The sequence below is a fragment of the Anolis sagrei genome, chromosome 5 (assembly GCF_037176765.1).
Source record: "Anolis sagrei isolate rAnoSag1 chromosome 5, rAnoSag1.mat, whole genome shotgun sequence".
Classification (NCBI taxonomy): Eukaryota; Metazoa; Chordata; class Lepidosauria; order Squamata; family Dactyloidae; genus Anolis; species Anolis sagrei.
In genome coordinates this window covers 169,771,437-169,915,615 of record NC_090025.1, presented here as the reverse complement: position 1 = coordinate 169,915,615, position 144,179 = coordinate 169,771,437, and the positions used below count along the sequence as shown (strand labels likewise).

General features: G+C 40.0%; 2 protein-coding genes across 2 annotated transcripts in view; both read right to left on the bottom strand.

Moving 5' to 3' along the window:
• Positions 1 to 41,132: 41,132 nt before the first annotated feature.
• NUAK1 (NUAK family kinase 1) lies at positions 41,133 to 117,493 on the bottom strand. Its single transcript, XM_067469224.1, has 8 exons — positions 117,099 to 117,493; positions 82,751 to 82,871; positions 65,910 to 66,061; positions 64,093 to 64,158; positions 56,037 to 56,156; positions 55,612 to 55,744; positions 51,181 to 53,104; positions 41,133 to 44,187 (listed from the first exon to the last, which is right to left on the bottom strand). The coding sequence occupies exons 1-7, from the start codon at positions 117,411 to 117,413 to the stop codon at positions 51,960 to 51,962; spliced, it is 2,052 nt and encodes a 683-aa protein (XP_067325325.1). The 5' UTR covers positions 117,414 to 117,493; the 3' UTR covers positions 41,133 to 44,187; positions 51,181 to 51,959.
• Positions 117,494 to 141,487: 23,994 nt separating this feature from the next.
• The window catches only part of CKAP4 (cytoskeleton associated protein 4), a 9,694-nt gene continuing 7,002 nt past the window's right edge, over positions 141,488 to 144,179 (bottom strand). The window contains exon 2 of the mRNA XM_060776918.2: positions 141,488 to 144,179. This exon is cut by the window's right edge and continues 802 nt beyond it. Within this exon, the coding sequence (XP_060632901.2) occupies positions 143,689 to 144,179 (491 nt within the window). The 3' untranslated portion in view covers positions 141,488 to 143,688.

Below are 144,179 nucleotides of genomic sequence, written 5' to 3'. Positions count from 1 at the left end.
ATATGATGCAGTTTTGGGGAATCTAATCTATAGTAATAATTAATCTAGGTGACAAAAGAGAAAAAGTGGAAATTGCTTTATTCCATGTCAAACTTCCTATCAATTTATAATATTGTAATGTAATGCAATATAATACTAGTAATTGTTTTTAAATGCATAATGATTTTGTATTCTGTATATCTAAACTGTTATAAACCGCTCTGAGTCGCCTAAGGGCTGAGAAGAGCGGTATACAAATAAAGTAAGTAAGTAAATAAATAAATAAATAAATTTATCCCAATATAGTCTACACTGGCTGAGGGGGGAAAGTATATCATGTCAACCTGCACCTGCAATCTGAAGTGTAACAGTCCAAAATAGAAGTAATGGTTGAAACTCTCTGTTTTATTTGCACAATTCAGAGCAAATATTTCACCTAATCTCTTCAAGGAGAGAAATTCTCCAAACATTTCTCATGAATGGAGCTTGTTATCAGTATAAGTCACATCAACTATGTTGGTAACATAGGTCCTGATTTGTACTTCTCATCATTTTCTGGACCTAGTATCATTCTATGGCATTTGGGATGAGAGGGCAGGAATGCCGGGCTCCACATACACACAAAATAGATGGAGAGTGTTTAGATTAAATTCCACAAAATAGCTTTTTTTTGGTGGTTGGGAAAGAGATGCATCTCAGTATTTTTTGTTGTTTGAAAAATTCAAGTTTCATCTCACTCAAGTCAAAGATTCAGGGCAGAGAGTACCTATGTTATTGTTCGTGCAAGCAAGGGGAGAAGATGGTTTTCAGTGTGATTCAAAATTACCTGTGTAGTCTTTGGCTTTTGGGAGCCTGTCTGAATAAGAAACTTACAAATATTATTTTTTTATCAGAATGTCATTAGCCACCAGTAACTAATCTTTAAAGTGACCACTCTTATAAGTGATACCCCTGAGTGATCATTTTCCTAGCTAATCGTTTTGCCAGTTGGGGAGGAATTACACAGGCTTTCTCTGAATTGTTTCCCTTGCCAATTAGCATCCAGTTGCATTCAGGGGATTAGGTTCTTTCTGAAAAGGTTTTACCACCTACACATATCATCCTAATGCAGTACTTAGATTTTATACTGACATGTATGAGCTGTTTGTGCTAACGTTGACTAAAGCCAGAAAAAATGGAGCTAAATTTAGCCATGAAGTATTGATTCTGGTGAACTTCATCTCACAGAAGTGGGTTCCTAAAAATGTCTTTAAATCTGTGCTGTGAAAGGAACTATGACACACCTATCATCTCAGAAAATATATTTAGGCAAGGTCTGTATGGCTGTGAACTATTGCTTGGGAAAGCACATGAAGTGCAGTGGTACAACCTGCATTTCTCCAGTTTTAAAAGAAAAAGATCTGATGGAGTGGTTGCTAGTCAGGGACAGATAAGGTCTATGGTGTTATTCATAGTGTTAGTGCAGATATGGGCAAACTCAGGCTCAGGGGCCGGATGCAGTCCCTTGGGCTCTTTTGTCAAGCCTTTCTCTCTCACACACCATCATATCCTTCCATCCTTCTCTCTTTCCTTCCTCTTTCCATCTTTCCCTTCCTTCCTTCCTTACCTCCCTCTTTCTTTCTTCTTCCCTCCTTCTTTCCCTTCCACCCTTTCTTCCTTCCTTCCCTCTTTCCTTACCTCTCTTTCTCTCTCCTTCCTTCCTTCCTTTTTGTCTTTTCTTCCTTCTCTCTTTCCTCCCTCCCTTTCCTCCCTCTTTCTTCCTATGTCCATTCCCTTCCACCCTTTTGTCCATTCTTCCTTCCTTCCCTCCCTCCCTCTCCCTCTTTCTCCTTCCTTCCATTTTGTCTTTCCTTCTTTCTTTCTCTCTTTCCTCCCTCTTCTTCCCTCCCTCCTTTCCTTCCTTCTCTTTTTCCTTCCTCCTGGGGGAGAAGAGACAGTTGAGAGGGAATCATGTTTCAAGATTTAAAAGGGTGCCCCATTGAGGAGGAAGGGGAAAACTGATTTTCTGCTGCTCTAGAGACCAGGACACAAGGAAGCAATGGTTTCAAATGGCAGGGAAAGAGATTCAACTGAAAAGATTAGAAAGAACTTCCTGGGGAGTGGCATAGACTGCCTTGGAGTGGGGTAATGTCTCCCTCTCTAAAGGCTTTTCCACAGATGCTGCCTATCTGGAGTGCTTTGATGGCATCTTCCTGCATGGCAGGGGTTTGGACTGGATGGACCTTGACAGGATGGCCCTTGGGGGTCTCTTCCAGTTCTGGGATTTCAGGATTCTATATCAGGAGTAGGCAATACATGGTCTCACTGCCTACTCCTGATATAGAATCCTTTTTCTCTCCAGTCCATTATCTCATCCTGACCAAGGCCAACCCTTTTGGGAGCCAAATGTTCCTGTCTTTCCTTCACTTTCTGCCTCCGAAAGAGAAGAGGAAGGGGAGGAAAGGATAAGGAAGGGCCTTGGGAAGAACCCCTCCATCCCAGCCCACCCACCCCACTCTGGCCTGCCATGTGGCCCCCAAGTTAGAAAGTATGCCCATGCCTGCATTAGTGTCAAGTACATGCTGATGCTGCTTTAAATAAATAACCAGTGCATGGGGAACTGCCTTAGACTGGGAGCAAAGGATCAACCTCACTCCTTTGCTGCAGTGGGGTACCAGCTATTAAACAAAAAAAAAATACAGCATGACCCCTTTTTCCACAAGGGATACATTCTCGGAAAGTGTGAATGAATTTGCAAAACTGTGCAAATTGGTAACTGTGAACCAAATTGAAATGAATAACTTCTGAACCAAGTATACCATAGAGTTGTGCTGGAGGATCTAGAAAATGCATAGAGAGAATACATTTTTTCAGATGTGGATACATGAAAATGCAGGTGTCAATCCTGCAGATATAGTCATATTATGTGCCAACTTAAGTAATAATGTGCCATATCTATTAAAGCCATTGGACTAGTAGCCTAACTCTGCTTCAGGTACATTGAATATTCTTGAATATGTGAGTCTCTTGGCTGCTGCATTAAAATAAGGAGGGCTTTTAGTCATGATGCCTCCCACTCTCCCTCCTGCTTTGTGTGCATACATATTCACAATGGAGCCACTGTGATCTAGAGTTTGAATGTTGGCCTATGACTTTATAGACCAGAGTTTGAATTGGTCATGGAAACTCAGTGGGTGACCACGGGCAAGCAACATGCTTTGAAACCTCAGAAGAAGAAGGCAATGGCAAACCCCCTCTGAACAAATCTTTCTAGGAAATGTCCTTAGGGTTGCCCAAAGTTGGAAATAACCTAAGACGCACACCAAAAACAATATTCGCCATGACAAATGAATAATTAATTGTAGATGAGGTAAATATCTGTTTACTAGGAGCCAAAGAAAGCGCTGCTGCCACAGTTTCTAAGCTGGCTAAATGCCATCCTTATTATTCAGCAAGATTACTACTTTTGCTATTGCTGCTATTATTCATAGTCATCAAATTTATAGTTCTTTTTCTTCCATGGTGAAACTCCAGGATAATACACATAGGTTTCTTTGTATTGACTAGAACCAAATCTGTTTAGCTTCAACGTGTTTGCTACATCGTGTGTCTTCAATATATACTTAGATTACAGTTTCCTTAAATCATTATTCCTAGCTGTAATGAAAACAGAATGCAGAAGGGCTGAATAAAGCAAATAATTGAGGTCTCTAGCTGGAAGCTTTCCTGTAGATTAGAAGGAGAAGCCCAGGAGGCCAGATGTCATTTTCTTTGTTCATTCTGCTTCTGCTATTTGTTTGCATTACATTCTGGCAAGACTTAATTCAATGCAGTCTTGGTTTTGATGGAGACAGGTGGCATTAGAAGTGAACGGCACCAAGTAGTATTGCCAATATGGGCTGCGTTAAGCGGCTCAGATATCAAAGAAATTCTACTTCATTCGAGAACACATTTAGATGATTAAATAATGTCTCGGGGTCTGATTAGCCTGCTGCTGCTGCTGTCGCTGTGCTTTTAAACATCGTTTTAGCCTAAATGCAATTGCTTTTAAAAATAGCAGCAAGAAATCAAGCAATTATGATGATACATATAAAGGAATAATAACATAGAAGGGAACAGCCCCAAACCTATGTGCATGAAAACAAGCTAAAAACAGAGTAAGAAGCATTAAATACCCCTGGAAAATATTTTTAAATAGCTGTAGGAATGAAATTACCCATGAAAATCTTCAATGGGATTTCAAAGCAAAGACTAGAGGCATGAGAAGGGTCTGGCTGTAATAAAGACCAACGGCAAAATAAGAAATCTTACAAGGAGTAAACTATTGATGAGTTTCAGATTTCCAAAGTTAGAGTCTGATTTTGTAGTTTAGAAGGCTGATATTAAGTTGAATGATAATACGCGGGTTGAATGAAAAGTAATGCCTCCACCTTCGTAACTCCTCAACTGATGACAGTACTGGTATATAGCAGGTACTGGCTTGTTCAGTAGACTCTCATCTACAGTTACATTTTGGCAGGAAGCCTTAGCATTGAACGGTTGTGTTGTTAAAGTGTGAAGTATGGAACCCTGCACAGATGGTCGGTCAATGCGACTTAAGCAATGTGCAGTCATTGAATTCTAGACAGCAGAAGGTGTCACCCCAAAGGAGCTTCATCAGAGAATGCAAGATGTTTATGGTTATTGTATTTATGTGAGTACTGTGTGTCATTAGGTGAGAAAGTTTAAAGATGTTGAGGTGGGACCATCTGACTTACGTGACAGAGTTCGATGTCCTGTGACAGTAAACAACTAGTTTCACAAGCAAAAGGTTGACAGATTGATTCAAGACGATCATTGTATCACTCAGAGAGAAATTTCAAGCATAATCAGCATTTCACAAGAATGTGTGGGTCACATTATTGCTTTGCTTGGCTGTCGGAAGATCTGTGCACGATGGGTACCCAGGATGCTGACACCTGAAATGAAAGTGCACAGGATTGAAACTTCAGAGACTGGATCTCACCATCATACAACATCCTCCATACAGTCCAGATTTAGCACTGTCTGACTTCCATCTGTTCCTGATAATGTAAGAAGATCTGTGGGGACATCATTATGCTTCTGATGAAGATGTTGAGAGAACTGTGAGACACTGGCTGCGGAAACAGAGTGTCGATGTCTTCTGTGATGGCTTCAGAAAACTTGTTCATTGTTGGCAGAAATGTATCCAATTGTCTGGTGATTATGTTGAAAAGTGAATAGTGGTACTTAAAGAGCACATTCTAAATATTATTTTTGTGTTTGATTTATTAAAATATTCCCATCCAAACCCAAGTAACAAAGGTGGAGGCATTACTTTCCATTCAACCCTCATACATATTAACCTTCACTCATAGGCCTTATTATACCCTTCCCCATTTGCTAAGCTATAGTTAAAGCCAGAATCCCATCCAAAAAGGGGCAAACCACAGCTGAGGAGATCCTCCAATATTTTATCTAGTTTCTCTTAATCTGCAATTTTGGTAGATATTTTATCTGGAGATGGCTTCCTTATGTTTGTATTTGTCCCAATAATGGAACACAAAAGAGTCTTGCTAGAAATCTGGACTGAATGTTTTTGCCTAAACCTCCTCTTGCTGTTTTTCTTAGTATTATTCCTTTCCCTTGTTTATAGAGCTGTGCCAACTACTTAATTTTAAAACTTATTTATATTTAATTCACTGATTAATTGATTCACCAACCAATGAATTAAATTTTTAAAAGTTTAGTACAAAAACTTTTCTATAACTCGCTTAAGGGTAAAGGTAAAGGTTTTCCCCTGACCCCTTTGTGTCCGAATCTGGGGCTTGATGCTCATCTCCATTTCTAAGCCAAAGAGCTAGTGTTGTACATAGACACCTCCAAGGTCATGTGGCTGGCATGACTACATGTTACCTTCCTGCCAGAGCAGTTTCTATTGATCTAACATTTGCATGTTTTTGAACTGCAAGGTTGGCAGAAGCTGGGGCTGACAGCGGGAGCTCACCCCGCTCTCCGAATTCGATCTGGCAACCTTTCGGTCAGCAAGTTTAGCAACTCAACGGTTTAACCCACTGCGCCACCGGGGTCTCCAATAACTTGCTTACTTATTGAAATATGGAAGATTAACTCTGGCATAGACACTGAGAACTGGGAAGCCCTGGCTCTTGAGCACTGCAGCTGGAGGTCAGCTGTGACCAGTAGTGCTGTAGAATTTGAAGAGGCACGAATGGAGGGCGAAAGAGAGAAACGTGCCAAGAGGAGAGTGTGTCAAGCCAGCCCTGACCGGGACCACCTTCTACCTGGAAACCAATGCCCTTACTGAGGGAGAAGATGCAGATCAAGAATAGGGCTCCACAGTCACCTACAGACCCACCGCCATGCTGACATTTGTCTACCTGACTTGCCAAGACAAAGCAAGAGCAGCCACCAAGACAGCCATCACCTGAATCTTCACCAACCATGTCTGCGGCAGTGGCAAGACCACAGCCAAAAGAAAGCCCTTCCTGACTCAGGTGGGATTATAGTGAAATATGGTTTCCTGATGTTTGGATCGAAGCTATATAAGGCATTATGGGTCATAACCAGCACTTTGAATTCTGCCTAGAAACTGGTCAGTGGTCATTGAAGAAATCTAATAGCATTTCCTTTTGCCCATTCATAACACCTTATAATTAGTGGCTACTCTGGGAATAAGCAAGTGTCACTTACTTTATTCTCAGGTTTTTACCCTCATTTCTGTTTTCCTTGTGTTATATCTAGCACTCTGGATTTCTTATACTGTACTCTAAATTGTGCAAGCTTAATGATGAAGTGGGAACTCCCACACCCAATTTCTTTTGTCACTTTATGCCTTTGAAAGTGGTAATTGGGGCCTTTCCACACAGCCCTATATCCCAGAATATTAAGGCAGAAAATCCCACAATATCCACTTTGAACTGGGTTATCTGAATCCACACTGCCACATATCCCTGTTCAAAGCAGATAATGTGGGATTTTATTCAGCCGTGTGAAAGGGACTAAAGAATTGGGGTGCCACTTGCCATTTGTGGGTTATTTCTGGGAAATAGCAGAAAGGACACAAACCTCTCCCCCACCTGACAACCAAACTGGTACAGAGAGGGAAAAGTTACGCAAAGGTCCTTTTCTGCATTTGGCAGGTAAGGCCCTGGCGCCTTGTTCTCCCTGATTATTGCAAATAGGAAAAGTATTCTTTTTAATGGATCCCTCAGGCACAGAATAAACTGGGCGTCAAATTTTTCATCCTTTGCAAATAAGCAGTTAATAATAGTACAGTGGTGTGAAACATACCTTCAGAAACCTCAAACTGGCGAAAGCTTGACTCCAGAATCCAACCCACGTTTTCCTAATGAGTTTATTATGGTAAGCAAAACAGAGCCAATTGTCGGCAAGGTCTCAAGCAAAATTGCTTTTGGAAAAGGCGGTGCCCTGCAGAGTCTGATGATTTCTGGTGGAAAACATGGCAAGGATGTTGTTTTCTGTGGAGAGCGTCCCATTTGAGCTCAAAACCCAATGTCAGCTCAGGGAATTTGAACCCACAAAAAACAAATCCAGGAAGCAAACAGTACCATAGTGCCTGAAAAATGAAATTGCCAAGTGTCAATGTCTCCAGTAGGCTGAATGTTCTTGTTGTGCATCTACCCTTCTAAGAAGGACAGCTATAGAGAAAGCACTTTTCTTCTAACTGATCGATGTGCACAAATAATGCAAACAGCCTGCCATTTTGAGGGTGGTTTTTGTTGGGCCCTGGTTCTTAATTACACACATTTTGTATTCCTTAATACTCTTGCATTCAAAGAGCTAGTTTGGTGTAAGGGTTTGAACACTGGACTATGGCTCCAGGAGACCAAGGTTCAAATATCTACTTAGCCATGGAAATCCATGGGAAAGTCACAGTCTCTTAGTTTCAGAGTAACCAGTGACAAACTCAATATAAAAAAAATCTTCGAAAGAAAATCATGTAAGAAAAATAAACCACGTGTAGTTCATGTTTGATCAGTCCACACACTGCCTTGCCAGAGAAAGAAAATATGCCACACAGATTAACAATAAATAACAAGTAGTTTATTCTTCGTAGTTCAGAACAACATATGTACAATGTGATCAGTTGCACCAACTCATATAGTCCTTTTATGAGAGACTAAAAATTGTCTTTCTTTGTCCATGTAGATAAACTCTTTCAGCAGCTCATGAAGTGAGAGCATACTTCAAACTTTGTCTCTCTCTGCTGCTGCTGCTCCAAGCACAAAAAAATGTAACAGTATACAAAAGTCACAGGCTCAGCCTGCTCCCCGGGCATAGCCCGACCATGCATCTTATTTGCAGTTCCATGCATCTTATTTTACAGTTGGCACACACACACTCACTGATTCCTTACATGTCTCAACAATAAGTTCACTTTAGGGTTGCCATAACTGAGAAATGACCTGAAAGCACACAATAACAACAAAAATTCTTGAATATGACTCTAAATTATATTTCAAAGGCAAGAAAGTGCCTAGAACAATACCAAGTGTGTGACTAGCCTACATGGTAAAGATTTACCCAATGTAAACAACAGTTATGTGCATGGAATACAGCTTGCGGAGTCCCCCAGCCAGCATGGCCAGTGTCCAGGGAGCTGTTCCTTCATTCATGGCAGGCATCTCCCACAAAACTTATAAAGGTTAAGAAAGCAAGAGCCATTTTGTCCCTGGTAAATAGCTGGCATTATCTGAAGACAATGTAAGGCCATGTCTGCTTACATTTCTTTTGGTAAACCATATCAGTCTCTTACATAAAGCCTTTGTATGAGACGAACAGACAGGCCCTTGCACACAGTGAGACCATATGACTGGCATCTTGGCCTTTCTGAGGATACAAAGTTAGCACGTAGACCCTCTCTGTGCCACATGTCAGACTTTGCATAGCATTGTGTGCCTTTTGCTGCTTTGATTAAGCTTAGACCTGCTGACGGCAAGCCTGTCAAACACACTCTGTAAGAAACAAGGCAGTCTTGGCAGGCTGAGCTGTTTTGTGAATATTGCACACATGCATAGAGAACAGTTCCCCAAACTGGGCACTCCTTCTAGCAACACCTCGGAGTCACACTTCACAACTGTCTCCCCACTTAGTTTTGATTAGAAAAGGCCAATGTCTACAGAAATGAAAAGTGTAGGATTTTTAAAAACAACAACTAGAATATTGGGACACTCAAACAATTTCTTTATTAGCCATGAACCCCACTACATGTCCTCAAGAGTCTTCTCTTTTAGTTCATCTTTGCTTGTACAGTCTGACTTACCTCACAGGTTATGATAAGGTAAAATGTCTTGAAGCTCCTTGAAGAAAAACGACATGCACATTAATAAATAGTCCAACTCCTGCCATCATCCAAACTATTCAGCAAGATGAATACAAGAGGGGGAAACTACAGTACATGCACATTTGTAAGTCTAGAATATTTAGTTTAAAAAAACTAACCCCACACAAACTGGGTCAACTTATTCATGGATCAATGTGAGTCCTGTAGCTTAGCAAATTAAACTTCCCCTTCTCTGAGTAAAGCCGTAAAGGGCAAGTGCTTAGTCTGTCCTGGGATAACTTAAAAGAAGCACTAACCTTTTCTACTTTCTCCACTGTGGTGCATCTTCTGGGCTTTATTGAATGCCTGGGTGCAAAAAACGTGGTGGCAACATAAGCCAGGGACTGGCTTGTCTCCTAAGGTGGCATTAGCGCATTCCCCTCTCCACGGAATGACTCTCAACTTATCCAGACATCAAATCAAAATCCAGAATTTTGTCCCCAAACCCAGCTCTCAACTTATGCATGAGTTCGAGTTATATATGAGTATTAATACTGGTCATTGACTGAAATAAAAATATTCACTCTCTGTGTGCGTGTGTGTTATTGTATTGTATTGTTATTGTCTTTCTCACCCCTGGGGGGACTCACGGAGGTTTACAACATACTAATGACAAAAATTCAATGCCAACATACAGTACATAAAGAAATCATAAGTAATTGAAAATAATTAAAATTAATCAAAAAAAATTAAACATAAGACATAGATAAAATTTAAACATTCAGACAAACATAAAATCATCCTAGTATAAACATTAAAATCCCATGTTCCAGAAATTGTATACCATAGCCATTCCAAATTGTCATTCCTTAATTATTCTTTGTACTGCATTATTGATTAGCCAAAGGCTTGATCCCACAACCATGTATTTGTCCTCTTTCTAAAGGCCAGGAGGGAGGGTGCTGATCTAATCTCATTGGGGAGTTCCAAAGCCAAGGAGCCACCACTGAGAAGGCCCTGTCTCTCATCCCCGCCAACCGCGCTTGCGACTAAGGTGGGACTGAGAGCAGGGTAATTTCTGCCCCACATTTAAAAATAAACAGGACTTTTGTAGATTTTCCTGTTGGTAAAATGGTTTTTAAACATATTTTGTGCCCTGTGGAGCTTCATATGACCAACAGGCTACATTTTACAGAAATGGTTATACTGAATTCCTGACCTGTTAGCCTTAATGCGACTGGTCGGTTTATCTATTATTCTGACAACTACGTCCAATTCCATCACTTAGTAATTGACTGTTTGTTTGTGCGTGTAGCTGTTCTCTTCTCAAGACATGCTGTTTTCCCCAAAGGTAAACTAATGTAGCGGTTGCCATTTTCCCTCTTGTGTATATATTTTAAAATCTCAATACCACACTTACATCTATTTGCTGCTTGAGATTTTGTTCACTTCTCGACTAGGGCTGCCTAACTGAAAACCAGGGAAAGCTCTCCTGTACCTTTAATGGTTGTATAGAAGAGGGATTTCAGCAGGTGCTTGTCAGGGAGCCAGGTAACAAGCACACTTGCTGTAATCCTATCAAGTACATCTGTCAAAAATAAATGTTTCACAATTGTAAATCAATTGCAATTGTTTTAGAACCCTCTGGAGCTCATGAAACATGAACAAAAATATTCTTAATAAGTAAAATCCAAGGTAAAATATCCAATTCTGAAAGGAGCAAAGAGTTCCAGGATGACTCTGGTGAGATTTCACAGATAAATTTCCACATTTATGATTTCTTGTTTAACTTGTGAGCTAGTCCACAAACTAGCAATTTTAATATAGCCAATTAGACAATTTAAAATTCAGTTTTAATCAACTAGTATGAGCCAGGTCTTGGCTAAATTTGGTCTGGAGCTTTCTGGCAGAACATACAGAGCCTTCTAAACTGGTATTTCAGTGAACATTGGTTATTTTGCACCAAGAAAAATAAACAAAATGGCTAATCAAATAGAAGTATTTGCATGTTACCTAACAACACCAAGAACTCTTTTAGGGACAAATGCTCCATTTACCAGCCAAAAGGAGAGGCTGGGCCATAGTTAGTAACTACACAGTCCTGGTGCAATTGCATAGTAATTATGTGTTCCAGCAAAGTTAAACAGCTTGGTAATTATATTCGGTGGTTCCCAAAATATCATTTAACACGCGTCCTGGTTTGTAAAACTAAAATAATGATCAGTTTGCTTGGTGATTACATAGCGCTTACCACATATATGTTCTGCCAATGCATGATAGCTACATACCCTGTCATTAAATATCAAAAAATTTTCAGGTCATAGAAAGGATCTCTAAACAGTTCCTCCTGTATATTGAAGCTTCACTGAAAATGCAGCACACGTATTCAAGGGCTATTCTTCTACATGGAGACATTTCAGATCCTTCAGATGAGCTTCATGCAGAATTCATTCTTCTGAATCCCTGATGTGTTTTGATTAGTAAGGGGAGAAACATTTCAAAGACATATGCTTCCTGCTCCTATGCCTATTTACTCACAAATAACTCAATTCAGTTGGCTTTCTCCCCTCATACAAAAAAGCAATTTTTCAAAAGTAAATCTCATGGAATTTAATAAGACTCACTTACTCCTGGCTCCAAGTTTCCATCTTTTATTCATCATGCTCCTGCGGCTTTAACAGCAAATTGAGTTCAGCGCTCTGATTTTAATTATCCTTTCACACCACATAATTATAGAGCTATACTCCAAATTAGCTGTCATCGGAGTGTGCCATGTAATCCTGGGATTTGCAAGTTAGGGACTGTTTTATCTGCCTTAGAAACATCCCAAAAAATCTTGGGGTTTGTAGTTTGTTGAAGCACTAGAGCTCTCTAGGAGTCCTTCCACAAAGCCCTATATTCCAGAATATCAAGACAGAATATCCCACAATATCTGCTTTGAACTGGGTTATCTGAGTCCACACTACCATGTATTCCAGTTCAAAGCAGATAATGTAGGATTTTCTGCCTTGATATTCTGGGATATAGGGCTGTGTGGAAGGGCCCTAAGAGAACTTTATTTTTCTACCCCGCCTCTATCTCCCCCCGAGGGGACTCGTGGCGGCTTGCATGGGGCCAAGGCCAAGGCAACACACAATTGAAAACAGAACAATAACATATTAAAATAGCATAAAAACAGCATAAACAATAATAAGCATCATAAGCAACCACAGAGATACCTCTAGTCTCATTTTTGGGGGGAGGGGCCAATTTTCAAAATGAGTTAAAGGATAGGTTGGTCAATAAGGTGGATAGAGCGTATAGTAGCATAGGAATAGAGCAGTTAAACAGGATAATTTCAGCTTAACTTAAAAGTGTAGTAATCAATTATAGGAACTTGAATTCAGGTCATGGTTAGAGATCATCTGTCAAAGGAGTCGTCAGTCGAATGCACAATGAAACATCCATGTCTTTAGTTCCTTATGGAATGTGGATAGGGAGGGTGCCAGCCTAATCTCCCTGGGGAGGGAGTTCCAGAGACAAGGGGCCATCACGGAGAATGCCCTTTCTCTCATCCCCCACCTGAGATGGGGGTGGGAGCAAGAGAAGAGCATCTCCAGAAGATCTTAAGGACCATGTGGGCTCATAGGGGAGGATGCGGTCATGAAGACAGGCAGGTCCTGAACCATTTTGAGCTTTGTAGGTAATAACCTGCACCTGGAATTGGGACCAGAAACTTATCGGCCGCCTGTGGAGTTGTTTGAACAGGGGGGTTGACCGCTCCCTGTAACTTGCTCCAGTTAACAATCTGACCACTGACCTTTGCACCAGCTGTAGTTTCCGAACCATCTTCAAGGGCAGTCCTACATAGAGTGCATTACAGTAGTCCAATCTTGAGATAACTAAATGAGTTCTTAACATCCTTCTCCCCCAAATAAACCTTGATTTGGCCATTTTAAATAAGAGACATTGTTTTACTGTGCCACCGTATAAAATGGGACTTAAGCATCCACAGTGAGTCCTGGAACCAAATTCCAACAGACATCAAGTGCTCACTGTAATACATGGCTGTTATAACTGTTTATATAGATGGCAGAGTTTTCTAAGGGCTCTTCCACACAGCCCTATATCCCAGAATATCAAGGCAGAAAATCCCACATTATCTGCTTTCACTTCACTTCACTTCACTTCATTTCTTAATTAGTCGCTCTCCACCAAGGTGCTCCGAGCGACTTACAGTCTAAAATAGCATTTACACAATATAAAAACATTCAACAGTGACTATTTGGAAAATTAGATCTGATTACTTAAATGCACAAGTAAACAGCCAAGTCTTGAGTGCCTTTACAAAAGGTCGCAACTCCAACATTGCTCTAATGTATGGAGACAATGAGTTCCGCAGAATTGGAGCATAGGTCGAAAAAGCTCTACGCCTTGTAGCTTCCAGGTGTACCTCCCTAGGGCCCGGTATGTATAGGAGATTTTCCTGGGTGGATCAAGGTGACCACTGATGGAGAAAAGGAATGAGGCGGTCCCTAAGATATAAAGGTCCTTGGCCATTCTGAGCTCTAAATGTCAGGATCAGTATCTTGTAAGAGATCCGATGTTCTATTGGTAGCCAATGCAGTTGTTGCAGAATTGGTGTAATATAGATGATCCCGCTAGCAGCCTGGCCGCTGCATTTTGGACCATCCGAATCTTCTGGGTTGTTGACTTCGGAAGGCTGGCATATAAGGCGTTGCAATAGTCTAACCTCGTGGTGACTGTTGCGTGGATTACTGTTGCCAATGCTTCTACCGAAAGGTAGGATGCCAATTTCCTTGCCTGGCGAAGATGAAAAAAGGCCTGCTTACTTATGACAGTTATCTGGGCCTCCATTGTCAGCGATGAGTCCAACACAACCCCAAGGCTTTTAACAGTGGCAGATGGAACCAGAGCTTCCCCATCGAAATCAGGCAGAGACTGGATTAATTCTGGTGGCTGGCCAGGCCAGAGGATCTCAGTTTTAGCAGGATTCACTTTTAGTCTGCTCACTCGCAGCCAACTCATCACTGCTTCCAAACACAGCCTAAAGTTCTCAGGAATCACGGTTGTCCCAGGTTCAAGACGCAAGAGTAGCTGGATATCATCTGCACACTGGTAGCACTCTATGCCAAAGCTCCGCATCAGTCCAGCAAGTGGCCGGATGTAGATGTTAAATAACAGGGGCAAGAGGATAGCACCCTGGGGAACTCCACAGCAAAGGCAGGAGCTCTCAGAGCTTTGGCCTAACCACTCCACCCTCTGTCTCCGGTCCCGGAGGAACGAACTGAACCATTTCAGGGCTAAACCTCGTTCACCAGACATAGCCAATCGATGAATCAGCAAGTCATGGTCCACGGTGTCGAATGCAGCTGTGAGGTCCAAGAGTACCAATAGCGCTGATCCGCCTCGGTCTAACTGATGACAAATTTCGTCAGTAATAGCTACCAAGACAGTCTCTGTCCCATGACCTGAACGAAAGCCTGATTGAAAGGGGTCCAAACCCGCAGTTTCATCTAAGAATTGCTGTAGCTGGGTTTGAACTGGGTTATCTGAGTCTACACTCAGATAATGTGGGATTTTCTGCCTTTATATTCTGTGATACAGGGCTGTGTGGAAGGACTCTCAGACATCTGATGAGGGATTGCCAGATAGTCTTCAATGTTACTGATATGCAGAAGGCTTTTAGAATAAGTATTTTTTTAAACCCCAGATAAACAGATGAAAACAAGGAGAGAAGAGAAAATGAAGCCATAGTCAACACAGGGCACTTCTTCACCCGTAGGCTTATTTCCTGCTCAGCAGGTGCAGTATTTAAATGGCTTGGGCAGGGGGAGAGGGAGCTAGACCACAGAAAATATGCCAGACCACAACAGACAGACCACATGTTGTGAGCTGCGTTCTTTGTTCAGTCGTGATCACAAATGCCTTCTTTGAAAGCCACATATTTTCATTAGCCCCAGCTTTTAGGGGAACCGCTGTTTCCCAGTTATTTCTCAAATGTTCATTTGCTTTGGGCCTTTTGGAGACATCTAGGGAGCTGATTAATCTTTCTTATTTTGTCTTTTAAATCAGACACAGGGCTGCATGGTCCATTACACTGAATGTGCTACAGCTCAGAACTCTAGCCAAATTAAAATGCCTTCTGGTATCCTTTGTCCTTCTTCTTAATGACTTTTGCACCACGATTCTAGGGGGATACAGAAAGAGCCTCCTCGAAGACAGAGTAAATACAGTCAAGCGTCCCCTGGGCAACATTTCTTGTAAACAGTAATCTTTCCAACCCAAAACATTTTTATTTATGCAATGCCTTTGATATGAAATCAATAAAAATCATGACTCTACCATTAGTTTGGCAAAGAAGTCTGGTGAAGCTCAATGAACCATAACCATCTAAAAATAACACCAACAAAGATGAGTGTAAGGACAAATATTGGAAGATCCACAACACCCAAGCTCTACCGAGAGTGGTAGTCATACATAGCAAAATATAAGGAAGGGAGGAGTTTTATTTTAAATGGCAACCCCATCACACACAGCTCTCAATTGTCTGGATAATTTTTGTACCTATTGCAAGCTTTCTCCCATACTTCAAGGTCATAAGAGGAAAATGGAAAAACTTTGGATACAATGGATTCCCCAATCTCCCAGCTCCCATATAGAGGAAATATCTCTCCCTTTTTGCCTCAGAGCTCCAATGTTAGTGACACCCAGTTTCTTGAGGTTTCTATGGTAGATTTGTGGCATTACCAAGGCCAGATCTGAACCTCCAACAGTGACTTCTCTCTGTATCTTGGACATGAAGAACTCCCACTTCCAACATCTCCCCGGAGCCCCCGGTGGTGCAGTGGGTTAAAGCCCTGTGCTGGCAGGACTGAAGACCGACAGGTCACAGGTTCGAATCCCGGGAGAGGCGGATGAGCTCCCTCTATCAGCTCCAGCTCCTCATGCAGGGACAAGAGAGAAGCCTCCCACAAGGATGACAAAAACATCAAAAAATCATCCGGGCGTCCCCTGGGCAACGTCCTTGCAGACGGCCAATTCTCTCACAACAGGAGCGGTTGCTCCTGACAGGACAAAAAAAAAATCTCTCCAAAAATTACATAATTATAGCCTGTGTTCTCTGGTCCAGAATTTCAGTTTTAAAAGGTTATATATTTATTATTTATTTAAAACATTTATATTACATATTTGAACTACAGCTCTCAGAATCCACCAGCCATTGGTCATAGTGGCCGAATTATCCTGTAAGTTGTCCTCTATACGAGTAATTTTTTTAACATTTACTGAGAAGGTGAGTGGAGATCACAGCTTTTCTTCTTTGCCTCCCAGACTTTCTGAAACTAACAGTACATGGAACACTTTTTCATCCATGTATCTCCCGCACTTGGAGAAATATACACCTGTTGAATTTCTATCAGACTGGCTGCTTTTAGTTGCAGCAGTTTTGCACAAACTTTGTATGTGAATGGTCTGGGAGCACCGAAGTTCTAACCTGAAGTGATATTTCCCGGCCAAATAATCTCTTTCAGCCACATCTGCATAGTGGATCACAGCTAGAACGACATTTTGTTGGCTCCTTTTTCTGCAAAGTTGAGGAAAGAACTCCCACTTAGACAATTCCATAACCTCACTGGAAACTAGAGGTGTGACCAGACATCTCTTATAGTCCTCGGAGGAGAAATGAAGACAGCTCCACATCTGCTACCTTTCACAGGAATGATACAGCTCAAACATGCAATTTAGACCATCAAGCGGTTTCAGAAACAAAATCGCATGTCAGCATTTGCACGACTGTAAATCAAGGTTAATAGCCTGAAATAGTGTAAAAGATACTAAACATATAGATTGCTGTTGAACAAAGTGATCCTCAAGATACCAATTGAGACTCTGCTGTTCAAATAAAAAGAGTGGCTTTCATCACCAAGAGGTAAAGTTCCTCAAAGTAAAGTTATTTCAGCTTTTCCAAAATAAGATGCAGATTGAGAAGTCCTGATGGGAGGTTTTCTGGCACTTATAGGGTGTTCCTTTTGTACCTCTCGGACCTTAACACTATTTAGAGATACGGCTCATTGCTTCAGGTTAGAAAAAAATGTTTCTGATGAAACATGCCGTAATCTGTGCAGTCTGTTTCACGCACACAACAGATGAAATGGGGGAAAGCAGTTCCACTTTAGGCTACAGGTGGGAGGATTACATGATAGATTAATTCTCCATATTCTAACCCCACAATTTCTATTTGTGGAGAAAAGTTTGTTTCAGGGACAGCTTGAGTTTAAATGTCTCCCTGATATGCCCATTTTGCATTTTCAAGGAATTGTGTTACGCACTGTAGACTTTATTTCAGAAGAAGCAACTGGCAAAATAATTTCTGCTTATTCCTTGCCGAAGAAAACCTTGTGAAATTCATGGGAGTGCCATAAATCAACAGTAAATTTTAAGATACATATAAACACACCTGTAGCTTAAAGGCACCAGATCCTGCCTGATTAGTACTTAGAAAGGAGGCTGCCAACAAATACCAATGCTGTAGGATATATTTTGGAGGAAAGAAGTGACAAAACCACGTCAGTGAATTCCTTGCCTGAGAAAACCTTACGAAATTCATGGGGTTACCATAAGTCAAAAGACAACTTGAAGGCACATACATATATATTCCTAGCCAAATCCCAGGGAAGCATTCAACTAAGCCATCCAATGCCCGTGGTCAGCATCCAGGAATGGTATCCCACTCACCCCCAAAAAAGGGACTCAGAATATATAAGAATAATACAATTAAAAACATACAAAAAGTGAGTATTAACATACCCTCCTCCATGTGCTTTCACCTACACTAACACATCAGTAAGATAAAGGAGTTAAAAGAACAAAAAGTTTAAATAGCTTTTAAATCTTTTTAATTGTAAATATCTTTTCAGCTAAATATTTGAGCTAATGCTCACTTTTTGTATATATATTTTTAAGTCAATTGCTCTTTTAAACTGTAAAATTCCAAATTTGGGAGGAAGGCAAGATACAAAGATAAGTATAATGATAATAACAAGAGTAACAATAGCAATAATATTCAGCAAGCCACTGAAGCAAAACTGATTTCAGCAAGCTGAGGCTTACAGAACTGGAATGGTGGTACAGCTGGGCCTCCACATTTGCAGATTTCACATTTGTGGATGTGGTTATTTGCAGATTTGATAAATATGTCATCTCTAGAATTTTCTATATCCTTTAGAGTGACTCTATGGCTAAATTGTATCACAGAGGTAGAGATTACTAGAGTGCACATTTTTTTCTCGGCATTTGTAAGTCCTCCAGTGTGAGTCCATGGTCAAAGTGAAAATGCTGACCATAGAATTATATGAGAGGACCTAGAGATTTCTATTTATTTATTTACTTACTTACTTACAGTATTTATATTCCGCCTTTCGCACCCTGCAGGGGACTCAGGGCAGATTACCGTGCACATATACATAGCAGACATTCAAAGCCATTTAGACATACAACACATATAGACAGACACAGAGGCAATTTTACATTCCAGCTTTTTCTGGCTACATGAGGGTATGCTCGATTCTGGCCACAGGGGGAGCTGCCGCTTCACCATCCACTTGTGACATCGGGTCCTTTAATGGAGTACATCCTCATTGTCACCATTCACTTGTGACATCGGGTCCTTTAATGGAGTACATCCTCATTGTTCTGCACACTGCTGGAAGGTTTTATGGCATCATAAATTAGTTAAATTAGCCTCTCCACATAAAGCGGTACCTAAATTTCCTACTTGACAGATGCAACTGTATTTCGGGCTGCATACGTCAACAGCCCAATAGCAAGCTAGACTATTAATGGTCAGGAGCTTACTCCGACCCAGGCTGGCTTCAAACGCGTGACCTATTGGTCAGTAGTGATTTAATGCAGCCAGCTACTCACTAGCTGCGCCACAGCCTGGTCCTAGAAATGAATTCTCTCAGGAAAAATTGTGTGTTTTCATAATTCATGGTTTTCCCAATTTTTTTGCAAGGGTCCTGAGCCCCTAACCCCAGCGGATATATTACAGTCAACAGTTTTCTCTCCAGCAGAGCTGCCTACAAATACTGGAGAGTATGACAACTAGTGATCCAGTAGTCAAGGTGGGAGGTCTCAGATGCAGTTGCAAGTACATGTAATATAAGGAAAGTCCCAGGGTGCTCAAGACTTTCTTATATAGGAGCAAGTTTAGAATCACAAGCACTGTTCCTCAAAGACACACTCTTGAACTGCTGTCTTTCCCACAGCCCTGAGATGTGTATATTTTCATTAACAAACTCAACCACCTCCACACCAGATCATCTGCATTCAGCAGCCTACAGGGAGGGTAAGATTTAATGATCCACCTACTCCTGAAACTACATCTTCAGGGTCAGTGGAAATTTTTCATTTGGTCCAAGGGCAGGTGCAAGAATATGGGGTGGTCTTTTTCCTACACAGATGTAATGCAGACATTACAGTTAGAGAGATAGCATTGACTCTGGCAAGAAGAGCTTCATGCTGAAATTTCCACTGAATCACAGTGAAACTCGCTGGGTGGCCTGGGACTAGTCCCTGCCTATCAACATAAGTCTACCTCACCAGTCTTATATATTGTGTAAACACTATGGAGGTTGCACAAAAAGCTTCCATTGCTATAATAGCGAAGAGTTGCAGGAAATGAAACATAACGTCCGTGATACATGTTTTATATTATTGAAATATTAAAATCCGCTTCTGGAGGGAAGACTATCTTTTTTGCACACTATCCCCAGGAACATCAGAATGGTTTTGATGTTTGTAATCCAAAAAGTAACTAACAAAATGAAGTTCATCAGGGACAAATGCAAGATACTCCACTTAGGCAGAAAAAAATGAAATGAAAAGATACAGAATGGGGGATGTCCGGCTCGATAATAGTACATGTGAAAATGATCTTGGAGTCCTTGTGGACAATAAGTTAAACATAAGCCAACAATGTCAAAAAAAAGCCAATGGGATTTTGGCCTGCATAAATAGGAGTATAGTGTTTAGGGCCAGGAAAGTCATGCTACCCCTCTATTCTGCCTTGATCAGACCACACCTGGAATCACACTGTGTCCAATTCTGTGCACCGCAATTGAAGGGAGATGTTGACAAGCTGGAAAGTGTCCAGAGGAGGGCGACTAAAATGATCAGGGGTCTGGAGAACAAGCTTTATGAGGAGTGGCTTAAAGAACTGGGCATGTTTAGCCTGAAGAAGAGAAGGATGAGAGGAAACATAATGGCCGTGTTTAAATACGTGAAGGGAAGTCATAGGGAGGAGGGAGCAAGCTTGTTTTATGCTGCCCTGGAGACTAGGACGCGGAACAGTGGCTTCAAACTATTGGAAAGGAGATTCCACCTGAACATTAGGAAGAACTTCTGGGGAAGAGAGTTTCACTGTGTGGTGGAGGTTCCATCTTTGGAGGCTTTTAAACAGAGGCTGGACGGCCATCTGTCGGGGTTGCTTTGAATGTGATTTTCCTGCTTCTTGGCAGGGGGTTGGACTGAATGGCCCATGAGGTCTCTTCCAACTAAAGGATTCTATGATTGAAGGTCCTATAGGAAACAAATAGGTAATGTACATGCCATTTGAATGTAAATCCCTGTATATCCATGAATTCTACACCCATAGATCCCACATTCCACAGTTTGAAAATATTCCAATTCCTTCTCTCCCCCACAAAAAAACGTTTGTTCCCATTTTATCTAAGGGACAGCATTTATATAAAGGGCAACATTTCTCAAAGGCGAAACCCTTTTATTCAGACAAGCTTTCAAAGAAGAAGGTTTTAAAGATCAATTCAGGGGGTGCTGTGATTTTCATAGGATCATAGAATCATAGAGTTGGAAGAGACCTCATGGGCTATCCAGTCCAACCCCCTGCCAAGAAGCAGGAAAATCACATTCAAAGCTTTGCATATGCATTACATATGTTTGATTTTTAACTGTGGAATTTTAACACTGTTTATGTTTAATCCTGTTTCTAAATTGGTTTATTTTAAATTGTATACTAATGCTTTTATGTAAGCCACTTTGAGTCCCATTTGGAAGAGATAAATAACAAGAACAACAACAACGTTTTTCTACATCAAAAATGGCAAAAAAGAAAAATTAGAATAGATATGGTTTGAAGTTCAATTCTGTTTTGAAAAAAGACTGCTAAGAGATGTAGGGTGGGCCTGCAATCTATTCAAAGGATACATTACACCTTGTGGAGGTTTCCAATGCTTCACATTGTTTCATTCGAAGATATATTGGCAAGAGATTTGAAGAAATCTGGTCTATATACCACCACAATGGTGCATGAAGTCCCAAAATCCACTGGCATCCAGGACATATTTTTACAAGGATGCTTAGAATCTGCAATTAAACATGAAAGACAGTGAGTGATTAAAGTCCTCTTCTCCATTATTCTAAGGACAGCTGACAGAGCAGTAAATAATTATATTTCCTTTTTATTAACGAGTGTTTGCAATGCTGAAGCAATGTTATTTTGCTGTATAGTAACTGAAAAGTCATCTTTAAAAAAAATAAGTGGAGAGAAACTGGGAGGTGCTTATACTGTTGAATGGCAAAGCATCCAGATGATTTCTGTAGAAACAAGGGAAGGAAAATAAGTGGGATGAAGGTAATTAACTTCTCTGGATCCTTTGGAGACTAAGTGACATGAAGCGCCATGCTAAGAATCCCTCCCTCCCATGGGATGAAGTCCTAGGACTCATAGATCAATGCCTATATCATTTGATTTACCAACAGCAAATAGCCCAATATAGGTTTTGTTCTGACACCATTAAATGCTCTAATTAAGTCATATACAATGTGGTCAGTGTAGGAATCATTCCATAATAGCTTTTATATGTTAAGAGAAGAATGAACATGTAAAGGGAACCAGCTCTGACTCAGAGAGGGACCTTCTTACAAGCTACTAACACAGATCTTATTCATTTCAATAGGGTACACACCAAAAACACCTCAATTGGTTGTGACCAGAACAATCTAACAGCTGGCGGAGCAGATTCCTTATTCTTGTAACTGTACATCACCATTAAAATATGCCTCTCTGGAGGAAAGGGGACTGGAGAATACTGTGGCTCATTATGGTCTTTAAATGTCTTTTGAACCTTTCTAATTCCTGGCAGGTGGCATCAGAGACTGGCTCGGCACTTTGTACTTTGTTCCAGGGCATTCGGTCTTTGAAAAATAAAGCGGGGAGGTCATAAAATTTCCACCAGCCCAAGAAATGCAGATGATGAAAGGAGGGAAAGTGAGGAGGGAAAGATCTCATTGCCAGGCTTTGAAAGAAGGAATGCAATAGCACCTATGATCACCTAAAAGCTGCATAGGGAAATTTGGTTTACCACCAAAATGGGATCCCCCCCCCCCCATACACACACAAATTTTTCATGAAACATCTCATATTAGCAGATAACAGACTATCTTGGATGATACAGAATGGACAGTCCATTGATTGAATACAGTGCTTGAAAATGTGGGTCTGGTTGTCTGCAAGGAAATTATCTAGCTATTTCCAAATTTCCCATCCACAATCAATCTTAATTCACGAAGTAACATGTTCTTCACTTGACATCTGACTTGCTATACTGCCAGGGAGTGCCCATCAGTGTCATTTCTTTGCATATACAGCAATGAGACCCCCAACATATGGTTTCCTAAACATTGCCATCTCTGAATCATCTGCATAAGTTCAGCCTTTGAAGGAAACTACCTGAACGTATTTACATGTGCAAGCTCATCCACAAGATGAAAGCTTGGAAGTAATATGTTTTAAGTATCTGTACATTTTAGCTAGTGACATTGTCAGTATTTTAGGTAAAAAGTAAAAGCTAGTAGCAATATCTTCTAGTATAACAAGTAACATGCACTAATATCTCCTAAAACAGGGGTCCTCAAACTAAGGCCCGGGGGCCAGATATGGCCCTCCAGGTCATTTACCCGGTCCCCGCTCTGGGTCAACCGAAGTCTGAAATGATTTGAAAGCACACAACAACAACAATCCCATCTCATCAGCCAAAAGCAGGCCCACACTTCCCATTGAAATACTAATAAGTTTATATCTGTTAAAATTGTTCTTAATTTTAATTATTGTATTGTGTTAAAGTATTTTTGCACAACAAATACAATATGTGCAGTGTGCATAGGAATTCATTCATTTTTTTTCCAAATTATAGTTCGGCCCTCCAAAAGTTTGAGGGACTGTGACCTGGCCCTCTGTTTAAAAAGTTTGAGGGCCTCTGCTCTAAAACATTGCTTTGGGGCAGTGATTTTTGTTGTCTTTCAGTATCCAAAATGAAGCTCACTAGCCAAATTCCTTCTTTAGCAACAAGCAATGTTATTGAGGTAACCCAAGCTCTGAACTGAAAGAATGTGAAAGAGAGTCACTTCTCTCTTTGGCTGGTCAGATGTTTTTGGACTTCCATTCCTGGAATCTATGTCATTCATCATGCTGTCTGAGGCTCCTGGGAGTAGGACTCCAAAAGATCTGGAGTCCCAATACTCCCGAAGTTTGTAGTGATCTCATGTTAGCCAGCTACACCAGCAATCTGAGATAGAAATCATGTTGTTTGGTTGTGACTAACTTAACAGGAAGGTGAATTGGAGATCAATCCTCCTTCTGAACTACTTTGACCTAAGCCATGAGAAGGCTTGGTGGCACAATCCACCAGAAGGTTCCCCTCAATATGCCCCAATTGCATGATTGTTCAATACTATTGAACAATCTCATTCATACCAATAGTACACAAAAGTGGGAGTCCTTTGTGAATTGCATTTTCTGGAATTGCAATTACCTCGTCAAACCCATCTCAAGTAAATGGGATATTCCCAGCTCTTTTCCCACCCACAATATCCATAACTGCCTGTACTTGTTCTCACAATTCAGTCTCCTTTGCATGACTTCCTGAGCAGCCTGCATCTTTCAGGGAAGACTGGAGCAGGGTACCTTACATAACCTTCATGGGGAAACAACTTGCTATGCCAATTGTTTTCGAGTTGCTAATCAAGGAAATACACGTCCGTCTCTATTTACTTAGAAAATAATTAATGACCCTCATTCTTGACTGCATCCTCTCACACCTCACCTTTGCAATGGAAAGCAGACACAACTTGGCTGCTAGAGTCTTTAAGCCCTGCTCTATGACTTAAGTACTGTGTGCCATGCACAGTGGTTGCTAATGAGACCTAATAATTCTCTCATTGTTATTTTAACACGGTGCACCAGGACAAGTGAGCCTGTAAACAGAGCTCCAACTAAAATAAAACTATTATAATCACAGCCTGGGTTGTAAATCACAAGCTAGGGTGTTCAGCTGCGGTTTGACTCCAAGCCAGGGAATAGTCAAATAATCAAACTGCAGATGGCAGGGCAGCAAATCTACTTACATTTAAACAGTGGCAAGGCTCCAAACGACAGGCGGAAAAATGCTTTGCATGATACAAGAATTCTCCCACCCCCCTATTTCTTGTTAACTAGGTCTATAAAACGACCAGATGCATTAACCAATAACAATTTTGGTTCCTTAAAAGTGAGTGTGCCAATATGGATTCCTGGGCTCAACCGAACCTGTTACAAGCACCGCTAAAGAGTGGCCACACTCATAATAATTAACGTTTCATTTCCAGGCAACTGCAAGGTTCCTGCCACCTTCTAGAAAAATGAATTTCTAGTGTGAGGGAAATCCAGGTGGTTCAGCAATTTTGCAATGCAAAATTCTAGCTTTGCCACCTAAGGTAAAAACACGGCCATTTTTCATACTGACTTCCATTATTCATACTGGTGTTGCCATGACCACAAAGGCATCAATTGCAAGCTCATGCAAATCGAATACCAGGCCTTGCTTTGTGAGATGGTTCAGGGAAGGAGGAAACCTGGGAAAGCAGAGAACAGTAGTTAATCCTTGATGGCTGGTTTGCTTTTAAAGAATGATCTGTTCAAGTAGTGACTGTTTATAATATACAGAGTTTTTACTATTTAGGATACCAGTCAAGTGTTCCTCAGAAATGTGTAATCAGTGGATCTGCCATAATGCTGAATGCTGCTAAGGAAGACCTACAACAGTTGTATAAAACTGTGGACTAACATTGTTGATTAAAATAATGTCTTAAGGTAAAGGTAAAAGTTTTCCCCTGACATTAAGTCCAGTCTTGTCCAAATCTGGGGGTTGATGCTCATCTCCATTACTAAGCCAAAGAAGCCAGCATTGTCCATAGAAGCCTCCAAGGTCATGTGGCTGGCATGACTGCATAAAGCACCATTACCTTCCTGCTGGAGCGGTACCTATTGATCTACTCACATTTGCATGTTTTTGAACTGCTAGGTTGGCAGGAGCTGGGGCTAACAGTGGGACCTCACCCCGCTCCCCGGATTCGAACCTGTAACCTTTCAGTCAACAAGTTCAGCAGCTCAGTGGCTTAACCCATTGCACTACTGGGGGTTCAAAAAAAATGTCTTATGCCAGTCTATATTTCATGTTCAGAGACCCCATGTCATTGCAGGTTGATTACCTCTTATCCAAAATGCTTGGCATCAGGGTGTTTCAGAATTTGATTTTTTTTTTCAGATTTTGGAATACTTGTGTTGACATACACACACACACACACACACACACACACACACACACATAAAATTATCTTGGAGATAGGATCCAAATCTTAACACAAACTTCATTTATAGCTTGTACACACCTTGAACAAAATCCCAAAGGTAATTTTATTCACAATAATTTAAGATGAGTCCACAGCAGACAAGATCACTCTGCTGGCTTTTGTATTGGATCACACGTCGGATATTATTATTATTATTATTATTATTATTATTATTATTATTATTTTACTAACACAAAAACACAGTATGTCATAACAAACAAGAATTATTATTATTATTATTATCTATTTTGTTTATTTATCATGTCAGAAGCGAGTTGGGGGTACAGTTCTAATGTATTTAAAAATACAAACAAAGTTAAAAACTTGACATTATACTAAATGTCCTTTGACCAGAAGCTGGCCACTTGGAGTGCCTCTGGTGTCATTGTAAAAAGGTCCCCCATTGTGCATGTGGCAGGACTCAGGCTGCATTGTAGTAAAAAGCAACTTGCAGAGGAACAAGAAAAATTTAATAGCCTCCCCCAAATATCACAGGGAGTTCTCTCTTCTTTCCCAGTTCCAAAATCCTTTCTCAATCAGCTTAAAACCCTCTCTGTGACAACTTCAAATCCTGTTTGAATCCTCTCAGGGCCCTTCCGCACAACCATATAACTCAGAATATCAAGACAGAATAACCCACAATCTATACTTTGAACAATATCTGAGTTCACAGCCATTTATCCCAGTTCAAAGCAGAGAATCTGGGATTTTATTCAGCTATGTGGAAGGGGCCTCAGAGGCAAGTTTCTGACTTTTGATATATTCTGTTCCCTCTCAGCCCCTTCACAGCCTCCCTGAGCTGTGGCTGACTGCCTTCATGCCAAGTCTACCTAGTGCCTCTTTCACGTACCTGTATTGAATCCGCATTCTCTCCCCTTTCAAAAACTGTTTCGTAACTATGGAAGACACAATGACAGTCAGACAACATCCTGGAATCCCTTTTTTCTCTGCCAACCGAAGCTAAACAGAATAGAATAATCATAAGTGGCTGTGTTGAACATGCATAATCCAAACTGTCAAAGAGGATGAGAGGAGAGTTGTAAAATACTAAAATCAAACACATTTCTACTTCTACTTGTCATGGTGGAATGTGTTTAAGCATTTCATATCTTCACTTCTCTCTCCATGCTGCCAGCTCCCAGCAGTATTTAGTGACCACCTGTCAGTCATAATATTATTTTTAAGAATAGAAAACGCTTAAGAGAAAAATCCAGTCACTCAAGAAGCAAGAGACTCAAACGGCAGGTTTCCATGGCTGAGGAAGGATTCAAACCCTGGCCTCTTAGGTCTCCTAATCCAACACTCAAAACACAACACTAACTCTGCAATGTCATGCCTTTTATCCATAAAATTAAGAATCAGTCGTACTTAGGACTAAATGCTACGAATACTAAATACTGCGAATAACCCTGACTTTGCAGTTTTAGGTGTACTCTAACAATGTTTCCATTTGGTTTGTGTGACACATCTTTCTGTTTTCATTGTACAGAGCAAAAGACACCCCTCAACACCTTGGTGGTATCTGTGGTTCTAATCTCTCAAACCTGGAATTAGCTGCTTTGGTTGTTCAGTTCTCTTCTTCTGAGTTTTCTCTCTTGCTCAACACACAAAATTTTCTTGTTAGGAGCCACCTAAGTTGCATCCTGGAGTCCTCAAAATTATTCGTTTGTTCCAAATGATGTGCTCGAATCATTAATTGAAGCATCTTCATGTTTTCAGCCACTGAACTAGCACTGCAAACCCAGACTAGCCACTGGGATCTTTCAAATTAAATGGGACTCCGGCTGAGATAGTTAGAAGGTTAGTCAAAAAGGATCAAAATGATGCCTGCCTCCTATATATGTAACCTAACTCTCTGACCCTTTAATTTGTCTTCACTACATCTGAGGTGAAAGGATATTGGTTCTCAGTCTTTGGTCCTCTAGATGTTTTAGACTTCATTTTACAGAATCCCTAACCATTGATCAAGCTAGCTGGGATTTCTGGAGATTGAAATTCAAATCACCTGAAGTTAGATAACAACTGGCTTGGGGGAAGCACAAGGAAAATTGTATGTGTGTGGTATGGTGCTTTCCAACTAACAAATAAAGCTCAGAAAGAATGCCAGGAGATGCTCCTTTTATCTTGGGCACCTCCCATGTGTTGCACTAGAGCCCTGCAACACCTTTTCACCACAAACCACACTCTGTCCAGATAATCCAGTAAGTAAAAGTTTATTTAGAGAAGAGTATATAAATATAAGCAAATCTAAAAAAGAGAATCAAAGTTCCAAACGTTATTTCCAAGATAGCCAAAAGTCCAATATCCTTTCAAATACAGTCTTAAGATTCAATCCACAGATATATCCATAAATATGATAGCATGAATCCAAGACAAGCAATCTATGCCACAAATGAACTAGAAACAGGAATACACCTGAATACACGAATTTCAAAAATGTAGGACCAAAAACCGAGAGTTGTTCACCTGAATACAACGTTGCTCTCACAAAGGATTGTACCAGCAGAAACCACTTTCAAAAGCTTCTATCTCTCCCATGACATCTTTCCTCACTCATCTGCTTTTCCTCTCTTTATCTCCAAGCCTCTGGGGAAAGCGAGTGTGTCTTTGTTGTATGCTCTGCCTCCAAAGTTTCAAGTGTATTGACCTGGGCAAACATTTGTCTCCCACATTTCTCTCAGTCTGCACTTCTGGCAGATTCTCATTAGAACTAATATTGCTTTTTCCAGTCTCATGGGAACTGCCAGGGGACTCCAAAATAACTCTCTCCAGGCCACTTCTATCCTCCTCTGGGCCCTCTGAATCTATCCCAGCATCCCCTTCTTCATCTTCTGAGCGCTCAGAATCTGACCAGGCTACAACACTATGTCCCACCCACCCACAACCTGCCTACAAGTATGGCCAACCTTTGTAGCCTTCCCAAATTCTCAGACATCAGAGTTTAGAGAAGGAAGTTTAGATCAAAATTTAGCCCTGGCATTTTCTTTTAGGAACCAGTCACTATAATCCTGTCTGAAAGAAGGAAATTGTTGTCTGGACAAGTCCCGAGTCTTGCTTCCTTTAAAAAGTACGTTGTGTTCTTTAAAGGTGGAAAACTCCCTGACTCTAAAAAAAATCCCCTTTCCCCAATATAACATTAGACGGAAACAAACTTTACTCTCGGAAGCATTGCTTTCTAAATTACTGCATTACCTTGGCTTATACACGTCCAGTATTTCCTCTCTACTGATTTGAAGCTGACACATGTTCTCCAGACTTTTTTTAGAAGTGCCATTTCTTCACACTTAGATTTACAGTAAATCGGTGTTGCTCAGAGGAAATTAGCTGAGAAGTTCTTTTCCTTTTGTGCATTCCTAAGTCTCTTACTTAGGAACAAACCTTGTCTGGAATGTATTTCCCCTGCTTACCATCCAAAAGATAAAAACAGAACAACATTTCATTGCCGAGACAGTATGGGTTAAAAAAAAAACAAATATCAGGCCTTCTATTTTTTGTGCAAAAATTGAGCTAGTCTGTGTTCAGCATTAAATTAAAATAATTTAATATTTGAATAAGAAAAAGTGTGGGAGGAAATGGCCCATCCTTCATTCTGTGATGCCAGACCACAAAACAAATGACAGTGACATTTAGTGTATAATGTTGTACCCCCATAAGACGAACCTGGGCAGAATTTCCTGTGCCTGGCCATCCAATTTAGTGGGTGGTCTTGGATCAACCACTCATTCACAGCTAAATCCGCATATGAATGGCACAGATGTGAGCCCATCTGAGTTTGAAGATCCTCACCAGAGTGCTTTCTTTCAGTCCCACCACCATCACAGACACAGGAGAGGATCATTTTTGGTGCTTGTTGTTCTCTGCTCTGCTCTGCTCTGCTTTCTTTCTCTCAATGAATAAAAATGTTAGCAAGTTGTTATAAAAATGACTTCTAATAGTGGTGCTGTGCTTTTTATTTTCACTGCTACATGACTACTATCCCTTTCCCAAAATGCTTGACTACCCTCTTCCCTCTTTGGAAAAACTTTATATGTCTTGTAGCCCTAAGAGAGCTCAGAGCATTCTTGGGGATCCATTTCACCCAACTTCTCTTCTTCTTCTTCTTCTTCTTCTTCTTCTTCTTCTTCTTCTTCTTCTTCTTCTTCTTCTGCCATCTGGAAGACAAGACAGGGTGGCAAAGACAAGGACATCCAGACTGAGAGATAGCTTTTATCCTAGAGCTGTAACTAATTTGAACTCCATGGTTTCACATTGATGTGGCATTGGGGGCTGTGAAGTGGTGGTTGGAGTGTGGAGTGATGGGTTTGTTGTTTTGTGGTATGTGCTGAGGAAAGCATTTAATTCCATTGTGCAATAGCACAATAACAATAATGTCATTCAATAAGAAGTATGTTGGATTTTTTTCCTGGAATTTGGAATACTTGTGTCTCCATATCCATACATAATGAGATATCTTGCAGATGGGTCCTAAGTTTAAATATGAAATCTATGCATATTTCATATACACCTTTCAGCCATCCATGTGGGCAACTGTGGATTTTGGATACCTGTTTAACATGAATCTTTTTAAATGCTTCTAACAGGCTGATTTTTTTTTAGCATTTTAGTACTTTTTTATCTGCATCTTGTTTTTAATCTCTGGGAAAAGTTGTCTTGGCTCTCAAGTTGGAAAAATATGGAAATATTAAATACAAACCACCAAAGAGTTTAGGATCATTGGGGGAGGCTCTGCTCTTGGTCCCACTACCCTCGCAAGCACGACTGGTGGGGATGAGAGACAGGGCCTTCTCAGTGGTGTCTCCCAGGCTGTGGAACTCCCTCCCAAATGATATCAGATCTGCCCCCTTCCTCCTGGCCTTTCGGGGAAAAAAACTGAAAACCTGGCTTTGGGATCAATCTTTTGAGCAATAGATATAGTGATTGAATAAGAATAACCTATGCGACCGGCAATGAACTGATTCCGGATCATGATTTTAAACTGCAGATTTTTTAAAAAATTAAATGTAAATTTTTGAATGTTTATAATTATTTTTAACTGTTGTTTAATTATGATTGTTTGATTTGATGTTTGGCATCTAATGGTTGCCTATTGTAAAGCCGCCCTGAGTCCCCCCTTGGGAGTGAGAAGAACGAGGTACAAATGCTTGAAATAAATAAATAGATAAATAGATAAATAAATAAATAAGCAATCTATCACAAGGAACCATTCTAAGGATTAAAATAGGAGAACTTTTTTTAAGATTTTGGAGGAAGAGTGGGATACAAATGATTTGAACCACTACTCTCCAGTGTCTTAACTCATAATTTATCTGTTCTGCTGCCCCTGCATACTAGCACAGTAGTTGAAACATGTTGGGAGCATCCGTTTCTTACATTAATCTTTGGAACGCACCCTCCCATCTCTCCAGGTACAGTTACTGCAGTCTCTGCTCTCCAGAACCGATTTTTTTTTTGTTTTTTTCCGCAGACAGTATCACAGAAAAATCTCTTTGAAGAATAGTCTGTGGGAATGTTTGCAGTTCTTCCAGTCCTTTGAAGATTTACTGCTTTAGCCACTTTGTTTTCAGTGGATTTCTGCCCTGTGCTGTTAGTCTTTATGTTTACTTTTGCTTGTAATATGTGGAATCCCATGCATATTAGCAAAGCAATGATTTAGGGAAGTCAAGTTAGAGTTCTCATTTACAGACATTTCACCATTCAAGTACTGGTATTTATGCAGGTTAATTTTATTATGGAACGAAACCAGTTCCTCGTGAAGTTTGTATGATTTATGATGTCATTATTAGATTTGATTTTGTATTTATTGATTGCTACTTTCAAGATCTTAGGCCTCATCTACACTGCTATATCATGCTGTTTCAGAATACAGTTCTGAAACAGTTGCTAAAAGTGTAAGTAGTATATGTTATATACCGTTCAACATTTCACGGACACCAATCAGGCCATGCATGGCCACTCAGTCAAGCAAAACCAGAATGCAGCCAATATGGTAAACATTATTAATAAGGAATATCACACAAGTGAGAGAGGCCGAAGCAGTTTGCTTTTGCTTGAATTTATTCTCTTCTCTCTCCCCTGCTGAGTGAAATTGAGTGCAAACTGCCATTTTTCATTACATAATATTCACATTTTCCCCATTTTTTTCAAAATTTGAAATAAGGCAAGAAAAGAAAGGGACCCAACACCTTGAGCTAATGTAATAATCAAGATAATTTAAAAAAAAAACTATTTATGACTGCAGTAGCACAGTGGGTTAAACCGCAAGCTTGCTGACCGGAAGGTTGGTGGTTCAAATCTGTGGGATGGGGTGAGCTTCCACTGTTAGCCCCAGCTCCTGCCAACCTAGCAGTATGCAAATGTGTCCAGATCAATAAGTATTGCCTCGGCAGGAAAGTAAACAGTGCTCCATGCAGTCATGCAGGCCACATGACCTAGAACAGTAGTTCTCAACCTGTGTGTCCCCAGATGTTTTGGCCTTCAACTCCCAGAAATCCTAACAGCTGGTAAACTGGCTGGGATTTCTGGGAGTTATAGGCCAAAACACCTGGGGACTCACTGGTTGAGAACCACTGACCTGGGAGGTGTCTATGGACAACACAGGCTCTTCAGTTTAGAAATGGAGATGAACACAACCCCCATTGCTGGAGATGAGGACCACCCCTTGAAGTTACTGTAGAGTTGTAATTGATGATCTAGGAAATTCCTAGAGAAGATTCCTACGTCTTCCAATGTAATTCTTTGGTATGCTGGTGCTGGACCTATACTCATTTGAACTATTACATGAAACTCTTCCTTTTTTGTTGCCTCTATTTTGTGATTTTAATCGAAAATAAAATCCTAGGTGAAAAACTCGGGTGGGGAAGAGTACTTAGGGGTTTGTGTATTTTGTTGGTTCATGTGACTGGGGCGAAAAATGGTGGTGGACAAAGAAAGCAGGCAAGAGCATATGGAAACCAGGGCAGACAACCAACAATAGTAAAGGAGATATTTAGGGGAAGACAAAAATGATGGAACACAAACTGATTCTCAAGAGCTTACATGGAATTACTGGGAGGAGGGAAGAGGTCATGAACCTTAGCAGGTGGCATCTGACAAAGCCAAAAGAAAAGGAAATTTGGAAGCAGGGAGCTAAGCAGCATGGGCAAGGAGGTAAGTCTAACAATCACATTGAGGGACACTGTTCTAGGAAGAGAAGGGGAGCATATGCATATAAGCATGATTTTTCTTGGGAAAAGCAGGTACCAGGAGTGCTCTTTCCACTTTAGCAAGCCATCTTCGACAATGCCATTTTTATCACTGATCACAATCTACACATCCACTTAAAAAAAAAGTTTACCCAGAAATAAATTCTTCTGAAAGGCAGTCTCACTGTAACACATTTTTTATGTTTTAAAGAGTTATTTTTTGCTATTCACCGCACTGCAGCTCCCAAAGCAAACTGAAATGACCATTCAACAATAGGTTGCTTCTGCTCTGCCGGATCTGAACAAAAGCTTTCTATTTTATAAGCATGTTTATTGCAGCTGTAGATACTTCGTGGTGAAAGGTCAAGACATTTGGTGACCTTTGCAACGGATGACCTAATTGAAGAATCGAGATGCCCTCTTTTGTTGTTGTTGCTGCTGCACTTTGAGGCAAGAACGAATGAGTAGCTTGAATCTCAAAATACTTCAATTCTACAAGCTTTTTGGAAATTACTGGAGCGCACTGAGCAGCTCTGACCTATTTCAAATAAGAGAATGTAGTAATTAATTCAAGTTGTCGTGAGTGTACCTTCCATATAATCCTGGGATGTGCAACTTATGAAGTTTAATGGTAATTTAAGACAGAAGTTATCTTAAGTCCAACCATCTCATTATCACGATGAGATGAATCAAAAGGTGACTTAATCTGCTCCTTTGCCCCATTCTTGTCGGTTATCTCTTATGCTGAAACTATGCGTAAACTGGGTTAACAGTCATGGGAACTACATTTCTGTGAGTTGTGTGTTTCACAAAAGAAAACCACTGGATTTTCCATCTGTGTGAAAATGTGTGTAAATGTTTGAGCATGAAAAAAAATTACTCCTATGGACTGCTTTAGCATGGCCAATATCCATGCTGGCTGGAGTATTCAGGAAGTTATAGCCCCAAAAAGTAATTTTTCCAAGCTTTGATGTGGGGTGGACAAACAATTCCATGGACACCTGTAACAATTTCTGTGGGTATGTGTATTAACTTATAAGAATCTATAACTAGCAGTAGATAATTGTCCACCATTCTCTTGCTAGCTCTGATGGCATCAGCCAAGAGAGGTACATATTGGGATTTCAGCCCTTTCTCTTCAGTACTTCTTTTTAAATATATTTTTATTGACTACACATTTTATATATTGAATAAAAATAAAACACCAAAAGGAGGGGAATGGGATTAAAAAGGGAGAAAAGGGGGGGGGGGTGAAAAAAGCAAAGAGAAAGAGAAAAAAGGGGGTTATTGACTTCCAATCACTTTCATCTTATTTTCCATTCTTGAGTACTTCTCAACTGAAGTACTTCTTACCATAGCACTCATTTAACAGTTGGTTTCACTTCCATAGTGTGTAGTGAAAGCTATCAATTTGGATAACTTTTAAAAAGTGGATAGTCAAATTACCAATGAATAATGCTCTCAACAAATGCTGGGCACCATGCCTCTCAGTGTGAGTTAATGGCAATTGAGAAGAGAGAGTTGAAGTGGACTTGTACCTTGTTTGTGGGAATCCCATGAGAAGTCTACTGCTGGACTTTTATCAACTTTTGATCTACCATGGGGGCAGGTTTAGAAGGAGGCTCACATTTTTACAATGAAATATGTCTGGGGTGTATTTTTCAATTAACAGACACAGATAATCTGGCCAGGCATAACTACATAAAAAACCTGGATCTCTCAATTGATTTTTATAAGGCAGCAACCACTTGTCCCACAAGCCAGAAAAAAAAAAACAGTAAGATTTTCTTTGAAGACAATAGATGCATTGTGGGCCTAAGTGTGTTAATTGACAGACCACCTCTTCACACGGCCCACAAGAGCTGGGCCATTACACTGGAAGTCGCAAGCGACAGGAAAGGTGTGAGGGGTGCCCTGTGGTGCCTTCCCTCCTTTCCCCATCACATGATGGGCACATTGGCAGTGGCACCCTGTCCCTGTCTCCATAAAATGGGAGAAAGGGCAGCAATGCACATATGGAGGAAAGGGGAGAAAAGTCCAGGTAGACACTGGAGTTAAAAAATAAAAACTATTTTTATATGTGATACTTTAAACTATTGTTGCAATTCTGTTATTGGGGTTGCGAGCCATATCTAATCTACATTGGATTGAATGTAAATGTATTTTTAAATGATTTTCTCCTGCTGTCTATATAGCATTAACACGTAACACATGCCAGACCAAAAGACATTCTAAGCCCCCCACTTTAAAAAAATATCCAGAGCTTTTTCCCAGCTTAGTCATGCAGTCTGAATGCTGTGTTACCTCCTTCATCTGGGAGAGTGTCTCCCTTTTCCAATTTTGTTCCAAGAAGTACCAGCATGGTCCCAGTCTTCTTGATAATTTTAGAATAAAACACTCTTTTTGAATACTGAATGTAATGCAACTGCTGTCTTTCATTAAACTTTGTCTCCTGATAATTACAAAAAAAGATAATGGATTTGTGTTGCAAATTTTATTTGTGCACGCAAAGGAATGGAGGTCCCCCAAGCTCCTTGTCTGCTGTCAGCACTTAAAGAGGCAGTCAAGAGAAGCCCTGTCTCCCTGCTGTGTTAATGGGCACTGCCTGCTCTCAAACATAGGGCTGTCTTGGCTCTTGGTCTACAGAGACATAAGAGACCCTGCTGTGTTAACAAGTAGTATCCCATTCTGTAAAAAGAAACTGAATATATTCTGGATTTACATGCCTGTAATCATCTGCCATTACCATAGGCCAATACTTAAATGAAGGAATAGCCCAGGCTCAAGTTTAATTGAATGGAGTGGTTAGATCAGGCAATTACTGTAGTTGCAGTTTGGGGGGGGGGGGGGGGAGAGATGGAGAGAAACCATCATCTGACCTGATTTTGTATACTTAAGAATGTGACCAAAAATATTGATTTAGGAACTTTTTTGTAAAAGCATGTATCAATCCCCCTTTTCCTATGGATCTACTGAAATTTTGCCATGATTAGATCTTTTTTGAAAATTATTTCCAGTTGGTGGCTTTCTGCTTTGACTTTAGGTAACTATGACTTACAGAAAGCGTAATGTCACATGGCCCAAAGATTAGTTGCCATTGCGCTCATTTACACTACAGTTATAGTAGTGTAATTATTAATCTGCCATGGTTCTGATCTATGGTATCCTGGTATTTGTAGTATGATGAGACTTTGGAGTACTCTGGCTGAGAATTGTAAACACCCCTCTATAAACTGCAACACAACTTATTCCATAGCATGGAGCCATGATACTTAAAGTGGAATAACAGTGCTTTAATTCTGTGGTGTGTATTGGCTGCGAGTCTAGCAGCAGATGAGATTGCAGCCAGAACCTCTTATTGCTCTTTACTTTAGCAGAACCCCTAATACTATGGAATTTTTTGACAGCTTCCTATCTGTATTCATGAGCCATCCCTAGATAAATAAAAACATTTGTTTTTGCCCATTTTAATGTATAACCATCAATATTATAGGAGCCTGGCAAAATGGGTTAAACCCTTGTGCCAGCAGGACTGAGGTTTGACAGGTCGCATGTTCAAATCTGGGGAGAGCGTGGATGAGCTCCCTCTGTCAGCTCCAGCTCCCCATGCAGGGACATGAGAGAAGCCTCCTACAAGGATGGCAAAACATCAAAACATCCGGGCATCCCATGGGCAATATCTTTGCAGAGGGCTAATTCTCTCTGACTTGCAATTTCTCAAGTCGCTCTTGTCATGAAAAAAAATCAATATTATTAGATGTTGTTTCAATAAAATCCCAATTAATAAGCAAAAGAAAATCTGTGTGTAAGAGGTACTGGAAACAGTTGTTCACTGAGTTTTGTTCAAGATTGCATGTAATATACCTTCCGTTAACAGCTTTTTTTCTGAAAACCCTTTTATAAATATTTCTTCTGATTATTTTGAATATTCATATCTCTTAATTTTAAAAACAGTAGATATGAGGTTTTTTTAATCTTATGGAAGATTAGTGGCAGGAAAAGTAAAGATCTGTGTTTTATTAAGTTTGCAGTTGTATAAATCGTTTGGCTTTTTGCAGTCTTCTGTAAAATATGCTTTGGTCTGTGACTGCAATGAACAGCAATGAAAAGTAACTTTCTGGATTGAACTCCCAGACCCCCTTATACAGCATCACCACCATAGTCCAAAAATGTACTTTTTCAAGATCTGATTGGAATTGGGCTACAAATGAGACTCAAGGTAGTATAGTATTCAGTGTATTGCATTTTGTGTGCAGTTTATTCAGTTAACGTGGATTATTGTTTTGTATTTTGGGAAATTACTGTGACATAGTCTAACCTTCCTGAGTCATTCTGAGGATGCAATAAGGCAACACAACACAACTAAGCATACATTTGTTACAGAACGTAATATATATGTGCCTTCAAGGGCCCTTCCAGACAGGCCTCAAAATACGGAGTCTGTTGGACTTTTACCTGAGGCATCCAAACAACGCCTTCAGTAAATAATAATTAAATCAGGACAAAGCAGGTAAACCCTGCTTTGTTCAAAATTAATTAGATACCCCATTAGATCCGGACTTTCTTGAAATTGGGTATTGGACCTGTGGAGACTGACTCCCAGGGGCCAGTCTCCATGGCCTTCTTGGTTCTTCAGGCTCCATGAGTCCAGAGAACCAAAAGTGCACTCATTCCTTCCCTAATTCCCCACCCCAACTTCAAATGTTTTTTAAAAAATTACCGGACTACCATTAAGATCCTGGCATGTAGACATGATGCGCCAGGAGGTGGAGGGGAGGGGGGCTGAGGAGGTAAATAATTTCTCCCACCTCCTGGTGCATCAATTCTACATGCCAGGAAGCCTGCTGGATGAGCTTAATGGCATCCTGGTAATTTTCTTTTAACTTTTAAAGCTGGTTGGGAGCGGTTGGGGGAGGGGATAGGTACTGGGAGGGTATCTAGACACCTCTCAGAGAAAGCCCAGGTTTGGGGGAGGGTGTGTGTACCCAAATCCGTGCCAAAGCAGGTTTTAAAAACCTGTTTTGGTGCAGATTTGGGCCCTGCCTAGAAGCCCCCCAAGTCTCCTGTCAACTTATGGCAACTTCATGAATTTTCTAATTTTTTCTTAGGCAAAGAATATCCAAAGATGGTTTTCTTAATCCCTTCCTTGGAAACATAGACCGCAGCATCTGGTATTTGTTGGTGGCCTCCCATCCAAATACTAACCAGCTTCACTTCCAAGATCAAATAGCATCTGGTACCTTTAGGATGCATAGGTAGCTTTCTCTAATCAATTGCTAGAACATCACTTTCTGCTTTCAAATATTAAACTTTAAAAAAAAGGAGAATCAAGGGAACCTTTCATACTTCTGAAACCTCTGGCTTCATTACATCCTTCCATGAATTTTAAAATCTTTTCCAGAAGCAGGGTCTTTCTATTTAGACTGAAATGTTATGGCTTGATGGAGGCTTTTACTTTTATTTAGGGTACTTTACATTTGAGCTTCAATGCATTTTTAAAAAGTTACCAGCAATAACTCTTTTTCTAATACAAGGAAGCATATAAACAAGAAGAAAAAATACATCATTGAAATGTGTCCCACGGGACCCTAAAAAAAGGCTTAAATGGATCCAAGATTCAGTAGTGCTTGGCATTTTAAGAGGGATAATAATTAATGCAAATAAAATCTAGATCCATGCACATTTTTGTTTCCTCCCAGGCAACCAAGTTAAAAACTATAAATGACCTTCTTTAAATCATTGCACATCTGATCACAGCAGATGGTGAGTAGCCTTTTGTTCAATTAGGATCTGGGTACAAAAAGCATCTGGGATTGTGTAATAGCTGGTCTATTTTAACCTTTGTTTTAACCTTCTTTTTAAACTTTTGTGGTATAAAGTTTTACCTTGGCACTTTAATGATATTTTTAATTACTTTTAACTTAATCAAGTTCTAATGTATGTTAGTTCACTATTACAGGAGTCTTAGGATAGTGATTAGTGTCTATTTGTGTACTTTTTCATTTTGTCTTTACTGTTGATATGGTCAGTGGGCTAATCAATAAACTTCATTTGTATCATTTCACTTTTTAAAAAGAAATCAGGAAAGTATAATTTCAGAGAAGAATATGAGGATGTCTCTTGATTTCAAGTAAGATCGAGATAGGTCTGCCCTTCAAAGAGTAGGTTTTGACTTCAACTGTAACAGTCTTTTTCTCTACCTAGGAACTGAAGGCTTTAATCATGTTTCTTTGCTATGTTCTGCAAATATGTCTGATTTTATCTTGCTGCTGGTTGTTTAGAATTTTATTTTTGAAATTAGTCTTGTGCATTTGTATAGAATCACTATCCATTTCAGTTTGTTTCATTCATATGGCCCCGTTTTAATTTTTAAGCGCTGCTTCTGACAACAGGGCCTTTCCAAATGAGCTGTTTCGTTCTTTCATCCAAATGAACAAAAAATTTCAGACCATTGGTGAACATGGGCAGCCTTCCCAGGCCTCCCTTCCCTTCCATTTTAGGACTAGAGGGGTGAAAATCGCCACACATGAAGGGCACTGTGACCACTCTTAGCCCACCAACTTTTCTAACATTTGGGTCATCCCCTGATTTTTAAGGATTTTTTCTTTCTATAAATAAATTCTCCTTAAAAACATTCCCTCTTTCCCTTCCTCTCAATCTGCAGAGGCATCCTGAGGTTAAAGGCAGGGCTTAAGATACCACTGACTGAGTAGTTTCCCTCTGGATCTGCAGAGGAGATATATAGCCTGGCAACGTCACTGTTTTCTTGGGTTCTAATTGGCCCAAACACCTTCTCCTCCTCCTCTGATGCATGCGGAAGAACTCCCTGGGCCATGGGTGGAAAGCCACACAGCCCAAAAACCAAACAAAGAAACGGAAACCGTGCAACTTTCTCTTTTGTTTCACCTTTTATTTCATCCGAAAATGGCTCTTTTGTTTTGTGCCATCTGAATGGATGGTATGAAACGAATACCTGAATGAAACAAATGGAACAAATACTGTGTCCACCTCTAGTAAATACTTCTGAAGTATTTGAAATGAATAGTGGAATATACGTTTTCTTTAAAAACTGCTGAAAATTCCAATTTTTTCAGACTGCAATCATACTAGTTTCTGGATCGTATTTTGAAAAGTTGTAGGATTAATTCCCAATGTCAGTGTTCTGTCGCGCGCTGGGCTTGAAATAAATTGCCTTTAAAACAGGACGTATAACTTTAGCCCAGTGGGAAGCCAGGGGGCCCGAAGAGAAATCCGTAAGGATTTTCACTATAAACAGTCTTTAGAGGACTTGTGAAATATAACAAAGTCTTTTATTGGTGAACAATCAACAGAAACCTTTTGTCTTCAAAAGTTTAAACAAATGCTTCCAGGCTTTTGTGCAACTGGTGGCTTCTGTTACTTTATTCTAAAAGAAAATCCCTTTCCAAACTTCTCCCAGGCTGACTGCGAACCTAAACCTAACTGATGTGGGTGCCACTACTGGGTTGAACTGTGTCTCAAAACCGAGTGGACCTACCAGTAGGCCTATAGTCACTTAGCTGGAGTTCTTGATGTTTAAAGCTGTTATTCCCTCCAAAATTCCTCAGGGCTGTAAGGCTGTTTCCCTGGGAACCTTTGGGAATCTTTAGATGCTCTTAAGACTGTTCTCCCCCAGGAAGTCTTAAGGGTTGAAGCCTTTGTACAGAAGTCTGTATACGTCCTGTACATTGACTTTCCTTGCTGAAACTGACTGAAAATGGCTCCCTTCCCTTCTCAATTGTCCTGAACAGGGGGCGGAACCAAACTTAACGATGATGGACAGGGGGCCTGCCCTATAACTGCAAACTTTAACAGGAAGCCACCCTTCTGCAGAATCCCAAGCCTTGGGCTGCAAGCAAACACTTAATACAAGGCAAATAAAGTGGGAGCTTCTGGTACAGCTGTACTAGCACAGTCAGACAAAGCTATGATACCATAATTTTAGAATTCATAGATACGGAATTCATGGAAAAGAATCAACACTATTCACATTTTGTATTTATTGTTTTTATTTCGTACAAAAAGACAATATCATATTAATAAAATACAAACACTTTGGGTGATTATCCAGCTTTTCCCCCTGCCTCATAGAGATCAAACCAGCCAATGAGCGAAACAAAAAAAGAAAGAAAAGCAAACATTTTAAAGGTAACAATTTGGCCAGAGCTGTAAAATAATGCTGCACCAATTAAATTACACCAAAATATATTATTATACCTTTGAAATGGCTTTCAGACCAATAAATTAAAAAAAAACCCCAACAAATTCAAATTTTAAAAGTCAGCTTTGAAATTAAAAAAAACCTTCCCAAATTAAATAAGAAAAATACATAACACTAATAATAATAACAATGTGCAGTCAAGTGTTCTGCTTCTTCTAGGAATGATAACATGCCAGTAAATCCCTACAGAACATTTTTTTTTCCAGTTTGGCAGCAATCAATCATTCATTCACATTTGTACTCAACACGGCAGGCTTGGGCATCAGCCTAGGTAGAGCTCAGTCTGGGAATGATTCTTGCAAATTCCCTCTCCTTCATTACATACATCAATTAAATGTTTACATGAATTTCGTGGACAGGCAGTATAAATCAGCATATTTTTGCTGAAAACAAGCTCCATTGCGGCAACTTTAGGGAGCAAGGCTTGCAAATCCCTGATTCAAAACATTCCCTGTATGCTGATGCAAAGTATATCCAAATCACTGAACGATCCATTTCCCCAAACTCAAAAAATGCTCCAAAAAAGGCACAGCAAATCTTTAAACAGCTGTACTCCTCTGAGGCTGTCATCCTATGCTCACCTACTTGGGAGTAAGCCTCAGCATATTCAGTACAACCTATTTCTGAGTAAATATGCTTTAGGACTGGACTGCTTAGAGTATGCAGTGCAGGTCCATGAAATGTATAACACTGGGCATTAGATTGTCTCAGATATCAAGTAGTATTTCCTTGCTGTGGGAAAATTGCCGTCAAATCTGTTAAATGTGGTGATATGGATTTGGTGAGTATTATTCAGTGCCATTTTTGATCAAAGTTGTATTATTAATAAGCAACTGGAAGAATCATTATTGGGAACTAGAACTAACTAGCCTACCTGTAATAGTGCAGTGAAAGTGACCTTATGTGAAATCAGCCACCTGGACATAATTTTGAGAAATATAAAACCACACATTCTTCTAGTTTGGAGATCTTCGTGTTTGCTTTGGAATATCTTCAATTTGGCACTAGTTTCCTGAGATTCTGGAGCCACAATCAGGTGGACCAAATTCTGTTCTCAACTAAAATCATGATGTTGGCACAGGTTAAACCTAAGAACAGAGTCTTGGTCTATTACTTATAGTCAGATGTGACTACTGACTTGAAGCTGCAAACAAGGTGATGTGACCTTAATAATTCAACTCTATTGGAACTAAATAGCTGTTTACAGGAACAACTGTGAACCAAGGTAAGCCAAGTGATTCTGAATAGCCCAGACCTATCAAACACATAGTGCCTATTTAAAAGGAGGCTTACATTCACACAATCCAGCAGACCCAATGGTGGTACCTTTATGGGAGTTGAAGCCTTTTAATAGCAGTATTTAAATAATATCCATCAGACATGTCTCCTGTCTTCTCTCATTTGACCCCACTGGCTATGTAGTATCCACAATACATATACATTCTTAAACTAAAGTCCTCATCAAGTCAATTATCTTCTTCTTCATGAACCATGTTCCTTCCCTTCCCTTCCCTCACAATTTACTTAGTGACAAGGGCTCTGGAAATCTGTGCTTAGGCTCCTGTTAGTGGTAATTGTAAAACTCAAATTCTATAGCTGAACGATCTACAATTCTATTATATCAATTGCATAAGTCAAAGTATAGCATATGTTTTCTTAATCTTCATGGTGCATACAATTTGCAAAGATGAACAAGTGCCTCAGCCTCGACATTTCTTCTTCCAGGGACAACTGTCTAGTCAGCTTTTTGAGATATGCAGGAAGGTCTTCAGTGCATTTTCTCAACTCTCTTGATTGATTCTAGCTTTTCTGTGGACTGCATACATAATGTATTAGAAGTAGTTACTGGCAAGGAGATATAAGCTCTGACTGATACTATTTAGGTTTTCTATTTCCTTGCATATTGACATCTTGTCCTTACTTTGTTTTAAAGTATCAATTGCTCCTTGTAGCATGGTGTTTTGGTCTGACCTGTTCAGCTATATTTAACTTCTTCCTGTATTATTTTGATTCTGAAAATCTATATCTATATAAAATATGTATGTGTGTATGTGGCTGGGGTGCCCACTTCCACAGACAGGTTCCTGCTTCCACAAGCAGCTTTAACCCACAGTGCTGAGGAGCCACCCAAAGCCCTCCCTCCAATGACATTTCAGATTATAGCAAGCACCACAAACATCTAGTCCAACCTATGCCAATGTCCTCCCCAAACACCATACTGCCCACCAAAAGGAATGCTTTCATTCGGGGAAAATTTCATCGTAGATTTTACGTGTTTCCTCCACCACATACATCCCAGTGTTTCCGATTCTCTCCATTGGTGTGGAATTTGCATGATCCTGCCCACTGCCTTTTTAACCCCCATGACCTAAGAAAAATGTTGGAGAGGTTTGGGGGGATCTGGACCTAACTTGACACACTGAACCCCCATGACCAACAAAAATACAGGAAATAATAACCCAGGCAATGCCAGGTACACAAGCTAGTACTAAATATTTTTCAACCTTGTTCTCCAGCCTGCCTAGTAGGAAATGGGCAAGGGGGCAGAAATGCAAGGAAGATATAGAATATAGACTAATGCCAAGAATTCAAGGTATTCCTGAAAGGAATAGAGCACAATTCTTTAGCAGAACAATGACTGTACATAATTTGGAAAGGGAATATTTGGATTGTGTCTACAGTTCAGTGGAAATTACAAATGCACTGGTAACAAGACTATAAAGAAATGGCATATGCAATGAAGTTTAAATTCAAGCTCCCTAAAACATAGTGAAAAGTCATGATTCCATTGAGATGACCACTTCTCTTCAATTTGGAGTCTGGAATCTGTTGCTGTCTCCCTTCTCTTCCTTCCTGATTGCATTCATCTGATCCTGGGTAACAAACCTGCTGCTACAAATGGGGGTTCTCCGGGATCTGAATCAACAGTGAAGGAACAGAAACGAAGTCTTTTGAGGACTTGATTGCCACCACTCAGCGGGCCAGGTAAGACGACGATCAGAAGGGGCGAAACGGGTACCCATTGAAAGAAACGACCCGGCTGATCCTCGCCTTCCCTGCCCTTTAGACTGGGGTATATTGAGACTGGGGTATATTGATTCCACGGCACAGGTAAAGGAAAAGGCTAGCCTTAAAGGAACAGGAAAAGGAGGTACATGGGAAGTACCTGGGGAATATTTCACTGTGTGATTACTGCAGAAATCAAGTGAAAACCCCTCGAGTGACGTTTTCGCACAGAAATCGCACTCACAGGTTAAAGGAACACACTTTCAAGGGAAAGTGATAAGGTTGTTTTGTGTGTGTATTTTGGTTTATGAAATATTGTGTTGTTGCTTCTTTGCTTCTGTATTTTCCATTCTTTATGCTTTCTGTGCTTAATACTTTGTTTTAAAAAGAAAAAAAAAAGGAGAAAAATGGGTGGTATACCAAGTAAAAAGTCTTTAACTGCTCTTGAATGCATGGTGGAGAATTTCTCAAAATTTAAGGAATTAACTCAAACACCAGGATGTAATAGCCCCCAGAAATTGAGATCTCTTTGTGAACTAGACTGGGTGCAATTTAATACCGGGTGGCCAGGTGAAGGAAGTTATGATTTAAAAGATATCAGAACAGTTGTGAGAATAACAGCAGAGGTTCATCCGGATCAATTTCCATATGCAGAGGCATGGGAAAATGCTATCATTACACAGCCCGCATGGTTAAAGAAATGTCAAAATGAAGAATGTGCTGTTTTTGTAGCTTTAACTAATTTGAAAAAGCCTCAGGCAGATAAAAAGAAAAGAAGATTTGGAATTTTTCCTTGTCCTGAGGAAGAAGTGAGTAACCCTCCTCCTTATGTTCCTATGTACCCACAGTTAAAAGCCATTGACAATAAAAGGGCAACTTTGGTTCCTCAGGCAACTTCTTTAACCACACCAAAAGCTTCTGATACCTCTCCTGGGGAATCTAAAAAGTCACCTTTAATAGATCTAGCATCTGCAAGCAGATGGCTTCAGAATATAACAGAAGAATTTTTGCGAGATAGTCCCATAGCTGGAAGAACTAGAAGCCATAGTAATCCAAACCCAAAGATTGCTTTTCAATTGCCTTTAAGATCAATGGTCCAATATGTACAAGAGATAGATAACAAAGGAGAATTAACCCTAACTCCAAAAACCACTTACCAGCATGTGCCTTTTACCACTTCAGATTTGTTAAATTGGAAGTCTAATAATCCTCCTTACACTGAAAACCCTCAGCCACTTATAAATTTGTGTGAAACAATAATGGCTAGCCACCAGCCAGATTGGGCAGATTGCCAACAGCTATTGCAGGCTCTCTTCACATCTGAAGAGCAAAGAAGAATCCTTAATCAAGGAACCCAACTAGCACAGATATATGCTGCTGAAAAGACAAGTTATAATCCCGTTGAATGGGCTGCAGGGGCATTTCCTTTGACAAATCCAAACTGGGATCCTAATATAAGCCGAGAGATGGAATATATAGTCAGATACAGGGAATTTTTAATGGAAGCTTTGAAGAAGGGACCCCAAAAGGTGATCAACCTCAAGAAGATACAGGAAGTAATGCAAGGAAAAGATGAAAGTCCAGGTGCTTATTTAGAGAGATTATTGGAAGCTTACCGAAAGTATAGTCCCTATGATCCTGAATCAAAAGATGGATCTGCATTATTAAATACTTCATTTGTTACTCAATCAGCCCCAGACATCCGTAGAAAGTTGCAGAAGCAAGATGGGTTTGCAGGGATGAATCTGTCCCAGTTAATTGAAATAGCTACCAAAGTATTCATCCATAGGGACGAAGCAGAAAAAAGAGAGAGAAAGAAAATAAGAGAGGAGGATCATAAGATTTTTTTGAACCTTCTAGATGAAAGAGATAAATTGAAAGAATCTGAAAGTGGAAACAGAAGGAAAAGAGGAATGTGGCAGAAGGAAAGAAGAGGAGGACGAGGGATGCCCCTGGGAAGACACCAGTGTGCCATTTGTCGTCAAGAAGGTCATTGGAAGAACGAGTGCCCATCTGCTCAAGGAACGGTAGGAATACAAAGGGGAATGCCATCCCAGAGAGGACATTGGAGAGGAAGAGGCCGGGGAGGAGGCCACCAAGGGGGATATGCTAACCTGGTTCCTGGGGCTAGATATGGAGAAAAAAGAGAAGAAGAATTTGTTGGGATGGTTGGATTAGGAGAAGACTGGACGGAATAGGACAGACCGGCCCCCTTATGCCTAGGCCCGGGGGAGCCACTGGTCAAAATGAATGTTGAGGGCCAGGAAATGACTTTTCTAGTAGATACGGGAGCTGACCACTCTGTGGTAACCAAGCCAGTGGCCCCTGAAAATGGACTAGAACTTAATGTGGTTGGAGCCACCGGTCAAAGACAAAGTTATCCTATGTTACAAAGCAGAAAATGTGATTTAGCAAACCAACAAGTGATGCATGAATTCTTATATATACCTGAATGCCCAATCTCTTTATTAGGAAGAGATTTGCTTTGCAAAATGAGAGCAATATTAGCATTTGAAGACAATGGGACAATGGAAATGACTGTTAGAAAGGGACTTTATACTTTGATTTGTCCTATGTCAGAGGAATGGAGAATATTTACTGTTTGTGAGGAAAGTACTGAAGAATGGAAGAGATATGGAGTTCCAGGTGTATGGGCAGAAGACAATCCACCTGGCTTGGCCCGGTGTGTTCCACCTGTACAGATAGAAGTAAAACCAGGGATGGGACCTGTGGCTATTCGACAATATCCCATACCTCGAAAAGCTGTAGAAGGGATCAATTTGCATCTGAGCAAGTTACTTGAATATGGGATCCTAAGAGAATGTAGGTCTCCTTGGAACACCCCTCTTTTACCATTACAAAAGCCAGGAACACAAGACTTTCGTCCGGTGCAGGATTTAAGAGCTATAAATCAAGTTACAGTGACCATACATCCTGTAGTGCCCAATCCATATGTACTTTTAAGTTTAATACCAGCAGCTGCTACCCATTTTACAGTCCTGGATTTGAAAGATGCATTTTTTTGTATACGCCTTGAAACCAATAGTCAGCCCATTTTTGCTTTTCAATGGGAAAACCCTACAACCGGAGCAAAAGTCCAATATACTTGGACTCGTTTGCCTCAAGGTTTTAAGAACAGCCCGACGATATTTGGAACTGCATTGGCTCAGGATTTACAAGGGTTCCCATCTGACCCTAAAAATAGGGTGCTTTTACAATATGTGGATGATCTTCTTTTGGCAGCCACGTCACAAGAAGAGTGTTACAGGGCGACTAAGGAACTATTACATCTACTTTATGAAAAAGGATACAAGGTTTCTAAAAAGAAGGCCCAGCTGTGTAAAACTGATGTCAAATATTTGGGTTTTCGTGTGTCACAAGGAAAGAGACAATTAGAAATTGAAAGGAAACAAGCAGTTTGTGCCATCCCCACCCCCACCAGTAGGCGTCAAGTGCGAGAATTCTTGGGGAGTGCGGGGTTTTGCAGAATTTGGATACCGAACTTTGCTATCATGGCAAGACCTCTTTATGAAGCTACAAAGGGGGGTGAAAAGGAACCATTTAATTGGACCCCCGAATGCGCCCAAGCATTTGCCCAGTTAAAACAAGCTCTGGTGCAAGCACCTGCATTGGGCCTGCCAGATTTGGAGAAGCCATTTACCCTTTATGTTGGTGAACGAGATGGAATAGCAGTGGGGGTGCTTACCCAGCTACTAGGAACATGGGCAAGACCAGTAGCCTACTTGTCCAAACAAATAGACAAGGTAGCAAAGGGTTGGCCATCTTGTCTGCGTGCTGTAGCTGCTACGGCCTTGCTGACTCAAGAAGCTGATAAGTTGACTTTAGGACAAGAATTGGTAGTTATGGTTCCTCACTCAGTAACAGCTATTATGGAATATAGAGGACATTATTGGTTCACAAATAGCCGTATGTTGAAATATCAGACCTTGTTATGTGAGAACCCTCGAATCAAGTTACAGGTTTGCAGTACATTAAATCCTGCTTCACTCCTGCCTATTGAAGGAGAATTACTTCAACATAATTGTTTGGAAACTATGGATGAGATATATTCCAGTAGGCCTGACCTAAAAGATCAACCTTGGCCTAAGGCGGATGCTACTCTTTTTACAGATGGAAGCAGTTTTGTTGAAAATGGACAAAGGTATGCTGGATATGCTGTAGTAACTGCAACCACTGTGTGGGAAGCAGAACCACTTCCTCTAAACACCTCAGCTCAAAAGGCAGAACTGATAGCCCTAATTAGAGCTCTTGAATTGTCAGAAGGAAAAACAGTCAACATTTATACAGATTCAAAATATGCATTTACTACTCTGCATGCACATGGAGCTTTATATAAAGAAAAGGGTCTATTAAATTCTGCTGGGAAAGAAATACGACATAGTGAGACCATTCTGAGATTGTTAGATGCTGTCTGGATTCCTGCTAAAGTAGCAGTGATGCATTGTAAAGGACATCAATATGGCGAGGATCCTGTGACCTTTGGAAACCGATATGCTGACACTACCGCAAAGGCCGCGGCCCGGAAGGGACGAGGACAAGAGCCGGTCATGGCCCCTTTGCAGGTAAGAGACTGGTTAAGGAAAGATGACTTGTTATATACTCCAGAGGAAGAACAATGGGCCCAGCGTGAGAAAGCTGTAAGGAAAAATGGATGGTTGGTGTTGCCTGACCAGAGGCTGTTTGTACCCAGACAGATAGCTTGGGAAATGATTAAGGAGGCACACCAGGAAACCCATATGGGAAAAACAGCTTTGGCCTCACTAATGGGACGACAACTTTACATAAATGGGCTCACTGCCCTAACAGGAATAGCCTCAGCCAGATGTCATATTTGTGCTGAAAATAACCCCAGAACAGGACCACTGCCACCTCCAGGGGTTCAATATCAAGGAAATACACCTTTTGAATCTTTAGTAGTAGATTTCACTGAAATGCCAAAGTGTGGGCCTCATAAGTATTTGCTTGTGTTTGTATGTACTCATTCTGGATGGCCTGAAGCATATCCAACTAGAACTGAAAAGGCGGCTGAAGTGTCAAGGGCACTTCTTAGAGACATCATCCCAAGATATGGGATTCCTTTGCACATTGGTTCAGATAATGGACCAGCTTTTGTATCAGAAGTCTTACAGTCCTTGGTCCAACTATTGGGGACGAAATGGAAGTTGCATTGTGCATATCGACCTCAGAGCTCAGGAAAAGTAGAAAGGATGAATCAAACTCTAAAAGGAAAATTATCAAAAATGTGTCAAGAGACTCGCTTGCCATGGACTAGGTTACTGCCTATAGCCTTGCTCCATATTAGATGTACTCCTACTAAGTTTTTGGGCCTGTCCCCGTTTGAACTTATGTATGGAAGACCTCCCCTTGGATTGAGGCATCTTCAAGGAGATATTAATCAATTGGGACAGCAAGCATTAAAAAGGGATGTTCAAGCATTAGGGCTGGCCATAGCCCAACTTCAACAATACACTGAAGAACTAAGACCACCTTGGCCAGCTACTCCTTTACACTCCTTCCGCCCGGGGGACTCAGTGCTGATTAAGGATTGGAGACTAGAACCGTTAAGACCAAAATGGAAAGGGCCTTTTACTGTCTTGCTTTCAACTCCCACAGCTGTCAAAGTGGAAGGAATCAAAGCCTGGATCCATTACACCAGAATAAAAAAGGCACCACCTGAGTGGACTGCGACTCCTGAACAGAAAGATCTCCTGAGACTTCATACCGTCAAACCAACAGCGCCATGAGACCCAGAAAGAGGACTACGGCTCTGGTTTTGACCACATACCTGGAAGCTGGTCAAATAAATCAGACAGAAGATTGAGGAGCACTGTGGAAGTGCCGACGTGTATGGGACATTCTTCAATAATTGTGATAAATGATTCTGTTTGATTGTGTTAAAATTATTGTTATTCTTTTCTTGCTTTAAAATAAGGATCTGACATCCTGAGTTTGCGATGCTACTGTGGAACATTCGCTCGCAAAAAGGGGGGAATGTGGTGGCTGTATGAAGAAAAATAATGAGAAGTGAGGGGTTACCTGTCTGAGAAGGAAAGTAGAATCTTTGGTAGAAGAGAAAACGACAGATGGCATAAAGGACAGGAGGCTGAAGGGACCTAATCTTGTGTCAATATTTGAATAGGCCAGGAGCTATTTGTGGAAGGTCAAAAATGTTGGGGCCAAGTACAAAGTTAATGATTATTAACCCAGGGAGAAGCGAACATCTGAAGATATGGTATAACAGCGCCACCTCCTGTCTGGTTGATGTAAATAGCAGGCAATTAAATACACCTTTTAAATGGAGCAATTGAAAAAACTAATATATTATGAATGTATTGTGAATGTATTATGGGGGAAATTAAGGAGAATTAATAAGGAAAATGCTTGTTTTGGATAAATTGAAGAGATATATATGAAGACATATGTATGAAGAGAAATATATGAAATGATGATTCATTCTAAAGATTATGTAAGTCCTCTGGGAATGTAGTCAGCTGATGGAAGGGAAAATAGTGGATCTTGCCAACAAATGTTCTTGGCTGCGATTCCTCGAGGACAAACGGATGTTGATTAGATTGTGTAAATGTCAGGATTTTTCTGCGCATGTGTAACCCTGAGAATCATGCTATAAATGCTGGAGCAAATCTGACTTCCAGTGTGTGTCAGATATTGTATTCTGAACACCCAATCAGGCCTGATTGAATAAAAAGCCTGGAATCTGTTGCTGTCTCCCTTCTCTTCCTTCCTGATTGCATTCATCTGATCCTGGGTAACAAACCTGCTGCTACAATATTCTGGGGTTTGTTTGCTATGCAGACTTCCAGAGCCCTTGTTTGATTCCCTTTACTTGGAAAAACCTTCCTTACCCTCACCTTTTCATTAGTTTACTACATTGCTATGTCTTTCTAGCCTAACTTCTATACAAACACTTCCCACTGAAATCCTAAATGCTTTTCACAAGGCAGCTATAATTGAAAATACCAATCTTCAGCTGGTGCAGCATGTATTCATCCATAGGCCTTCTGCTGCATATTTATATCTCTGGATCATGGCGTCATTTGGCAGGGAATCTGAAAATATAATTAACTTGAGCATAGGGATGTTAACAAATCCACCTGCAAATAATATTTAAAACTTAACTTCTGTTTTTTTTCCCCTTTAGAACGATTCTTTAAAAAAAACTTTTAGCATTATAGCTTTTCCAGTGGTTAGTTACCTTCCCTAATATAAATACATGTACTCTTTTTTCCAGTTTACATTTTGTCTAGCCTCATCTTACAGCCACTGGAATATGATCTTTTTCTGTCTGCCAGATTCCAGAGGTTTTGCTTCATGCATTATTGTAACTTCTTTGGACATTAGGTAGTATTTTGATTACATGAGCTATAAGGTTGCATAATGAGCATGAGATGAATTTTTCCTTAACATAACTGGAGGATTTCTGCTCAGCCTGTCTGTTCCATGTCACTTCAATGATGATATAACTGTCAGCATATGGATAATTGAGCCAACTCCATCATAAAGGTACCTCAAACCCTTCCTATCCGGCCTTCCTATCTCCTATCTGCTAGTTAAGTTTGTTACAGATCTCCAGAGCTTTCTTGTAGACCTGAGTGACATCATCCATGTCTGTAAGGAGGGAAAAACTGCTGTCGCCTGTCCGATTCCGATAGCGCTTCAGGTACTGCGGTCGTGAGCGGTTTTGGAGTCCCTGGAAATCTTGAATCTGGAGGAAATTTTCAGCTGACACACAGCTCCTGATCCTAAGCCTGTTTTCTTGAAAGTCCACCAAGTCAAAAGAGTCACTGGACAGAATGCTGTCGTCACTAATCACACTAGAAGGACGGCTGTAACTTCGAGATAATCCTTCACCAGGCAGGACTGGCCCCTCCATGGCTTCCAGTGTTGGCGTATCAGGACTGATCAAAGCTGAATCTGTGCTGCTGGTTGAATATTTGCTGCTGTGTTTTAAGATGCCCTTGCGCCTGTAGGAATGGCTGTGAGACTCTATCCGTAAAGTTTCAATGATGCCTGGAGATGTGTCCCCATTTGCTGCTTCCTCACCATGGTCCAAGAGTTCGGAAGATTCACTCCGTTCTGGAGATGAATAGTAGCCAGACTCTCTTTGCTGAGTTTTCTTGAGGATTCCTTTTTTTGGCATTAAGGAAGACTGCTTAACACTGTATTTCCCTGTTACCTCCCCTTCCACAATGTTCTTAATGGACGCTCCTGCCCGACATAACTCCTGCTCCAATTTAAACGTGGAGGGCAAACCTGGACTGACTACTCCTTCAATGAATCCTGCACTGTGAGACCGATGTTCACTATTGCTCCTTTTTTTCAAGATGCCTTTGGGCCTCTTGGAGTTTAACTTGCATGCATTTTCAACTCCTCCTTCCTGGATAGACTGTGCAATGTCATTTTCCTTCTTTGATTTTTTCAGGGACCGCTGTCTCTCTAGCATGACCTCAGATCCCTTTGGTTTGGAAAGGCACTTCATTTTGGTATCAGTGTCTGGCTGGAGGCCACTTGAACGATGATGCCAGTCTATGAACCTAGACAGCAGGGGGGATTCGGAGTCTTGGAGGGCATCACAATCACAAACACTGCTTTTATAGCCCCAGTTAACCCACCAATGGTTGGCTATGTCTTCAATGGTTGCTCTGCGTTCAGGATTCACCATCAGCATCCATCTGATCAGACCACGAGCATCTAGTGACAAAGAATACCAGTTTAAATCATTGTATCCTTTAAAAAAATAACTGTAATTATAAATTAATACTATGAAAAGAGACAAGGCACTCCAGTAATGCAATAGATATAAAGAAGCACATATGTATGCTAAGGTAAAGGTTTTCCCCTGACATTAAGTCCAGTCGTGTCCGACTCTGGGGGTTGGTGCTCATCTCCATTTCTAAGCCAAAGAGCTGGCGTTGTCCATAGACACCTCCAAGGTCATGTGGCCGGTATGACTGCATGGAGCGCCATTACCTTCCCACTGGAGCAGTACCTATTTATCTACTCACATGTGCATGTTTCCAAAATGCTAGATTGGCAGAAGCTGGAGCTAACAGCGGGAGCTCACACTGCTCCCTGGATTCGAACCTGCAACCTTTCAGTCAGCAAGTTCAGCAGCTCAGTGCTTTAACCCACTGCGGGGGCTATTCCCTTACAAAAGCATTGTGATGAAATGCTTTCTGTTTCTGTAACCCATCACAGTTTACTCATTATTTCCAAAGTGGGGTAGTGGTGAACATTTTTCCGTATTTAAAGATACATGTGTTCATATGTGTGTTACTAATGCATTACCCTAATCCCCAGTGAGAATATTACAATACAGAACTGTTAACACCAGTGCTTTAGATACTTTATATAACAGTTCGAAGCTCTGAATAAGCCAGATTTAAGGAGAATTCAGAGTCAAGAGTTTTCTCTGATATCCAGATGTTGAATGGAACACTGTTCCATTCTGTCATGTAAATTCCCACTTGCAGTGAGAAGGAGTATAGACCAAATCAGGAATTTTTCAAGGTTTGTGGATCATTTGCTTTTCATACTTCTCAAAATTTTGGCTTAGTGCAACTGAAACTTGGCTCAATATAATTTTGGGTTCAAAAAAGTTCAAAATGTTTATAACAATGCATAAAATGCATATTTTAGAATAAAATGCACATAAAATGTATATATTTAGAGTAAAAAGCATGAAACTGTGTACTTTGTAAGGAAAACACATAAATGTGGTCTATATAAATTGCAATCTGATGTGAAATAAGCATGAAACAGCTTTAGGAAAGAAACTGGCTTAGAATGGAAGTGATCTCATTCATCTATTCATAGACCAGATTCATCTGTATATATCCGACTATTTTGCTTTCACAAGTGGCTCACAATAAAATTTTGACAAGTCTCTAGAGTCAGCTGCTACTTTTCTATGAACTGCCTAACATTTTTGTTGTGTGCATTCAAGTCAATTCTAATTTATGACAACCTTGGTATGAGGTTTTCTTACAAGGTTTATTCAGGGGAAGCTTGCCATTGCTCTAAGCAAAACTTCCCCAAGGCCACTCCATGGATTTCTATGCCTGAGCATCTACTCCAAATCTGCTCTCGGGACTCCTGAAGCACAAACCACTACATTATGTTGTCTCAGTGCTGCCAAACAATAACAAACTAACATAGTTCATGGCAATCAAGGAATCTTTAGACAAACTTAGTAATTTTATGTTATGTTAATAGCTGCACCACTACATGACAATAGATCCTGACATATTGATATATAATTAGACAAGTAACGTGTTTTTCAGTGAAAGATATTTTAAGATATAGCCTTCGTGAAGTTCTGGTCCCCAATAATGACTTTTTTCGGGAACATCTATTTATTTTATGAGGGTGGGTCAAAAAGTTTTGCCTCTTGTGTCATAAAAACATTATAAATGAGCATATAACAGCAGAAGTTGCTACAGATCATAGCCTGAACTATCCTCTACGCAAAACCACCATACAACATAGTAACTATCAATTTGCACACATCTGTGCCATCATTTAATCCAGGCATCAAAACAATTTTAGAAAAATTTAGGGCTTTGCTTTGTGACATATGATTTTAAAACTGTTTTAATGTCATTCAATGTTAGACTACACAGAGAAACCAGAGGTCCTCTGAAACACAACCTATGTGGTTTCAGATTCAATGGCTTGAATGACATTAAAGCAGGATTATTGTTTTTAATGTGTTATCTATGATAATCACATTTATGCTTAAAACTGTATTAACCTTTTAAAGTTATGTAATTCAATAGCATTCCCCTGGTTGTATGATTGGTAAACCTGTCTCCACATTTTTCCTTTCATTACTCCAAGTAGCACAGCTCAAATGGAGAGCATTTCAGGAACCACATGGGTTGGACAAAATAAATTATGAATTGTAGTATCCTGATTCTTTCCATTCCCATGGAGTCGTTTTTTTCTGGAGGAAAACCACTAATACATCTCCATCATCTTTACAATGCTGCTCTACAATTCCCACAAATGTCTTTTACAAACTATGCATATTTGCACTGGGTGGCACCAGTACAAATCAAGAGCTACCAGTTTTCTTTTATTCGTTTTTTTTTCTTCAGACACTGTAGTCTTTCATAAACCAAGAATTACAAAATAGGTATAGCAAGGCTTTATAAATACGTATCATTTTAATTCACTATGCCAGATCTCTTTGATACCTGAGGGCTGTGTTGGTTCACGATATTCTCCACTGCTGATCTGCCTGATCAGATTTTTGTGATCAAAGCCATCAAAGGGCATTGTTCCATAAACCAGAGTATAAAGCAATACACCAAGGGCCCAGCTGTCAACCTGGAGCAGAGAGACAAGAAACATAAAGACTAAGAAAATCAATCCCCAAAGCCCATGGAACTGCAAGAACAGGATATCTAGCTATGCTTAATAATGAACACACTGATATCTTGTTTGAAATCTAGCACTCAATATGAAAACCAAATGAAAGAAAGATCTCATAGGTCTTCCATGCCAGAAATCTATTTCCATTATCACAAAAAACCTGTGATGATTTAGTCAGATTCCAAACATCCAATGCCCCAAACATGTTTTCCTTTTTCTTTCTTCCTTCCGTTCTCCTTTTGCCTACCTCTGGACCCCGGTAAGGCCTTCCATTGACAATTTCAGGAGATGCATATAGTGGGCTTCCACAGAAAGTTTGGAGGAATTTATCCTTCTGGTAAAGATTTGAAAGTCCAAAGTCTGCAATCTGCAAAGAAAAATACAAAATATTCTAAAGGACAATGTATGAAAATATAACTAAACATCAGCAGTAAGTATCATTCAAGAGCGTTAGTGGATGTTTTTGTTTTTGAAACTGGTAAAAGTTTTTCTCCAGCCAGTTTCCTTATAGTTCCATGAGTTTACTTTCAAAATGGGAGTTGCAGTGGTGCAATAGGTTAAACCCTTGTGCTGGCCGAACTGCTGACCTGAAGACCTGAAGGCCAACTGTTTGAATCCACGAAGGCAGTGTGAGCTCCCATCTGTCAGCCCCAACTTCCCATGCGAGGACATGAGAAAAGCCTCTCACAGGATGGTCACACATCCCAGCATCCCCTGGGCAATGTCCTTTCAGACAACTACACCAGAAGTAGCTGTCTGTAATATTGTGCCATATTCTATCACACAAGAAGTATATTCTCGTCACTCCTGACATGATAAAAAAGCTCTCAAAATAAAAATCATGAGTGATGTCAAATAATGAGGGCTTCCTAATTTATTTCTTCTTTGAAAATAAAAACCCGGCAATTTGGAAATCCAAAACCCAATGTGCAAGATTGTTCCCAGAAAGTGCCTTGTGACACCTTGAAGACCAACATTTTTCATTTGCTATAAATCTTTGAGAATTGCAGTCCTTCTCATCTGATGCACCAACTTAACTAATGATTCCAGTGAGTCTCTCCTTCCTTCAATGCATATGGACTGTCTTGTTTGCCTGAGCAATCTGCACTGTTGTACTAAATGCTTCCTGCACTTACTAGGCAGTGTTAGAAGGGGTGGTTTTAATCATTACCTGGCATATCAAGGATCAGCTGATTTAAAACAATTGAGAAAGGTTACCACAACTATAGTAAAAGGAGTCAAAAGTTGTGCTTAAAGAAGAAAACTGAAAATGACCTGCAGAATGAATTCCATCTGCAGTTTTGAACTCTTCATTATCATATACAGGACAGGAACTAGATTGCAGTTCATTATTGTACTTATGTCATCTTTAAACATCATTTATATTAGATCAGCTCCCTACCTCCTGTCCTTCAGAAGCATGGTGAAGATCTGGCTGTGGGACCAAGCCTTTGGGGCAGTGCAGTGAGGGAATAATAGAATGGTGTCCTGAGACAGTTTTAAACTGTTGATTTTAAAGCTGATATAAGTGATTTTAATGTTTGTCTCAGCATTGAATGTTTGCTGTATATATGTTATGCTCCGCCCTGAGTCCCCTGTGGGGTGAGAAGGGCAAAATATAAATGTTGTGTGTGTGTGTGTGTGTATGTGTGTATATATAGGTAAAGTTTTTCCCATGACATGAAGTCCAGTCGTATCTGACTCTGGGGTGTGGTGCTCATCTCCATTTCTAAGCCGAAGAGCCATCATTGTCTGTAGACACCTTCAAGGTCATGTGGCCGGCATGACTGCATGAAGTTCTGTAACCTACCCGCTGGAGTAGATCTACTCATATTTGCATGTTTCGAACTGCTAGGTTGGCAGATCCTAGGTTGGCATATATATACACACACATATATATAGTGTTATCCAACCATGCATCTACACCATGTTTGATGGGTGCATATGGGTATATGAAGGAGGGGGGACTTTGTATACACAGCTATTCTCTTTTCATTTGAAATCTCATTTTTAAAACAAGTCAGCATTTCAACCCATGTTTTTAGAGTTTTAGAAGTTCTGGGTATGCAGACAAAAAATGGGAAAACAGTGCTCTATAAATTCTTCAACATCTGGAATCTTGTTAGAAGAAGCTGGTGTACAAATGCAGTCTGTAAATCTATTCTTGGGGTTCAGATTGCAGTTAATTACCTTAAACAAATTCTACTTTCTTATCAAGTCACTCTGAATGGTTAGAAACAAGTCAGTCTTAAACTAAAAAAGAAGGCCATGTCAATCCAAATCTAAAATCTTCAGTGTTAGAATTTGTATGCTGGATCACAGAATAAGCTCTATATAGAGGCAGTGGTTGGTTCTGATACTGTGGTGTATGGTTGCTTAGGACAATCTGTTCCCTTATCATCACACAATCTGCAAAAACATGGATATCTCCATGCCAATATTAATACACACAAAATGCTTTTTTTGTTTTCATTGTGGCCATTCAGGAAAAAGTATTTCTATCACAACCAACTCCCATATTCGCAGACTAAAGTTTATCAGCTTTTCCCATTAAAGTTGTCGTTTTCCCTCCTCCCACTATGGAAAAAATGTCATCGTAGCCAAGATTCCTTCATGTTCTTGGCACTTAAACACATCCAAAGTATTACATCAAAAAAAAAAAACTTTCCCAAACAGGGAGGGGGTTGCAGAAAAGCTAGACTTTGTATTCCCTTGCTTTACCTTAAAGGAAATAACTGTTTTCACTGCTTACAAGAAATGCAATGAAACATACTCATGGATCATGAAACATGTACTCCTCTGAAATATTCAGGCTTAGTGTAATTTGGAATTGCTACTTTACTTCACTCTGAAACTGGACCTTTCGCTATTGGCCTTTGGTTTAGAAAACCCCACTGAATTATTGACAAGAGAGTACAATGTTCATGAAATCCAAGATTTGTCTGTGGAGTATACTGTACAGTTTCAAAGAAACAGAATTATACATATAAACAGGGTCACTAAGCCTAATTTAGATTATTTTATTTATCTTGTTTTCCCATTCTATTTTCCAATACTCATGAGGTGCTAGTGAATGGACCTTTTTTTTTACTCCTTCTGTCATCAATTTCTCAGTGTGCCAGAGAAAGCAGTTGTCAATTCATTATAAATAAAATGAGAATCCTTTAGCTCAGGTCCCCTGGCTGCATGTTGTCCAGTTGCAGTAAAGTGTAACATTTTCCAAATATTGTGAAAGACACTTTCTTGTCTTCCTTTGTAATTTCCTCATTCAAAGATCACAACCCTTAATTCATTCACTGTATGTCCAGGAAGGCTGACATGTTCTGTAACTGGACTTTGGGTACTGCCACTTCAAATGTCAGTATTTTGCTGTATTGTAATTTTGGGCTTGGCCTCATGTTAGCCACCCTGAGGCCCCTTCGGAGAGATGGTGGTGGGGTACAAATAAAGTTTATTATTAGGTTTATTATATTTGTGCCCATTTGTCCTCTTGTGTAGCACTGTTCTTTTTATTCAATGTCGAATCTAGACGAGCATTGTGAAAAACAAGGGCATGTACTTCTGATGTTGTGGGTGATGTTATTGGCCTCCTGTAATATTGATGTGGGGACAGAGTTGGTAAGTGAATTTGTGGATCAGTTTTATCGTACCATCCATATTATTCTTCCTGTTGGAAATGAATAGTAGTTCAAGGTTTGGAGGCTGTCTGTAGGCCAATAAGAGCGTGCCTGCCAGAGCTTGTGAGAATGTGTTACTGGTATATTTATTCCAGACACAAAACCATAACTAATTGGCCACCATGAGCGTTCTCTCATTTTGCGTTCTTGGTTTGTAGTAGACTGTTCCTAGGAACTAAACTTGCCTAGTTGATTTTGATTTGTAGTTTCAGAAATGTCAATTGCAAATCCTAGAGTCTGGGTATGAGTAGATGCGGGTGCATCAGAAGGCCTGGCTATAAACAACAGATTTGGTGAGCCGTCCTGAGTTCCTCTGCGGAGGTTGAGAAAGGACGGGATATAAAAACCCTAAATAAATAAATAAATAAATTCTGTATGGAAACTGGACACATATAAGTGAAGCGATCAGTGGGTTTTCAAAAAGAGTGTGAGGCTTAGAAGTCTATTATGCAATTGTATGGTGATGTCAAGATTTATAGTGCTGATTGTTTCAGCCACAAATAGATGATGGTAATGAAATTGTAGAAATCCTGGCAAAATGGCGCATTGCTTTCCAAGGATTTCCTGATGACATATTTCCAAATATGTCATCAGGAAATCCTAGATAGAGGAGGGATTTCTGGATGCATGTGGTGAGAAAGCATTGTCCAAGGTCATCATGAACATATTTTGCCATGTGGATGCCCATAGCAGTCCCACTGACATTATTCTCAGAAGTGAAATAATTATTGTATTATTGCTCAATTGGCCTACTAAAATGATCAAGCCCTATGAGGAGCAACTTGAAGAGGTGGACATGTTTAGCCTTCAGAAGAGAAGGCTGAGAGAAGACATGATGGCCATGTATAAATATGTGAGGGGAAGTCAAGAGGAGGAGGGAGCAGGTTGTTTTCTGACTAGGATGCAGAACAATGGCTTTAAACTACAGTAGATTCCACTTGAACATGAAGAAGAACTTCCTAACCGCCGAGAGCTGTTCAGCAGTGGAACTCTCTGCCCCAGAGTGTGGTGGAGGCTCCTTCTTTGGAGGCTTTTAAACAGAGGCTGCATGACCATCTGTTGAGGATGCTTTGAATGTGATTTTCCTGCTTCTTGACGGGGGTTGGACTGGATTGCCCACGAGGTCTCTTCCAACTCTATGATTCTATGATTCTACTTGCTATAATTAGTAAACTTTTTGATAGAAGCTCCATGACGGGATGATATGAGAAAACATCCTGGATAATGAACAAGCCAATTTCAGGTCAGGATGATCTACTGTGGATCAGGTTTTAATTCTACAATACTTACTGGAAAAAATATTCTTTTAAAGTCAAAACATTAGCTTTTGTGGGTCTTAGAGCTGCTTTTGTCTCTATCTCCAGAGGTAGTGTCATGTATCATGTTCTGCAGTTGGTGGTGGTAGGCCTAGCAGTTGGTGATGGAAGGGTTAATGTATGTCTTAGTTCCAAAGGGTTGAGTATTCTGTAAGTAAGAGTTCATGGGTGAAAGCAATAAAGGGTGGAGGTGTACAAGAGATAAGATTGCAGCTGGGTGTTTCTGGATATAAGGAGCGAGCCTTGGAACTGAACTTTGGGAGAAAAGTATTTGTCTTATCTTGGTGGTGGGTGCTGCTGGTTTTTCCCCAAGTTTGTGGATTTTTGGTGTCCTGACCTGTCTCCTGAACCTTTGGAATCCTGGAACCTTGAATCTTTGGACTGGCTTTTGACTGTGGTATAGACTCTTGATCCCTGGACTTTGTTTATTGAACTCTTGGCATTTGACCGCTGGAGTGGACCTTTAGACTACGGAGTTATCTTGAACCTGCAAAAGGGTTTGCTGTTTTTGTTTTATATTCTGTGGCTGAGTGCAATCTTTATGTTTTATATTTTGGACTTTTAAAACAGCCAGAAAGTAAGTGCTATTTTAATTAAACTGCTTGATACCAACTGGATTTTTGTTTGGTTCATCTCTACCTGAATAAGGCAGAGCCCTGGCATCGTGACAGGTACACCCTGGTTGAAACTTAAAGCTTCCACAGTGGATCACTCTAATGTCATAGCCAAGTACAGAAGTGCACCTGCAATGAGAGGCCAAGAGAAACAGCAGCAACAGTGTGGCTGGATGGAAAACAAGATAGGGCACCTTCTGAAAATCCCTTTTCTGCAAAGCTATAAAAGATGCAAAAACTTTCATTTTTTTCCTTTCTACCTGGCCTTCTAATTACTAGAATATTAGACATTTTTATCTTCAGAGACAGTTATATTATTACATTCTAGTCACTACTTTTATGAAGCACCGAAAGCTCTTTTACTCAGAATCCTGCAACTCTGATAGTAAGCATTATCACATGGATATTTGCCTGACTTATACTTATGCAAACAATTAACAAAACATAGCCCTTTGAAAATTGCTAGATGTAATATATTATCTAAGATAAGTTAACGAAACCTTTAAAATATAAAAAAGCATTTAATATTACTTGCAGACAGCCCATTTCTAGTTTCCTAGAAATACACATTTCTCAATATTTTTTGTAAATGAGGTTTTCCAGATTTGCTCAACTGAACATCAATAATTTACAACCCCAGATGTGTTTCCTTGCCAACAAATATTGTTTAGTGAAACAATGGAGAGGCAGAAGTCTCTGAGATCAAAACAGAAACCACACTAAAAAAAATGAAATTTAAACCTACAGAATCAAACATGATCGTGCGATTTTGTTTTATATGAACCCTGTTGATAGGCCTGAGTGCAGTATGGCAAGTCAGATATAAAGAGGAAAGGAAATGTTTAGTTTGACAAAATCCAGATTCAGGCAGTGATGAGAATAAGCGTGGGGGATAAAATGGAAATTGTCTTCAGTTCTAAGATCTCAAAATGTTTATTGCTATCAAAACACCAGCAACTTCCTTGAGTACACAGGGAATATTAGTACGGACATTACTTTTTAGTATGTATATTGATATTCAGTCATTAAAAAAGTATGAACAAAGTCATGGGGAAAGAGGGATATGTTTCTTTTTCTTCCTATCACATGAATCAAAAGAAGAATATTAAGAGAAAAAAAGTCATACATGGAATTCTCCTTGAATATTTATTGTTTGTAGTAAATAAAATAAAAAATAAGGGAGATACTATGCAATATCACGCCTTCAAAACAATTATAAAAGAAGAATACTTAGGACTAGATTTATAACTCTAAAAATTCCCAAAACCTGTTTTTTGTTGTTGTTGTTGTTGTTGTTGTTTTGTCGTGTCAGGAGCAACCTGAGAAACTGCAAGTCACTTCTGGTGTGAGAGAATTGGCCGTCTGCAAGGACTTTGCCCAGGGGACGGCCGGATGTTTTTATCATCCTTGTGGGAGGCTTCTCTCATGTCCCCGCATGAGGAGCTGGAGCTGATAGAGGGAGCTCATCTGCCTCTCCCCGGATTCGAACCTGCGACCTGTTGGTCTTCAGTCCTGCCGGCATAGGGGTTTAACCCACTGCACCACTGGCGGCTCCTCCCAAAACCTGTAAATAGACTCTTTAAGCTAGCATTGCGCCCCCCCCCCTCCCCCGGATGTGTGACAGGAAGTAGCCGCCAACTGCGAGAGAAATTAGGTTGAAAACAGTGAAAGCCACCCACTGTATGGTTATGAGCCTCCTCCCAGCAGACTTAAATCAAGGGAAAGTTTCATGAGAACCACCACCTCTCTAAATGTTCCCCCAGTAACAGCAAGAATATTCCTGTGGGCAGCAATATCAGGCAATTCCAACTGGATGCCTCCCCCCCCCCCCCCCCATGAGGGTCTTCTTCCAGGGGCAAGCAAAAAAAAATGAGAAATGTTACGGAGTAACTGTACATGAAGTGTATAAAAACTGAAGTTTGGATTTTATTCTATTTTTATTTTTATGTTTTGTTTTTATTTTTGTGCCAGCAAGCTTTCAGTATCATGTGATTTCCAACCATTCCTTGTGAAGGCAACTGGCAATGTAAGGAACGTTTCTATCATCATTCAATGCTTTCTGAGTTTTAAACAGTTGAAGGTAACTTGGGAAATTAGTGCTGTTCCCAGAACATCACCACATATCTTGTATCATAGCCATCCTTTTCTTCCAGGAAAAATGAAAAGGTCATTCCCATGCTTGCACTATGGATTTTTGTCATAGTTATGACATCACAAAAAGGCAATCTGAAAGCTATCATTGTGCTTGGAGTTCTAAGGCCACTTCCTAATGAAGGACATGTGCAATGTTTGAGTTTATTTTGAAACTAGATTTGCTTATTTTTCAGACATGATCAAAGGATGTTCAGAGTGCTCCAGAGGAGGCGCTTGAACCTTTCAGGCCCAGAACGTTTTCATGGTCCCAGCAGCCAGCAACAATACCATCTGCAAAGTAGATCAGCTTGTGCTGAGAGTCTACTGTTGTGCCTGCTGATTTGCTATTGTTCCCCTTCAAAGGGAGGAAAATCCCATTCCCTTACTTTCACATAACATTTTAAAAAACTAAACATGTGCAAATTTTTGAGCACTCTTCCAAAAAAAAATCATTTGGGCAGCAACTCAATTTAATGTTAAAGTCACATTGTCTGCATAAAGCTCTGCACTGTGATATTGTGAAAGTTTTGCAAACTACACATGCACAGCAGAAAAGAATTTACCTTAATATTACAATTGTCATCGAGAAGAATATTTTCCAGTTTTAGGTCCCTATGGACAACGCCATTCTGGGGGGAAAAAGAGAGAAAAGAACATTAGGATGGACAGACACAATTTGTGGGAGGGCTTGATATTGAATGGATTAAAGAAGGGAGCCATCAGGGTGGTCTTTGCATTTTGAATGCAGTCATAACACTTGCAGCCTAGTAACTAGTGACAGGAGATGTATTAGTCACTTGCTGTGTGGTTAAGGGAAGAATGACTGGAATCTGTCCTCCCACAAAGCCTGTAAAACAGCAGGGGATGCTTTTAGGACCTTAATTCCAAGCCCAATCCTTCTTCTACTGTGTGAAAGTAATATATGCTTCCCAGGCACCAGAAAACTCAGTCACTCTCCCTTTCAGAGTCAAGTTAACTATTATAAAAGATCTGGTTCTACAACTGGCCTTTTAGGCATGATGATATATCCCTCAAAGACAAATGTTAGAACCTGCAGCTAACAAAATGAGCTTGTTATAATGTCATTGAAATTGAAGCACACAGTAACGTGCTGTTGTTTTTCTGTATCGCAAAATAGAAAAGCTGAAACCTATAGTCTTCAAAAATGCAGTTAATTTTTAAAAATATATGCAGTGGAAAATGATTTATACCTATTATAGCCATGTCAGATGTTTTGAGAAAATTTCCAAACACTTAACAGATTATACCCCTCTTTCAAATAAACTTTTGTCATTTAAGAGTCAGCTGCATAAAAATCACTACTGACCAAAAGGTCATGAGTTCGAAGCCAGCCCAGGTCAGAGTAAGCTCCTGACCATTTGTCTAGCTTGCTGTCGACCTTTGCAGCCCAAAAACAGTTGCATCTGTCAAGTAGGAAATTTAGGTACTGCTTAAGCGGGGAGGCTAATTTAACTAATTTAAGACACCATAAAAATTTTCAGCAGCCTGCTAAAGAATTCGGAAGTACTCCATCAGTGTCACAAGTGGACGGTGAAATGACAGCTCCCCCGGTGGCCGTAATACTCTCATGAAGCTGGAATGTTAAATAGCCTTTGTGTATCTGTCTATATATGCTGTGTGTCTTGGCATTGAATCTTTGCCATGTATATGTGCATTGTAATCCACCCTGAGTCCCCTGCGGGGTGAGAAGGGTGAAATATAAATACTATAAATAAATAAATAATATTTTAAAAACCTTTTTATGGTAAGGATTTAGAACTTTATTTTTTCCACTACGAATGAGGGGCAAAAGACTGGTACAGATACACTAGGAAAAGCCTTGTGTATGTTTTTGTATGCCTTTACCACATATACTAGTATTCCCGTATCAGGGGAAAGGTGAGATAAAAATAAAGTAAATACAAAAATAATTGAAACAATTTACAAAGCAATAGAAAGCATTAATGTAGATAGAATCAATGTACAAGGCTATTGTGCAATCACAAATACACATAGTGTTGTTGAAGGCTTTCATGGCTGGAATCAATGGATTGCTGAATTTTCCGGGCTGTATGGCCATGTTCCAGAAGCATTCTCTCCTGATGTTTCATCCACATCTATGGCAGGCATCCTCACATGGCCATACAGTCTAGAAAACGCATAGCAACCCAATACATATATCCTTCACTATGACATATCTGCTTAGAAGCCAGTAACAAACAACATCCAAAGTATCTGATCACTTTTAAACTGAACTGCATTCCATCTTCAGCTCCTATAGAATAATGTTGGTTCTTGGCACACAGTCACTGGGTACATAAGGAACAAGATACCTAACAACCATCACCACATAAATGTGCCATCTGTTGATGCGGCTCACCTTATGGCAGTAATGCACAGCAGAGACAATTTGCCGGAAAAAGTGTCGTGTCTCTCTCTCATTCAGCCTCCGCCTTTCGCTGATATAATCATACAGTTCTCCTTTGCTTGCGTATTCCATGATGATCACGATCTTATCTTTATTCTCAAATACTGCAGATAAAGAAACCCTCCAAATTTAATTCAATACATTTAAGAATTAAGCTCATATAAACACATGGAAAATCTTGAAGCAGCGTTTTCTTCATTCCCACCCCTCTGCTGCCAACATCTTTCACTTACAAGGATGGATAAAACACTCTATTTCTATTCTGTGTCAGGGTGCATCTACACCAGGCATGGGCAAACTTTGGCCCTCCGAGTGTTTTTGACTTCCACAATTCCCAACAGTCATCCAAAACACCTGGAGGGACGAAGTTTGCCCATGCCTGATCTACACAGTAGAAATAATTCAGTTTGACACCACTTTAACTGCCTGTTGTAGTTTGGCAAGGCACCAGTACTCTTTGGCAGAGAAGGCTGAAGACCTTGTAATACAAACAACAAACCCTGTGATTCCATAGCACTGAGCTGCGGCAGTTCAAATGGGGTCAAACTGCATTAATTTTACAGCGTATGCACCCTCAATTTCACATGTGCTTATTCATAATCTTGTTCCAGTCATTTTTTCTGTGATAATCTGTAGTTTTCACTCTGTCGTTTTGCACACCTTGAACAAAAAATAGCATTTAACACATTTGTCATAAAAAGTACATTCTCTGAGTTTATTATATGCATATCGTCACACTTTTGTGCCCCTCCTGTCTTAATATACACCCTTTCTGGTGCCAATTGATCTTTAGATTAAGAAGGCAAACAAGCACGGGAATACAGCTGTTAGTAAGAGATATGAAGTTGTCTAATGGGACTGTTATTCACTCAAGGCAAGAGATTAAGTGGCTTAAATGGGTGACATAAGGTACAACCTGCATAGGAATATACTGAGATACTGATACAGTACTTATTTCATTCCAACATGTTTGTCTTGTCTAGTCAAGTAACTGGATTCCCAACTGAGAGCAGAAATGAGGCCAAATTGGAAACTGAAGCCACTTTCAATTCTCCTTCGTCATACAGTCATATCAGGAAGAAAAACCAAGTACTTCATGCACAGACATGTAATCTATATAAATAAGGCATACATTTCTTCTGATGCTTTGCAGAAGAAGAAAAAAGCAAAATTAAAATCAATGAATTTTGCAGGAAATATAAAAATCATAATTTTTTGAAAGCTGAGTAAAATAAAAGCACCTTTTTGTTTCATTTTAAGCCATCGGAAGTATATAAATTTATTACAGCTTGACTATTTCACATTTTATAGCTACTCCAGTAGTCCTTAATTGAAAAACGTGTGTGTGTGTGTCCTAAAATAAATCAATACTCTGAATTTTTTTTCATGTCAGGAGCGACTTTGAGAAACTACAAGTCGCTTCTGGTGTGAGAGAATTGGCCATCTGCAAGGCCGTTACCCAGGAGACACCCAGATGTTTTGATGTTTTACCATCTTTGTGAGAGGCTTCTCTCATGTCCTCGCAAGGGGAGTTGGAGCTGACAGAGGGAGCTCATCCGTACTCTCCCCAGATTCAAACCCCCAACCAGTCAGTCTTCAGTCCTGCTGGCACAAGGGTTTAAGCCATTATACCACCGGGGGCTCCTTCAAAAGTTATATAATACAATATTATTTGATAACTTTTCAATTGGTTTCATCATTCTAGTCTAGAACATCTTAAACTTTTACTCTAGCCACAAAATTCATTGGATGCCTAAGGGGGGAAATCGTCCATAGGATAAGAACATTGTTTTTCACTTCTGCATGCATTCAGTGTCACTTCATTCACGCGCAGAGATGCCTTGCAGAAGTAAGATTATGTTTGGCAGGTCTTTTGAGTTAATGAGATTATCCTAAACTGATATAAGTAATCTTACTTTAACTGGTACACTGCTTTAAAGTTCTTCCCAATGCATATTTTCAGGGAGTAGGTCTCAAAACTGAAACTGCAGCTTCATTCTGAGTATTTTGGTCATAAATCCCTTCACACTTTATCACTGTTGTATAAGACATAGTACTGATATTTTTTCCATCCTGTGTGTGTGTGTGTTTAAGAGAGTGGGGAGAGTGATAGGAAGCAGCCAGATAAACACTAGCTGCTGTTGACTTGTCCATCCCATTACGGCTTATGAAGCTCTGATGCGTTCCAGTGATTTCACCCTCATTAACAATGAACTTTGGAGACCATGGGAGCTGTTTATGGATGAATTACATTGCAGCATCCAAATATGATAGGCTGAAATTCTCTAGGATTGACTTAATATTATTAAAATAGCCTTAGCTCTTACATAACTGGAATATCTTGTATAATGGCAATTACAGAGTCTCTAACAAACCAGTATTGATATGTTGCACAGGAGCATAAAAAAATTTACTTTTTGGAATGATAAACTGGTAAAGTGCCCAACATAATTTTGATAAAGTATTATATTTATATAACAAAACATATGGATATATTTTGGCTATATATATATGTGTGTGTGTGTGTGAGAGAGAGAGAGAGAGAGAGAGAGAGAGAGAGAGAGAAGCAAATTAAGAATATACTGCAAGTTGCTTCTGGTGTGAGAGAATTGGCCATCTGCAAGGACATTGCCCAGAGGACGCCCAGGTGTGTTACCATCCTGTGGGTGGCTTCTCTCATGTGTCCGCATGGGAAGCTGAGGCTGACAGATGGGAACTCACCCCATCTGTCAGATTTGAACCACTGACCTTCAGGTCTTCAGGTCAATAGTTCAGCCAGCACAAGAGTTTAACCAACTGTGCTACTGCGACTCCCCTATATATTTACATAATGAACTCTCACTAGACATTAAAATGATTAATCATACTTAGATCAGAGCTTCCCAAACATTTCATGTTGGTGACACACTTTTTAGACATGCATCATTTCGCAACACAATAATTCAGTTTTACCAAACAGTAAAACCAACCTCTTATAAGAGATATGGACATATACATAAATTGTAATAACAAAATGTAGGGGGACACAACATATCTCATGAAACTCTTATTTATATATTTTGCTACAGTATAAGATTTATTGTTTATATCAAATAGATTCAGAGGTTTCTCAGTATGTTCATGGGACACACCTACACATTGCAGTTGACACTCTAATATGTGGCGACATGCTTTGGAAAGTTCTGCTTTAGATGTATCAGGAAATGACACAATTCATGGGAAAAGACACTACCCATGATAATAGTAAGACAATAATAAAGTAGAAAAGGAGACAAGCAACATTACAGTTAGATTTTTTTTCAGCAAAGGAAGCCATGGCCCCGAGTCTTCATGACCTAAGCAAATAAATCACTTTGGCTCACAAAGGTCTGCCACTCACAAGACTGCCATGAGTCAAAGCTGACTTGACAGCAAAGACAACAAAACAAACTATATAGACAGGCTGGTGGTGGGAAGTCTTGGCTCTGCCCTTTCCTCTCCTCTGCTTTAGTTCCCCCTGTTTAGTTTTTCCAATAGTGTAGATGCCTTCCTTTGTATTAGTTTTTGGGTGGAGCGTAAACAAACCCCTAGAGGCCAGCGTTAGTTGGTCTATTCCATTTGCCTGTATTCCATTTGCCTCTTTTGCTGGACTCCTCCTTTTCTGAAGTAGAGCTACAGTGATTAGAGGCTTGGGTATTGTCTGGTAATCCTAGGCCTGAGCAATCCAAAACAGGCACCCTTAGCACCTGCATTCAGCAGTATACTTATACCACCAATCCCAGAGACAACAGAAGCTTTTAACCACCTTAAGCTTCAGAAAAATGAGGATTGAGACAGCTTATAAGCAACAGCTTGTAAACCATCGCTTTGCATCAGAGGCAGAAGACTCCAGAGAGATGACTTCAGGCAGTAAAATCTCCTTTTGTAATATACTGTTTTAAGTTATCTTACAATAGTCCTGGATGGAGTTCACCCTTTATTCATCTTGTTTTCAGTAAACTCATTTGGTTATCTTTTCGCCTTGTCTAAAGTCCCTCTGTGTTAAAGGGTCTTAATCTTAACAGAAGATATACAGATAATCCCTGAGTAAAGCCAGACACTATAGTTTTCCCAAAGGCTTGGGCGTGTCATCACAGGTGGGCCCTGAAATTTTACAAGTACACTCTGTTTTCTACTGGAATAAATCATTCATTTAATTAAATGTTTTGAAATGTTTCAAATATGGTATCATACAACAATATACTAGCAACTGCCTTAAATTTAATTAGATTATTTACGCATACTCTACCTAGTTGATTGGGGGAAACTTTCCAAGATTTCGAAGGCATGACTATCCAGGCCCTGTTACCTGAAATTCTTCAATTGTTGATGATAAGAAATTCACTTGTAAAGTGGGTGATCTACAGAGCTCAAGTCTCCCCACCACAGGTCCATGTCTGGAGAAACACTTCTCATTATGCAACATTAGTACCATCAGTTCTCTTAGACACTATCCTCTCAGGAGTGCTTGTGAAATAGGATATCTTCATAACATTGCATTTAGGGATGTGTTGATATCCCCTGAAGTAGGGTATTTGTGATATTATTTATTGCAATACTAATTAACCAAATGAACACTCTTTCCTATTAAGACCTACATTTTAAGCTGACTACTTGGTTTACATTGTATTCCTACTGCACTTGATTTATGACCTGATACGTCTAATGCAGGTTATTCTGAAGCTAGACCAACTTCTAAAGCAGTTCTGTAAAGTTGCTGCCACCACCTACTTTGCAAAAAAAACTAAATTGAATCATAACATTTAATGGAAATGCTAGACAAAGAAATGCTAACCTTGACTAAGAGGTCAGCATCAGAGTGTCATTGACTTTGACGTATGGCAGATGGTTTGAAATGGGTGTTTTATGAATGCTGCCTGCTCCTTTTCCCTGGAGCCCTGTAAGTTCTTACAAAACTCTCTTTTATTGAGGTATTTCACCAAATCAAGACCCCTGTCGACTATGTATCTTTCAGAGTGGAATTTTGATTTTACAAGTGACTGCATAAGAAGTTAGGACAGGTGAATAATCCCCATTCACTTGAAATTATATATTTACAGAGGAGCTAAAACCAGGAATCTATAGTTGTGCATGTAGCTATCCATTACTACACAGCAGTTTGTAGCTGGTCCTGGTTAGGGGACTACACTGTCCCTTCCAAGGAAACTTGGTGGGTCACAGCCCACTGCGGGAAAGCAATTTTGCATGCTTTCAGCCTTCTCTGGGCCATTTTGTTTTTCAGTTTGTGCCCTTCCCAATGGGTTGCACTGATATGTTTCGGCACATGCCAAGATACACAATGCCATTTTGGGTTATCATTTTGGCCAATTTTGACTTTTTTAAAGGTTTATTTTTGGTCTGATTGAGGTTCAGGGAACTTTGAGAGTTAGGAAAAGCAAACTGTTGTGATTTGGACACATTCTGGATAAATAATAATAATAATAATAATAATAATAATAATTTTATTTATATTCCGCAGAGGAACCCAGAGGGACTCGGGGTGGCTTACAGAAACACATAATAGTGCCATAAAACACATAGCATACAAGTAAAGTACATCAACATTTATAACAATAACAATATCAATTAACATAAAACAACAATTACAAAAGATAAAGGCCCAACTCAGTTTAAATAAAATACTCAGTAAAATGCAGCAATAGCTGCTATTAAAATGGACAATACAACCACATTTAACATCCCATCAACAGCTGAGTTACAAGTGACATTAAAGTGTCAGGGTTAATTTGTCTGATCCTCTAGTTTAGCTGATTGGTTTGGGGACAATAAATCACATGATTCATTGAAATGTATTTTAATTATGTTTATTATGTTTTCAGTTGGATATTGTATGTTGTATGCTGCCTTGAGTCCCCCTCAGGGTAGAGAAAGATAGGATATAAATAAGGTAAATAATAATTAAATGTGAAAATCAATGTATTTTTTAAAAAAAAATAGTTGGGGAATAGGGGGCACACTTCGGTATCCGAAGAGGTGTATGTGGCCCCCACTTTGCTTGTGTCTTCTCTAACTCAGCCCACTATTCATTCCAAAAACTGATTGTGCAAAAGGGATGTGGGGAAAGGATACAACTTCCTATGCTGGCAACATCAAATTGAGTTTAGACAACCAGAAAAAAAGTGTTTATGTTCAGACACTCCATATATTTACTTACACCCCTTAAACTCAAAAAGCAAATATTCTGATTGGGGGCACATGTTTCCCTTTTGTTCCTTGTTTCTAGACAGCTAATTTAAACTTGGTGCTTTGGTATGGAATGTTATTTAAAAATCGAAATCTGGAAGGATTTCAGTTCTCATTACCAAAGATGTGCCTGAGCTAAAGAACATTTTGTAACACCATCTTTCTCACACCATTATTCTCCATCATAGCCTGTGCTGCTATCATAATAACTCCTGAGTGCAATCTGTCTACTTTGCTATATTTAGAAGGCTTGAAATGATGAGCTCAGTTTCTATTCAGGGGACTTTATTAGCACAGAGACTTCCTTCCCTATCTGCCGGTTCAGAGTTCTCAAATTCACAGCACCCTGCGAAGCATGATGATCATCTTAAAATATTCTTGCTCATCAAAAAAGGAGAACACTTTGTAAGCATGTTGAAAAAAAGTTTATCCATTATTAATGCAAAAATGTGAAGTGTACGTGCTCTCTGTTGGTAGAAACACATACTCCTAGTAAATGTAAAAGTTTCCCCTGACATTAAGTCTAGTCATGTCCGACATTGGGGGGGGGGGGGGGGGGTTGGTGCTCATCTCCATTTGTAAGCCGAAGAGCTGGTGTTGTCTGTAGACACCTCCAAGGTCATGTGGCTGGCATGACTGCATGGAGCGCCATTACCTTCCCACTGGAGTGGTACCTATTAATCTACTCACATTTGCATGTTTTCGAACTGCTAGGTTGGCAGAAACTGAACCTAACAGCGGGAGGTCGCCCGGATTCGAACCACAAGATTTGTACCGCCGACCTTTTGGTTGGCAAGTTCAACAGCTCAGCGGTTTAACCCACTGCATCACTGAGGGCTCCTAAAGAAACAATTTTTTTAAATCCACATTGTCTTGGCTATCATATGTGTGTGTGTGTGTGTGTGTGTGTATTTTAAATGTATTACAATTGTTTGCTCATTCAGCTACAACAGAATGAAAGTAAACACGCATATCATTTTATTTTGATGTTGTACTGAAAGGTATAATGGTATAGTTTAAAAGAGAGAGAGAGATCCACCTTGAGGACTGATTGCTTTCCCATTTACATGTAACCCCAGGATAAGAATTTTAGTTTGTTGTTTTAAGAGAGGCAGCCAATCCCTTCACATTGGAACCATCTGAATTCTCCTCATGCCTTTGCTCTATATCAGAGCAATCTTCTAAATTAGTTCCAGTGTGTTGACATTCCTTCCATCTGGTGTCTTTCCATAAAGTGGTATTTTTATTACCCTCCGTACAGCAGCAGACAGAAGTACCTTTGCAACCATACAAAGTGCTCTTTTATTAAAGGTCAGCCAAATCAGAGCAGAAAGTGAGCTTGTCTTTAATTTTAGGAACCAGGGTAAAATAACCTTTCCATTCACTTAAATATCTAAAGAAGCTCTTTGGTTAAAGGAGAAATAATTATTCTAAAATACATTTGAATATCTGAAACCATTCTTAAGATGCAAGTCTACTGGATTTTTGTCTACTCACATTTCTGTGGGAAATATTTACCTTCTTCCATTAATTTATTTGTATAGATGTTTAGACGATTGAATATGAATTGCATTTCCAGATTTTAAGTGTTATATACTAAGAAGGAAAATTATCTGCAAAGTTGCCTTCTAAACCACATACCATGCTATAAAACATTTCAGGTTAGAAAATTTTAATAATGGATTACTCTTTAAACAAAATAATAAAGGTAAAGGTTTCCCCTTGACATTAAATCTAGTCATGTCCGACTCTGGAGGGTGGTGCTCATCTCCATTTCTAAGCTGAAGAGCTAGCGTTGTCCTTAGATGTCTCCTAGGTCATGTGGCCGGCATAACTGCATGGAGCGCCATTACCTTCCTGCTGAAGTGGTACCTATTGATCTACTGACATTTGCATGTTTTCAAACTGATAAGTTGGCAGAAGCTGGGGCTAACCATGGGAGCTCACCCCACTCCCCGGATTCGAACCACAAATTTTCCGATTAGCAAATTCTGCAGCCTAGTGGTTTAATCTGCTGCGCCATGTACATGATCTATGCCAGTTAATTGGATTATAATGGAACTTATAAAAATTGTTACATTTGTGAAAATTTAATTCTATTTAATTGTGTGTTTATATCAGTGTTTGGCTGTAGCCAAAAAGGATTTTCCCTAATCCCTTTTGTGTGAAAATCAGAAATTATCTCAACTAGATACAATGAAGCAAAAACCACATATACTCATCCCTCTGAGTATCAGTTATGACTGAGTCCAGGGTCTGAAAGAAAGTGTATAATACAATCATAGGACTGCTAGATGAAAACTCAGAATGTGCAGCTATGCACTCATAGGAGATACAATTCCACTAGAAATAGCTTCTCTTCTTACAGTGACCATGCTGTTTCTGTTCATAAAACTATATTTAATCCATAAAGATTTATGAGTCTCAGGTTCTTGGATATGACAAGCTAATCTATGATGCATGCACTCAGTATCTCACATTTCCTTCTAGGGGCATCATTGTAGGACTTCCCATAAGATGTCAGCATTGAATTGAGTGCAATAACCAAATGAATAAAAACAAATCATGGGATTGGTCCAGATTATTCCAATATTTACAAACATATCACAGAGACATACAATTTCAGCAGGACATGACAGTAGCCCCTCTGAACAAATCTTACCAAGAATATCCCATGATAGGGTTGCTTTACGATTGCCATAAATCAAAAATGGCATGAGGGCACACAACAACCACCAAAAATGTTACATTTGCTCCCAACCAATAGCCTCTAGGAAAACTCTATATTATAATTTATAGTAATTTTCATATGAATTATTAAAATATATACAGTAGACTCCTGCTTATCCAACCTTTGCTCATCTAGCATTCTGTATTATCCAATGAAATCTGCCTCCCACTCAGATTCACAGCAATTTCAATACATTGCAATGTTTTGGTGCTAAATTCATAAATATAGTAATTGCTACATAATGTTACTGTGTATTGAAATGCTTTTTTCTGTTGATTTGTTGTAAAACAGGATGTTTTGGTGCTTAATTTGTAAAATCATAACGTAATTTGACATTTAACAGGCTTTTCCTTAATCCCACCTTACTATTCAACATTTTCGTTCTGGCTTTCTGTTTATGTTGGATAAGCGAGACTCTACTGTATGTAAAAGATAATAAAAGTTGAAATAAAAAGCTTGAGTGCTGGATTGGGACTCTGGGAGACCCAGGTTCAAATCTGTATTGGGCATGGAACAGCCTCATGGAAGGCAATGACAAACATCCTCTGACAAATCATGCCAAAAAAGGATCACCTTGTAGTCACCATAAATTAGAAATGACACAAAAGTACACAACAACAACAACAACAACAACAACAACAACAACAGATATTATATTGTTCTCTTAGTAAAAGTAACCAAAAAAAGTAATGAGGCAAATCAAGAAGCTCCTCATATATTTTGGATTTTTGTGCTTTTATATGAACATTTCAAACCTGCAAATATCCGTGAAAAGATTCCTGACTTAAGCTATTCTGGGTGGATCTTCAATTTTGAAAATCCAGGATAGCAATGTGGGCAATTAAGTTCAATGAACCAGTTCCATATATATTTCCATACTCAGAATGGGATATTAATATGCATGTATTCAATTCATGGGAGACCAGATTTCACTTTAAAAAAAAAAACCTGCTAATTGAAATGCAATTATGTCCCACAGTGAAAGTAAGTTCCTTTGATGTCAACATTTTAATGAATGTCTCATCTTTCTTCTATTATGTATCCGAAGGCAATTTACAGGATCCCAGAGTCTCCCACTAAGGCACCAATCAGACCAAGTACCGTTTAATAATAAGGCTGCTACAATATCAGCCTTTTAATCTTGGTCCAGAACTTATATGTGTCTTATATGTTTTATTGTATTATATGACTTGTGAAAAAAAGTATTTTTGACCTTTGACAGATTTTCTCTTATTTATTTATTATTTAAAACATTTATATTCTGCGCTTCTCAACCCGAAGGGGACTCAAGGCAGAGCACAACATACAAACGGCAACATTCAATGCCGGGACCAAAATAGATTATACACATAGATAAACATTAAAACATTAAAATCCACTGTTTAAACCATCTCAGTCATCTCCTAATACAATAGAACTACAGAGAACATTTCCTCAACTGAAACTGTTCTTCATGGTTCCCAACCTTTTTTGGACCAAGGACCATTTGACCAGGGACCACTTTGACCAGGGACCACTCTCCAACATTAGTACCAAAAGGGTTATATATCAGTGTTTTGTCAACTTTAGATTCGGTTTGGTTATTTGAGGTGTTGGTTCAGAAAACTGCATTGGATAGACCACATCAGCTCTAGTTTCTGATAGAGAACATATGCCACCCAGTAGTCGCCATCTGCCCGCCCATAGAAAACCATATTTAATAATCTAGAGCTGATGTGGTAGTGGTCATATTTTGTGGGTAGTCAGCCTCTCCCTTCCCAACATCCCTGTTGCCTCAGCACTATAAGAGGGTTTCGCAAGACCAGTCACTCTTGTTGCCGCGTGGTTTTGAGGCAACTATGTAGTAATGGTGAGGCCGTGGACCATATTTTCGTTCTTGGGGACCACTGGTGGTCCATGGACCACAAGTTGGGAACTACTATTCTAATACTATGCTTCTTACAAGTACTATACTGCTTCCAGACAGACTTTGCAAGAGACAGATCCTCCTTTCTTCCACAGATCCCCACATACTTCCAACAGTTTTCTTGCTACTCAGTGCTCATTAAGGAGGAAAAGACAGAATGGCTGCATAATATCTTCTAATTGGTAGTTTCATAAGCCATTCATCTGGAAGCAGCTTTAGCTTATATAACTTTACTGGTAGGCGTGTATATGAATAAGGATGTTCAAGTGCTATTCTATTCAGGTTTTCACTCTCCATAAAAATTGCCAGACAGGACATTTTTTGGCGTTAAAATAATAATAATAATAATAATAATAATAATAATATTTATTTATACCCCTCCACCATCTCCCTGAAGGGGACTCGGGGCGGCTAACATGAGGCCAAGCCCAAAGATACAGTACAGCAAAATAGTATGGCCACAGGTTACATTTTACTCCCTAAAGATTCAAGTGTTGAACACAGAATTTTGGGAGGGGAAAGGTTTTGGAGTGGAAAGGCTTTTGTTTTGTTTTTTGTTCATGCCCTGAAATTTGGAACACTTCTGGAAAAGTCAGCTTAATCCACCCAGTCCTCAAAAATTACTTGAAAGCCGTTTCCTTCCAGCTGCAGTCAAAAGGCTGCCAATTACAGTCCTGTGGAGAGGATGGAATTTCTTCTGACTCCAAACTGGGGGTTTGCTTCTTTCAGATAATACTGGAGATAAATTCATTTTGATCAAGTTACAGAAAGAATTCTGAAACTAAAAAGCCTGTTTACATACATGTGGATTTGGCTACCATTGAAAACGGGTGGTTTGTGTTGACACTGAGTTGACAAATGCAGAGGTTAATCACCTTTAGCCAAACAAGGTCAAAAGGATACCAAAACATGGATCCTGTTTAAGAGAAACACGTGTTTCAAATCCTGATAGAAAGGCCTTTCCCTGAAAGAATTGGGCTCACACCAGGAAAACTTAATGCACCCATTAACCATTGGTCTCCAGTCTTCCCAGATGGAAGACCAACCTCCAATCCGACATTTCAATAAGAGATTCATTATTACTGTTGTACCACGTGTCAGATTTCCCCCTTTAATTTTTTCTCCTGCTCTTTTCATTTTTTTCTTTGTTATTTTCCTTTCCCCAAACCCATATTTATTACTTCAAAATTAAAAGATAATTTATTATTGTGATGATAATACTGATGCCACTAATGTGATTCTATATAACTTTCCAAGCACAAAGATGTGAGACTTTCATTGCTGAATCAATACTTGACATTAAACTCTTCAGTAAGTCTGATTACAAATCAGGCCTGAACAAATCAGATGACTAAACTGAGAATGTCATACTTTTGACATATGAGATGACTCATTAGAAAAGATGATACTGCTCCATAAAGTGGAATACAATAAGAAAAAGCAAGGCTGTATTATGAATATATTGATTCAATGGAGGGATACACAGCCCTGAGTTGGTAAGATACTATCACGATAATTTATGACTGAGGCTCTTTGATGTGTCCCATTCACAACGGTTGTCACAGGTTGAATTCAGCTCCACAACAAAACAAAAAAGAAAAACCAACAAATATAACTCTGAGAAGAGTTTGGGGAAAAGTTTTAGGAATAAGATTCTTGCCAATCCAGGAGCTGGGATTGGAGAATGGCGTCTTCTAGTAATTATCTCTTTCCATGACCTTTTACTTAGGGACAGAAGTATTTTCAATGGCAAGTATCTTGTTTTATATCAGGTTCAATGGCTTCAATAAAGTATAAAAGAGCAGGAACATAGGAGACAAGAAACATTTCCTTTGAAACTGTGACATCCTGTATATAGGTTCCTGTAGATTAAATTCAATAACACAGTTTTCAAAGCACAATGATGCAAGATCTTCAGTGCTGAATTAATGACAGACTCCAAATCATAATGCTTAAATAGTCTAGAGCAGTGTTTCTCAAACTGTGCTCCTCCAGGTGCTTTGGATTTCAGCTCCCAGAAATCCCAGTCAGCTTACCAGCTGTTAGAAATTGTGGGTGCCGAAGTCCAAAACATCTGGAGGAACACAGTTTGAGAACCACTAGTCTAGAAGCACCAGATCCCATCCATTGTGGGAAACTATGAAAGATCATAACTGACTAGTACTTGGACATAAGATTACCAATGAATGCTAGTTACTGCAGGCTCTATTTCATAGGAAGAAATTGGCAAAACCACTTCAGAGCATTCCTTACCTAAGAAAAGTCTATGAATTTTATGGAGTTGCCATAAGTCAATAAGTGAGAGGGACCTGGAAAAAATATGGCATTTCCAGCTGTTCATATGCAACTCCTTTGTTTTTCCTAATTAGCATCATGAAGTTACATTTCAGTAGGTTGTTGTGTGTTTCTGGGCTGCATGGCCATGTTCCAGAAGCATTCTCTCCTGACGTTTCACCTGCATCTATGGCAGGCATCCTCTGAGGATGCCTGCCATATTACAGGCGAAATGTCAGGAGGGAATGCTTCTGGAACACGGCCATACAGCCTGGAAAACACACAACAATCCAGTGATTCCAGCCATGAAAGCCTTTCACAATACATAGTTACATTTCAGTCTGTTTCTTCAGGGTGCATGAACAAATCAGACTGCTGATAATCCTTAGATAATCCCTTTATTTCCAAAAATACAATCAGGCTAAGATCTGATAGAAGTTGACCATAAAGTCATACTCGAGGATCTAGTGATTCTTACAGAAATCTTCTCTAGGCCCTCAAGTGCAATTCTAAAGTCAACTTCCAGTGTAAGTTGTGGACAAAGTAATTATTATTATTATTATTATTCAGTTCTTGTGGGTTTTTTCGGGCTATATGGCCATGTTCTAGAGGCATTTCTCCTCTAGAACATGGCCATATAGCCCGAAAAAAACCCACAAGAACTGAGTGATTCCGGCCATGAAAGCCTTCGACAATACATTATTATTATTATTATTATTATTATTATTATTATTCTACATTTATACCCCACCCTTCTCACCCCAATGGGGGACTCAGGGCAGTTTACAGTGGTAGAAAAGTTAAGATATTCCTAGGAAGGTGTTCTCTCAGGTTAAAAATAGCTGTTAGTTTATTTAAGGTTTTTCACTTTTGTGGGTATCCTGTGCCCCTAAAACCAGGAAATGTGGAGGGCAAACTGTATAAGAAAAGCACTGCTCTGCACTAAAGGCAGTCACATCTGATGCAGATGTAGAAGAAGTAGCAAGAAAAGGATTTGTAATACTAGTGTGTAATATCAATTGGGTATGGTGTTAATATTATGTGTGAATGTTTTTAAACTGTATTTTATGTTTGTTGTGGCATCAAATTGCTACCAACTTGTGAGCTGCCTTGAGTCACCTTTGGGCTGAGAAAGGTGGGATATAAATGCCGCAAATAAATAAATAAATATTTTACTGCCCAGCCCATTGCAGAGCTTAGCACACCACTGAAATCAATAGGCTTAGGCATGTCTAATTCTGCTGAGGCAACGGCTGCTAAGTAGTTTAACTGTTCAAGCGAAGAACAACAACAACAGGCAAGACAAAAGTTTTCAGGAGACAGATTTCTGGAAGTCTCAGCCCACATTCTGAATGCTTGCTCCATTTGCAATGCATATGCTGACACAGCAGTCCTCCCTTTCTCTGTTCCCAAATCCTGTTAAGATTTTCCTTAAGAAAAGAGTCTGATACTCGTCTCCTTTCAACTTTCAGCACAACATGCTTTTGAATAACTCAATATGTGATACTGTAACACTGTTCCAAGTCATTCGTCTTTTTCCCCCAAAACCATACATATCAGCACTAGGAATGGAATTTCCATTAAAGCCATGAGTTTTAACTACTTTAATTGGTAGGTTTACCAACTAAAGCTTTAACTGAAGACAAAGATCTGTCCCCTCCTCCAAAATGGATCAGGGATCTGACAGAAAAGCACAACTCCATGGAGGCCCCAATCCATACTTAGCTCCATGCTATATTTTATTAATGTGTAACAAAAAGATGATATTTCCTATTCACATCCAAACCCAGTTAACAGTTCACATGGTGAAGGGGGGAATAAAAATGTGAAAGCTAACATTTTCTACTAGCAGTTAAATAAGAGTTGATATAAGATGCTGGAATGGAAATCTTCATTGACCATTAGTGCCTCCACCAACTAGAGTCCAGCACCTTACCTCTTGTGCCATCTGCTCTCTGGTCTCTTGACAAGCCTAGAAGATTAAGCTCTAGAGAGCAAGCAATACATAGGCTGTATTAATCTGATTATATTTAGCCGGGTAACCCAGGTTGAATATAATCAACAGGCTGCACAGGTCAGCCTATATCCATTTGCCCAGTAAAGCTGAACCTCAGTACCTTCTCCAAACAGTTCATCAACAAGAGTACCAGTGCTGAGATTGCTTTCTGGATTTTACCCTTCTTCTATTCCCTGGGATCATGAGCCTCCTTTCCCAAAACATAATCTTCATATTGGCAGTAACTCTGTCTTCTGACCAGCTTCCACCTTCCCTGCATTTCAACACTGAACACAGATCATTTCAGATATTCTGGTACACTGGTGCTGTGAGAGTTGTTTTATAAGCCTAAATGATAGATAATATTGAATGGACTCAAAATGTGGAAGTTCACATACAGTCATTCTTAGCATTTCCCCACTTCTTTAGAGCATGGATTGTTATCAGGCTTGGCTTGGGAGGCTACTGATAGTCATTTTGTATGAGGCCACACATATTAGCACAACCACAGGAGACTGTGTGCATAAAGAGATTAGTGAACCAAGACAGCCATTATTACACGTCTATTGTACTCATCTTCTAGAACAGTGGTTCTCAACCTGTGGGTCCCCAGATGTTTTGGCCTTCAACTCCCAGAAATCCTAACTGCTGGTAAACTGACTGGGATTTCTGGGAGTTGTAGGCCAAAACACCTGGGGATTCACAGGTTGAGAACCACTGCTCTAGAAAGTTTGACAAGGCACAGTTCTTTAGGGTTCTCTGGTACTCTGTAGTGGACTATCATGCTCTTACGTTCCATCAAAATATTGGCAGATACCTTTTCTTCACTATGTGTATGAAGGAGATGGTCTTCGCTTAAACTTTCACCTTGATATGCCAGTTGATGTGCCTATTCAACAGCTGTCATTAGATTCATCCTTCATCTTCTCTCAAAATTTTAACGTATTACCTTTTGAATTACCAGTAGCAACCTGATTGGAAAATTTTTATAAGTTACAGTCTAAAAAGAAGACTTTTTTCAAGATATGCCTTCTAGACCTGATGAACATTGCAATCCAGCTACTTCTAAAGGGCAACAAGATGCATGCTGAGATCATCCCATTTGCCTATGAGAGAATGGGTTTGTGGCACATGTTCCTCTAATGCAACAGCATGAATGGTTCCAAAAAGATTTGGCAAAACTATTTCCTGGCTGAGTCTTCCTAGGAAAGTTGACACTGTAAACAACAACTTTGCAATAAGGTGTTATCATGACAACCATCTGCTGCATTTCCTCCAAATCCAAAGTACAGTAGTGAGGAAATATTTCAAAATTGAGAACTAGTGATGATTTCCACAATATGATCTCACTCTCTTGTGTAGACCCATTGGGAAGTTGGTAACAAAGCAAATCAAACTCACAGTTTGTTTTCAGAGGATTTCCTTAGTCCACAATGGTCTGGAATACCTTACCATATCAACTTGGTTGGCTTTGAAGTGACTGCAGCTATATCAGTAACAAGGTACTGATATAAAAACAACTTAAAGGTTAACCCCATAAGCAACTTTCCATACAAATAAATAGAAGATAAATGTTTAGACTCACATCAGTGTAAAAGGATATGAGAAATTTAGAACTGAATGAATAAATGGTATAGATGATGAAAATAACACCAGGCACTAACCTTCATAAATAGTGATGATATGAGGATGGCTGAGAGATGACATGATCTCAATCTCCCGTCTGATGTGAACCATATCTTGTTCATCCTTAATTTTGTCCTTACGAATGGATTTTATTGCAACCTATAAATTCAGGAAATTGAGCATTACTCTTAGAAAAAAAGCAGATGAAAGTAAACCATTAGGAGAGTTCAGAAAATAAATACAGATGTTAGATGCTGGCAAAACATGGAATGAACAAAATAAAGCTTTTCTCTTTTATTGCATTATAGAAAATGTAATTGATCTAGCAGGAACTAGCAGTACTGTGAGATCTTTATTTCTGTAGCCATTCATTTTCATACAGAGTGCATTCTAATGCACATAATACATGTTTTGGGCTCCAAATTATATTGAAGTGCAGTCAGTAATAGTAACACATTTAAGCCAAGCTCTTGACCCAATCCATCATTCTAAGCATTTGTTCAAAATAGATGCTAAGCACGCATGATTATTTGCAATGCATTAGCTCCAAATGTTAATGCAGCATAACAAGTAAAAGAGACCTATTTTGAAAGTAAGAGTATACTCAACCTGCGGGTCAGGACCCTTGGGGGGTCACGAGGGAGTGTCAGAGGGGTCGCCAAAGACCATCTAAAAACAGTATTATCTCTTGCTCATGGGAGTTCTGTGTGGGAAATTTGGCCCAATTCTATCATTGGTGGTGATCAAGGGGCTCTTTGATTGTAGGTGAACTATAAATCCCAGCAACTACAACTCCCAAATGGCAAGGTCTATTTCCCCCAAACTCCACCAATGTTCACATTTGGGCATATTGAATATTCGTGCCAAGTTTGGTCCAGATCCATCATTGTTTGAGTCCACAGTGCTCTCTGGATGTAGGCAAACTACAACTCCAAAAACTTGCAGACTGCCAATTCTCTCACACCAGAAGTGACTTGCAGTTTCTCAAGTCGCTCCTGACATGACAAAAAAACCCTCCAAAACGCAAGGTCAATGCCCACCGAGCCTTTCCAGTATTTTCTGTTGCTCCTGGGAGTTCTGTTGCCAAGTTTGGTTCAATTCCATCATTAGTAGAGTTCAAGTGAACTCGTGCTCTTTGAGTGTAAGTGGATTATAAATCCCAGCAACTACAACTCCCAAATGACAAAATCGATTCCCCCCCCCCCCCATTCAAATTTGGGCACATTGGGTAAATACACATTCAAATTTGGGCACATTGGTCTAGTGATACCCAATGTGCTAAATTTGGTCCAGTGAATGAAAATACATATTACGATTCATAATAGTAGCAAAATTACAGTTATGAAGTAGCAAGGAAAATAATGTTATGGTTGGGGGTCATCACAACATGAAGAACTGTACTAAGGGGTTCTGGAATTAGGAAGATTGAGAAACACTGCTCTAGTCAAAACAAATTCCAATTATTATACAAAAGTGGAAAATGCAAATGCCATTTATGTAAATGGCCCAAATAGTTGACTTTGCTAGAATAAAAGAATGCATGTAGATAAAACTGCTAACTCATACCCAATATAAATAATTTATTTAAGTATATGTGTGTTATTTTGGGGCTCTTCAAAGAAAATGTCATTCAAAAAGTTGTTCCATAAATTTACAAAGTTTAGATTAGTTATACCTTGTACAAAACTAACAAAACGCATTGAGAAATATGTGCAGTGATGCCAGTTTTTGAATGTTTTTAGAAAGTGCAGCGTATCTTTCAGGGTATGAAATAGGGATTGCTATTCCATGCTTATCACTACTTTAGTATCTGACCTGCGTTCTGGTCTGGAATATTTAAAGGACTGCCTTTTTCCCCACATGCTCATTCAAAACTAAAAAGCTTAGCAATATCTTGATGTGATTGCATACAGATTTGTGTCTTTAGACTAGTTTGGGATGGCATTGGACTACAGTATATTATAAGATTTCCTCCAATTTTTGGATTCTATGGAGACAGCAACAGATTTCTGCAGTGAAATAATATTATTATACTCATGTAGGTAATTGCCATTCTTTCCTTGTAACATTTCATTGAGGCACTCATGCGCATCAGTAACAGAGTGGAGAACAGTGAATGAAATGAGAATTGTGGTACATTCTACACACAATTCTCAAATTAAATTTGGAAATATTTCCAATTAAAGTAGACCTGAGTAGGCACAAAATGCAGGGGAAAGTAGCCATAGAAAGAATAAAAAGAAATAATCTGGGACATTATTAGTTCAGTGAAGCAAACATTATAGCATTTATCAACTTTTACTGTTGTCTCCTTCACGATAACACTTGTACACAAATCTTGCATGGTAGGGTTCATTTTTTTGGTTACTTTCCAAAGCACTGTGTACATTAGAGACTTCATCACATGGAGGTTGAGTAGTCGGAGGACAGTGGAGAAAAGCAAGGGAAACTGTAGGGCAGCATAAAGCTGCCTTCTTTTACTATTGCGGGATCCCTTCCCACAATGTTTCCCCACAGTCCTCAGCTTCCTCTTGCTTCCTCCCCAGCTTCTTCTTTGAGGGTTTGTGTGTACATCCGAGTCCTCTGAGTTCTGTTTCTCTGTGCTGCCGGCACGCTGCTGGCACAGAGCCCCATTGGAAGTAGTCCTGCATCATCTGTTGAACTCTGTGCTGGCAGCGCAGAGCAGTGCAAAGAAGCACAGAGAAGACACTTCTCAACTTCCATGTGATGAGATTCTACATGTGAAATACATTTTAAAGGAAAAACTGCAATGAACCAGCACATCTGGTACTGAACATGCCATTCTGCTCATCCCAGGCTCAACACAGCAAAGATATTCAAATATATAGCCATGTTAGACTGATTCAGTCTAACATGTGTAAACCACCCCAAGTCCCTTCAGGGAGATGGTGGCAGGACACAAGAATACAGTTATTATTGTTATTGTTGTTTATTCATTTAGTCGCTTCCAACTATTCGTGATCTCCTGGACCAGGCCATGCCAGAGCTTCCTGTCAGCCGTGGCCACCCCCAGCTCCTTCAAGGTCAAGCCAGTCACTTCAAGGATACCATCCATCCACCTTGCCCTTGGTTGGCTCCTCTTCCTTTTTCCTTCCATTTTAACCCCAGCATCATCATAATAAATCGTTGTTGTTATTTTACTGACACAAAAACACACTATGACACAACAAACAAGATATATAGCATAGCACCTGACGAACCAACCTAGACATAGCATATTACTTGAGAACACAGAAATGCTGGACCACTCTAACAACTACCATGCCAGGCTACACAGAGAAGTCATTGAAATCCACAAGCATGTGGATAATTTCAACAGAAAGGAAGAAACTATGAAAATTAACAAAATCTGTATTTAAAAAAAATCTAAAATTATAACAGTAAATAAAGAACAACACTCAAACACAGGGGAACTCCAGACAAGAAACAATCAGGAACAGCTAATCACCTCTCAACAGAGGATTCCCCCAAGCACTAACAAGCCACACCTAAAAACCATCAAATGCTAATCAAGGTGGACAACTGAAACATTCACGCCTAGCTCCAACAGACAAGAGGTCTTTCTTCTACCCTGGACATTCCACAGATATATAAACCTAATTTTCCTAGTTTCCAACAGACCTCACAACTTCTGAGGATGCCTGCCATAGATGCAGGCGAAACGTCATGAGAGAATGCTTCTAAAACATGGCCATATAGCCCAAAAAACCTACAACCCAGAGATATGTATGCTGGTTTTGTACCCCAAAATCACAAGTCAAATATTTCCCAAGTGCTTAGGACTGTGTGATGTATTTTTGAATGATACATGCAGATCCAAGTAAGGTGGTCTTTTGTAGTTGATAGATCGTGATTTTGTCAATGTTTATTGTTTTCAAATGCTGGCTGAGATCTTTTGGCATGCACCCAATGTGCCGATCACCACTGGGACCACCTGTACTGATTTATGCCAGAGCCTTTGCAGTTCAGTTTTGAGGTCCTGATAAGTCTGAGTTTTCCCTGTTGTTTTTCGTCAATTCAACTGTCACCTGGTATGGAGACATCAATAATCCAAACTTTTTTCTTTTCCACAGTCATGATGCCTGGTGTATTATGTTCCAAAACTTTTGTCAGTCTGGATTTGAAAGTCCCACATTATTTTTGCATGTTCATTTTCCACTATTTTTGCAAGTTTATGATCCCACCAGTTCTTTACTACTGGCAGGTGGTACCTGTGACTTGTAATATTGTTGTTGTTGTTGTTGTTATGTTATGTTATGTTATGTCAGTACACCTGGGTATCGTGTAACACCTTTGATTCAAACTGAGAGAAGAAAGTTGGCAGCATAAGCTTTCACAGACTGGGTCTACTTCATCAGATCGAAGACGAATCTGATGTATGCAGATCAGATGCACTTGTAAAAACATCTTTCTCTTGGGTTGAACTAGTTCCAACAGACCTCACAACCTCTGAGGATGCTTGCCATAGATGCAGGCAAAACATCAGGAGAGAATGCTTCTAGAACATGGCCATATAGCCCCAAAACCTACAACAACCCAGTGATTCCAGCCATGAAAGCCTTAGACAATACATCTTTCACTTGATTAGCCTCAGAGGTGCTCCAAGATCATTTTGCATGAAACAGGAGAAAAAGAGAATATATTACTCTGCAGTTATAGTTCAAGATAAAACTGAAAATAGTTATTTCCACTATCATTCTTCTTTGAACGCTGCCCCTCCATGCCCAGCACATCTCTTATGCAATCACTCAATAACCATATCCTTCCTGCATCCTTCCTTAATCATGTGCGTAGACATCTTTCCGAATGGAACAGTGGGAACAGAGGAAACAATAGAGATGAACGTGCATCACAAATTCAGAGTCTAAAAGCCACATGGGAGTTTGTGTTGCCAGTGAAAGACAAGCATGTAAATACTCATGAAGGCTGGAACAGGCAATACAATGAAATATAAACCAGCTCACATTTATCTATATATGCAGCCTCGAACACATTTTGTTTTAAAATGTAAGATATCAAAACACAAAGATTTCCTGATTGCAACCAAATGATCTGACAGATGCCAAGCATCACTATTGTAAAAGACAAATCTTCCTTTATTTGGTCATAGATACAATTACTGTTCAGACCGATAGCTGTTCATGTATTCCACAGCACTATTGTACAATGGCATTATCTTCCAGAATCAATTAAATAGAATGTATAAAAGTACAAGGTGCAGTCACAAAAATTGTAAATATATGCATTATATATGTTTATTTAATTTTTAACATCAATATCCAAGAACATAATAAAAATGGTTATATTTTATTTAATTTTTTGATGTCATGTTATAAGTTGTTGTCATAAATGGGATTATTTTGGGTTATTATGTTTGTATCTGTTGTTGCACTGAAGCATTGAATATTTGCTTTTTTTGCTTGTTGGAATCCACCCTCAGTCCCCTCAGGGAGATAGGGTGGGGTATAAATAAAGTTTTATTTTTAATATTATATAATAATTATTAACATGACCATGTAATCCTTTCATATGTGTATTTGCTCCAGATGAAATCAACTATAAATCATATGATTAAAAACTTAAGTAAAGCTTAATTTGAGTTGCTGTGAGTTTTCTGGGCTGTATCGCCATGTTTCAGAAGCATTGCCTCCTGACGTTTCACCTGCATCTATGGCAGGCATCCTCAGAGGTTGTGAGGACTGTTGGTCACTAAGCAAGTGGGGTTTATATATCTGTGGAATGTCCAGGGTGGGAGAAAGAACTCTTTGCAATGCTAATCACCTTGATTCCTGCCTGTGGGAATCCTTTGTTAGGAGGTGTTAGCTAGTCCTCATTGTTTCATGTCTGGTATTCCCCTTTTTTCAGAGTGTTGTTCTTTATTTACTGTCCTAATTTTAAGGTTTTTTAAATACTGGTAGCCAGATTTTGTTCATTTTCATGGTTTCCTCATTTCTGTTGAAATTGTCCACATGCTTATTGATTTCAGTGGTTTCTCTGTCTAGTCTGACATGGTAGTTGTGAGAGTGGTAAAAGCATTTCTGTGCTCTCTGTGTCCAAGTTGGTTCATCAAATGCTCTGCTATGGCTGACTTCTCTAGTTGAGTTAGTTTGCCGTGCCTTTCATGTTCCTTGATCAGTGTTTGGAATTAAATAAAAAATAAAATTAAATAAATTAAATAAAAAATATTTTGCAACATCAGAAGGATACTGGATACAGAATAACAAAAATGCATAAAATGATAACACTGTAATCCACACAAAAATGATCAGGAAAGACCAACACTCAACTGTCCTGAGTACCCACTGGGGTGATAGAGCAGGATATAAATAAAGATGATGATGATGATGATGATGATGATGATGATTATTATTATTATTATTATTAGAATATTATTTTCTTCTTTAGAAAGGCTACCTTTCTTCCATTACATGATAAACTGGCTAAACACCTTATTATTATTATTATTATTATTATTATTATTATTATTATTACAACAAATCTTTATTTTTAACCCACCCTCTCTCTCTCTGAAAGGACTTAGTACCACCATAGTTCTACTATCAGCAAGAAATAAGAAAAGGACATGGCATTTCTATGACCCTGAATAGTCTAAAATGTAGGACATCCCTATATTCCTCTTCTTGTAGCATACCATTGGCTTGAAAAATCAACACAATGTAATTTTAGTCACAGTAAGAAAGAGGAACAAATGCCTAAGTAATTCCAAAGTGATGGAAATCAGCATCCATTGGCAGCTAAGCCAGCTTTTTCTTTCTCTCTCCCATTATTCGCTGGGAGAGGCTGCAAATGCATATATGCGCTGCATGAAAGAAGGATGTGGGTGGCTTTTGGAACCAAACATACATTCCTGGGGAAAAAAATAAATATAGACATTGATAAAAATATGCTTAGTCTGAAACAGTCCCGCACTTGGCTCTTAGAAAGAATGTTAAAAGGACGTTATTGTCAAACACATAAGGGAGCAAATTCTTCACCATCTAGGGTCAGTGAGGGAACCACACCATCTAGAAAAGGGAAAGCAATGTTTCTGGATCTTGACCCTGTTTGACAAATACTAAAAAGTAACATAAATTGGGTACTACAACCCTTTCCCCAAAAGTCCTGAGAGTACAAAATGTAAATTACACATCCACATAAATGGCAATTAACAAACCTTTTGAAGTCTTCTCTAATGCTGTTTGGCTGTGGTCCTAGGTCTCATTAAGACTCACTTCATGCTGTTTCTTTATAAATTACAAAGCTATATGCTTTATTTATTTATTTAGAAATAAAGAACAACCAGGGTTGCACTTCTGTTTACAAGGCTCCCAGTGTTACTCACACAAAACCAGTTACAATGAAATCAACAGAAGAAGCACAACAGGCCTTAAAACGCTCTTTCAGAAATTTCATTATGCACTGGGAACAAGCAGACAAATAAATAGGAGGGGTTTTTGGGGCACTAAGGGAATATTTTCTGGAAAGACACACAGATCAGGTGTGGCAGCCAAGAAGGCCTTCTCTATCAATATTCCCTATGTGACTTCAGAAGGGAGAGGGATGAACCTCCACTGGTTTTCATAAATCATTTTTCAGGTTCATGTGAGGGAAAGCTATATTTTATACTGATGGATCCAGGATAATTAGAACTTTAAAAACTAAGCACTGCCAATTTCAGATGAGGTAAGAAAGAAATCAGAAGCTGGTGAAATTCTTTGACAAATGATTGGATGTATTCTCTCCAAATCAGTCACAATGAGTAGGCAAGAAAATATACTTCAATCTAAGGCCACAACTATGTGGCCAAAATGAAGTGAGCTCACAACACAGTTTCTGCGGAGAGTCCACACAATGCACGGCTGGATTTACAGCACAATCAAGCTGTGGGTGTCGGCATACAACACCCAGAAATCCCAGCAAGTTTCTTGGAGTTGAAGGCTAAAACATCTGGGGACCCACAGGTTGAGAACCACTGACTGTCCTAGGCAATATGCCACATTTTCCCAGCTACAACCCTAACTCCACTTCTGCATTCGGTAGATAATACTGGCTTATTTTAGCTGGTGAAGATCACAAAAGAAATGTCCGGGCAACACTCTGAACACTCAAGAACACTACATAAATATCAACCCATATTATTGTACGGTGGCACCCATACCGTAATAAAATAAAATGATGTCACTTGGGTGCCAATCATGACTTCTTATTTCATATACTTTGAGAAAACCTGCCAAGTGAATGCTGAAAAATCAGTCTTATAGCTGAGGATTTGAATCTGCTACTCAAAATAATTATGTATTGAGATCTTTACACATGTTCACCTACAAGTCTAATAGTTGTTCTTCAAAGTAACAATGAGATCCATTTTATTACAGTATCACAACAATAAAGGCCTCTTTTATACACACTATAAATACCACTGACAGTTCTGTTTATGAATGAATTTCAAACACAGCTATGTTCACAAAAATATGAAGAATCTTTTAAAATGTCTTTATACTTTTTGTAGTAGAGGTTCTGTAGCCTCCACTTGTTTACATCTCAGCTGTGGGGTGGATGCCAAGAATTATGTAACTTAAGACTGAAATGTACATAGCTATTATCTTACTTGAGAACAACTTCATCCAAGATTGTTTCTTCATCAAGCTTACTTCTTTCTTGGAGACCGATTAGTTTTACTGGTTACAATCACTTATTCTAAAGCGGACACAAATTTGGCAAGGAACCATGGTTGAGATCTTGCATCATCAGTGTAGCTATGACAACAGTTCCTTTGTTGTAACTACATCTGATGATGCAATTCTCCAAAAGAAATCTACATTTGCAGCCTGGCAACACATTGACCAAGCATTTCTTGGACATTACAAACCAGGGTGCTGAGGAACATTGCCTGCAGCACTCTCCTGTTCATGGGGCATATTGAGACAAGTAGTTGAGGAAATCTCTGTAGCTATTTGTTCTCAATGTGTTCCACAACCAGAAAAATATGGCTAATATCATATCCCAGCACCCAGATCTCCAGGGTCTCAGAAATGCTACTGTTTGAGCTGAGTTTTGGGGTTCACATTAAGTCATTCCCTACCATAAATGCAAAACCCTAGCAGTTACATCTGGGGTCTCTATCCTTCATCACTTCCTTGTCTTTTTCCTCATTCCTCTCTTACTTATGATACATCACATCTAGGATCAAGTATCATTTCAGGAATTACCTTTTACCAATTTCCATTTAGTCCTTCCTAATTATTATTCAGGAACTTTAGGCAAAATGTTAAAAGTCCTCCAGCAATATTGTACTACTTAAGCGTTAGAATCGCTTGACTGGCATTCAATCCAGGTCCTGTGAAAAAGCACTGTGTTGCTTGACAGCAGCTATCTTAGTTAGTTCCAGTATAACACAAAGAGACAGCCATGGAGAGGTACATTTCATTTCAGGAAAGCCTGGGTTAATTTAAACTGATCTCAGGAGTGGGAATGAAAAGTCCTTGGTAATGCCAAGAGTTCCCTGGGAATACTATGGAATGGCGAAAATGTCATGTAGATGTCCAAAATAAAATCGATTTGTACAGGAACATAACCTCGAACTTTCAGATTTTTTCTTCTTGTCAGAGAGGACAAAATGTGACTGCTAAACCTCAATCTGTAAAGTATGCCCTAACGCAATTCTTGATAGTATAGGATAACACACCTAGAAAAAACTAATGACATCATCCAAACTTAATGATCAAATGGTTGACTGTAGTCTTAAAAGTCTTTTCTAATCAAAAGCCTTCAGATGCTGGTGGACTGTAAGTTGTATCGTTCATAATAGTATAACCCTGGTCTAGCCAAATCATAGTTTTGGGAAGATTAGAATGGTTTATTAATAAGGCAAGCTCTACCCATTCAATCTTAGTGGGACTTGAAATATTATTTTTATTTTTATTGTTCCCTTCAGAGAGAAAAATGTCCACCCAGGGTATGCGCTGAAAAGGAAAAAATATTTTTTCTTGGGTTTTTTTTCTCTGTCAGAAGTGTCTCAAGAAACTGCAAGTCACTTCTACTTAAACCATATGATATCTCAGTCTAGCCTATTTCCATGCCCGGTGACAGGTCGGAGGTTCTAATCCGGGGAGAGTGTGGATGAGCTCCCTCTGTCAGCTCCAGCTCCCCATGTGGGGACATGAAAGAAGCCTCCCACAAGGATGGTAAAACATCAAACAGCCGGACATCCCCTGGACAACATCCTTCCAGAAGGCCAATTCTCTCACACCAGAAACGACTTGCAGTTTCTCAAGTCGCTCCTGACATGAAAAAAAAATGCCATGCTGGAAAAATAAAGCACCACAACTTCATATATATTGCTTTTGAAAGAAAAGTGTTGGAACAACAACAGGTGAATTTCGGACAGATGATGTATCTCCTGGTAATTTTAATTTTTGGACTGCAGAACTATGATATGATTTCCTTGTAACAGAACATTGGACATTCTGATTGTATTTCACACTTGTTATGTTTTTATTTATAGCTACAAAGAGTTTGCAAAGTTATGAATATTACATGGCTGGCTCAAGGCAGTTGATGCACATTTGGTGAGAGCATAGTATGATACATTCTTTTCTTTTTAAGGACTTTCAATTTTACAAGCCAGGAGTAAAGAAAATTTAACCTTGAAGACACCATAAAACTTTTCTTCATTTTTCTGACACCCTATCCAATTAGCAGTATTTAGTCATTTAATCCAATTTGATTAAACATCATAGTTGTAATTCAAAGGCAACTCCAATATGTGTTTGCAAAAAAGAGGCTGGAATGAGGAAAAAAAGAATGTAAAACAAATAATATAATCCCATGAGGGAAGAAAATACAATATTGTCATTGGGCATTGTATTAAAAATATACCAAATAATGGAATTAAAAGGAAATCAGTATAACAATTTCTTCATCACATTTGGATATTTATTCCCATGTGTATGGGTCTACTGATGCCCCTCACCCATTTGGTTCCTTCATTATATGTTGTCATCCTGGCAATATAATGCCTATGTCAACTCAATCAATGTATGGTCTTAACACCAAGAAGGTTCTGAGCATTCTCCCTTGATGAAGAAAGGTGTGGCTTTCAAAGCTGGGACTGTTCAGCTGTTTGAAAATGTTTACTGTTCAGATCCTCTAAGCCAGATCATCTCCATGGCAATACAGTCCCAGAAAGAATCATGCAGCTAAAGTCAAATTGATTATTTATAAGTGACCTAATCTCATTGTTTAGAGCAATCGCCAAGGATGTTTCTTCAGTGTTTCACACCAAGTAAACAGTGGGGTAATTTGTACCCAGCACAATCCTGCTGTTTTAAAACTCAGTCCTGCTCATCAGATTTCCTCTGCTTTTATTTTTCAGCTGTATAGTGAAGACGTTTACTGTATTTTAGCAACTTGCCACTATGCAGTACAATAATATACCTCATATTTTTATAGTAAAGTTTGTTTCAATCAAAACAGGCAGAAGGCTGAGCAGCAGAGAGAAGTACCTCTCTATCCAAGTGAGCTATGGATGTATAGAAGAGCCGCAAAGTGTGAGAAAATGAAGGAGAAAGGGCAGGGTGAAGAATGTGTAGAAGGGAAGAAAGGGAAGAATGAAAGGAGGAAAACCTCAAGGGAAAGAGGTGTGTGACAAATAAGGGGAAGAGTTGGGAAAAAGTAAGAAAATATGGGGAGAATAGGATAAGGAGGGCTCAACAGTGCCGATCTCAGATATTTGGTTGCCTATGGTGAAGAATATGGTGGTGGTGTCCTTTCTCATTCCATGTAGAAAAGCCAAATGGCAGCAGCAATTGAATCTTTCCTCCACTGTGGTGATGTGAGAGCACCCTTCATCATATCTGGATCAGTAACTGAGGGCAACATCACATTCGCTTTTTGACGCAAGGGCCTCCACTTTGTGGTTGCCTCTTGCAGAATTCTGGGAAATGCAGTTTAGGGCAGGGCCTTTGGAATATTTACCTAAGGAGGTCCTTGGCTTCGCTAAACTACATTTCCCTGAATTCCGCAGGAGGCAGCCATGCACAGTCACAAAGCTGGGGCACCCTGTTGTAGTTCTGGTCACATTGTTGTGTGATATTACTGTTAATGGGGATTCTGGGCCTGAGATTTTAAGTCCTGAAACTGAGCAGTCTGTGTCTCCAACTAATCAAGACCAGGCCATATTCCAGAGCAGGCATCCTCAAACTGCGGCCCTCCAGCTGTTTGGGCCTCCAATCCCAGAAGCCCTAATGAGCTTGTTCAATTGTCAGGAATTCTGAGAGTTGAATGCCCAAACAGTTGGAGGGCCGCAGTTTGAAAATGCCTGTTCCAGAGGATGCAGTGCAGGCGATCTCCAAGAAAATGAGTTCAGAGGCTGAAACTCCAGGTGCCGAGAATAATAAGCTTCAAGATAATGGTAATGAGTTTATATTGACAGGAGACCTAGTTTTAGTAGACTTAGGGCTGATCAACAAAGAATACAAAGGTCACAGAGCTTATTAGAAAAGTGGTCCATATCTGAATCTCATGTGAAAAGACATGATTTTTTGGGTATATTAGAGAGGCTGAGAGTTTTGCCCAGCAGTCTGGTCAACATCGATAATGGAGACAACAGCTCTTGTCAAGCCATGCCTGCTTAGAGACTTCTAGTTTCATGCCTTTGTTCATATTATTGTTTTCAAGTACTAAGTATTGTTCCTGTATTTCTGTATCGGATTCTATGTTTCTTGGGTTTTCTTGTATTCCTGTTTTGGATACCTTGTTGCCTTGGGACTCCTGATTATTCTTGCACCTGGAACCTTATGGGTTATTGATAAATTTGGACTTTGAAGTTTTTACTATTTTTTGCTGTTTGCTTTCTATTTAATCTTCAATAAACTGCTTTGCTAATTTAACCTGGACTGGCATGAGGTGGCTAAGTACAGAGGTGTTTTCTGGCCTGGAGTGCAACATACCTGCTCTAAAACATTAATGTGATATGTCCTTGGTCAAATGGGACATGATCAGTTCTTGAATATTTGACCCATTCATCCCCTTCTATGTTCTTCTTTGTTGTAACTTAGGCTGAAAAATGGAATGAGGTGGAAGGAGAAGAAGGACAATGTAAGAGGGAGAAATATTGCACAAGATTTTTAGGCAAAGCAGAGACATCATGAGGAAATCAGAGATGCTACAAGAGTGTGGTGGTGGGGAACTGAAGGGACAGGAGAGAGAAAATCTATTGACTGAAGTCATTCCTCCTGGAATTTTCTTTTATAATGGATACATTGCCTTAAAAACACCCAATGAAATCACCATGTAGAACACAAAGAAACAATTATGACCATCTAGTTAGGTATTCAACATCTTTAGGGATACAAAATTGATGTCTTTCCTAAAACTAAGCTTGATTTACAGCAACTGTGTCACCGCTTGTGAAAAGGAAAAGGAAATGGGAGAAACCTCTCCTCTCAGACACCAAAAGGTATGTAATACATGATAAATGTCAAACCAAAGCTTTATCTGCAGAAGCTGATATATTGTGCGCTTCTCCCGAGAACTAGGATGCGTTTCAGTTTTGCATTGCCAATTTGCCTGGCTGTAAGTAACATTATCTTATCAACACTGGTGACTCAGCAGCAGAAGAGGAATTAGGGACTGAATAAGAAGACTTTCATCCTCGCTATTGTACACAAATTGAAAAGCCAAACTGTGAAGTCAAACCAAGCAATAAAAATAATGGATTCGTGTTCTGCTTACATAAGCCGAAAGATGGGAGTATATGTGTAACACCCTTCCTACCCTCTGTTCTCACCTTTATGGGGCTACAGGATTTGTATGCGTATTTCCTGACCACTGTACTGCTTGCCAGAATTACATCCTCTCATTGTTTAGTATTTGCCATATACTGCTGTGTGAATGGAGGTTGGCATTTCCCCCATAGAACATCCTCTTGAGCAGACTAATAATACTGTATTTTAGCATTCAGAACGAAAGCAATTATGTTAACTTTTGATGTTTCAGTTGATTCTACGTAACTATCAAGACAAAGTCTTATCAAAAGAAAACTCTATTGAGATACAAAACAGACCACTTCTACTGCATCAGAGCATTGGTCCGTCTATCCTGGTATCATCAACTCTGACTAGCAATCGTTCTTCAGATTACAGACAGGATTTATGTAAATAATTCATGAAAATAGTATGTAAATAAACATGGGTTCTTCAAGTATATGAGATAGATTCTCAGTGAACAATAAGCACCTAATCCATTCTGCCAAGCTGTAATCACTGGCTCAAATTCAACAGCAGTCTTCGGTCTGTGATTGTTTTATCCTAATTTATGGCATATAAATTTGGAAGCCTGAGGCCAGCTCCCTGTAGACAAAGCAATGCTATATACATCAACACAAAAGTATTTAGTAATAAAGACCAGCATCTGAAATATTATCTCACCCAAGAGGAACAATGTTGTAAACTTCCTGGATTTTAGTAAAAACAACAATAAAAAGCTTGCACTCTAAAATATGCAACTCAAGAAATATGACATGTGCATCTTCATATCCTGAACATTTAATGCTACAATTGAATTTAGGACCTTGAAGATAGATATATGGAGATAATTCCCAATGATATTAAAATAATATCACTAGTCTAAATCAAGACTGAAAGGAGGGAAAGGGGTTTTTTTTAATAAGCAAGTGATACTCAGAGATGGTTTGCCTGTTCCTTCCTCTGAAATATGTCCAGCTGAAACCTTCAAAACATCCCTGTGTGTTAAATCGGGAATGTTATCCCTTATTGCAGACAGGACGATTGAAGTAGAGAGCCACCTGCCTTAGGCTATTCAATCAATTCAATATGTAAATGAGATGCACCTCAGGGAGTTTCCAAATAGCAGTTAGTCTCTTAGCTACCAGACTACATCAATTTTCAATGTATTTTCTGTGTGGTAATTCACTGATGTACAAGAAGTCTTGCTATGAATGTATTACAGTGGATGGCATATAGTGATACCCAGTCTATGTATTTGTTCCACAAGATCACAAGGTCTCGGAATGGATTACAGCATATCCAACCTCATTTTGACTTCACATCAGACATACAATAAAACTTGGAAAGTTATTTAAGAACTAGTTACAGGATCCCAAAATTAGCTGAGGTTTGTTTGTTTTGTTTTTTTCGTGTCAGGAGTGACCTGAGAAGCTGCAAGTAATTTCTGGTTTGAGAGAATTGGTCATCTGCAAGGACGTTGAAAGCCTTCAACAACTCTTTGGCCATGAAAGCCTTCAACAACTCTTTGGAGATCTCTCATTCCTAGGGCTATGATAAATCAAAGCCAACTCTGATGGCTATTAACAGCAACAAAGAACTTAAAATCTATCTCTCTAAATAAGTGATGCATGCCAGCAGTGATAACTTCTGTATCATAAGAACATTGATATGCTATTCAAGGAATAAAGAGTTAACTTAAGTAAAGAAGAAGCAACTTTATGGGATCTCTAGTGACTGGTTTTCCTTTAATGCATATCTGGTTAATAGATGCAACAAAACATGACTGAATGAAGTGACAACACTTTTTTTTGGTACTTGTATTCCCTGTTTCCCTGCTATGTATTATATAACTTGTGAGTTCCTAGAATGTTTAAAACAGCTTCAATAATTCAAATATTTCAAAGCCTCCATCTATTTCATAGCGCTTTTCTCTGCTACTTATTTTGATTAATGTATTGTTGTTTCATTTCTAGCATTTAAGATTTGCAAACTAACTCAAATTATTTGTTTTTTATTTATTTATTTATGTGTCAGGAGTGACTTGAGAAACTGCAAGTCGCCTCTGGTGTGAGAGAATTGGTTGCTGGAAGGACATTGCCCAGGGGACGTCTGGATATTTTACCAAGCTGGATCTGACAGACAGGTGCTCACCCTGCTCCCTGGATTTTTAAAAAATTAAAAACAGCATATAAATGGGTTAAATAATCATGCCAGCATCCCCATCTGCACCTCTAAGTTGTACATTCCACTTTGCTATGTTAACATTCTGCTATCTCGCTCTATTAGACCTGGTCGCAGACATGAACCACTATCTGCTGGCCATGGATGTTTGTTGTTAGCTTTGACAGATTATACTAATCCTTGTGGATATTTTTAGAAGCGCTACTGAGGAAGAAAGTTCTGTTCAGATAATAGTTTCCTATCCTTCCTACACCCACCTTCTAGATAGGAAAAAACTACAGCTCAAAGGGAACCTTATGTTGCTCCTTTTAAATATCAAGCAGTACCAGTTCCACCATAAACATACTGTGAGTGGCGTAAGACCCGAGGGTATGAGGTATGGGGACAGCCCAGAATTACCTTTTGCAGCCTATACCAAGGCCAAGATTAACAGAACAAGAGGAGTCAGTCTTCCAATGCTTCAGATCTTTTTGCCAATCCTTCCCTCCCACTCCATACAAAGTCAGGCAGAACAACAGCAGCAATTCAGTCTTCCTGCTTCAACCTGCCAATTGCCTTAACACAGACTTGGATATCCCACCTTCCCCTGAGTGCAGAACAATCCCCGTCTCTGACCGTTCCAGCCGGAATCTCGTTTTAACAAATACCACAAATCATGTCATACTGAGGAGAAGTATTTAAAAGCGAGGTTGCGCAATGTGAGCTCCTCCGCTGCATGGGAATGAGCCGTCCTCTTCCTGAGCTAGCCTCTTGAAGGTCTTTGTTTTCATTTAAATAGTCCTAGCAGAGGCAGCTATGCTGTTTCTTTGGAACTCCGAACAACGTCCCACTAATTGGAGATGCAGCATAAATGGCAAAACTAATTTAATGCTAAAATCAGCATCCTAGGAAGAGAACGGTTTAGACATTTTTTCCACATGAATTAATCAGCCCTGTTTCCTAGAAAGAAAGAGTAAGCCCCAAGCTCAGCTAAAATGAAACCAAATCCATTCATATTTAATCGAGTTACCACACATTTTATTATTTCCATAGACTCTTGACAGAACATGCATTTCCATGCAATTAACATTCTCCTTATGAGCACACAGGAGGAGGGCAATAAATAATGCTGATAGCTTCCAATACAATAAATTAACAAAATTTACAATTTGGCTGCACTTGATAACCCAATCTTCGCATCTCTCTTTTGGTTTCTTTAACTACTGACATGTGCTTTTCAATGCACATACCAATTTAAACGCATGGCAGTGTTTGAATTAGCTTATATAACAGGATATTAAATGTCATGGCAAGTTTGGCTGGAATGATAATGAGAAGAATTTGTATGCACAATGAAACAAAGATGCTCGCTCCTGTGCCAAACATTAATTTGATGGCCACACTTCAAATAAAGTATTCCTTATAACAACGGGACTGTCATATCCTACAACCTCATCCCAAACAACCACCCAGCTGAGCTCAATAAAGTGATTTTCCAATGTGCTGTGTACACACACAAACACCCATACTTCCCAGATGTTCTCTGTGTAAAACATTTGGTTTCTAATGCATAGCAACCCTTTCCAAAAAGCCATTACATTTGTTTAATGGACTCATACAGTTCAGCTAAAATATCCTGGAGCAGACATCTGACTGCATTTCTACTCTATGAGCTCCATCTGCAAAAAGCACAAAGAGCAAATGAGAATGCTTTATATGATTTATGTTGCCTTTATGATCAGCCAGTTCATAAAGCACAAGATTTGCTCAACAGACAATAACACAGACTGCTTTCAAGTGTGTCATTAAGCTGGGGTTTTTTTCTGTTTTAAAAAATTCTTTCCACTGAAAGCAATGGGCCCAATTCTAAAGTAATGGGATCACTGCAACTAGGCACAGAATTTGACTCAAAAGGCACCACCAAGAAAGCAATTTCCTGTTTTCCTCTCCTGAGGATGTCCAAGACAGATAAATCCATAATGTGCATGGTGACAGATTTCTTTCCATCGGAAGAAGCCTGAAGGAAATCAAGTAACATTACATGGTGAGTTATTGCTGTTAATCCCATTCATCCCCACTGTAACTATGTGAGGTAAATTATTGGTATTATATTACAGTTAGGAACTGAAATATTGGGACAGTTATTTGTTCCAATGATAACATATAAGAGTTCTACTTCCATATCTCTCTTTCTCATGACACCATCTCATATTCATTTAATATATATCTACATCAACTGCATATATATATATATATATATATATATATATATATAGACACACACACACACGTATTGTGCACTTGTATAGAATCGCTGTCCGTTTCGGTTTGTTTCATTCGTATGGCCACGTTTTTGAGCGCTGTTTCTGAAAACAGGGGGCTTTCCAAATGAGCTGTTTTATTCTTTCATCTGAATGAACAAATTTTTCAGACACTGACCAACAAGAGCGGTCTTCCCAGACTCCCCTTCCCCTTAGTTTTAGGACTAGAGGGGTGAAAATCACCACACATGGTCCCCTATTTTTAGGGATTTTTTTCTTTCCGTAAATAAAATCTCCTTCAAAACATTCCCTTTCCCTTCCTCTCAATCTGCAGAGGAGTAGGGCTTAAGATACCACTGATTCTGAGAGGTTTCCCTCCTGCTATGTAGAGGAGACCCCAACTTAAAGGCAGGGCGTGAGATACCACTGATTCTGAGAGGCTTTCCTCTGGATTTGCAGAGGAGACCTATAGCCTTGCGATTGCACTGTTTTCTTGGACTCTGATTGGCCCAGACACCTCCTTCTCTGTCGTATGTGGAAGAACTCTCTGGGCGCATTGAGGAAAGCCACACTGCCTGAAAACCAAATAAAGAAATGGAAACCATGCAACTTTCTCTTTCATTTCACCTTTTGTTTCATCTGAAAATGGCTCTTTTGTTTCGTGCCATCCGAATGGACAGTACGAAACAAATACCCGAATGAAACAAATGAAACAAATACTGTGCCCATCTCTAATATGTATATCTATTCCATCCTGTTAAAGCTCAAGCCCTTAATTTATTTGTTGATTACATTTATATTCCACTTTTCCTGCAATGACCTTAAGTCCGCATACCTGGCTACATGATTCTTCCAACCATGCCATGGTCTCAAAATCACCCAGCTGCTTTCATAATACAATGGGGGCCTCTTCATGAACAGCAGAACAGAGAAATATGGAGAGAGCAAATAAGGAGATGATATCGCTGGGAGTATTTTGAGGAATAACAGTATAGAAGGCTGAAGATCTTTATGTTGATATATGCTTACAGCCAACACCAATGAAACATCCAATAGGTAAATGCCAGGTCATTTTTATTTGTTTGTATGCCAAGATGTTAGCAACCTATTAAAAAAGAAGTAAAAGCAAACAGCAGCAACTGTTCCAATCCCTACCCTTCTACTGTTTGCCCTATGAATTACTATCAGCACTGGTTCTGCAATGTTTCCATAAACAAAAACAACCCAAGGACAACCTGCAAACGTGTCAAATGAAACTCATTCTCAACATATCTCATTTCATTAATGTCCAAGGAAAGCATATGTATCCATACACAGAGAAAATATGAGCCCAAACAACTCCTAACTACTCTTGTTTCAATAAAAACCCAAATAGCCAGGAAGACACAAATCATATATTTTCTGCATACACTTGCCAAGATAGAGATGTTAAGATTCCAAGTGTAGAAACCCAAGACTTGGACTGGGTTCTTTCATTCTAATCTTAGGTATGAATTATTGAACGGTTGCCTTCTAAACTTGGCATTTCTCTGATGAACACATGGAGATGCACATGGTTCTCCTCCTTTCCACTTTATCCTCATAACAATCCTGTAGCATCAGTCTGAGAGAGATTAGCTGTCCAAAGTCATAGAGTGAGTGTCATGGCTCATGAGGGCTTGATCATGGATCTCCTGAGCCTCCAACCAACACTTCACCCACTACAAGGACCGGGCTTTAGCATAGCTAGTGAATCACCAGCAATTATAAGGTTGCCAGTTCAGAGCCCCAGGTTGGCATGAGCTCTCAACTGTCAGCCCAGCTTACTTTTTATCTAAGCAGTTTGAAAAGAGCTTGGGCTGTAAGTAGAGAAATTACGTACCATTAAAACAAGTGGGGAAGGTATTTTACAACACCATAAAGAAAAAGATGAGATAATGTCCTGCGACCAAAAGGAAGGAGGAAGTCCTGATGGCTCTTTGTTGTAGAGGACAGAGCAACTGAAACCCCTGTGGCTAGATTCGAGCACAATCTCCAAGGCACCAAAAACTGGACATCAACACAACATACGTCCTTTCTGTTCTGTTTGTCTCTGTCCTGTCTATCCAAGATGGCACTGAATGTTTGCTGTATATGTGTACTGTGATCCGCCCAATCCTACAAACATATTTTAGCCCAATCCTCCAAACATATAAGAACAAACCGAAATAACCACATTTGTACTAGATTTAGGGCTTGTATCCCATCTTGAACCAGTGAACATGTTACAGATTTGCTTTGTGCCAGACATCAAAGCTAGTAATAAATGTTCATCCTCTGGATATTTGAGATATCACAAATATTAAATAACATGAACATATTTTGTGGACAATTGGTACATATGCTGGTTTCTTTTAATGCTCCCCTGCAATCTGAACATTAAAGAGCTTTGTACTTGGCTTTCTGCATGGAGGCAACCACCCCCTCCCTTTAAACTGTTAACTAAAGGTTACCGAAGGGCCTCTATATGTATTAAACATCTGGAATTTTTGATACGAATCCAGGATATTTGATCAGTATTATGGGCAACCATAATACTCCCAAGGAATATCTCACCCAGCCCCCTAGTGTTCAATGTCTGGGATCTCCTAATTCATACAAAGTACAGTGCTGTCTGTGCAGACATGGTGATAAATACATACTGTTTAAAAGCAGATACTTCACAAACTATAACTTACAGATGTTCGGTGCTTTCATGTGGGCAAAACAATATGACAATCCTATGCTTGATTGCAGAAGCTGAGTTCAGGAAACAACAGGAGGAGAACATATAAATGAAAACCCTGAATACACTTCTGGCTTTATTGAACTGGTCATCAAATATTGCACAGATGCACTTATCTCACTTTGTAGTTTTGTTCCATAATAATATATAGTAATAGGAAAGTTTTTTCAAAACAGTAATCTTAATGTTAAATGGAAACAGGAAATATTCACATCTGTTAAAGGAAAGAGTAAAGCAACATTGGCTATAGGTATTGTAGCATTACAAGAAACGTATGACTAGAATTCTGTGAAGAATAAACAATTTCTGTCAAGAACTGCTTGTTCCCAAAAGCTTCATCCAGCATGTATAGTACCAAAACAACTTTATATATTCTTTCAGATGTAATCTTCTCCATATGCCACACATAATGTCCTAATCTTGACGCTAATGATATTTTTAAAAAAACCCACACACATGGCTGAACACAAAATACATTAATGGTACATATCCCTTCTATTATGATTCTTCTCAAATGATGTTTTGAAGCTGTAAGTAATAACATACTACAATGCAATAATACTTTTGGTTGAGAGCAACTTGGCAGACTATGAACTACATTCCATTATGGATTTCACTTCACACAGTCAAAATTCCTGGCCCTAAAAGCTCCAAACCAAAAGTCTGAAAACGCATACCAGAACATACCCTACACCCACGAAATCCCTCACATGCAAACTACAAAGATTTCAGACCACTGATCTGTATTTTCACATTCATTACTCTTCACATATACAGACAGTATTCCACATTTGTGGATTCGACTTTTGCGGATTTGATTATTCGTGGATTTGATTAATACAGTTCCTTTACGATTTTCTAAAACCTCCAGCATGACTGTATTGTCAATATCCACTAGAGATTCCTAGAGAGGTGTTCTCTCAGGTTAGGAAATTGTGTTTTTTTATTTGTCTTTTCTTACTTTCATGGGGATCCTATGGGAGAACTCCCTCCGCAGTGACATTAGATCACACACACACCCCTGCCTTCAGAAGAAAAGTAAAAACTTGGCTGTGGGATCAGGCCTTCAGAGAATAGTAAAGTGCAATTAACAGATTTGGAATATATGGAATGACTATGGAATGGCTTGGACAACGACTATGGATGGCGTGATTTTAATGCTTTCTAATGTTTAATATGTTTTAATTTTAATCTATTTTAATTTTTTTTAATTGTATGTGTTTTAAGGCATTGAATAATCGTCTCTATGTAAGCCACCTTGAATCTCCTTTGGGGTAGAGAAAGGTGGGACATAAATAGAGTAAATAGGTAAAGAAATAAATCCTATGCCCCAAACCTAGGGGACCATGGTAGCTCAGTGGGTTAAGTCGATAGCTGCAGAAAAACCCGCTGAATTGAAGGTTGGCAGTTTGAAGCCGCAGGTCGGGATGAGCTATCACTGTCAGCCCTAGCTTCTGCCTACCTAGCAGCTTGAAAACATGTAATATGAGCAGATCAATAAGTACCACCTCGGAGGGAAGGTAAAAGGCATCCTACAGCCATGCCGGCAAGAAAAATGACCAGGAGGGGCTACAGACAACAGCCTCCTTAGCATGGAAAATGAAACAACTGCACCTCCCCATGGTCAGAGTTGAGCATCGCTTCCAGATGCCGGAAATGGAAAGGGAAACCTTTGCCTTTGTGTATTATATGTCATTGTTCACTGTATAAAAGGCATTGAATGTTTGCTTATATATGCGTATACTGTAATCCGCTCTGAGTCCCCTCGGGGAGATAGAGCGGAATATAAATAAAGTGCGTTATTATTATTATTATTATTATTATTATTATTATGTGAATGTGGAAGACCTACTGTACACAGACCTACTCATTCGACCACTAACAAACCATTCCAATGAATGAATATGCTAATAAATATATGCTAATAAACAAATCCCAAATTATAGAGTCCTGCTACTGCTAACTCCAATTCTAAGTAAATGAATTCTAATACATTTCATTCAGCACTCTCTTCTCACTAGTCTCCCAAACCTTTATTTTTTCGTACCACTTAGGTTCCCTTTAGCCAATATTTGCTCTCTCCAACTCTTCTCGGTTCGACCATTACTCTCCCATATCAAGCCTCTCTAGTTCTCGCTTCCTCCTCCAGTCCTTCTCCTCTTTCCATCCATCATCCTAAAACATCTAAGTGGACACTTTGCACTAGGATGTGATCTTAATGTTACACCATCCTCCTGCTTCTTTCTGTCATTTGTTATCTTTAAAAAGCAAATTGTATTTCAACTATGTGGATGTTGCAGTATATTTTTAGAAGGCAGAACCAGATACAAAATGTGTAAGGGGGAAATGTGCATGCAGCACATGCACATAGTCTACCCCCACTCTTTAATCAAATCTACACGAGAGTCAAGAATATATTCACATGCATCTGAGAATGTAGTTATAAGGGCATGTGTTAAACGAGATGTTACACAAGGTTGCTGTGAGTTTTCTGGGCTGCATGGCCATGTTCCAGAAGAATTCTCTCCTGACATTTCACCCACATCTATGGCAGGCATCCTCAGAGGTTGAGGAGTCTGTTAGAAATGCCCCAATCAGAACAGTAAATAAAAAGCAAGACTCAAAAAAACGGGAATTCCTGAAGAATCAATCAGGGCCAGCTAACATCTCCCAACAAAGGATTCCCCCAGGCAGCAACCAGCCGGCCTTGAAACTGCAGGCTATTAAATACTAATCAAGGTGGCAAATTGAAACATTCACCTGTACCTCTAGCAGACAAATTCTTTCCCCCACCCTGGACATTCCACAGATATATAAACCTCCCTTAGTTTCCAACAGATCCCTCAACCTCTGAGGATGCCTGCCATAGATGTGCGTGAAACATCAGGAGAGAATGCTTCTGAAACATGGCCATACAGCCCGGAAAATGCACAACAACCCAATGATTCTGGCCATGAAAGCCTTCAACAACACATCGAGCTATTACACACTTAATCATTTATTTTTATCTTACAAAGGCATAATGTGAACTCACTGAAGAACTCTTGAACAAGAGGCCCACAAATTATGTTCAGGCTATTTAACAAGTACACAGTAAAAGTGCTTCTTAATGCATGAATTATGTCCTGTCCTTTCCTGGAAGCATTGCTGTACAGGATTGCACTGTTCCCCATTAAAATCATATGGGAACCCAGGAGGAAAGTGAAATGCTGCGCGAGGAAAGATTTGTTTGACTGATCTGAGCATGAATGAAATTTTCCACATTTTTTCCAGTATATATCAGGAGCATGAGCAACTGGAGGGCTATGAAGGAAAATGGAAATGCTACTCATACAGGCGGTGCTTTCGTTCATTATGAACTCTCCTCAATAAGGCCACAGCCCTTTTGTTGGTGTCAGCCATAACGTGTTCAAGATGTGCAACATCAGCCTATTTCCAGAGGCAGCCTTATGAGACAATAGCAAGCTCTTGGTTCGCAAAATGCATCCATTCAATTCTTCCCTTTTTTATGTATCTCACAGGAAGCTGAAGACTCCATCGTATTTTCTAAAAGCATAATTAGAAACTATCATACAAGCATGGGCAAACTTTGGCCCTCCAGGTGTTTTGGACTTCAACTCCCACCATTCCTATCAGCCTCAGGCCCCTTCCTCAGAAAGGGGCCTGAGGCTATTAGTAATGGTGGGAGTTAAAGTCCAAAACACCTGGAGGGCCAGAGTTTGCCCATGCCTGCTACAGAATCTCTAAATAAAAGAAAATCAGGAAAAGATTAAAGTGCATAAAGAATTTTTTTAATATAAATGAATTTTTCCACATTTTTTTCCTAGAGTATCATCCGTATATAAATGCTCACTTTTTAAATTTGCTACCCGTTTCTGCTGAAACCAGCATGAGAGAAGTAAAGAGCATAGTGGTAAGCTATATCTTTCATCTATATTCTTCTTCTGCATAGACTTTTTGCAGACTATAGAAGAAGAAGGAGCCCCCAGTGGTGCAGCAGGTTAAATCGCTGAGCTACTGAACTAGCTGACCTAAAGGTTGGTGGTTCAAATCCGGGGAGCGGGGTGAGCTCCCACTGTTAGACCCAGCTTCTGCCAACCTAGCAGTTCGAAATCATGCAAATGTGAGCAGATCAATAGGTACCGCTTTAGCGGGAAGGTAATGGCATTTCATGCAGTCATGCCGGCCACATGACCTTGGAGGTATCTACAGACAATGCCCACTCTTTGACTTATAAATGGAGATGAGCACCACCCCCAGAGTTGGACACAACTAGATTTAATGTCAAGGGGAGACCTTTACCTTTATTATAGAGCAAAAAAAATGCTAAAATGCCATCAATTAATAATTATGTTGTCACAAACATGGAGCTGTGACGGCACAATGGGTTAAACCCTTGTGCTGGCTGAACTGCTGACCTGAAAGTCAGCAGTTCAAATCCGTGAGACAGGGTGAGCTCCCGTCTGTTCGCTCCAGCTTCTCATGTGAGACATGAGAGAAGCCTCCCAAAGGACAGTAACACATCCAAGCAACCCCCGGGCAAAGTCTCTGCAGATTGCCAATTCTCTCATACCAGAAGCGACTTGCAGTTTCTCAAGTCGCTTCTGACATGATAAAAAAAGTCACAAGCATAATACTTAGACTTTTGAAGAGACAAATGGTTAGAATGGAGATGATCCCAGTACAGTGGCTGTATTCCCAAATTCAATACATAACCTAGTCACTGGTTGCTGTATTATTAAGTAAACATGTTCAAATAATAAGGTGTTGCCAACAACAAACTAAATATAACCTCTGTAATCCACCTCAGAGTTTCACAGCCAAGACTAGAAAGGTATTCTGGATTTCTAGAAGCCTCAAACTTTTAGGCTCTAGCATTTACAGGGTTGAGACAATATTTCAGATTCTTAGGTTCTAATTATAGAAACTTGTGCAATGTTGCAGCTGGGATTTTCCCTGGCCTGATGTAAGCACATTTGGAAGAGGGAAAAAACAGAAAGTAAAGAGTGGAACATTAATTATCACCCCAGACTCCTTTTAAAACTGCAAATTTTGTATCTGACTTCAGATAAAACTAGTTGATGTCATTAAGAGTGCATCGACATTATAGAATTAAGGCAATTTGAAACTACTTTAACAGCCAAGGTCCAATGCTATAGAATCATGGCATGTGTAGTTTAGTGAAGCACTCTTTGGAATAGAAACTAAAGTCCTTGTAAAGGAACACATCTCATGATTCCACTGCATTGGTCTCAAGCTTCATCCATTATATAGTGTAGATCAGGCATGGGCAAACTTTGGCCCCTCAGGTGTTTTGGACTTCAACTCCCACAATTCCTAACAGCCTACCAGCTGTTAGGAATTGTGAGAGTTGAAGTCCAAAACACCTGGAAGGCCAAAGTTTGCCCATGTCTGATGTAGGACACAAGCAAATTACCCCCTCATTTGTGTAGTTTTCATGTGTATGTTTTAACTGACATGGCTCTAGTCCACTGTACAGCAATTTGAGATTTTATAAAAATCTCACAGTGCTGTATCTGACACTGCTAAATGCTTCACATTTTATAAGGCAGTTATCCATAGCAATATGCGGCACAGCTAAATTTCAGTTACCGGTAATTAATTAAAATGTTAATGCAACACCTGGAAGCATCTCTGGTATCCTGCCCTTTTGTTGTTACTGCATCTTTCCATTAACACTAATTAATAAAAATGTTAATGGAAACATGCTCTAGTGCAGCATTTGTCAACCTGGGGGCCAGGACCCTTGAGAGGGTATCAGGAGGGGGTGTCAGAGGAGTTGCCAAAGACCATCAGAAAACACAATATTTTCTGTTGGTCTTGGGGAGTTCTGTGTAGGAAGTTTGGCACAATTCTATCATTGGTGGGTTTCAGAATGCTCTTCAATTGTAAGTGAACTATAAATCCCAGCAACTACAACTCCCAAATGTCAAAGTCTATTTTTCCCAAACTCCACCAATGTTCACATTTAGGTATATTGAGTATCTGTACCGAGTTTGGTCCAGATCCATCATTGTTTGAGTCCACAGTGCTCCCTGGATGTAGGTGAACTACAACTCCAAAACTCGAGGTCAATGCTCACCAAACCCTTCCAGTATTTTCTGAGGGTAATGGGAATTCTGTGTTCCAAGTTTGGTTCAATTACACCATTGGTGGAGTTCAGAATGCTCTTTGATTGTAGATGAACTATAAATTCCAACAACTACAACTCCCAAATGACAAAATCAATCTCCCTGACCCCACCAGTATTCAAATGTGGGTGTACCAGGTATTTGTGCCAAAGTTGGTCCAGTGAATGAAAATACATCCTGCATATCAGATATGTACATTACAATTCATAACAGTAGCAAGATTACAGTTATGAAGTAGCAAGGAAAATAATTTTATGGTTGGGGGTCACCACAACATGAGGAACTGTATTAAGGGGTCGTGGCATTAGGAAGGTTGAGAAACACTGCTCTAGTGCCAGCATCTCCAAAGGGGCCGACTACTAGAGATGTTTCCAGGTTTGCATACTGTTGCTACATGGCTCAAAATATTTACATGGTGTTGTGTAAGAAAAGGTTACTTAACACAGTGACATGACAGCAAGAAAATGACATGGGTGGGAGTGCGACCTTGGGGTTCTGATACTTAACATCTCTTTATTTGACAATGTGGTGTGAAGTCACAAAAGGAATAGGTCACATAGCTCCAAGAACCCCCTCTGCTGGCCACAGTACACTCTCTGTTCAAAGCTTGTAGTGATGCCATAAATGCTGGTGACTAAGGGGAACAGACACGGAGCAAAGAAAAGAAAGAGCTACATGAACTCTCAGTGCCAATGCTCAGCTCAAAACCTTTGCACTGCCTCCCTGTCTTTTCTATGGCATTTGTGGCCAAAGAGGGAAATAATTTCTACATCTTGGCTAGGAGGAAAGGCAAAAGCTTCAAGAAATAAATATGGTATCTGGCACATAATTAGAGCAACCAATTATCTGATACATTAGGCAACATAAACAGGCATAAATTTGTGTTGTCGAAGGCTTTCATGGCTGGAATCACTGGGTTGCTGTGAGTTTTCCAGGCTATATGGCCATGTTCCAGAAGCATTCTCTCCTGACGTTTCATCCACATCTATGGCAGGCATCCTTAGAGGAAAGAAACATCAGGAGAGAATGCTTCTGGAACTTGGCCACACAGCCTGGAAAACTTACAACAACCCAGGTATAAATTTGCTTTTAGAAAAGTATGTCACTCTGTGCAGCTTAATAAAATACTATCCTGTGCCATTGAATGTCTTTTTAGAATGTGAACCTCTTCATTCTAGAAATAGGTGAAGTAGATGGAGTAGGCATAGAATTGGTACGGTGGCATAAATTCAGTTTTTTCCAGTAAATCTCACTATGTTCAGTGGCTTTATAGCCAATTAACAATGCATGAGATTTCTGCTTAAGTAGTCATCCATCCCATTTCCCTCTCGTATGTGTATTTGACAGCTTATTCAAAGTTACAAGTTCCATATCCAATTCAAATCAGATCCAAAGCATGATCTAGTATACCTTTACATAAATATTTCTACAGGGTTACTGAAAGGGAAGCAGTAGTATAGGATTAGCATTGGATAATTATAATATATAATGTAACCTGGAGGTTTTACTAGTTTGATGTGCATGAAATATGATACCGCCCAAGCAGAACTATATTAAAAGGCATGCTGTCATACTGAACATGTGTTTCCATCTCTGCTTTCTACTTAACTATTCTCTTATTTAGCTCCCTGGTGGTGCAGCAGGTTAAACTGCTGAGCTGCTGAACTTGCTGACCAAAAGGTCAGCGGTTCAAATCTGGGGAGCAGGGTGAGCTCCCACTGTTAGCCCCAAGTTCTACCAACCTAGCAGTTCAAAAACATGAGTAGATCAATACCGCTTCTGCAATAAAGTAAAAGTGCGCCATGCAGTCATGCAGGCCACATGACCTAGGAGGTGTCTACGGACAACGCTGGCTCTTTGGCTTAGAAATGGAGATGAGCACCACTCCCTAGAGTCAGACACGTAAGAGGAAACCTTTACCTTTACTATCCTCTTAATGATTTAATAAAATGAAAGGATATATAGTATGGCATGCATACAAAAATACAGTACTTTGCCATTTTTATATTGCAATGAGACTGTTGTCATGCTGGTAACTCACATGATTGGAAGCCTAAAACTCTTTATATGAAGATTCAGTTGCCAAATACTACATATATACACACCACACACAGAGGGCACTTTTTCTCTTTTGTTGTTTATTTATTTGCTTGTTTCCTTCAGCTTCTGGTTCAGGATATTTGCTAAGTAAGCCAACAGCAGGGGAAAGTGTAATTAAAAAAAACATACAAGTAATTGAGAACCATGTTTCCTTCTTGTACCAAACCAAGTACACTGCTTTAAAGTACAGTTTATGCTTGGAGTCTTTCAGGGAAGCATCTGTACATACACAGCAGACTCAAATGCAGAACGCAGGCATGTTGGCACATAGCCCTCCTAATATATATTCACAGCAATAAAGAAAACAATGCCTCCAGCTTCTTACATGATGAGCTATGCATGCTGAGCGCAGGTTATCCTGGGCTGCGAATGAATCTTGTAACAAAAGAAGGATAAGGTTGGATTGGTATTACAGCACACTGTAGTTACCAGTATTGTTGGGTTGTTGTGAGTTTTCCGGGTTGTATGGTCATGTTCCAGAAGCATTCTCTCCTGACATTTCACCCACATCTATGGCAGGCATCCTCAGAGGTTGTGAGGTCTGTTGGAAACTAGGAAAATTGGGTTTATATATCTGTCCAATGTCCAGGGTGGGGGAAAATATTCTCGTCTGTTGAAGGTAGGCATGAGTGTTTCAACTGGCCACCTTGATTAGCATTTAATTGCGTAGAACGGCAGCCAGACTACTAACAGGAGCTCCACTGGCTGCCAGTTTGCTACTGGGCACAATTCAAAGTGCTGGCTTTAGCCTATAAAGCCCTAAATGGTTCTGACCCAACTTACATGTCCGAATGTGTCTCCCCTTATGAACCATCTAGAACCTTAAGATCATCTGGAGAGGACCTGTTCTCGTTACCACCTTCGTCACAAATACATTTGGCAGAGACGAGAGACAAAGGTTTTTAACAAGGAAACACTATGAATGTATATTTTATTGATTTGTTTAGTTTTTATTATATGTTATGTATTTAATTGTATTTATGACATTGTAAGCATTGAATTTTGCCCTGTTAACTGCCTTGAGTCACGTATGGGCTGAGAAAGACGGTATACAAATACAATAAATAAATAAATAAATAAATAAAAGTAATCAAGGTGGCCAATTAAAACATTCACACTTGCCTCAAAGACAAGAGTTCTTTCCTCCACCCTGGACATTCCACAGATACATAAACCCCATTTTCCTAGTTTCCAACAAACCTCACAACCTCTGAGGATGCCTGCCATAGGTGCAGGTGAAACATCAGGAGAGAATGCTTCTGGAATATGGCCATACAGTCTGGAAAACTCACAACAAACCAGTGATTCCGGCCATGAAAGCCTTCGGCAATACATATCAGTACTGTTGTTAGCCAGCACATGAGCCAAGTGGACTCTAAAACTCACTGAGGTAGAACAGCAACATCAATATGTTTGTTTATAGGGGTCAGTAAAGTTCATGCCAGGGAAGCTAGCGACAAATTGTTGTGCTTTGTTTGCAAAAGAAACATCTAACCTGAAGGGCTTGTTCATATTAGCTTACAGGAAAATAAAGCTTGCTCGCATTTAGAACAAATAGTAAAGGGTCTGAAGTGAGGGCAAGGGAGATGGGTGATGCCAATTTACAAACAAAACACAATCCTAATCCTGGCCACTTGCATCTGGATTCCATAAGAACACTCTATTGTGGCTCAAGACTGACTGAGGTTGAAAATAAAATTGGGTTGTTGTAGATTTTTTTGGGCCATATGGCCATGTTCTAGAGGCATTCTCTCCTGACAGTTAGCCTGCATCTATGGCAAGCATCCTCAGAGGTAGTGAGGTCTGTGCTCAAATACTTTGGGAGATTCCAGACTTTGCAAACAGCCCTCATGTATTGTCAAAGGCTTTCATGAATGTAATCACTGGGTAATTGTGAGCTCTCTGGGCTGTATGGCCATTTTCCAGAAGCATTCTCTCCTGACGCTTTGCCTGCATCTATGGCATGTATCATCAGAGATTGGTTGCGGATGCCTCTGAGGATGCCTGCCATAGGAAACATCAGGAGAGAATGCTTCTTGAACATGGCCATACAGCCCGGAAAACTCACAACAACCCAGCCCTCACGTAGCTACATTCTCCAAACAGGAAGGTGGGAAGAGATGACAAAACAGCTTCCAAGATGCCAAGAGTAGAGAAAGGGCTAAGGCTGCAAATACAGAAAGGAAAAGCTGGAGACCTTTAAATTGGAGACAGTTGAGGGGGATTTAGAAACACAGAATTGTAAGAGTTGAAAAGGACCAGAAGTTCATTCCTGGCCATGCACTCCTGGAAAGCACTCCTGGAAAGTACCCAACCCAATTCTGTTTAAATACCTCTAAAAATAGAGATTTATTTCAATGTCCAAGCTTTGAGGTTGGGATAGCCCTAAAGAAGAGGATGGCACAACACCATACAGTGTGGAAGGAGTGACTAAGCATGTCACTTCTTCCAGAGGTAAGCTGGCTGTTAGGAATTGTGGGAGCTGAAGTCCAAAACACCTGGAGGGCCATAGATTGCCCATGCCTGATCTACACTGTACAATGAACACTGTTTGATACCACTTTAACTGCCATGTTCAAAGCTATGGGACCCTGGGAGTTGTAGTTTGGGGGAGGCACCAGCACTTTCAGCAGAGAAGGCAAAAAGACCTTATAAAACTGCACCTCCCATAATTTCATAGTCTGGAGCTATAGCAGTTAAAGTGATGTTAAATTGCATTCATTCTACAATACGGATGCACCCCAACTCTAACCCTGTCACTACTTTATTGTGTCATTCCTTCGAGTCTAAGCATGACTCCCAGGCTCCCATAGCTTTGAACCATGGCTGTTAAAGTGGTAGCAAACTGTCCATTGTACAATGTAGATCAGGCATGGTCAAACTTTGGCCCTTCAGGTGTTTTGGACTTCAACTCACACAATTCCTAACAGGCAGTAGGCTGTTAGAAATTGTGTGAGCTGAACTCCAAAACACCTGAAGGGCCAAAGTTTGACTATGCCTGGTGTAGATACACCATTGAAAACTAGGCACAATACAATAGTGTCAGAATTAAATTTAAAAGCACAGCACAACATCCCAGATAAGTAGTGACAGAGTTAGACTTTAAGGAAACACAACAAAGATAGTCAGGATATGTGTTGTCGAAAGCTTTCATGGACAGAGTCACTGGGTTGCTATGAGTTTTCCGGGCTGTATGGCCATGTTTCAGAAGCATTCTCTCCTGGCCTTTTGCCCACATCCATGACAGGCATCCTTAGATATTGTGAGGTCTGTTGGAGACTGGGCAAATGAGGTTTATATATTTGTGAAATATTCAGAATGGGAGAAGGAACTCTTGTCTGTTTGAGGCAAGTGTGAATGTTGCGATTAGCAAGCTTGGTTGGCACTTAATGGCATTAAACCCCAATGGCATTAGCAACACTGAATTCCAGACAGGAATCAATCAGGGCCAGCGAACACCTCCCAACAAAGGATTCCCCCAGGCAGGGAGCAACCAGCCTTCAAAACTGCAAAGCCTTTCAATGCTAATCAATCTGGCCAATTGCAACATTCACACTTGCCTCAAGCAAACAAGAGTTTTTTTCCCAGCCTGGACATTCCACAGCTATATAAACCCAACTTGCCTTGTTTCCAAAAGACCTCACAACCTCTGGGGATGCCTGCCATAGGTGTGGGCAAAACATCAGGAGAGAATGCTTCTGGACCATGTGATTTCAGCCATGAAAGCCTTCAACAACCCATATCCTGAATATCATTGTTGTGTCCTGCCTTCAAGTCTAACCCTGTCACTACTTATCTGTGGCGTTGTCTTGCTACTTCATCACACTAAAGAATGAATCCACTTTAAATCCGGTTTCTGCTTCCTGCAGAATTCTGGGGTTTGTAGTTTAGTGAGGATATTAAAGGGTCCTCCCTAAACTACAAACCCCAGAATTCTGCAGAAGGCAGCAATAATAATAAAAAATAAAACTATATTTATATTCTGCTCTATCTCTCCAAAGGGACTAAGGGTGGATTCCAAACATAAAAGACAAACATTCAATGCCTGAATACAACAACAATACATCCACACTAACAAAACTTATACAACCCAACATATAAATACGAATTATAACTTAACAAACTAAAATTAAATCAAAAGCAAGGGTGTTGTAACAGACATAACATTAAATGGAAACAATATTTTCCCATTTCCTTAGGACAAATTGATTAATCATTGCTCACGATATCTATTGAGCTGGTGGGGTGAGCAGGGCACAGATACGGATGGCAGCTATTTATTTATTTATTTATTTATTTATTATATGCCACCCTTCTCACCCCGAAGGGGACTCAAAGCGGCTTACAAGTAAATTGTAAATACAATATTATATTATTACCATAACACAATATTAATATTATATATTACTATATTGTGCTATAACATTATACTGTAATATTATTAGTAATATTACATGTAGTATAAAATGTATAATTATAATATCATATTAGTAGTAGTAGTAGTATTATATTGTATTACATTATAATATTATCAATATTATTAATCAGAGGCATAATAGTAGTATTACCAAATTACTATTCCTCCTCCTCGTAAGCCAGTGAGCAAAGGTATGCCTTTAGATATGGATTCATTCTTTAGTGTGATGAGGTCCTTTATGGCACAAGACAAGGCCACAGAAAGAAGTAGACCTGAAGGCACATCCAAGAAGTAGTGAGAGTTGCCCATTGAAGGACCACTTTCCACCTGTGGTGTGGTGCCTTCAAGCCTAACCCTGCTGTCACCCCTTCTTGGGTGTATCGCTGCCCTGGAGACTAGGACTTGGAACAATGGCTTCAAACTACAAGAAATGAGATTCCTCCTGGACATTAGGAAGAACTTCCTGACTGTGAGAGCCGTTCAGCAGTGGAACTCTCTGCCCCGGAGTGTGGTAGAGGCTGCTTCTTTGGAAGCTTTGAAACAGAGGCTGGATGGCCATCTGTCAGGGGTGTTTTGAATGCAATTTTCCTGCTTCTTGGCAGAATGAGATTGGGCTGGATGGCCCATGAGGTCTCTTCCAACTCTCTGATTCTATCCTCCTTCAGGGCATCCTCCTCTGCCATGCCTTGAAGACTCAAAGCGTGGACCTTGGGAGAGCCACGCGTTCGTGGAGACCTTGCCACTCCCCCTCCCACCCTCACCCCCACGAGCCCTCCTTGCTCACCACTCTGCCGGAGAACCTCTCGGTGGCGCGCTTGACTTTCCCGTAGGTGCCTTTGCCCAGGGTCTCCTGCAGCTCGTAGCGGTGCTTGAGGTTGTGCTTGTGGTGGTGCCGCTTGACCCCTTGCTGCTTCTTCTTCACCATCCCCATGGTGGCCTCCGGGGGGGAAGCCGAGGCCAGGCTCTCCCGCGTGGGCTCGCCCATGGTGGCTCCCCAGGGCCCTTCTCCGTCCTCTCCTTCCTCCTCTTCTCCAAGGCGAGCCCAAAGCGGAGCCTCTCCCGCCCGGCACCAGCTGCCTCCCAGCCCGCTCCCATCCATCTGCTGCCTTTGGCGCTCCGAGGAGGCGCCGCGGGAGGAGCCTGGCCCACCCTCCTTTCAGGCGGGACCCACCCAGGCCATCCCACCCCGCTCTCCTCCTCCTCCTCCTCCTCCTCCTCCTCCTCCCAGGGCCCCCTCCCTTCAGCTGCTGCCGAGAGGCATTGGGCCACCGAGAGAGGGGAGGAAAGGGTGGAGGAGAACTGGGGTCCCCAGGAGGAGGAGGAGGAGGAAGAGCTGCAAGCCACAACCTTCTCCTCCTCCTCCTCCCTCTCCTCCTCTTTTCCTGCTCGTCCCCTCCTTCCCGCTGTCAAGAGAGCAGCCTCGAGAGACGGAGAAGCCAGGAAGCCTCGGCCCCCGTTGCCTTGGGAAGCCCAGCTGATGTCCTTCAAGGCTTTTCCTCCGGGTTCCTGTCCTTTCCCCTGCCAACGAGGCCCAAAAAGAGAGATTCGGCCAGTCCCATGCCAGCCCAGCCTCCTGCCCTGCTGCCCTCTCTGTCTTTCTCTCTCTTTCTCTTTCTCTGTCTGCTTCTCTTTGCCTTCCTTTCTTTCTTTCGCTGTCTCTCTTTGAGGCCGAGCTTCGGAAGGGAAGGGCGTCGCTCCCGGAGAGTAGCGGATCCTCCTCCTCCTCCTCCTCTTTCTCTTCTTCCTCCCTTTTCCCAGCGAGGGGCGGGCTCTCTTTCGCGCAGCCTAAGAGGCGCAGGATCATAACAAGAGCCTACTTCAGTGGTTCTCCACCTTCCTTATGCCGCGACCCCTTATTTCTTTATTTTATCAGGAGCGAAACAATGTATTTGGGGAAACACAAAGTTTAAAAACTTGGCCATATACCAAATGTCCTTTGACCAGTAGCTGGCCACTTGGAGTGCCTCTGGTGTTGCTATAAGGTGGTCCTCCATTGTGCATGTGGCAGGGCTCAGGTTGCATGGGAATAGGTGGTCTGCTCTGTTCCACTTACATGTCATGGACTCCACTTTGTGGCCCAATTTTTTAAAGTTTATTTATTTGCTTCACTTCTATACCGCATTTTTCAGCCCTTAACAGGCGACTCAATGTTGGCTCTGCATCTCGTGGTGCCAGAGCGCAGTCTGTTCAGCGCCTTCCAAGTTGCGCAGTCTTCTGAGTGCCCAGGAGGAAGTCTCTCATTTCGTATCGCCTTCTCTGTGGTGGCCCCTACCCCTCCCCCCCCCCCCCCGCTCTGGAATTCACTCCCCAGAGATATTAGGCAAGCAATCTTCAGGAGGAGCCTGAAAACTTGGTTATCCCAGTGTGCCTTCAATGATTAAATGTATGTTACTCCCTGACCAAACTCTGCATAAAATGATCTCAGAAGCACTTTATTTTATGGTTCGTGCAATTAAATCCTACCTCAACCCAGATGCCCTCCCTGATATTTTACATTGTCCTATCTCCCAGTGTTTTAAAATTTTATCTTTGAATTTGGCCCTGCCCAGTGTGATCATTTGTGTTTTAATGTTTGATTTTATACTGCTGTGTCGCTTATTTATATTGGTTTTGCATCTTAGGTATTTTATTTTCTGATTTTCTGTTGTGTTTTTGTGTTATATTGTGTTTACTGTATTGATGGCTGTGGCCTCCTGTAAGCCACACCGAGTCCCCTTGGGGAAGATGGAGGCAGGGTATAAATAAAGTTATTATTATTATTATTATTATCATTATCATCATCATCATCATCATCACTATGCTGCTCTGCTACTTAGTATGCATGCCCAGTGTGGAACACATCTCACCACGCTAAAACAGTGGATGTGGCTCTTAATGAGACATGCCTATTATTACAGGGTGTCTGCGCCCTACACCACTGGAGAAATCATACTGTTTAGCCAGTATTGCACCACCTGACATCCACCAGGGAGTAGAAACCAATAGTGAAAGGAACAAAGCAGTGACATCTATGGCCCATCCTCTGTTTCGGTATCAGCCAACACGCTAACTACCAAGTTGCTCCATCCATGTTCAACATTTACACAAATGATCAGCCACTGCCAGAAGGGACAGAGAGTTTCATCTATGCTGATGGTCATGCCATTACTGCTCAAGCAGGGAGTTTTGAGATGGTTGAACAGAAACTCTCAGAAGCTCTAGGTTCTCTTACTGCCTATTACAAGGAAAACCAGCTGATCCCTAATCCATCTAAAACACAGACATGTGCTTTTCACCTTAAGAACAGACAAGCATCCCAAGCTCTGAGGATTACCTGGGAAGGAATCCCACTGGAGCATTGCAGCACAACCAAATACCTGGGAGTTACTCTGGACCGTGCCCTGACGTACAAGAAGCACTGCCTGAATATCAAGCAAAAGGTGAGTGCTAGAAACAATATCATATGAAAGCTGACTGGCACAACCTGGAGATCACAACCAGACACAGTGAAGACATCTGCCCTTGTGCTATGCTACTCTGCTGCTGAGTATGCATGCCCAGTGTGGAACACATCTCACCACGCTAAAACAGTAGATGTGACTCTTAGTGAGACATCTGCACCCTACACCACTGGAGAAACTACACTGTCTAGCCGGTATTGCACCACCTGACATCCGCCAGGAAGTAGCAACCAATAGTGAAAGGACCAAAGCAGTGACATCTCCAGCCCATTCCTTGTTTAGGTATCAGCCAGCACATCAACGATTCAAATCAAGAAATAGTTTTCTAAGATCGACTGAGACACTTGCTGGAACACCTCAGCAAGCGAGAGTCCAAAAGTGGCAGGCTCATACCCAGAACCTCAATCAATGACTGGTACCAAATGAGAGACTCCCTCCTGGGCACACAGAAAACTGGGCAACTTGGAAGGCACTGAACAGACTGCGTTCTGGCACCACGAGATGCAGAGCCAACCTTAAGAAATGGGGCCACAAAGTGGAATCCACGACATGCGAGTGTGGAGAAGAGCAAACCATAGACCACCTACTGCAATGCAACCTGAGCCCTGCAACATGTACAATGGAGAACCTTCTTGCAGCAACACCAGAGGCACTCCAAGTGGCCAGATACTGGTCAAAGAACATTTAATAGAATACAAAGTCTGCAAACTTTGTGTTTTGTTTGTCTGTTTGTTTGTTTTTAATGCAATACAACTGTTCTGGTTATCTCCTGACATGATAAATAAATAGCCATGGATTGAGGTGCTGGGTTTTAGCCTGCCACTTCTGGACTCTCACTTGCTGAGGTGTTCCTGCAAGTATCTCTGCAGATCTGTAGATTCAGGCAGAGTGTAACCCCGTTGAACATAGACTGTAACCCTATATCCCATTCGGCCTTGCGACTAACCAGGAGTACCTCTGTCTTGTCTGGATTCAATTTCAGTTTGCCAAAGCACAGTCTTCTAAGTTGCCCAGTCTTCTGTGTGCCCAGGAGGGAGTCTCTCATTTGGTATCAACCATGGCTTGAGCTTCTGGGTTTTAGCCTGCCACTTTTGAACTCTCACTTGCTCAGTTGTTCCTGTGAGTATCTCTGTAGATCTTAGAAAACAATTTCTTGATTTAAAGTGTTGGTGTGCTGGCTGATATCCGAACAGGGGATGGGCCAGAGATGTCACTTCCTTGGTCCTTTCATTATTGGCTGCTACTTCCCGGCAGATGTCATATGGTACAATACTGACTACACAGTGTAACTTCTCCAACAATGTTGGGTGCAGACATCCTTTGGCCCTGGACGGCCAAAGTTTGCCCATGCTTGAGCTACATCCTTCAACCCAGAATTAGAAACAATATATGCGTGCATCCATGTTGATTTCAACCCAATTAGAAAAGTGACCAAGAGACCATTCCTACTATGCAGTTAATGCCCTGTTATTTTGTTTTATGGAATCATGGGAGTTATAGTTTTGCAAGGTCCTGAGTCTTCTCTATCAAAAAGCATTGGAGCCTCACTCTTAATATTTCATAGCATTGAAACATGACAGTTAACAGTGGTTCATAAATTCTACAGTGTAGATGCACTTTTTTTTCATGTCAGGAGCGACTTGAGAAACTGCAAGTCGTTTCTGGTGTGAAAGAATTGGCTGTCTGCAAGGACCTTGCCCAGGGGATGCACTGATGTTTTTGATGTGTTAATCCTTGTGGAAGGCTTCTCTCATGTCCCCGCATGAGGAGTTGGAGCTGATAGAGGGAGCTCATCCACGCTCTCCCGGGATTCAAACCTGCGACATGTCGGTCTTAAGTCCTGCTGGCACAGGGGTCTAACCCACTGTGCCACTGAGGGCAGTGGGTTAAACCCCTGTGTAGATGTACTGTGCTTGTGGTAGTCAAAGAAGAACAAAACTGGATTTTGAGTCAATCCACTATTCCAATTGTCCCGTATTAAGCCAGTTTTTTTTTTATCACAGGCATCTAACGTGCTTGCTACATTCAAAATGCCACTTTTGCATCAATTGTTACTCTTTTGTATATGTATGTATATAATTTGTTTATGATACTAGATGCTAAATTCAAGCAACGGTGAAGACAATAAGAGCCTGGAAGACACAAGTTAAGAACAACAAGCTATGTTAATCATTTGAATAAGTTGGAATAACAATTAATGTTTCTTCATTTATACTCTCAGTTAATCAGAGCTCTGCCAACTGGAACTCTCAAGTAACTGGCACAAAATTCAAAGAAATAATACTTTAATAAAAATTAAAATAAAACCAATTTTATTGGAAATGTTACATTAAGTTATTTTAATATGCTTTTAATGACTGTATTTCAATATTAATATTGAAATTTCAAATCAATGCACTTTATGGTATAATATGGGATATAGTATTAGATGTATTTTAATTATAACTCTAAAGTAACCATTTAAATAGCATCTGTTTAAACCCCATGGGTGCTGGATAACTGAGAGTCTATTGTATTTAGTTTACCTTATATAATCAAGTGTAAGTCTAAAGATTTTAATGACAAAACATTCAAATCCCATTATACAGAATGGCATAATAAAATGGTGTCCCTTATATCAAATGGCAACATCAATGTTTATTTTTAGATTATTTTTTAAAAATTAAAATCAGCAATAGATCGTTAAGTCCACGGATGCAGAATTCATGGATACGGAAGACCAGCTTTATTATTAATGAAACACAATCTTTCTTAACATGATGTTCCAGTCTCTGGGAGCAGCCTGGCACAGCATTACACCTCACAATGTTAGTGCCATATATCATCAAGTTGTAATAATGAAGAAATACATTAAATTTTCCTTCCTGATTTGCTTGAATATAATATATTTTTCTCACCAACACATCATTAACTATGAACTAGAGTTATTACTGGGCTGCTGATCTTACCAATACAAAGTCTAAAAAGTAGGAAAATACCTAATACATTTATTCAACACCCCATTTGCACTCCACTCATCACTCCACTTTCTTGCTTTAATTGGCTTTCTAGACCAGTGAGCAAATCTGCCCACGTCCTAAGCAAGCAAGGACTGCCGTGTACTGTACCATGCCATAAAGCACAAGGTCTTATATTCTTCAATAAGCTTGAAGAGGGATATTTTGGTTTTGGTTTTTGAAGAGGTACTGGGTTGAGAACTAAACTACTAAACATATTTCTGCCCAGCAGGACTCTTTATCTAGATCAATGTTTCTCAGTCTGGGGGTTGGGACCCTAAGGAAGGTCACGAGGGGTTGTCAGGGGATCGCCAATACCACCAGAAAACACAGTCTGTTCTGTTGGTCATGGGGGTCCTGTGTGGGACGTTTGGCCCAATTCTATCCTTACTGGGGTTTAGAATGCTCTTTGATTATAGATGAACTATAAATCCCAGCAACCACAACTCCCAAATGTTAACGTCTATTTCCCCCAAATTCCACCAGTGTTCACATTTCTGCATATTGAGTGTTCCTGCCAAGTTTGGCCCAGATTCATCATTGTTTGAGTCCACAGTGCTCTCTGGATGTAGGTGAACTACAACTCTCAAACTCAAGGTCAGTGCCCACCAAACTCTCTCAATATTTTCTGTTGGTCATGGGAGTTCTGTGTGTCACGTTTGGTTCAATTCCATCGGGCCTTCTCAGTGGTGGCCCCCCACCTGTGGAACTCACTCCCCGGGGAGATTAGATCGTCATCTTCCCTTCTGGCGTTTAGGAAAAAACTGAAGACCTGGATCTGGGATCAAGCCTTTGGTCATTCTGACAGCTAACTGAAGGATCTGATGATAGACAAGTGGAATGGAATGGATATATGGACTCTGAACCCTGAGCATGAGACTGTTTTATTGTTTTATTATGTACTGATGTTTTTAATCAATTGTTGAATTGTTTGTATTTGTATTGTGTGTGAATTGTCTTGGGCATCTAATTGTGCCCCCACTGTAAGCCGCCCTGAGTCCCTCTCGGGGTGAGAAGGGCGGGGTATAAGTAAATGAAATAAATAAATAAATAAATAAATAAATCGTTGGTGGAGTTCAGAATGCTATTTGATTGTAGGTTAACTATATATCCTAGCAACTACAACTCACAAATGACAAAATCAATGCCCCCCCCCCAACCCCACCAGTGTTCAAATTTGGGCGTATCAGGTATTTGTGCCAAACGTGGTCCAGTGAATGAAAATACATCCTGCATATCAGAAGTTTACATGACGATTCAGAACAGTAACAAAATTACAGTTAGAAAGTAGCAACGAAAATAATTTTATGGTTAGGTGTCACCACAACATGAGGAACTATATTAAAGGGGTTGCGGCATTAGGAAGGTTAAGAAACACTGATCTAGATGGTCTTTGCTTTACACCCAACATAAATTAGAGCAAATAATACTGTTGTGGGGTTGCATATGAAGACAGTCTCAGCATAAGGAGTTGCATATGCTAACAGGAGCACATTACAGTTCATTTGTTCTTCTGGTTATGACATGAGAATGTAAGAAGTGTGCTGGATCAGACAAAGGGTTTATCTAGTGCAACATTCTGTTCAAACAGTGGCCAACTAGTTTCCTATGCGGAGTTTGTCCACAAGATAAGAGCACAAATGTACTTTCCATCTTGTTCCAGCATACTTCTTACATTCTTATACACAGAAACATATATAGTGACAGCCCTAACTTGCATGAATGTATCCCAGTGGTTCTTTACCTGTGGGCTGTGGCCCACAGTTGGCCGCGAGGACGAAATTCTCCTTCCTCTTTATTTACTTATTTTATTTTATTTATTTCTGCTACTTTTGTGCTGCCTGCTACTCCTTGCCTGTTGCTGATCATTCCACATGTTCTGTATCAGGAACTAGAGCTGATGTGGTCTATCCAATGTAATTTTCTGAATCAGGATCCCAAATCGAATCTAAAGTTGACCAAAAACTGATTCGTAACCCTTTTGGTACTAATGTTGGAGAATGGTACCTGGTCAAAGTGGTTCCTGATCCAAAAAAAAAAAGGTTGGGAACCACTCATGTATCCAATCCCTATCAAAACCATCCAAGTTTGCATATATAACAAATGTGCAGTACTTAATGCCATACTCCAACTGTACACTGGGTGAAGAATGACTTCCTTTTATCTGCCCTGAATTGCCCACTTTCAATGGATTGATTTTATTATATCAGAAACAAAATGAGGGTACAGTTTAAAATCTTTATTAATGACTTAGATTAGAAGGGTTAGAAGGCATGAGCATCAAATTTGAAGATGACACCAAATTGGGAGGGATAGGCAATACCCCAGAAGACAGGGGCAGAATTCAAAACGATCTTAACAAGAGAGATGGACCAAAACTAACAAAATGAAATTCAACAGGGACAAATGCAAGATACTCCACTTAGGTAGAAAAAATGAAATACAGAGATACAGAATGGGAGATGCCTGGCTCGATAGCAGAATGTGTGAAAAAGATCTTGAGTCCTTGTAGACAACAAGTTAAACATGAGCCAACAATGTCATGCAGCAGCTAAAAGATCAATGGGATTGTGGCCTGCATAAATAGGAGTACAGTCCCTAGAGCCAGAGTAGTCATGCTACCCCTCTATTCTGCCTTGGTCAGACCACAACTGGAATCACTCTATCCAATTCTGGACACCACAGTTGAAGGGAGATTTTGATAAGGTATCCAGAGGAGGGCAATTGAAATAATCAAGGGTCTGGAGAACAAGCCCTATGAGGATCAGCTTCAAGAGCTGGGCATGTTTAGTCTGCAGCAGAGAAGGCTGAGAGGAGATAGGATGGCCATGTATAAATATGTGAGGAGAAGTCATAGGGAGGAGGGAACAGACTTGTTTCTACTGCCCTGGAGACTAGGGCATGGAACAATGGCTTCAAATTATAGGAAAGGAGGTTCCACCTGAACATGAGGAAGAACTTCCTAACAGTGCGAGCTGTTCAGCAGTGGAACTCTCCACCCCGGAGGTTTCTTGTGGTGGAGGCTCCTTCTTTGGAGGCTTTTAAACTAAGCCTGGATGGCCATCTGTTGAGTGTGCTTCGAATGTGATTTTCCTGCTTCTTGGCAGGAGGTTGGACTGGATGGCCCTCAAAGTCTTTTCCAACTCTATGATTATATTATCTATGATTTGAGCATTGGACTATGACTCTAGAGACCAGGATTTGATTCCTTGCTAAGCCATAGAAACCCATTGAGTGAACTTTGGTCAGTTACACACTATCAGGCCCAGAAACCCCATGAAAAGTCCCCTTAAGTTGGAGACAACTTGAAGGCACAAAAAACCAACAAGGAGCAGGAAAGTCCTTTGACAAGGTAATTGTTTCACCTCCCCATAGATAGCCTTCAGTGAATTTCTGCTTAGACATGCAGCTTCACACAGCTTTTGACTAAATGTTCATAAAACATAGCGATAACAGCAGTGGAAACATTCTATGGTGAGTGATTCATACAGATAAGAGATAGAAAGAGAATCAAAAAGAGAAGAATGGCAGAAAAACTGCAAGCATTTCTTAGAAGCAGACATTGAAAATAGTTGCATGATAAATAATATCTTGTGCGTGTGATTTTTGTGCAATCATGGAATATAAACTTCTGCTCCAATCTTTCTAAATTCTTATTTTTTTATATGTTGCCTATGTGGCAGAGCTACTATTTTAGCCAATGACTAATCAACTTGTCACTGATGGTAATGCTGACTGCAAAGAAAGACAGAGAGGACTCCAAACAGAGCTGTACACAGTATTTAGCACATTCTGTACATGTTGTAAACAGCAGTTTTCCTTGATAATAATGCAAATGTGGGTGGAGGGCAAGATGTGTCATCCATTGCCTTGTATCTTCGAGGGCCCCATTATAAATACACTTCCCACTTCATGGACTTATTTTGATTTCAAGACACGGTTTTAGAGAAAATGTTTAGAAATGCCTATATTTAGTTTTGTTGTTGAACAACAATATTATATCCTCAGATATCAGAAAGTAATTTTTTAAAAAAACAATTAGTTATAATTCCAGGCCAAGTCCACGGCATGGTACAGGGAAAATGCATTTCAAACTGGGATTCTGAGAACAATTTGTTATCATTATAGTATTTTTTTTTAAAAAAAAATGGTTTGCCAGTTCTGAAAACAAAAGAAAATTGTTACTTTTTGTTACCTTGAATTGCTACCTGAATATTACAAGCTGCTTTCTTGTGGTTCAGAACATGCTATGCTTTTATCTATTTCATTGTGGCTTGAACACTCACATCTGACCATGAACTAATAGTTGAGCCAGGTGATATTTCTCCCCCATTATTTTGTTATAGAATATTGCCATAACTACAAAATTAAAAATTGCAGCATAAAAAGAGTGGCATTATTCCTCCTCCTTAACTTGCTACTGTAATTCTACCTTATTTGTTGGTAGAAATAATTGGTTACAATAAGTTGGTTGTTAACTAGCTAAGTTGAAAACATAACTCTGCCAAGAAGTAATTAAAAGGTAAAGGTAAAGATAAAAGTTTCCCCTGACATTAAGTCTAGCTGGGTTCAACTCTGGGGGGTGGGGCTCATCTCCATTTCTAGAGCCGGCGTTGTCTGTAGATGCCTCCAAGGTTATGTGGCTGACATGACTGCATGGAGCACCGTTATCTTCACACAGAAGCGCTACCTTTTGATCTACTCATATGAACTGCTACATTGGCAGAAGCTGGGACTAACAGTGGGAGCTCACCCCGCACCCTGGATTTGAACCACCAACCTTTCGGTCAGCGAGTTCAGCAGCTCAGTGGTTTAACCCACTGCGCCACCAAGGGGCCCAAAGTGGTAAGTACTTGAATGGAATCCCTGGAACTAACCATTCTAGTCTTGCATTCCCAATAAAGATTTAAATGTATATTTATTTAACTGTTAAAAACATCCCCTGATGCATGGTAAAACCTTTTTATTCTGGGACATGAACATGGAATTCCAAAAGCAGCGTGTGAAATGACACATGGAATCTACTCTCCAAGCAAAAAAGTAAAAAAAAGTTACCAGCAATAATTCAGTCAGATTATTTTTGTGCAGGTCTATACATTCCAGGCACTTGCAGCAATAACAATGCAAAATCAAAAAGCACAGTGCAGTATTGTTTTTTTTTCTTTGTTTCAGACAACTGCATTGCAAATGTTGACAGTACTCAGGTGAAGGAAAAAAGGACTAATTTCCTAGTATTTGGCTTCTTACCTTGCCAAGGATAGTACTTTTGGATTGGGATTCTTACTGCTTATTAAACTGCAGGGAGAATGAGTAAGATAATATTGTTTCTATAGCTCCACCAAGTGGTGGGAAGCATTATTTTGTGCCAAACATCGCCAGACTACTCATACGAATATTCTGGCATGTTAGTAGTGTTATAATTTCCATGTAGAAAGTAATGAATTTTGTTGAACCAAAAAAAAAATGTAACCGAAGAGACAGCCATATCAATTGTAATAAAACTATCCAACCAACCACTAGATGCAGAGTCGAAAAGTGAGCACAGGAATGTCATAAGAAATGCTCTTGCAGTAAAGCAAAGATAAGAAACCTGTGCCCTCCTGGCAAATTTTAAAATCCAAACCATATCTCTCTGTCCATTGCCTATTTTGGTGCTAATAGAAATTGTGGAACAACATCTGGAAAGCTACAAGTTCCCTCTCTGCTGCAGTAAAATCTGCATAGCTATAGTGCTATGCAGTGCCAACCTAGCAGTTTGAAAACATGCATTTTGAGTAGATCAGTCGGGACCACTCCAATGGGAAGGTAATGGTGCTCCATGCAGTCATGCCAGCCACATGACCTTGGAAATGTCTACGGACAGCACCAGCTCTTCAGACACGACTGGACTTAATGTCAGGGGAAAACCTTTACCTTTACCAATAGTGTTATTATTTAATGTTAACTGCCATGGTTTCATCTTGCAATTGCATTTGCCTGCTAAGGAAGCTGGCCTGATCTCCCAATTATCTCTTTTTCTATGGGGGAAGTGGAATGTCAGGTGGGAAAGCAACCTTCAACTTCTGTCTGCACTTAATGTATTACAAAGTTGGTTTGGACATATCACAAGAATACATAACTCATTAGAAAAGGGAATAATGTTCGGCTGGGTTGAAAGCAGTAGGAAAAGAGGAAGGCCACATTTCAGATGGACAGGCTCAAGCAAGGAAGCCACAGTTCTGTATCTGTCAGACCTCAGAAGATCAGGGTGACTTGGAAGACTCCTATTCATAAGGTTGCCCTGAGTCAATGTCAACTTGGTAGCAGTTAGCAACAATTATAAGAATGAGGTTGCAATAACTGTTGCTGTAGTTCTTGGGAGGTTAAATATCCAAATGACATTTCTGTTGTCCCAAACTATTTTCTGGCAACTCAGCTGGAACATTTTATTCCCAGCCTAAAGCGAGTTTGTTTTTAATACTGAGACGTATGGCGACACTGTGCTTTCTTCTCCTCCTTTAATTATTTTTAGACATATCGTGCAAATGTAAAATGGCACTTGAGATGGAAATAGTGGACACAGAGGTGAAAACAACCAGCAAAACTTGGCTAATGTCAAAGAGCTATATCGCAAGGACTCATTCTTCATTGGAACAATCTAAGAAGGTCTTTTTGCTGTTTAGTCATTCAGTTGCTTCCAACTCTTTGTGACCTCATGGACCAGCCCACGCCAGAGCTCCCTGTTGGCAGTGGCCACCCGCAGCTCCTTCAAGGTCAAGCCAGTCACTTCAAGGATACCATCCATCCATCTAGCCCTTGGTTGGACCCTCTTCCTTTTTCCTTCCATTTTCCACAGCATCATTATCTTCTCTAAGCTTTGCTGTCTTCTCATTATGTGATCGAAGTACTTCATCTTTGCCTTTGGATGATCTGCGCCGGGAGCTAGACAGGGGGAGTGTGTCCCTGTTGGTGCTCCTGGACCTCTCAGCGGCCTTCGATACCGTCGACCACGGTATCTTTCTGGGGCGCCTTGCGGAAATGGGCCTTGGGGGCACTGTTCTGCAGTGGCTCCAGTCATTTCTGGAGGGCCGCACCCAGAAGGTGTTATTGGGGGACACCTGTTCAACACCACGGCCATTGACCTGTGGGGTTCCACAGGGCTCTATACTGTCCCCCATGCTGTTTAACATCTACATGAAGCCGCTGGGTGAGATCATCCGGAGTTTCGGGGTGTGGTGTCATCTGTACGCAGATGATGTCCAACTCTGTCACTCCTTCCCACCTGCTACTAAGGAGGCTGTCGAGGTCCTGAACCGGTGCCTGGCCGCTGTAACGGTCTGGATGAGGGCGAACAAACTGAAATTAAATCCAGACAAGACAGAGGTACTCCTGGTCAGTCGCAAGGCCGAACAGGGTATAGGGTTACAGCCTGTGCTGGACGGGGTCGCACTCCCCTTGAAGGCGCAGGTTCGCAGCTTGGGTGTGACCCTGGATTCGTCGTTGAGCTTGGATCCCCAGGTTTCAGCAGTGACCAGGGGAGCATTTGCACAGCTCAGGCTCGTGCGCCAGCTGCGCCCGTACCTCGGGAAGTCTGACTTGGCCACGGTGGTACACGCTCTGGTCACATCCTGCCTTGACTACTGCAATGCTCTCTACGTGGGGCTGCCCTTGAAGACGGCCCGGAAGCTCCAGCTAGTCCAGCGCGCGGCAGCCATGTTACTAACAGGAGCGGGACGCAGGGAGCACACAACGCCCTTGTTGTTCCAGCTCCACTGGCTGCCGATCTGCTATCAGGCCCAATTTAAGGTGCTGGTGTTGGCCTACAAAGCCCTAAACGGTTCCGGCCCAAAATACCTTTCTGACCGCATCTCGGCCTATGAGCCCACGAGGGCCTTGAGATCGTCTGGGGAGGCCCTTCTCTCGATCCCGCCTGCCTCACAGGCACATCTGGCGGGGACGAGAGATAGGGCCTTCTTGGTGGTGGCCCCCCGGCTGTGGAACACCCTCCCTGTAGACATCAGACAGGCGCCCTCCCTTATGTCATTCCGCAGGAGCTTAAAGACTTGGTTATTTGAGAAGGCGTTTAACTAAGTGCTACAACAATTGGCAATGACGACTGGAACGGAATATGGATTATGAGATTGGTTTATGATTCTACGATGAGACGGCGCGGATGATTTAGTGTAATTATATAACTGTTGTATTATTGATTGTTGATGTTGAGCAGCAGCAGCATTTTAATCAGTTTTATCAGTTTATTAATCTGTCTGCAATTTGTGTACCTTTAACCGCTGAGCTATTTGGGTGTTTGGACTGTAATAAAGTTTTGATTGATTGAATAATAGCAGAAACAATAACAATTCTGCAAACCAAAATTAATGCAGGAAAATCAGTTCTTAGGAGAAAAAGGGTGAGTCCTACTTCCAAGAAAAATGTTTTTGTTATTCTTATTATTTCTACTATTATTATTTCTATTTGTATCCCACATTTATGTCTGAGAAACACAGTGAGAAATCATTTTGCACCCAGCTCTCAACATCCACAGTCAAAGCACAAAATAAGGATTCAATCTTAACACAGCAATATAACATTACAAAAACATTCATAATATACTTATATTATACCTGAAAATGAACAAAGAATCTCAGAACACAGGGCATGTTTGGGTTTTCATTAATGTAATATTCTTTCTCTTTCTTATTCCATGTTGCAAAAATTCTTGTTATTTTATTTAAAATAAATAATCTGATATTTAATAACAGATTCTAGCAAGGAATATCATGATAACAGTCCCCTTGTGTAATAGCAGAAGTAGCAAATCTAATCTATTAAAAGAAGAGAGAAAATATCCTCTGAAGCATTTCCTCATAATAGCTTTTACCACATATACAGTATCTGGGTGTTGTTGTTTTTTTTAATGTGGAAAGCACCTGAGGCAATTGGTCACATTAAAACCAACAGATGTAGCTTTATTGAGCCCTCTGAGAAGGACAGTGGCTTGCCATAAAGAAGTCACTTATTCAGGAATCAACATAACTTTTCTGCTCTGCAGATTATACATTTTAAAACTAAAGTTTCCTCTGAATTTACCAGAATTTGTCACCCTGGTAAAGTTTGTATAATTCTAAGCTTTAATTGCAGAATTTTCAACTGCTTGCCATGCTCATGCTCCTGCTCTCTTAACAACAGCATGAGGGTAGGGCTGGGTAACCACGGAAAAAAATGTTTCTAAACTCGATTCGTTTCCAGGGGGTGCTAGCGTTTCCAAATTCTAAATACTTCCGAAATTTTGAGACTTCAAAATTTCGTTATTTACGAAATTTCGTTAATTTCAAATCGATTTGTTAATGGCGGACGCGATTGCGCAATATGCTAAAAAAACCTCCAAATGGGACAGGGGGAACTTCTGAAGCTTCCCTCTCCCTCTGTTGTTGACTGTTGGTGTGATAAAACAAACAACAACTATAAAACTTGCACCAGACATGCGAAAATAATTACAAAATAATTACAAAATAATTACGAAATACTTTCGAAACAATAATGAAACAATAACGAAATAAATTGAAAAAATTGTTTCGAATCTAATTTACTCCTCACACTATTCCTGCATGGCTCAATATCGGATCGTAAGCTAATTTAAATACGAATTAATAATGAATTACGTAATTAACGAACAAAACTGCCCAGCCCTACATGAGGGGCAGAAAACAACTTTCACTACATGGAGGTAAACATTATCACACACTCCAATCTCTGTAGCAAGTTACCTTGGCTGCTTGGGCAACAATCAACCATATTTTGCTAGTCATAAAACTGAAGATGAGAAGATGATGAGAAGATTATGAGAAAATGATTATCTGAAGAAGAGGTTTTTATAAAAAGGTAATAGTTTCCCCTGACATTAAGTCTAGTCGTATCCGACTATGGGGGGGGGGGGGGTCATCTCCATTTCTAGGCCGAAGAGCCAACATCCATAGACACCTCCAAACTGCTAGGTTTGGCTGAAACTGGGCCTAATAGTGGGAGTTCACCCCACTCCCTGGATTCGAACTACCAACCTTTAGGTCAGCAAGTTCAGCAGCTCAGTGGTACAATATTAGTAATATAGCCGCACTCCCCAATGTCCTTCCACCTATGTAGAATTGAGGGAGAGAACAATACCAGTTATAGGTATAAGAGCTCTATTTGTGAAAGAAAAACAACAGATGCATTTTCCTTAATGTCTTTTCTTTTATGCCAAGAAATGCTATGCCAGTAGAATTTCAACCAGACTTTCCAGGCAGAGCGAAGGCAAACACCCAAGCCCCCTCGCTAATAATACCTTATATACAGATTCTTTAAGCCACATTGTGTATACACAATTCTTTTAACAAAAATAATGAAGTGATGTAGAACAGGGTGGAATGTTTACAGCCAAGTGGCATTGAAAGTTCACTTCGGATCCACAAATGAATTCCAAGGAAATTGTTAATCACGCTGTGCTTATTATGTTTTCTGTCCTGTCTCATAACTTGTAGGGTTTTCATTCCACCCCAGACCAAAGTGGTATGAATCAGAAAAAGTCTCTCCACTGGAATTTTGTATATTTATGTCTAGCTCAGCGGAGAAAATCCTTCTAATGCTGACCTAGTTAGAAGAACCCAGCCTTTGTCATTATGGCAGGATGGGTGGAAATAACTAACACTTCAACCAGAATAGTTTTCCCAACAATTAGGTCTGCTGAAATCCAAAACTTTTGCTTTCATCTTCTCTGCGGTAGAGCCACAGAGGAACAGTAGATGTAGCTAAGTGCCATCATCAGTTTTGCCTGACTGAAAATGTCATACACCAAATGGCGGTCCATGTTCCACCGGGAAGGACGCATGCTATGTCAGTTTCAAAAGAGTTTCACTTTCTGTCAGTATGTTTCCAGTCTGAATTCAAGATGCTTGCAGTGACATTTAAAGCCCTACATGCCTTGGAACCTTGATGCTTGCAGGTACACCTCTTCCTATATGTCCTATTGTAGAGAAATTGCTACTCTATGTTAAATTTTTGGTGTATAGCTCTATGTTTACATATGGCAAGTAGGGAAGAATAGGCACAGACAGGGTAACAACAGCAGAGATAGGATTCATTTGCATATGGAAGCCGATTGGTCATATGCAGATTAGCGTAGGCCCAGGATTTGAAAAGGTTGCTAGGCCAAAATGACAGTTGGAGACAGCAGAGCTGAACATTCCAAAGGGGCGGAGCCAAAGTTTAAAATAGAGAGTCAAAAGAGTGAGTTAGGAATTGCTGTTTGTGAGGGGAGTTAGGGATTCCTGTTTGTGAGAGACAGTTTGGAACTTCTGTGAGAGAAAAGAGTTAGGAACTCCTGTTAGAAATAAGCAGTTATAAAGATGTGTTAAAGATTTCTGATATATATATAGAAGCAGTTAGTTAAATAGAGCTCAAGTTTTAGGAACATAAAGAAAGCCAGTGGTGCTTTAGTCAGAATATAATTTCAGTCAAGAGTGTGTAAAGCAAGTAACATGTTTGTGAATGTGAAACATTGAAAGGCTATTTCAGAAAAGTAAACCAAGTATATTATACTGACTGTAAGTCTCAAGATTGCAACAAAACACAAATGTAACCACAAGCGTTGGAGCCAGAAGTCATAAATAAACTGTGTTACTTGGTTATACAGAAGAGTGCCTCATTGTCTGTACAAAGGTTAAACAGTACACAGAGAGTCCCAGCCAAGATAAAAGAAGAAACTGAATCAGTATAAGAGCAAAGAGGTTTTTCTTAAATAAAAAAATAGTCTCCCTCCCTCGCTACACCTATATTGCCCAAGTTTTAAGATCTACTGTGAGGTTCTCTTCCATATTCCTCTAGTCAGGACAATACACTATGTAAGGACATTACAGAATCATAGAATCATAGCTGGGGGAGATGACAAGCGCCATCCAGTCCAGCCCTCTGCCAAGCAGGAACATCCAGCACTCCCAACAGATGGACATCCAGACTCTTCATAGAAGGGAGGCAGCAAATGTTACTGTCACACAGCTCCTATCATCAGGAAATTCTTCATAATGTTTAGGTTGATGCTCTAATGGTGGGATGTTCTCTCCCTTGAAGCCCAACTGGCACCAACACTGTTATGATTTAGGTGTCAAGTTAAAACTTGGCTATCCACCATTATTAAATCAAGGCAAAGACTTTTATTTATATTTTAAAAAACTTCTAAAAAAATTAATCTGTATTTTATTCATTATATTGCCTAATACGTTTTAGCTTATTTAAACTATCTTGTTCTTCTTCTTTATTTATTTATTTACGCTATTTCTACCCCGCCTTTTTCAAACTCAAAGGTAACACAAGGCAGCTTACAACCAGATAGCCATTTGATACCTTAACAAAATACAATTATAACCACATTTAAAACAGAATTATGAAATACATACATTAAAACTTTTTAAAACATATAAAACCACTACCTTCACTATTAGTCTCATTGTCCAAAATCATCGTCTAAGCCATTCCAGTATTCGATTTCACATAGTTCCGTGTTTATCTATTGCACTAGGTTCCCAAAGGCTTTTTCATCTGTGTAGCCGTTAGGAACTTCTACAAATCATGGCTGCCATAAATTAAAAATGACTTGAAGACTCCTAATAAAATCAATTTCAAGACTGAATTGTTTTCCAAACATGGTATTTACACTCTTGGCATACAAACAACACAAAATAAAGCTGCACTTTGTAATAGGTTATGATATGCTGTACAACAGCCATGATCAAACTTCAGCCCTGCATATGTTTTGGACTTCAATTTCCATAATTCCTAACAGCCTTAGGACTTTTCCTTTCCCCCCTCGGCCGCATAGGCTTAAGTGTAAGTAGCTGAGGGGGGGGGGGGAGGAAGAGGCCTGAGGCTGTTAGAAATTGTGGGAATTGAATTCCAAAACCCCTGGAGGGCCAAAGTTTGGCCATGCCTGTTGTACAGTATGATAGTTGCCATCTTTCCTTATATTACATCAGTAGCAGTGGTAAAGTGCCACCTGTATACCCCAAATGGCTCTTGAATATTTAGAGATATTCATGGCATATTGCCCACCCCCAGTTTGGGGTACAAAAAGAAATTTGGTCATATCTAAGTTGTGAGGGGCGGAGTCTGGGTGAGACTTGTTGCAATGAAGATTAATATGTAGACACACAGAGATGCGGAAACTTTCCATCTGAACATGAGGAAGAACTTCCTGACTGTGAGAGCCATTCAGCAGTGGAACTCTCTGCCCCGGAGTGTGGTGGAGGCTCCTTCTTTGGAAGCTTTTAAACAGAGTCTGGATGGCCATCTGTCAGGGGTGATTTGAATGCAATATTCCTGCTTCTTGGCAGGGGGTTGGACTGGATAGCCCATGAGGTCTCTTCCAACTCTTTGATTCTATGATTCTATAATTCTCCCTCTGACCAAGGAGCAAACTCACACGTTTGTCTTGTAGCAGAATTTATGCAAAAACACATATACAGAGTCCAATTCTTCTCCTCAATCCACAAGCTTCTCAGAACTCCAATCTTCCAACACCTTCACCTTCGCAAAATTTCCAACACCTTCGCAAAACTTTCAGCAACACCACCACCACCACAAGGAGTAATAATCCTTTTTTACTCCTTTATTATCCCAGCAGTTACCCCACTCTGGCTGCAACTACTCAATGCTTGCCAGATGGCCCAGCTCCCACTGCCTGCTGCCCTGATCCTTACACTACTTCTTCCTTAAGAAATAATAAAACTCTAGCAAATAATAAAACTCTGGATATGCAAATAAATATATAATTAGCAATTTTCCCTGCTGAGGCGGTGTCATATTGTAGGGTGTTTGGGGAGTAACAAAAATTGGAATCCAAATTGTGGAGGTGAATGACATAAAAGGTGGTATAGTTATCCAGAATCCCATATAGATAATGTATCATCCCTGAACTAGAAGATTTTTTTTGTCCATGTCAGGAGCGACTTGAGAAACCAAGTTGCTTCTGGTGTGAGAGTATTGACTGTCAGTACTCTGAAAGGATTGCTGAAAATATCATTTGCTGTAACTGATGCCCCTTCTACACTGCCATATGAAATCCAGATTATCCGCATTGAACTTGATTATATAATAATGTGGAAAGGACCTGAGAGAAGCTTTGCTCTGACTTGGATACAAATTTAAAACCTTCACATGCTTCATCGAAACATTTGCAAAATACTACCAGTAGATGGCAGATTTTGACTGTTCAATTTGTTTCAGTTTAATTCCATCCAAAGTTGATCAGCTTCCAAATGTGACTGACTTATTAGAAATTTCTTATTAGAAATTTCCAAGGTATACCAAAAAGAAGCTGGATACAGAAAAGTCAGCTGTATGTCAGAAAAAGCCAGCCGCAGTGCTAGAAATAGAGCCTCCTGATGGTAACAACTTTTTGATAGTGGAATATACTGCCTTATAGTGTGGTTAAGTCTCTATCTCTAACGGTTTTTAAGTTGATTGGCCATCTGCTGGGAGTGGTTTCATGTGACTTCTTGCATAACACAATGGGATTGGACTGAATGGCCTTTGTAGGATTTTCCTACTCTGTTTCTGTAATTCTATGTCTCAGTGCACACGACCAGTCTATAATTTATTTTTAGTACCAGAACTGAAGTTCTGTTCTTTTTTATGACACAAAGCCTTTTTTTTTACAATAATATTGCTGAAATTAAATTTTAAATCAAAACCAAATACAAATCATTGTTATAATTGCTTCCCTCCCCTTCCCCCCACCCTTTATATTTATGCATAGAACACATACACTTCAGAACAGTGCTTACAATAATTGTTCCCCATTACACTATTCCCCCCTTTCATGCTTTCCATGGCTGATACCAGATGAGAGATTCCCTACTGGGTACACAAAAGACTGGCTGACTTGGAAGGTGCTGAACAGTGTGACTGGCACCACAAGATGCAGAACCAATATTCATAAGTTGGGCTACAAAGTGGAGTCTTCACCATATTGGTGTGGAGAACAGCAAACCACGGACCACCTATTGCAATGAAGATTGAGCCTTGCCGCATGCACAATGGAGGACCTTCTAACAGCAACACCAGAGGCACTCCAAGTGGCCAGCTTCTGGTCAAAGGACATTTAGTATAATGTCTAGTTTTTAACTTTGTTTGTGTTTTTAAATACATAATAACTGTACCCTCAATTCATTTCCGACAGGATAAATAAATAAACCCCATTGCAGTGACCTCCGGTCCTTTGGGATAAAGACATTAATATACAACCTTGCCCTTCTTTCCCAGGAAAGCATTCACCCATTCTATGTATTGTCAAAGGCTTTCATGGCCAGAATCACTGGGTTGTTGTAAGTTTTTGGGGCTGTATGGCCATGTTCCAAAAGCATTCTCTCCTGACGTTTCACCTGCATCTATGGCAGGCATCCTCAGAGGTTGTCAGGCGAAACCTCAGGAGAGAATGCTTCTGGAACATACCCATACAGCCCGAAAAACTTACAACAACCCACATTCACCAATTCTGATCTTTTAAATAAAAATCCACATTTATTCTGATTTTATCTGCTTCAAAAGCCCAATTAAGTTGGAAAGAGCCTTTTAAAATTGGTAATATGTCATAATAATGAATTAATTAGTTTTGTGTTGATGCTCACATGAACTAATATGGAACCTTTAGGCCAAAAGGGAGACCCAGTGAAATCCCAAGCTTTGCGGAAATATAGTATCTACAAGGGATCATCTCCAGATTTCACATAAATATGCAAAAACATGAGTAATAATTAATTGTATTGAAATAAAAAACTTCCAGCCCAAGAATATCACAGTGTCTTACTAAAAGACCCCAAAAAATCTAGAGAGGATGTATTTTGTTGACCTTGGATAAATGAAACCACTGGTACCGGTCCCGCAGATTTTGGGGCGGGGGGGGGGGGGGCTACTTTACAAAGAAAATATTGGAAGGAGAGGACTCCTAAGAAAAGAAAAACTTCCCCCAGAAAGAGCAACACATTTTCAATAGCTTTGGCATGCTAGCTGACTATTATAGCTACGGTAAAGAAAAGCAAAAGGGAATGGTGCAGGCCATCTTGGAGAAAACCACAAATGAACTGAGTTGTTGTAGGTTTTTTCAGGCTATATGGCCATGTCCTGACGTTTCGCCTGCATCTATGGCAAACATCCTCAGAGGTAATGAGGTGAAACATCAGGAGAGAATGCCTCTAGAACATGGCCATATAGCCTGAAAAAACCTACAACAACCCAGTGATTCCGGCCATGAAAGCCTTTGACACCACAAATTAACTGTTTAGCAGCTCATCCAATTCTCTTCTTTTCCTTTCTTAACAAGTGAACTTGTGGCTATGATGATAGACTTGAAGCTTCTAGTTTCTTCTCATGAGTAGCACTCACAAAGCACAGAGTAGATATGTTTTGGACAACATATCCTGCTGGAAAGCATGGGGTGTTGTACTCCAAAACCACAATCTCCCAATGCTCTTGTAGGAGCATGTGCACTATTAAAGCATGATTTGTACAGGTCTGACAGTGTCATCTTAAGTTTGTTTTCCTTTCAATGCAGTCTTGCTAGTCATCTTGGCAGCTCAAAAATGGCAGCCAGCAAACTCAAAATAGTCTCAGTCATCCCCCAATTTTTGTCCCTGCCTCCCCAATGAAAATTGTCATGCAGGAAAAAAGGAAACATGAACATCTTTTTGTGCTTATGTATACCTTATTCATTATGCATACATTTATAATAGTTGTAAGTGGCTATCAGAGCAAACCTAAGTACTAAAAGCTGTGTACCACGAAGTTTTATAAGGAAGCATGTACTGCTTTAAAAAAAACCCAAATCAATGGATCCTAGAACAAAATAAGCCTGAACTCTACCTATAAGTCAAGATGACAAAGTTGAGGGCTGTACTTTGGCGACATCATGAGAAAATATTGTTCACTTGAAGTGACAATAATGCTTGGTAAACTAGAAGGCAGTAGAAAAAAAGGAAGACCATATTCCAGATGGATAGATTCAGCCAGAGAAGCAATGGCCCTGAACCTGCAAGATCTGAGCAGGATTTTTGAGGACAGGATGACTTGAAGATCTCTCATTTATGGAGTTGCCATAAGTGTGAGTTGACTTGAAGGTAGCCCTTCGGACCAGTGATGCAATTGGTTGAATCCATGGATGCAGAAACCACTGGTCGTAAAGAAATAATGACAAACAAAATGTGTGTATCATTCCATGAATAACTATACTTATTTTAGTACATTTCTGTACATGTCTACTGAAATCTAAATTTCATTGACTTGAATGAGATTTATCTCCAGCTAAATTGACATACAGCCTTTGGTGGTTACATAAAACGTGCCACTTTTCCTTGGTATGGGTTTTCGTGGCCCAGCTGTGTGTGTTCATTCAGAAGTCACAATGCGTCCAATGAAAGTAGCTGCTTTTTCAACATACAAGAAGCAATGTTGGGAATATGAAATTTCCAAATGTGCTTTACATACTTGCTGGGTTAGGATCGTGCTAAATAGAATAATGGTTCTTAACCTGTGGGCCACAACAATGAAAATCTGGTCCGCAAGCCTCTTTATTTATATTTATTTTATTTCCACTCCTTTTGCACCTCCTGCCACTCTTTCCTGGTCACTGACCATGGCATATGTTCTGTATCAGAAACCAGAGCTGATGTGGTCTATCCAATGCAATTTTCTAAATCAGCACTCCAAACCAAATCTAAAGTTTACCAAAAACTGATATTTTGTTACTAATGTTGGAGAGTGGTTCCTGGTCAAAGTGGTCCCTGATTTTTAAAAAAATGGTTGGGAACTACTGAAATAAAAGAATAGATTTGGGGCTGCAAATTTGGATGAACTGCAGAAGTTTATGTAGAATTCCTGGAGTTAGGAGGAATTCGGATTTATGATCTTTATATTTCAAGACCATTTGAGATGCATTATTGTACACTTTTGCTGACGCATCTTGAAAACTAACGGAAAGGATGTTTTGGACTTTAGATGTTGGATTTAGGCAAAATTCCATTTCAGCTCTGGAATTCTACCAGGAATTTAAGTATGAACATTTTGTCTCCTCCTCAGGGCAAACAGTGATAGAAGACAGGTGCATGTGAATGCTCAATAAAATGAGTAAAATGGACTAGAGAAAAACAAATTCCAAGAACAAAATAACCCATCCTGGAAGAATCGGATTCTACGCATTACTCTATTGAGGACTAGTTGTTGTGATATGCCATTGTTTCAGTAAAATCCAATAAAACCAGACTAATCTGAGGCATAGGACTCCTGTGAAAGAAAACATTGTGGATAAAGAAAATGCTAATTTTTTTCTACCCGAGAGGACACCTGTCTAGGTATTCCTAGCACGATTCTGTGATCAATTCCCCTGAAAACTGGCCATAGAATTGCACTGGAGGACCTAGATTCCCATGGAAACATTTTCTGAAGTAATGTCAAGATTACGACAGTTGTGGTTTTAACCAGAACCTGGGTATATTGCATTTTAATTACAATTCCCAAATGCACAATTGTCTACACTGCTAGGAAGTTCTGAGAGTTGCAGCCCAAAAAAGAAATCTTTCCAGACATTAGTTTTGCTGTATTAAAATGGAGGTAAAGAATCTTTGATGCAATTTATTGAATCTATGGATGCAGAAACTACTGGTCCGGAGGGCTGACTGTAAAGAAAAACCAAGACAGATGGAGCATACTTGAAATATCATATCCTTTTTGGCCCTTAATTAATTTCTATTCCAAGTTTATTAAACATTACAGATACTAGGAAAAAAACTTAATTTCACAGTCAAAACTACAGTCATACAAGGCTCACAAAAGGACAGTCAGTGGGGAGCAGCTCAGAAGAGTAACAAATGATTCCAGACAATATGTTCTTCTTGATTTTTAAGATTTCAGGTCTCCAGATACTGGTTTCTGGGTAGCATCAAAAGTAATCAGACATCCTTATTGCTTTCTACTGGAGTACTCTCTTTGTCACTTCTGCTGCTACGATCTTTCCAAAAGTAAACACTGTACAGGTTGATCAAGAAAAACAAAATCAAAAATTGTGTATGGGCTAAGACAGAGAGCCTTGGCTTTCTGATGGCTTACTGTACACAAACTTTGTTTCACACACAAATTTATTAAAATGTTGTGTATAAAATTATCTTTAGACTATGTACAGTATCTAAGGCAGGCATGGCCAAACTTGGGCCCTCCAAGTGTTTTGGACTTCAACTCCCACAATTCCTAACAGTCAGTAGGCTGTTAGGAATTGTGGAAGTTGAAGTCCAAAACACCTGGAGGGCCGAAATTTGCCTATGCCTAATCTAAGGTGTATACAAAACATAAATGAAATTTTGTGTTAGACTTGGGCCCCACCTCCAAGGTATCCCATTATATCTGTAAATGCAAATACAGGCATTTCAAAATCCCCCCTTCCCCCCAAAAAATGAAATCCAAAACATGCTGGGTCCCAAGCATTTCAGATAAGTGATACTCAACCTGTATAACAGTTTAGGGAAGACTGCATGTGTAGGTTATAAGACCATTTCCCAAGGTCTGCCTTCTATGACTAAGTACCTTTCTAAATACTTAAGTAAAAAAATTAAAAATATCAAAACAAATTTATTTTCTAAGGAAGGTAAACAAGAATCCAGGCAATTGAATAGTACAGTGCTTCTTCAAAATGAACGATATTATTAATACTCCTCATACTTACAACAATTGCCCAGATCTAAAGTTTTGGAGGTTTGGTTGCTTTTAAACAGTCTGAGATCCATTTCTATTTCTTCAAACTTAACACCAGATAATCAGGCACTTAACATGGATCATGGAGTGATGCCTGACCCACCTTGCCAAAGTACCAGAGAGAGGTTTAAAATAGCTTTGTTCAGAAAACCGAGTTCAGCAGAGAGCGTGCACAGCTGACAGACCAGGGAAAGTTTTCCAGATGGGTTAAAAACAGGAAAATAAAGATAAGTCTTTGGTTTTGCTATGGAAAAGCAATATTAATTATGAAGACTTTGGAATGCAGGCTTGTCACAGATCTTGATAACACAATGGCTCATTCACACTACACTATTATACTGTTACTTTTCCACTAACGGTAACCCCCGGTGGCAAAGCAGGTTAAACCACTGAGCTGCTGAACTTGCTGACCAAAAGGTCAGTGGTTCAAATCCAGGGAGCAGGGTGAACTCCTGCTGTTAGCCCCAGCTTCTACCAACCCAGCAATTCAAAAACATGAAAATCTGAGTAGATCAATAGGTACCGCTTTGGCGAGAAGGTAACAGTGCTCTATGCAGTAATGCCGGCCACATGACCTAGGAGTAGTCTACAGACAACGCCAGCTCTTCAGCTTAGAAATGGAGATGAGCACCACCCTCCAGAGTTGGACACAACTAGACTTAATGTCAGGGGGAAACCTTTACCTATTCCACTTTACTGTAGCAATGCCCTATGGAAACCTGGGATTTGTAGTTTTATGAGGCACCGGAGTTCTCTAGCTGAGAACTACCAATCCCAGGATTTCATAGGATGGATAACATAACTATTTTTCTTTAGTGGAAATGGGCCACAATTTGATTTATATATTGCAATGCAATTGCAGTGCTTCCTCTTATTCAAAGATACAGCCTTACACATGACAGAACACACATGTCTGTCTAAAAAAAAATCAAGAGTTGCCTTTTGTTCTTTTTTCTTCTCTGAGCCATATGGCTAAGGCAGCAAAACAGAATGGTTTCTTGCAGGGCATGACTCTGTAAAAATTAAAAACGGGTCCCTATCTGGAATGTGTTTTGATTTTTCTATAGGAATAACAGACGTTTCAAGTCCACCAATATTTCCCCAATAACAAAAACTCTTTGGCCTAGGAAAGCTACTTTTTGTGTTTCATTTTGTTTTTGCAGTTCTGTAGTTAAAAATGCTTTATATGAGATTTTTAAATCTTTTCATGTATCTTTTCTACTTTCACAAACAATCTGTCTAGGTCATTTCTTATGTCATCTAATGAACTTTTCACTGACTGCACCTCATTATCATTGGTCTCTATTTTTACAGTGTAGGCAACTAAACTGTCAACGGCAGTCCGAAGCATTTTCATGTCAGATTCAGCCTGGCCAAGAGAAGAGCGCAGTTCATCGATGGAGCCTTTGATAGAGGAGAGTTCTCCTAGATGACCCTGAGATTGTTCTTGAGCCAATAAAGAACGAACTTGTTTCTGGATGTTATCCAGTACATCAGCATTGTTTGATAAGTCGCTCATTCTTTTCCTTAGTTCACCCATATCATTGTACATTGAGAGCTTTGCTTCACCAAGACTCCTCACTGTATCTGTCAAAAAGCGAACATCATCTTCTAAAGTCTGACGAAGAGAGCTGAGACTCTCCTCGAAGGCAGCTACCTTGCTGTCATCTCTCTCCATTTCTTCCA

What these genes read in the sequence shown, in the direction of transcription:
- NUAK1 (XM_067469224.1), bottom strand. Translation starts at nt 117,413, where the DNA reads ATGGATGGGAGCGGGCTGGGAGGCAGCTGGTGCCGGGCGGGAGAGGCT. An exon ending in GGCCTTACCGGGGTCCAGAG is followed by an intron (nt 55,745 to 56,036) that starts GTAGGCAAAAGG and finishes TCTCTGCTCCAG; the next exon opens with GTTGACAGCTGGGCCCTTGG. An exon ending in TGAACCAACACAGCCCTCAG is followed by an intron (nt 53,105 to 55,611) that starts GTATCAAAGAGA and finishes CTTTGTCACTAG; the next exon opens with ATGCTCGTGGTCTGATCAGA.